This window comes from Varanus komodoensis, unplaced genomic scaffold, assembly GCF_004798865.1.
Source record: "Varanus komodoensis strain SLA01 unplaced genomic scaffold, ASM479886v1 scaffold10, whole genome shotgun sequence".
In the NCBI taxonomy this organism is placed as follows: domain Eukaryota; kingdom Metazoa; phylum Chordata; class Lepidosauria; order Squamata; family Varanidae; genus Varanus; species Varanus komodoensis.
Genome location: NW_025335269.1, coordinates 15313732 through 15449036, shown reverse-complemented (window position 1 = coordinate 15449036; position 135305 = coordinate 15313732). Strand labels below are relative to the sequence as shown.

The 135305-nt window shown below is 41.7% G+C and overlaps 2 protein-coding genes across 4 annotated transcripts; both read right to left on the bottom strand.

Annotated features, from left to right (window-relative positions):
- Nucleotides 1–22308: 22308 nt before the first annotated feature.
- Nucleotides 22309–79952, bottom strand: DPY19L1 (dpy-19 like C-mannosyltransferase 1). Of its 3 annotated transcripts, none has more exons than XM_044454610.1 (23): nt 79641–79952; nt 77310–77378; nt 76116–76140; nt 74930–75017; nt 72026–72163; nt 70012–70132; nt 67892–67985; nt 55967–56024; nt 54608–54699; nt 53676–53775; nt 49583–49660; nt 48783–48869; nt 47710–47769; nt 46408–46488; nt 45079–45180; nt 42867–42938; nt 41179–41219; nt 39072–39099; nt 36934–37053; nt 35376–35550; nt 34384–34483; nt 29240–29365; nt 22309–27857 (listed from the first exon to the last, which is right to left on the bottom strand). In XM_044454610.1, the coding sequence occupies exons 1-23, from the start codon at nt 79747–79749 to the stop codon at nt 27701–27703; spliced, it is 2121 nt and encodes a 706-aa protein (XP_044310545.1). In that variant the 5' UTR covers nt 79750–79952; the 3' UTR covers nt 22309–27700. The 3 variants fall into 3 exon arrangements, with proteins under 3 accessions (XP_044310545.1, XP_044310553.1, XP_044310537.1); XM_044454618.1 differs by lacking the exon at nt 79641–79952 and adding an exon at nt 79265–79443; XM_044454602.1 differs by lacking the exon at nt 79641–79952 and adding an exon at nt 79265–79300 and having other exon boundaries at nt 76081–76140.
- A 10301-nt stretch (nt 79953–90253) lies between these two features.
- Nucleotides 90254–134617, bottom strand: TBX20 (T-box transcription factor 20). The gene is made up of 8 exons (XM_044454588.1): nt 134125–134617; nt 125833–126073; nt 121862–122026; nt 114604–114712; nt 112961–113119; nt 106768–106844; nt 97839–97951; nt 90254–95402 (listed from the first exon to the last, which is right to left on the bottom strand). The coding sequence occupies exons 1-8, from the start codon at nt 134252–134254 to the stop codon at nt 95062–95064; spliced, it is 1335 nt and encodes a 444-aa protein (XP_044310523.1). The 5' UTR covers nt 134255–134617; the 3' UTR covers nt 90254–95061.
- Between the last annotated feature and the right edge of the window lie 688 nt (nt 134618–135305).

Below are 135305 nucleotides of genomic sequence, written 5' to 3'. Positions count from 1 at the left end.
AGCAACAGGACTGTGGATGCTTGTGTATATAAAAAACCATTTCTTTCCTTTCCAAACATGGACAATCCAGCCCCAGGTCATGTCAAAATATTTTAAATCATACCACATTTCTTCACTTATTTAGAGGTAGATCATTTTTTCGCTAGAAAAACTTGCAAAACCAGCTACAGAAGGTAATTCACTGCATGGTCTACTCAATTCAGTACAGCAGGCTGGAGGAATAAAGATCCAGTTGGAGTTAGCCATGAGGAAAAGAAGCAAAGCTGTTCAAAGAGTTACCAGGTCCTGACATTTTGACACAGTGAGAACACAGTATTTATATCTTAACTGTGCCTCATGCTCTTAGATGCAGAACAAGAAGGGCTTGTTTGAATTCTGACTGCAGCCAAAGGGCTATTACATTAGTCCAGCCAAATGTATAATAATGAGATCCTAATTGCTTTTAGGTGGGTCCTCTGAGATGTCAAGAAAGGTTGACATCTCAGGTGATGGTGACTATTCTTTTCCTTATAAATTTGGAGTTTGAAAGATGATTATGGGTGCAATCCAACAACCCCACAGCAGATGCACAGAAAGCGCTGAACTTGAAGGTTTATGAGCATCTCACCACACCTTGCGCTCTGCATTTTATCCATCTAGAGGAAGCACTAGGGAGGAGAGAAAGAAGCTGAGACACTGATAGAATTTGCCTTAGCCTTCCCCTGTCTCTGACCTCCCAGCACATCACTTCTTGAACTTTCCATGGCCAATTTGCAACCTCTGGGTGTGTGGACAGCCAGTGCAGTTCTTTCCACACTGGCTGCAAGGGAGATGAAGTGGGGGCTTGGCCTTCAGAGTCCCTGTTCCAAAGCCACAGGATCTTGGGGCTGAGGCTCCAAAGAACCCTACAGCATCCTAAACAATGTCAGTTGGCTACAGGATTGCACCTGAAGTGAAGCAGGGAAAGGAAAGATTGGAATCGGTTAACTAATTGTGAGTGGGTGTGAAAAGGCTGAATTGCCCATGAACAGGTGTTCCTAGATCTAATCTGCATTATTAAGAAAAGCATATATAATATTCCAAAGAATGTGCAATTGCAAAAACTTTAATTTATGAAGATGCTGGCACAAGCTTAAATGTGCTTAAACATATTGAAGCCAACTCTACATTGGCTTGTGATCATTTTTATTCAGATATAACTTCTTATGATGGTTTCAAGAGCTTACAACCCTTTTTGATCCCACTAAAAATGGCATACCCATTCAAATATGAGATTGGCTGCATAGCAATTGGTATTTAATTCTACCCTGCAGAAAAAATATCATTTACCTTATTGTTTCTGTGCTTAACATGTTGTCAAGTTGTGTCTGACTTATGATGAACCTGTGCAACAATGCCCTTTGCAATGTCCTGTCCTTGGCTCAGTTCTTGTAAATTCAAGCTGTGGCCATCCTTTGTATAACGAAGCCATCTTGGTGTTCTCTTCTTTTACTGCCTCCAACTTTCCCTGGCATGATTGTCTTCTCCAGTGAATCTTGCCTTCTTATGAAGTCCAAAGGACAGCAGCTTCAGTTTTGTCATTTTGACTTCTAGGGAAAGTTCTGGCTTGATTTTCTTCTGGACCCCCTTGTTTGTCTTCCCTTGTTTGCCTTTTCTCCTCCAGCACCATGTTCCCAGCTTTTACACCCATACATAGTGGCTGATCTTAGTCTTCAATGAAAAATCCTTACAAATGATGGTCTTTTCTAGTTCCTTCATTGCTGCTTGTCCACATCTCAGTCTTCTGATTTTTAGCTATATTTTCATTTACATTTACACAATAGTACAGTAAATCTAGGCCTGTTAGCACTCAAAATAAGATAATGTCTTTTGCAGTTGAAAACAAACTACACATTCCACATTCCATGGGTTTTTCTTTTCTGGTGTTTTTTTTAAATGATAAGCCGGACAGTAGCTTCCCTTTCTGTTGTTTCTCCACTTAAAATCATGTCTCAAGATACTTTCCCATCTTCCAAAAATCAAGACTTGTGGGCACAAAGTAGATTTTGGGAGTGATTTGGAAGGGATTTTATGTGGGCAAAAGGCAGGAAGCAAAAGATTTAAGCAGCCTTTCTTTCTTCTACTGCTGATGTGAGCAGTTTTTCTTTAAGAGGAAAAGAAGTACAACTGAATGCAATGTGCAGCTTGCATTCCCTCAAATAGATGTGTTCATTTAAATAATATTAGTCTGTGGGTGCTCTGGTTTGCTTCAACAAAGCCTTTAAAGATAACAGGAAGCGCACCAAAGGGATTTCTAGAATAGCTGAGACCTGCAGCTTCTTGCATGATCATGGCCATAAAATTATAATCCCAAAGGCTTTCTTAGCTAGGCAGTGGGAGGAGAGAGAGAGAGAAATAATTTTCTTCCTGCAATATGCTAGAACACCAAGTGCTAAACACCTACGAGGGAAAGGAATGGAGTTTTTCAGAAGTGAACCAAGGAAGTGAAAGGCAGAGAGGAAGATAGATGGAAGAGTGTTATGGGGGAGCCTAGAGTCCCAGCTAGCCACTTGTTTTCCAAAGGGTCACTCTAAGAGAGAAGGCCAAGGAAGAAAGCCTGGACTACTTGTGACCCAGCTGGCTGGAAGCAGCCTACAAGTCCAGGATTTTTTAAGAAAAATGTGCAGCCAGAAACAAAATGTATCATTCCAGAGGAGAAAAGTAGCTTTTCCCCCTACTCCAAAAAAAGGTAGAGTACAAAAATTCAAGCCATGCCAACGTTGTATGTATGCCATTAGTTTATGTGAGAAGTGACTGATGAGAATGTGAAAAGGAAGACCATGATCAAGCCTTCCTTTATCCTCACCTGCTGCCAGAAACATGGCCTGAAGTGCTCATCAGTGCATCAAAGAGAAGCAGAACCCTTCCAGAACTCAGGAACTCAGTTCCTGACAAATCCCATGAACTTGTCAATGCTTTGAGATGCGTTTTGAGATGCGAGGAAATATCTAGCATGATATTCTTAACACTGATATTGGGAAGTATCCGCACAGCACGGCAGCTAGGCTGTTCCCCAGTATGTGTAGCTTTAACATAACAGCCTTTTGCAAAAGCACTACCAAACTCCCAGTTCTTGGGAATTTGTTTCACTTGGTGTAGGCCTCTAAGTCCCCTGAAATGCATTTCTAAGCAAGAAAGCTTATTCATACACATAAGGGCTTGTCATTCCACAAGCAGGAGGGAACTGTTGGTAGAACAGTTTCCTTCTCCCACCCGAATGTCCCCCAGATCTGCTCTGAAGGGTTGGGGACCCTTTAAAGTGGACTTGGGGCATAATGCAAAGGGAGACGTAGACGGAGAGTCCCTGCCATTTGAGCAGAAGGCTTGTGGCACAAGCAGACTCTTGTGTGTTGGATCCAACCTAGGGACGAGTATTTGAATTGCAATTGCATACCACTGTGCTCTCCCAAATGTTCCCTTTTGAAAGGCCCAGGAAGAGTCCTCTGTGTTGGCCTACCAAGGGCCCAGTGAACCTGCCAGCTTTGCTGATCTGTGGCTGCAAACTAGGTGCTTGTCGAGCCATATCACAAGCACAGTTGTCTACTGCGTGAGTCACAAGGGAGGCTGGTGCCATAGCAGCAAGTTCTGTGCTCACAACTTCCACTTTCTCTTCTTTTTCACTTCAAAAGAATCAACTTTTAGGAGGAAGTTGCTGCCACCTGACCTAGCACTTTAGATACTGTTTAACCAAACTTCTCTGGTGAATCTTGCCTGACAGTTTTAAAGAACTTATTTCACAGAAGAACTTTTCTCATAGTCTTGAAACTATGATTCAGTACCTAATCTTCCTGTAGACACTTTGAGCTAGGGTTTTTGCTTGTTTGTTTTGTGCCTCTGTTGTTACGCTATAAAGCACACTGCCACTTTGAGCTTGAGTACTGTTCTTAAACTGTTCCAGCCATAGCTAATGCTTCAGTTTGCACAATGAAAGCATGCCTGTGTGTTTTCACTCATTCCTGTCCGGGCTTTTCTGGCACAGTTTTGCAAAGCTCCCAGAAGGAACAGATGTCTAAATTTCCATATTGCCCCTGAGCATCAGAATGCTGACGCTGTAAACCTACACAGAATCATAAAATCATAAATAGTAGAGTTGGAAGGGGCCAAAGGGCCATCAGGTCCAACCCCATGGTCAGTGCGGGACTCCAAGTTTTACCTCTCAGATAGATGTCCAGTTGCATCTTAAATGCCTCCAGCGTGGGAGAACCCACAGCCTCCTGAAGTAATTGATGTCTTTTTAAAATTTAAAATTTAATTTTCAATATAAAGGTAAAGGTTTCCCTTGACGTTAAGTCCAGTCATGCCTGACTCTAGGGGGCGGGGGGCTGCTCATCTCCGTTTCCTAGCCGAGGGAGCCAGCGTTTGTCCGCAGGCAGTCTCCGTGGTCATGTGGCCAGCATGACTACACACCGAAGTGCACAGAATGCTGTTTACCTTCCCACTGAAGTGGTACCTTTTTATCTACTTGCACTTGCATGCTTTCGAACTGCAAGATTGGCAGGAACTGGGATGGAGCAATGGGAACTCACCCTGTTGTGCAGATTCGAAACAGCGACCTTTCGATCTACCAGCCCAGCAGCACAGTGGTTTAAACCACCGTGCCACCTGCAGTCCCTAATTTTCAATATAAAATGCAACAAAATAACACTGCATTTAAAATTTAAACATATAAAATTAAACATACAGTTAAAATAATTCTTGACAATACTGTGCTCCCCCCAGGACATGTTACAGGTAAAAGGAACTAATCCAAATATTTTTTCAGGACACCTCCCCACCACCCATTCCAAAATTGCAGTGATTCTTTTGATGGCTCAAATTCTTTCCCCTTTTTAAAGACATAATAAATACACCCCAAACATCCTTAAACTTATTTTTCTTTATTCCCCTTTTCTCATTTTAATATCACGTTAATTTAGCATTAATAGGCATATTCCAAACTTCTGTACGCCAATCACACAATTAGTGATTGTACTACTTGCCAATTCTTAGCTATAACTAATCTTGCTGCACTTATTAAATGTGTTATTCTTTATTATTCCAACTCCATTTTGTCTTATCAAATATTGAAAATAATGCAATCAGGGCATATTTCTATATTTAGACTTAATATTGTACTACAATCTTTCAAAACCTATTTTCAAAATTTCATTATATATTCCATTATATATGGATATACGTACCCATTTCATGACCACATGTCCAACATAAATCAGAATATTTGCTATCTATACAGTTCAACTTCACTGGAGTTAGATACTACTACTACTACTTCCATACAATTTCCATTGTCATACTACGCAAACAGTCAGGATATTTTTCCTGATCTCTAGCTGGAATCTGGCTTCCTGCAACTTAAGCCCATTATCCTGTGTCCTACACTCTAGAAGGATCAAGAAGAGATCCTGTCCTCCCTCTTTGTGACATTTCAAATACTTGTGGAGTGCTATTGTATCTCCGCATTGGTCTTCTCAAGGCCAGGGCATTTTTTGTCATAGAATGCACCTTTTTTTCAATGGATTTTACCAACCGAAGTGATTTTGAACTGAGTAGCAGATTAGCAGCAAACATCATTAACATAGTGCCTGCAGGCTGCTATTGTGTCTGCTATCTGAGAGATAGCTGCTTGGGACACTCCACTGCTCGGTTTAGGATTGGCATGTGTGCTTACTTCCGTTCCACAGTTCCGGCACCTTTTTTTTTTTTTTTTTTACAAAAAAAGCACTGCTCAAGGCTAAACATATCCTTTCCATCTGTCCTGACAGGGCCTTGTTTCCAGTCCCTGGATCGTCCTTGTTGTGCTGCTCTGAACCCTTTCCAGCTTGTCTGCATCTTTCTCAAACTGTGGTGCCCAGTACACAGTACTGGACAAGTATTCCACATGAGGCCTAACCAGTGCTGAGTAAAGGGGATCTAGTACTAGTACATGATTTGGAAGTGATACTTATATTAATGCAGCCTAAAATAGCATTTGCCTTTTTTGCAGCCACATCACATGGTTGACTCATATTCAGCTTGTGATCTACGACAATTCCAAGGTCTTTCTCACTTGCAGTATTGTTGAGCCAAGTAGTCCTCATCTTGTAATGATGGATTTGGGTTCTTTTTCCTAGGTGTAGGAAACTTGGCATTTGTCTCTACTGAATTTCATTCTCTTGTTTTCAGCCCAGCACCCCAACTTACCAAGATCAACTTGAATTTTGTTTCCATCTTCCAGGGTATTAGTTATGCCATCCAGTTTTGTGTCATCTGCAAATCTGATAATTGTTCCCTGAACTTCCTCATCCTAATCATTAATAAAAATGTTGCATACCACTGAGCTCAGGACTGAATCCTATGGTACCCTACTTATTACCGCTTCTAAGTTTGAAAAGGCGTCATTCATGAGCACTCTTGAGTCTGATTGTGTAGCCAGCTGAGGATCCACATGATAGTTGTTCCATCTAGCCCACTTTTAGCTAGTTTGCTAATCAGGACATCATGGGCACTTTGTCAAAAGCTTTGCTGAAGTGAAGTTACACTATGTTCACAGCATCCCCACAAATCATCAGGGTGGTTACCCCATCAAAAAAATGAAATCAGACTACTCTGGCAGAATTTATTCTTGAAGAATCAATGTTGGCTTCTAGTCATCACTGCATTGCTTTCAAGGTGTTTGCAGAATGACTGTTTTATAATCTGCTCCAGATTGATGTCACACTGACTGGTCTATAGTTCCCTGGTTCTTCTTCTTTTCTTTCTTGAAGATAGTGACAACATTATCCTTTCTCTGGTCATCTGACACTTCCTCTGTCTTGCATGATTTCTTAAAAGTAATAGTGGTTCTCAAGAGTTCTGCCAGCTTTTTTCTGTTTTGAGGATGGAGTTCATTGGGCACCTTCCCCCAAAAGATCTATGACCTTCCTGATGAAGGGGAAGTACAAGCTGAAGGAACAGGAAGGAAGCTCAAGGTTTATAGGCAAATAGTCAAGGATCATCTAATTAGGGCCCAACAACTCTTGTTGCCCATGTAGGCCATGTTACCCTCAGGCAAGAAAACAAACAGCAGAGACACTGCAGGTCACCACAACTGGGAAGTCTTCTCAGTTCATTTTTCTACTAGCTTTTGGATTCTAACTTGCTGGTCCTGTTGAAACCACCAATGCTTTCTCTTGCCCTCCCGAAAGTTAGCAAGAAATCCTACCAGTGAATGGGAGTGTGTTACATGGAAGAAAACAAAAGGGAGGAAACTAAGGGAAAAATCAAAGGAAAAAGTTAGGGACCATCCACTTGATCTTCTCCACCAAACTCTGCCACCAGACTCCTGTTTGCTCTCCCTGTTCACTCAGTCTGGTCACTTGCTCCCTGGGAGCTTGGCTGCTTGTATCCCAGTGTCTCTAGACCAGTGGAGGCAGCTTTTTTCTGATCTGCTCAGGTAGAAGTCAGCAACCAGAATGGTTCCTATGTATAATTTACTCATCATGTTTCTGAGTGTAATATAAATAAAATAAGTATAAAATAATATACTTAAGAAGAGGTGCAATACTTCTTGCACTGGGCAAGCACTATTTATTTGCTATGCTTTTATCTCACCTTTTCTTCCTCTCAGTCCAAGCTGGCATGCATGATCTCCTCCATTTTATCCTCAGAACTACCCTGTCAGGTGGCTTAGGCTGAGAGAAGTGACTGACAGAAAGGCAACCAGAGAGCTTTATGGCTAGAACACACCAGGGGTGTAGAAAATCCTGGCTTGTTATGAACATGATGCTCGTATATGCTGCCCAACTGGTCTCACTTGGTTCCTCTTACAAGTTGGAGCAGCTTAACAAACCACAGATCCTGCTTCTTTAGTGACATCAGAAGCGGGGCTTGTCTGTTTCCCAAATGAATTGGAGTCATACAAGTAAAACACGGCTTATGACTTTGGTTTGCTTGAGGAAAGACAAGCTAAAACCACCACTTTGGCAATCATGATAAACACACAAGAAGGATGGTCACAGTTCTGGAGAATACTGGCTTACCATGACATCTGAATGCAATTTCAATTTCTCCCAATGCATTCAATACCATAATAATAGTTTAGAGTATAAGACTTAAAGAATATGTGTATGATGTCCACCAAATGTGGATTGGTAGCCCAACATTTTTTAAAAAATGATATGCAATTTCTACAGAAAGAGCTAGAATATGCAAACCATGCTTCTCCCAGTAGCCTCTGGGAAGACAGGGACATGAACAGAGACCCACAATGTTCTGGCCTTGATCCAGATGGTGAGTCATACTCCACATTATAATCACAAAGAGAATGGAGAGGCTCAATTCTGGTGGCAACCCAACCATAATATGCATGGCATGTTTCAGAATTCCCTTTCAGAGTTTCTCAGGGAAACCCCTTTCCTTAGTATTGTTATACTTAAAAACAAAAGCCTTTACTTTTGACTTCATCTGCTAGAAAAGTTATTTTAATATCATTGCTAATAATTCAGTCATAAACCTCCACCCAATATGTTGCACATTTGTATCTCCTCTTGTTTTCCTATATATTGTTTTATGGAATTTTAATCTTCTTATTTCTCTAGCAGAAATACTTGTTTTTCTGTGTAAGGTAAAATTGGTTGAAATTGTATGCCTTTTACCATTTGAACAAAAATAAAGAAATAAATATTCCAGCCATCTTGTCTTCTGCAGTGTAATCCTACAGAGTCCAAGACTGCATAATCTACCCAATATTTGCTTGGTATAAAGCAAGAGTATAAAACATCCTACAAAATAAATTCTCTAACTCCCAGTGCCTTAGAACTTCTCCTGGCTTTCCAGCACTCTTCTTGAACTGCCCCCCATAACTGATCTATTTGCCGCCACCACTGCATTCCCTCCTGTCTTCCTGGCAATCAGCAACATGCACCTGCTCCTTACTGGTCACCACTACCTTCTTCTTACTGGTTCACCGTATTAGTCATATTATAAATCCTAATTCTAGATATTATTTGTGGTTGTACAGGCAGTCCCCAAGTTATGCACATCCGAGTCAGAAATAAGCTGTACTTAGGAATGAACTGCTATAAAGCCTATTCATTTTAAAAGAAACTGCTGTAGAAAATTGTCATCACTAGAGAGAGAGAGAGGAAGTGGATGGGAAAAGAGGGAAGGCCTCCCGAGCATCACCATAGAGAGACAAAGGAAGTGAAAGGGTAGAGAGGAAGGCCTCCAAAGCATGCTCTCCTAGCCTGCCCATCCGAAGAATGAAATCTCTCTGACATTTCAAGAGGAGATGCTATCGATTTTCTGCTGGGGGGAGGGGCTAGAGATACTTGCAGTTTTACTATTTTCATGGGATTGTGTGCTCCTAAACCCCACAAATGTGGAGGGCTGACTATATGTGATCTGACTTACATATCAAATCAACTTAAAGATGAATTCCCTTTTTCTCAGGAACTGAACTTATTTGTAACCAAGGGACTGCCTGTACCCAAACATCATGTTTCCATCATTCATGCTTTCCTGTGTTTCACAGGGAACATTTTTATCTTGAACATTTGAAAAAGAACGTGTTGAATTCAACTTGGAGATGACCCACCAAAATCAGTGGAACTTAAAATAGTCACTGAATTTACATAGAACTAAAACTGGATCCAGCTGAACTATGAAAGTAGAAGGCTACCTCCCACGATGTGTGAGGTAGTCAGTTTCTTGAATTACTCAGTGACAGTGCTTTTCCAGAATTTCAGGGAGACATTTTTCCTGCTGTACACAGAGATGCCAAGGAAGGACCTGGGACCTTTGCATGCAAATATGTGCCCTGCCACTGGACTTTGGCCCCCTCCCTGCACAATGATGTGCGATCTTCATTTTCCTGAAAAAGTCCAACTTCAGTTGAAGGACAATGATCAACAGAGGCCATTCAATGAAATTGCAGCCCAAAGTCACAGATACTCCATCACTAGGAAACACTGGGTCATTCATAAGCTTTTAATAGCTGTGGCTCTGTTTTATTTTTAATTAGCTGAGCACAAGTGTACATCCTACGCTGTCAATATCTACAGTTCAAGTGTTCTGTAGGACAATGACATGAAAAGATATGATTCACCTGATGCCTTGGGGCAGCGGTGATGCGATGAAATTATTTCAAATGCATAGAGAAGAACTTATTGAAGATATTTGTGCCTGTTCAGTTCTGTTAACGATTAAACTTCACGGTTACAACCATTAGTAGCTTGATTAGGATATAGACTTTCTTCTGAACGGTGTTGAGTTGACATCCTTTTGTGATTTCCTGGAAGGACTTGTTTTACATCACCTATTTATCCCATCAGTTTGTTCCAAAGAGCCAAGCAGTGCTGCAATACTTAACTTGCTTTTTTGTTTTGTTTTGTTTTCCATTAGAGTTTTCTCCACCTAAAAGACAAATACAATGTACCACACACAACCAAGGAACAGCACCAATGGGGTACACAAATTAAATACACTGGTTTCTCAAAGAGCAAATCCCCCCTTATATTACAGAGGTTTCTAAAGCTCCAGAACAAGCATTCTTTGGAGCTAAATAAAATGACTTCTGAAAAGATTCGGTCTTCTGTGGACCTCAAGAAGTCACCAAGATGGACCATGCATATAGTTTTGATATTTGGATATGATGCACAGAGACCACTGTCAGTGGATTTTAAAGACCTCAGCTGGACAGAAAGCTATACAATGTGGTTTGTCTTTTTGCTATGCAACTACTAAAGAGATCTGCTAGGGAAACTTGAACTCACTGAAGGAACTTTGAGCCTAATAAGAACAGTGCCTACTTTTCTGGGATCAATATGGCAGGAATTGCAAGCTGAACTCAGTCAAGAAATCCAGATAATGTCCTTATTTATTTATGTATTTATTTATTGCATGTGTGTGCTGCCCCTTCACCAGATACTCTCTGGGCCGCTCACAATGCATAGCAATAACAATACCACACCAGCGGCCCCCTCCTGGGTCCCAACTGAGCATGCTGTGGGCCACGGGTGAGGCATGCTCAAGGCTGGGGTGGGGAGCGCTCTAGAGCTAAGGACTTGCACCACTTCCTTTCAGTGCTCAGCCTCCTTGCTCCCCCTTGTGGGATGTGGGATGCTGGCATTTACTGTTCCTTCTCCTGATCTTTGTTCTTCTTGCCAATTAACCTTTCCAATATTTAGATATCATGTATTCCAGGTGTGTTGATGTGAGACGCTTCTGCAGAAAAGGGAATAAAAATGATGGGAAGGAATCAGAGACTAGAAATGCTGGGAAAAGGTGTTTAGATTGATTGGACAGGCATTGATTTTAGGGACCTGAAATTCCCCCTTGAGAAGATGCAAAGTTAGTGTAGAGCTGAAGAGTACTCAAGCAGTTCCCATCACAGCAGCTGTTTATTAAAAGGTTTTTAAAATGCTGGTTTTCCTGGCAACAGAAGGATGGAGTGTTCTAGGGGAGGGGGAAGTTTATCATATAATCCATATGCAGCATGCATTGCAGCACTTCAGGAAAGAAATGGCCTAATTCTTAACCCAGATAAATTAGAGTTCGTGTGCTATGGCAATGTGCTGTTACTGTTACTGCTTTCAATGAGGTCTTACTGAGTAAAAGAAAAAGTGAAAATATACAGGGGACTGGGCATTATTCTCATATAACTCCAGTCCTCTATCAGCTTCACTGGCTTCCCATCGAAGAGCAAGCTCAATTCAAGGTGCTGGTTATTACCTATAAAGCCCTTAACGGCTTGGGACCTGGATACCTGAAGGAACGCCTTCTTCCATATTTGCCCTCCCACCCCCTGCGATCGGCAGCAGAGGCTCTCCTCCAGGAACCCTCCGTGAAAGACATTAGGAGGCATAGTACCCGGAGGAGGGCTGTCTCTGCGGTGGTGCCTCGCCTATGGAATGTGCTCCCCAGAGAGGGCTGCCTGGTGCCGTCGTTACTTGTTTTTCGGCACCAGGTTAAGACCTTTTTATTCCAACAGTATTTTAATAACTTTTAATATTGGCTCATAGATGTTTTTAATCTGCAGCCAGGGCGGACCTGAAATTCATTTGTATTATGTTTTATATTATTCTTATTTATTTATGTAAGCCGTCCTGAGGCCTTCACGACAGGACGGCATATAAATATTCTAAATAAATTACAGTATTTTGGCTTAATTTTGGTGGGGAGTGAGCTAAAAAGACTCTGATTCCATAATATATTTTTCTTCAGAGTTTGCAGGGATGCCGCACTGGCCCCCTTTTATTAGAGGGTTGATGGCATCATTGTCCACTCTGCTCGAAATTTCTTATTCTCTCCAAGAGAAGTGCATTTCCCCAGGAATGGTGGAATGAAACATGCTTTGGACAGGATTGTTCATGAATGGGCACAGAAGACTCGTGAGCCTTACAAAAGACTTGCTGGTATCAGGTGAAATCTCCTAGAATGGGTGTATATAGGTAGATGCTGCCATCTGATATGCTGGACACCCCTTGATGCCGTGGGCAAGGGGAGGGGGAGTCATGAGGAATGCCTGCACTTCAACATTTAGCACTGTACTAGGTACAGTTCTTCCTACAGTCTGAAAACAAACAGCCCACTTGCCCTTTGTACACTTACCATCAGCTTGGGGTCACATGCCCCTGATTTTTCCACAACCACGTGCACCTGTGCTGGGAGACACTGACTCAATTCACCATAATTTCTTAGTCACTCAGAATTTTCAGAAATGTCTCATTTTCAGAAGTGCGTAGTTATATAAACTAGAACAAAGGCACTTGGGAACTGCGAATCTTCTCTGCACTACCTCAGTTAAATAACCTGATCCCTCTACCAGCCTATGATAATGCTTCCAGTCACTGTTTGATTCAAGAGATACCAAGGACAATTCCACTTTGGCTTGGCCTTTATAACTGAAAGGATCTACTCTTTCCCCTCTTAGGAGAATATTATAACTGAAACCAGAAAGATGTTCTCACTGTATTTTACTCCATTAAGCAGGGTCAAGGGCAATTTGCAGGCTGCTAGTAGACATGTGAAGAATGGGGGGAGGAGTGCAGCAAGCATTATGAAAATTACTCTGCAAGACTGAGGAGAGAAACTAGAGCTAAATAAAATCATGGGTTATTTTGAGCAGGTGGAGCACTACAGAAAAGTTATCCAAACTTTTTGGAGTTGTGGGAACCTTTGGCTCTTTGAACACGGAGGGCCCAGTTCCATGACACAGATATGGGGAGACTGATGAGCTGGGGGACAGCTTGAAATCTAGATTACTCTCTGTGCCTCAGATTGGCCATGATATAGCATTTTTACTGGAACTGGGAAAAACATCCTGTGGATCATGGACTACTGCCCATACTGGACCTATAGTTTACTAGAAGTAGTTTAGACTACCTCTTCCCATAACTCCAGCATGGTCAGTGGTTAATTATCATGAGAGCTGAAATAAAAAAAAAATGTGAGTGTCACGGTGTCTACCAACAGAGGTTGATTACTTCCATGTCAATAGGACTCCCTATCCATTACAGCTTTTGTGCTGAGCTGTAATCAAGAGGAGCTAGCCATGGTGCTAAACTCTATGCACACAATGAGCAGGTTCGCACAACAGTGAAAGCCATGGTAAAAATTTTACTGTTGTGGGTCAGTTATGTCTGTCATGAGCTAGTTCTTTCCCTTGGGTTTGAAAACTCAAGACAGTCTTTTGAAATGCAGTTCTCTTGTCGAAACTCCACAGCTGACACAACAATTGAACTCTAAATAGCCCTTTACCAAAGCTGAAAGGAGCTTCGAAGCCGGAGCTCCACTCATGCAAAGAGCTGAATTCAACCTGGAATTTTTCCCACAATCCCTCTCTTTCAGCGAGGCTGCTGGCTCCACCCTCAGAGGGGCTCTTGCCATTGAACAGCAAGAGTGGCAGAGCCCCTCCAGCTGAGCAGCTCGTCTCACTTACTGCTTTCTTATTGGGTCAAGGATGGGTCCTGCATATGCTCCCCCTCTCCTGAAAACCCTTCCATCTCTTCCAACAGAGATTGACTTTCATGCTCAGTGTGAGAAACTTCACTAGGCAACCATGAAGGAGCTTCAAAGGGTTCAGCCCCTTTTGCTCCTGCTCCCCACTTCAGAACTTGATGATGACTCCAATTGCACAGCCTGAAATGAGCAACAGACAGGTTCAGTCTCTAGAGCATGGGTCCTCAAACTATGGCTCGCAGGCCAGATCCGGCCCGCCATGCCCATTTGGACCCGCCATGTACACCAGCACCCGCACGCAGGCTGCCGCCCACCTTGCCCTGTGTGCAGGGAGGCAGCCATTTGCTCACTCAGAGAAAATGATCTCCAAGTGAGCAAGCTGCTGCCCTGTGCACCTGCCTTGAGGCGCATGCCCGTCCCTGCCTCGCCTGCCTTGCATGCACACCCATCCCTTGCCTCGCCTCGCCGTGCACCCTGCCCCTGGCACGGTGCACCCACCTGCGCACACCACCCCCACCCCCTCACCAGCCCGCGTGCACCGCCGGCACCACCTTTCCGGCCCACACCGAGCACCAGCACCTTTCAACTGGCCCCCTGGTGAAAAGTTTGAGGACCCCTGCTCTAGGTCTGGTTGTCCAGACCTAGTTTCAGAGTTCCTGCATGGTGGGACAATTTTCTGAAACCACAGAGAGACTCAGTGGTCACTTCTAAGGGTTTCGTCATGTCACCATGGCTCCTCTGGTCAACCAGACCCAGGATCACCATATTCCATTTTTGGTATGGAAACACCCTAGACTGGCCTCAGAAGTGGCCACTTCTAGCCTTCAGGCTCCACTACACTCAGCTTCCTAGCAACAGATGTGTCATTGCTTGCTTTAGTAACATTGGCATGTTCATCTCCCTGGTTACCTTTGGAAACAGGCAATGAGAAAATATATGGAAGGAGAAATGGGGTATTTGCAGCCAAACTTTACATTCATTTAATAAAATTTCTGAAGCAGCTGAAGAAGTTAGGAAGCCCAGCAGACCTGCAGGTGCACTTGGGAGAGGGGAGGAGGAGCCCACTTCAGGACCAGTCAGGAGGAGGCTGCAGCAGGCCATAAGCATGGATAGGGACAGGATGGGAATTGCATTCACAGAATCTGCCAGTGTGCAAGCTGAGGCCAGGCAGGTAGAGTGGAGAGTATGGAAACTGTGCCTCCTGGGTAACCACACAGTTGTCTGACCAGCCAGTCTGGGTAGCAATCAGTGCATCATGGAAACAGCACAGTGCTGTTTGCCATGCTGAATAAACCAACCAAATAAGTTTGCTACCCTGGATAGCTTGGAATAAAAGCTGCAATTGTCATAGGAATCACTAGCCTCCCCCTGCTCTTGATCATATCACAGACTAGTAAATTGGGAGAGTTCATACAGTGGTACCTTGGCTCACGAACGCCTCAGTTCACGACCAAATCGGGTCGCGAACAGAAATTTCATAAAAATGTTGTCCCAGGTCGCAAACTCTGCATCAGGTGACGATCGAGAGTGCGTCCACCTTTCCTGCACGGGCGCAACTGTGGTCGTGCTGGGGGGGGGGCTGGAAATGACCATGATTGCACGCATGTTCCCTGCCTGAGCCCGTGCGCGCCCGCCTCCCCCCCGCGCACCCACAATTGCACCCATCTTCCCCCAGCCCACCACACAATTGCTGAAGGGAGGGGGAGATGTCTGCGATCTTTGTTGCTCTTTGTCACTTTGCTTCAAATTTTTGTGAGTAAAAAAAAATGTTGCAGAATAGATTTACCTTATTTACATTGACCCTTATGGGGAAATTTGATCTGGCTCATGACCAATTTGGATCACAACCAGAGTCCTGGAACGGATTAAGTTTGTGAGTCAAGGTACCACTGTATATAAAAGAAGTCTTGGAAGAAATTTGGTTATCCATTCCTTGAAATTGCCCAGGAAACAATTCCATATTCTCCTTTAAAGCAACCCGTGCCTTTACGAATCCACAGCTGACTTCTTTTAATATGAATTCATCAGAAGACAAGGAGAGCAATTGTTCCTCTTCCATCTCAGCAATGGAAAGCTTTAATGTGTTCAGCATGACACACTTTCCAAGAACCTGAGGAGACTTTTCCTGGAATTGCTCTAATGTTCCCACTGGTTTTTTAGGAATTCAGGAAAATGTGTTCCATTTTGAATTTTGGAATTATCACCAGCATCCCCACCTCTCATATATCTTTATCTCTGTTATAACAATGATTGTACAACATCCTGAAATAATGGAAGAGAGAATTCTCTTACAAGATCTTAGTTGCCTGCACTCCCATTTGCATGCTTTGAAGTGTTACAGAAATATTTACTTTATTTCCATAATCTAAATTTCACGCTGAACATATGTTGAACAAAATACATATGTGATTCCATCTGAAAGCTGGATTTAAAAAAAATCATTAAATGAATAACAAACAAGTTTGCCAGTCTTCATTTTTCCAGTCTTATATTCAGTTCATCCTGAACTTTATGAATGGCTTCAGGCCCATCCAGTATGGCTGCCTGCAACCCTCCAAGCTGGGGACATCCATTGGAAAGCCAGAGAAGGTCAGAGGCCAAGACTGCTTTGGTGCTCCTTCTGCCGTCCAAACCACTTTTGAGTTTTGCCCCTGCTTGTGAGGGAGGGTTGCTGAGACACCTCCAGAAATCCTGGTATCCCAGTGAAGTTTCACCTCTTCTTCCTCATGTTGCCTCCACAACTGTTGCAGCTTCAGAGCTGCAGCCAGCATGGAAAGAACCCTGCCAACTGCAAGGGTGGAGAAGCCCCCTGAATTTGGAGTCCTGGCTCCAGCTGTGGAATGCTTTTCCGAGGTCGCTACTGGGGCCTTGAAGTTTCCAGTGGCAGCATCTGGCAGCCACTGGTAGCACCCTTTGCTTTGTTTTTCCATTTCATATTAAAATTCATAACACTTTGGTGCACATTTTTCCTAGCACATACACGTTTGTTTGCATGTTGGCCTAGCACTCACATTTTTTCTGCATGCAATTCCCCAGATGAAATGTAGTTTTATGTTATTTCCCCTAATAGATGCAATTTTGCACACATTCTTAATTGGAGAGCTCCATCAGAACATTGGAGGAAGTGCAGAATATCAGAGTTACACTTCACAGAGTGGTTTAAAAATGCAAATCAGGTGAGATCATATTAAAATGATAAGTGAATTAATTCCTCCTGTATCCCTACCTAGATATATATAATTATTTTGTTCTTTCACCACCCATTTCACTAATAGCAGCAGATGACCAGGGAGCCATGCTGGTGGTATAGGGAAAAAACCCACCAATATAACCAACCAAACAAGCAAAATAATAGAACATGCAGCAGGGAAAATAATCTACTCACCATTCTGTCAAGAGTCAGAAGCAATGGCTAGGAGATATGCCGAGAAGAACTGGCCTAGTTTCCTCCTTCCTCCTTTTGCATGATAGACAAGTTTGGATATGTCTGTCTCCTCTCTGGTGAATAAGTTGATGCTGTACTCCTGAGAGCATCCCTATACCAGCCTTTTGCAACCTGGTGCCCACCAGATCTGTTGGACTAACTTGCCAAGGGGCAACTAGATGGCTGAGCTGGCATCTGAATGATGGTCCGTGTTTATCACTTACCTTTGCAGAGTAAGTGGCTTCCTAGAGGAACCAGTAATTTCCAAAGGAGGGTTTTGTTTTGTTTTGTTTGGCTTTTACAGGGCACCACAGTTTGTTCCCATTTGAAGGAACTCCCAGGGGCTAGTAGGGCTTTTCTGCCCCCCGCCCCCTGCCAAGAGCACAGTTTCCACCTTCTGAAGTGATGTATTCAGCCTGACAACCGGCGTTTAGTATGAGATGAAGAGGGGAAAAACAGCCATAAGGGAGGTTCCTAGGTGGCAAAGAGGCAACCCACCTCTCAAAGCACTTGGTCAGCTAATAAAAATGATAGCCTTTAAGCTGTATTAGTATATCTGCCTCACCAAGCAGTAGTAGATTTTTTTTTAATGCCAGCACAGCTTCCCAAACAAAAGGGACTTCAATGGGGAGCCTACCTGGGAATTGGTCGGCTTTTGCATGCATTGCTCATCCAGAATCATCCCCGTTGGCTATGTGGCCCCATTCTGAACTTTAATGAAACTTGGGGTATATTTTTTGATATCAGCAGGGATTTACAGCCAACATCTGGGCTCTCACACTCTTTAAAACATGACCAGATGTAGACACCTGGCCTCTGCATTAAGATAATTGTTGTTTATTTTCTCCATACTCAAGGCTTCCTTCATTATTAACTGGGATTCTATAAATTCAAGTGTCCATTAAATATCAGTTTGAAAATCAATCTTGAAATTTACCTAGCTGATTTAAAATACATTATGCAAAACAAGGCTTCTTAAGATGAATTTTCAGACCAGGTCCTAGTACAAGGTCCTTGTTTAGAGGATACTAATGGATTTTCCTTTCCTCTCTAGCTCTTCAGAGAATCAGTTGAAAGTTTATGTACCTTTAATTCAGTTTATTATTCTGCTCAAGATGCCTTATCTTTTACATATATTCAAGCAGAAGTTAATAAAGCAGCTTAGCTGGCCAATGAAGCCATTTAAATAGCTGGCCTTTATGCTTGGCAGAAGGGCAATCCATAATTGAAAGACTCAACAAAGATTTGGAAATGAATGCCAGTTGTGTGATAAACCTTTGGAAATGACAGGTGTATGATTACATTTTTGTGATGGGATCGCTTTCTTTCTTTCTCCTTTGGAAAGAATGTTCCAACTAATCATCATCTTCTTTGCTAAAGACAGGTAGGCCCAGAGGTCTGAAGGTAGATGATGCAGTTTAATAGAACCAAAGTAGCAATTAAAATGCAGGTCTAAAATTGGGAGCACTGGGTTCAAACTCCCAACCAGCCACAAAGCTCGCTGTGGTACTTCAAAGCACAACTTTGCTTGTATGGAACTTGCTCTTGCAACTAGGATGAATTATAATCTTCCCCTTCCAGGAACTGAAACTATCTAGTTTTTCCTAGAAGCTTTATTTTTGCCCAGTAAAACATTTGATGAGGCCCCAGAATGTCTCCCACAGGCAAAAGACATATGCTATAGCCTGAACCATGCTGACAATTGTGCAATTGCTCAGAAAATATGGTGTTCCTTGGGGGTTAGAGCTGAAACTTTTATTTGATAGAGTAGAGTACATCTGTGTAGTCAGAGCCAGTTTGAGAGAGAATACCGTTCTTTCTTGATCATTCTTTCTTGAATTGGCATAGCACATTGTGTTGCTCTGAGGACTCATTACTTACAAGTATATTCTCCCTTGTAACCCTCTTCCTCAGTTGTATGAAGGAATCTCAATGACTCACATAAAGGAATATACAAGGTTGGCTGGTTTTTCTTTGAAGTACAGTATCAGTGGATTCCTCCCCCACCCCACCCCTGAGAAGCATTTGCCAAGAGACACATCTTTTGCCAAGAGAAGTATTGCATGGGCAGGAAAATTCATTCTGATTCCTGTCTCCTCACTAAGCATAGCGGAGGAAACTGCCCCAGCTGGTTTAGAGACTATGGAAGCAAGTGAGCTCCCAGGGAGAACTAACAGCAGCTGGGCAGCAGAGTTTGGCAAGAGAGGTCCAGGTTTTTTCTTGTAGTGCAAACTTGCACACTAGTAGTACTTCTAGTACACACTAGAAGTCCAGACAAAGTGCAGGCCATTCCAATAATAGCAATAAGGTAGGATCAAAAAGGGAGTAGAGACTATAGATTGAAAAGACTCTGTCATGGTGGTGATCTGCAAAGTCATGCAATGTTGGTTTACTTGCCTGAGATTGACATGGTCTATACATGCAGCCACTACAAGCTGGTTGCCCTGTTGGAAGAAAATATGAGAGTATTTATGCCATGAGTGTCCACCCTCGAGGGAATAAAAGAAGACAAAGAGGCTAAGAGCAATGGAACTACAACAGCAAGGTGAAGTACAGATGCTGGAAGAACAGAGGCAAGCTGAGACAAAAGAGAATTCTGAGGCAAGGTAAAATAAAGTGAAGGAAACTGCCTGGAGAAGAGTGACAGCAGTCAAAGAACTAGAAGATTCTCTGCACCATTGAAAGCTGTAGGACTACAAAACTGCTTTTAGTTATTTGAGGATAAGACTGGAGGGCAGCCTGAAGAGGAAGAACTACAGGGCATCTCATGCAAAGGCAAGCAAAGGCAATGATACCAAGGCCTACCTCACAGGGTTGTTGTGTGGGGATAAGATGGAGAAGGAGAATGATGTAAGCTGCCTTGAGCCCTTTGTAGGAAAACGGCAGGATAGAAATTGAAAAATAAATAAATAAACCACTTGATAATCTGTCATGTATATCATGGTAAAAACAACCAACCAACCAACCAACCAACCAACCAGTGGTATTCACACAGGGATGCTCGTCATGTTGTGTAAATGCAGCCAGTCTGTCAGTAATCCCATTCTGGAGCAAATGATAAAGTAGTAAATTTGCAAACACCTTGAAAACAATTCAGTGATTTCTAAAAAAAAACAGCATGGATTTATCAAGAACAAATCATGCCAGACTAATCCGATCTGTTTTGATCAGGTAACCTTCTTGGAGGATTGTGGAAATGCTGTGGACATATCTTGACTTCAGCAAAGGTTTTGACAAAGGGCCCCATGATATCCTAATTAGCAAACTAGCTATAAGAGGATAGATCAAACAACTAACAGGTGAATCCACAGCTGGCTACAGATTCATACACAAAGACTGCTTATAAATGGTATCTTCTCAAACTGGAGGGAGGTAATAAGTAGGGTACCACAAGGTTCAGTCCTCAGCATTTTTATCTTGATAGTTTGACATGCAGGCCTAAAACCAACAGAAAACTTAATAGGGGTAAATGCCAAGTTCTGCATCTAGGGGAAAAAAGAAGCTAAATGCATGGTTACAAGATGTGGGATACTTAGCTCAACGATCTTATAAACAAGATAGATCTTGGGACTGCTGTAGAATACAAGCTGAATCAATAATGAGATGCAGGTGTAAAAAAAAGGCAAATGGTATTTTGAAATTCTATAAAATGTGAAGTACTAGTTTCCCCTCTTCTCAGCAGTGTTTAGGCCTCATCTGGAGTACTGTGTCCAATTCTGAGCACCACAGTTTAAGAAATATGCAGACAAACTGGAAAAGGTTAAGAGAAGGGCAACAAAGATGATCAGGGGACTAGAAACAAAGCCCTGTGAGAAGAAACTGAAGATCTAGGTACCATGGTGTCATAATACCAATATGTTTATCTCCAAGACATAAGTGGCTTGATATTCTATTAATGTTGCAAATTGATTCTATTTGCTGGCAAAGCACAAAATTGCTCATAACACAACTCACTTTGGTAACTTACCAGGTTTGGTTGGCTGAATCTGAGAGGGACCCACAATGAGCCCTCAAATTCGATTTTCATTCTCAGTCCCCCTGGTGACATTCCAGGGGACACAACCGGAGCAATGACAGCTTTTGCAATCCCCTCAAGGGTGCCAACCCCCTTTCCCCAAGATGTCCCTTTTGCACAAACAGGGCTCATCCCCTAAGGCACAATGCAGTCAACTTCCAACCTTAAATAGGGAAACGTGTAGGCATGGGGCAGCCCCTAATTAACCCCTCCGTACTTCATCTTGAACAAAAGCTGGGAGTGAACCCCATTGCACTTCAGGGAAAGAGCCCTCTTGGTGTAGTTGTCCCTAAAGGGTTTCCCTGAAGCACAACAGGGGAGCAATACCTATACAGAGTGGCTGATGGAAGCTCTTTTAGTTTGTGACAGCAGGGTGGGGCAATGGATCCAGGATTGGGTCTACTGATTCATTTTATTGATCAGATCTCCATGCCACAAGATCTTTTGCTGCAGCCCAAAGGATCCAGGACTCTGCTGGCTGACTTTTGAATCAACCAACCTGATCTCTGCCCTGCACTACCAAGGTGAGCACTTTCTGTACCTGACAGCACTGGGGTGGGAGAGCTGGATCTGCTGCCCAGCTGTGAGTGGCAATAGCCACTTCATGCCATGGTGGCAGGTCTAAAAGGGGCAGTTTGAGGCAGCTGCTGAGCAGTATTTTTCAGAACATTGGAAGCTCTACTCTTCTCCCATAATCTGAAACAGTTGGTCAGAGTGAAGCCTTTGACAGCTACCCTCAAGTGCTCATTGAGGACTTTGGGATACTCTGTCAGCTGTGCTTGCTGGCAATCCACTTGGTAAGAGCAGCAAAGGGATCTTGCTGCTATGCTTTTGTGTGGCTTAACCCAAGTTGGATTTTGTTATCTGGGTCTGGATGATCTGACAAGCCATCCTGGATCATCATGGTGCCAACAAATGATTACAGAGACACAAATATGAACAAAGCTTTTATTTAACCACAAACATCAACAATTAGCATAAAATCCATAAAAATACACTATATTGTGCTACAATATAATTATAAAATAAGACACCAATTCCCTGTTTCTGCAGTAGTTGAAAATGATTATTTTCTACTACCCAATACTCATCAGTCATCCAGTCTCACAAATTGGGAACACAGTATGATTTCTAATTTTAAATTGATTTTTTGGTCACTCCTTACTTTCTTAACAAGGTGGAAGAACACCAAAGTAAAATAAACCTAGCAGTGTGGCCTCCAGTTGTTGGACTCTCATCCAACACCAATCATAACCACTAGCATGGTCAGAAATTATGGGAATTGCAACTGAATTACATCAGAAATTTTGCAGTTTGCCCACTTCTTGACTAATCTGCCCACCTCTATTTAAACCAGCTGTTTGTGAGCAAGCACAATGGCAGGCTCTGGCAAGTGTACCCAAGGGACGTGAGCTGCACAAATTTTGCTGATTCAGAGTCAGAAGAAACTGTTCATTTCAATGCGATTGAACAGCAGTTCAAGGTCCTGGGACCCAGCAGGACATAGCAGTGGGAGAGATTAGCTCAAGGGCAGGTGGGGAAACAGATCAACCTGACCCGGGGAATGTTGGAGAGCCCCAGCCTGAGGGAAAAGATGTTAGCATGGAGAGCTCCTCCAGTGGAGAACCCCTGCCACTTGATATGGCCCTGCTCTACGCTCAGTTAGAGGTACAATGAGAGGTATGCCCAGTTTCACAGCATGCCTCCTCCTAGGGCAGGACACAGACAGGTTTGTAAGGGGAGTTTTGGGTAATAATCACCAGACTGGGGTCAACAAGCTGCTTTGCGCATGCTCAGAGACTTGGTTAGATAATTTAGATGTAGAAACAATAAAGAGTGCTATGCAAAAGTAGCAGTTCGAGGCTTGTGTTTGTCAGAAGAAGGCAACGCAGCTCTCAACACTTTGTCCCTAGTCTCAACTTGTTCCTTCCTCCTTTGCCAGCCAATTCTCTCTCCCCTCCACAACTCTCAAAGAGAATCATGGAAGAAGCAGTGGAGGCAGCAGAGTTCCAAGCTCTGTGGGATCAATTGGCACAACTACAGGTAGCCAATGCGGCTCTTCAGGCAGCCACGCTTGCCCATTTTGGCACTCTCCCCCCCCCCCCCCACTCTGCCATGAAGAAGGTGTTCCTTAGATTCTCTGGCCAAATTTGACAGGAATCAGACCAGTTCCCCACATTCTGGGCTCAACGTGAACTGTATATGCAAATATGACCAGAGGATTTCTCCACAGATCAAATTAGAGTGGGATTTGCAATAAGTCTCCTGATGGAAAAATGGGTTATTGCCCACAATCTCCTCTTAGATAACTACAGGGAATCATCATGGCCATGGGAGGATTTTTTGGGGATGCACTGTGACAAGAGGTTACCACCCAGGAAATTTGATGTCTTTGTCATGGAAAACAGTCACTGAGTATTCCACCTGGCTCCAGTTGCAAATATAGTTTATATTGGAGCAATGCAGCTTACATGGCACAATACAGGGCAGGATGAAATGTTAGATATATTTGCATGAACTAATTGGGCCGAGGATCTTAACCACCTTATTCAACTTTGCCTCCAAATTGACAGCCAGCTTGAAAAGTGCTGGCTGGTGCACATACTCAAAAGTCATTGCTTCCTGCCACTGACAGCTCCACTCCTGTCTAGTCCAGCTTTCCCTCCAGTACCAGCTCTTTTCATGCCCCATTGCTTCTCCTTCTCCTCAAAACCCTAGAACCTGAACCTATGAAGCCAGGAGCAATGCAACTTCGCCTCCCAAAAATGGAAATCGCCATGTTTCAAGTACTGTGAACTTGGGACTGTTGCAGACACAACACAGGTGTACCCTCTCCCACTCAGAAATTACCACCTTCTACTCCTTTGGTTTTGAAAGTCACTCTCCAGACACCAGAGGGGCTTGAGCTGCATGCCCCTGCACTTCTTAACAGTGCAGCTACAGCCTCCTTCTTGAATTTCAATCTTGCAAGACTGCATTGCTTTGCTGCAACAGTGGGCTCCCAGACTCTACACACTGGGAATCATGCAGAATAGCTCACACTCATCATTTATCACATGCTACTGTGTTGGACATGGACCAGCGGGTGAAACACAAGCCTCAAATTTCCTGGACTGATGGTACCATAACTTTTCCTTCTACCCAATGTTTCCAGCATTGTAGTTTTATTCCCAAGCTCATAGTAGCCAGTTCCGTCCCGCAGAATCCTACTATTCCCCTTGATACTGAGGCTCTGGCTAGTGGCACCCCTGCCTGTCCCTGGCTGGATAGCATCCACCAGGTTCAACAGGAGGATGTTTTTGTATTTGTAAAGAACTGGATAGTGCAGAGCTAGGCCCCAGACTTCCCTTCAAGGGATGGTTTATTATATAGATGGCACTGCCTTTGTTTCTTCTTTCCAAAGGAAATGGGTGCTACCCTATTGTCATACCGCTCCTTTTGCCTGAAAACTTTGGGATTTACAAAACTGTGCACATAGTTTCACAGTTTCTGGTGGAGATACATGCACCAGAATGTTGAGACCTTTGTCCACTTCTGCACAGCTTGCCAGTGTGCCAAATGACCCCCAGTTGAACCTACTGTTGCCTCAGAGGTTGGTGGCAGCAGACTTCTTGCAGAAACTACACACTGGACATGTCCCCCTTAAGGAGCCATTAGACTGGACTAAACCTGGCTACAAGAGAGTAGTAGATGCTCACTGCAAGGAAGGAATGGACATGCTTGTGGAAGATTGCATATAATTTTCTACTGAATGTATATTCCTATTTGCTTCCATTAAGAAACTGGCAGCTTGCTGTGCTGGCCCTTTCAGACTGTAGCACAAATTAATCATTTAAACTTTTAAACTGTTGATGCCCCCACCCCTGAAAATCCACCCTGTATTTCACCATTCCCTTTTGTCCCCCACCATGACTGATTACCCTCTGAGTTCTCAAAAAGCACCTCTACCTCCTCATCTCCTTGTGGGGCAGGCAGGGGAGGAGGACTTTGAGATTCAGGACATTTTGAACTTGTGCTTTCATTGTGGACAGTGGCAGTATGCGATTGTCTGGAAGGGGTTTGGATCTGAGGAGTGGACTTGGGAGTACACAGACAATCTTTGCACACCTGCTTTGACTGAGCAGTTCCATTCCAGGTTTCCCCATAAATCCAGCAGGCTGTGGCTTTGGTCACCCAGGAGGGGTCCCCATGGAAAGGGCAGCGATGTTGTGAATAAGCGTAATGGCAGGCTCTGGCAAGTGTTCCCCTGGGAAGTAAGCCACACTGATTTTGCTGATTCAGTTGCAGCAGAGAATTGTTCAAGGTCCTCGGACCCAACAGGATGCAACAGTGGGAAAGATTAGCCCCAGAAATGTTGGAGAGTTCAGCCTGAAGAAGGGCATGTTGACATGGGGAGTTCCTCCAATGGAGAACCTGTCACTTGAGGAGGTAGACCTATTGTCTCAATGCCATCACCAGAGGGAAGTCCAATTAGAGGCACAAGAGCAGTAATGCCCATTTTCACAGTGCGCCTCGCTCCTGGGGTGGAACACAAAAGGGTTCATGAGGGGAGCTTTGGGTGATAATCGCCAAACTGCGATCAAGCTGCTTTGTGCATGCTCAGAGACTTGGCTGAATGATTTGTACGTAGAAACAATGAAGAGTATTATGCAAAAGCAGCAGCTTCAGGCTTCTGTTTGTCAGAGGGAGGCAACATGGCTCACAACAATAAACTATGTTTCTCCATGGATAATTTGCTACTGCTAGTTGCAAACAAAGCTTTAAGTGTAAAATAGAAATTAAAAATCAGCAGGTGGCTGGAAAAAGTATGGTTTCTGTCTACATGGCTTGCAAAAATTTATCTTTTGCAAACAGATCATATATATTGCCATTTCTGCAGACCACAACACTTTGTTCTACCAAACAAGATACTAAATAACAATGACCTATGCATTATCAACAGAAGACAGAAATTAGGGATTTTGTTGTTTTAGAAATGTGGAAAAGCAAATACGGATAATAGTTAATTAATATTTACCAATCTACAGATTTGCCTGTTACATGAATTAATTTTGCTCCAAGATAGAGAAGAAAATGAAACAAGCCTTTTTGAATTCATTACTGCTCTGGTGGTTACATTTTAGCTCTCAGGGAACAAATGCTCATAATTTAGACTCTCTTTCTACAAGAAGGGCAAAAATACCTTCTATTTCTGCATTAAGGCCAAACAATAAAAAGACCTTCCAGAAAATATTTTCCTTGCTAAAGCATCATGTGTGCAAAATTGGTCAGTTTTGTCTACCAAGGTGATTTCAAAACATTTCAACAGTTAGTACCAAAAATACTGCTTACTGCAAATAGGATTCATTTTAGCAAATATTTACAAAGTAAAATTAAAGAATGTGTATTCTGCACATTCTTTATCTAAAGTTATCTAAAATAATTTCCATGTAGAACAAAAGTTTGAATATATGACCTAGATCTAAGATGTCATTAAACTATCAAATTGTTTTGATAAAACAAACAACTACTTGCACATAAATTGGATAGTTTCCTCTATCCTATCTCTTTACAAAACTATACAGATTCATAAAATGTGCATTATGGGAAGCATGCTGGAGAAGTCAGTTAGCAATATATTGTGATGACTAGTGTATGGAATCTTAAATACCATACTACCATTTGTTAATTATTAGCTATTCAGGGTTTAAAGATGCACTGACATCGCCGGAAATGATCATTGGTCTCTACAACTTCACTGAATTGAAATCTGGTACTCTTTTTTTACAGCTAGTTTTGTTCACTTGTTTTGGATCAGTATTATTCAGTATTATTAAGAAGTGTTTAAATGCATACACATTTGCATAGCAAATTTTAAAAAACTGATCCAGAAATAGAAATAATCAAGTTTGAGACAGAATATTTTAAATTTCCTCATTTTACAAGTCCAGTACTCCAGTCAGCATGTTGGTCTCTTAACATACTATTATTTCAGTTCTCCACATTTATTCTGAAGTCATTCTCATTTATTTCAATGTATTTGCAAATAAATACAGCTGAACTCACAATCTAAGTCCTTGATCCAGTGAAGTAGCCCTGAATGAGTATGTGGGACTATACCATATTATATGGAAGGAGACAGAGCCTATGTCACATGGTACAGTTCCTGTAACTGACAAGGGGACCTCCTGAGCACAGAGTTCTCTGGAGAACAGCCTAAGTCTAATGAAGCTATCTGCTGAAATTTATCTAAAAACTCTTGTTAACTTTAAATAGAATTCAGAGAGATATTTTAAATAGTTGACTACTTTAATATATATTTTCAAAAAGTATGCAGCACAGAAGATTCATTCCCTGGTAACTTCTAATATTTTGAATATATCGTTCTTGAAAACTGTTCTGAAGTATGGCCGGGAATCCTTGCTCATGAGGTTGCATAAGGGAACTTTTCCAATGTTGGCAAGATCTTCTATATCCCAAATTTCTGGCATGCTACAGCCAGGCCTAAAAATATACAGAAATACTATCAGCATATATTTGGGTGAAAGAAACAGGAGCAAAACTGATCACACACAATTTTTATCTAGGTAATAAAAACCTTACTTGACTACCATTGTGGAAAGAGAGAAAGGGACACACTCACTGGCCCCTGCCCTTCCACTGCAACTCCCATTAGCCACACATAGCTGAAAAGGTCCAATGATCAACCAACATATCTCAGACCTACTCCCTTCATGTGCTGAAGGAACTAGTGATGCAACAGAAGGGGTGGGCCCAGCGAGTGTGGCTACATTCTCCCCTCACCGTATGAGCTATGAATGCCTGAAGAAGGCAAGCTATTATTTTACACATTAAACAACGTTTTCTTCATTATCATTTGGATCCTAAGGTAAGTTAACTGAAGGAAGTTTATAGCAGGGAAGTTTTTCCATCACCTTGTCTATCCTGAAGTTTCCTAAAAAACCCTCTGTGGTAAGGAGGAGCCCTTCTGAAGAATGCAGGATGCAGTGCAGCAGGGGCTATGGTGAGGGTGATCAGGAAAATGTCCTTATATGAACTAGCTAGCCTACCTTTAGGATGCAAGCATGACTAGGTGGGATTCTTCCCATCTCCACAACAACCTCCTTTTATATTCTAGCCCATATTGTCCAGGAGTGTCCTGACTAACCAGTGAAGTATTGCAGGAGGTAGAAGTGATGGACAACTTCCTCCAGGTCATTAAATTTCACATCCAAACTGAAATGGTATAGTCCATGGTAAAATACACTGAATGTTGTATTCCAGACATACAATTTTATAGTGATAGCCTGGCTCCAATAACAGCACAATAATGATGATGATATAACAAGACTAGCAACTCTAACAATTACACAGGCCATTCCTTCATATAAGACCTCATTTAAATTAAATGAACAATCTTTACCAAAGCTTATCACAACTTCCAAGGATAATCACCGTATTAATTAAGAATAAATACCATCTCCACATCCACAAGGAACAGTAAGGGCTTCAGAAAATTCATGCAATCAATTTTATGTTATTAATATTCCAAACATAAAGGGCAAATAAAAAACAATCTCATCCTGTACCTCACACAAGGCTACAAAAGCTATCTTCCAATTTTAATCACTTTCTAAAGATCAGTTTTAGCCATTAACACCAACTATCTGAATGACATTTGCTGAAAATGGAAAAGTGAAATATGCTTAGTACCGTTTCAAAGGCTATACCAAGTTTCCCAATGACTTATTATTTACAAAAGGTAAATGAATTCATGGAAAAGTCCCAAATACCATGATCTGCCTTATTTTATATCCTGTTCTGTCCTTCTAGAAGCAGCATTCCAATCTCTCTATCATTTTGTAGTAATGACCAAGACTACTTACTTAGTTCTCCTTAGGCACCAAGAATCTTCTAAAATGTAGTAATTTACTCCCATCTTTAGCAATGCCCTTTTAACTTCTTTTGCTGGTTTTCGGCTATACATGGAATAGACTATTTTTGTTCTTGCCCTTTGAGGAACAGAAAACCACAAATATATCAACCAACCAACCAACCAACCAACCAACCAAGAGAAATAACTTGAACTAAGAATATGGAGCTCATTACTGAAGAAAAGTGAGAAGGGCTCTGGAATCCTGGAGACAGCTGATTTATTCCGGCATACATTGTTATAGTCAACAGTGTGAAGCACAAAATGTATTTAGAAGTGAGGATGACCCAATTTAGAAAATTTAGAAAAAAGGAAAAGAGGCAAAAATATATGTATGAATACAATATCAAATATTTAATCAGCCATGAATACGAAGAATTGCTCGGTCACAAGACAAGATCAAATGGTAGTTAACTGCTTTTTGTAGTTAGAATGGGAAATTGAGTTTTCCATGGGCAAGGGGACAGTAAGCAGTTGAAGGCTAACTCCTCCTGTGGAAGAAAGCAGAGCCCTCCAAAAGAAAAAAAGTTCTTGTTGGTTTCCAGGAAGCTTCAGGACTTGACTGGAATAATAAAAATGGTAACAGAGCTCCTACAACTCTGGGATGGGTATGGGTGGAAAGCTTTCATCTGGTCAAAGATGAATGAGAAGAAAGCATAACCAACAGAAGGGACTTCAAGGGGATCTGTTACTAATGCTTACACCACAGGGGAATGGAACAGGCATGGAAAACATATCGCTTTGACAACATATATAAACTGCTGATTGTTTTTCTGTGCTCTTTTGTCCACACAAAGTTCTTTTTTATTGATTGTGATGCATTTTTGCATGCTTTGTCGTGACGTATACAGAAACTAGCACTGAAGATGGCTACACCAAAAGTGACAATTTGCCATTCAGGCTGGCACTGATGCTGCAAGGTGCAGAAGTTGTTGCATTTTGCACTAAATAGACTGTGATCCCTGTCTAGTGAGATTGTCTCTTGAATTTGTACCCTGTTACGCAAATGGTAATAGTGGATTTGTTGACTCGGACCACATGCACTGGGTTTGTGTCCCACAGGTTGACTGTAGATCTGTCATGTATCTGTCTCTGATCGAGACTGGAAAATCACCAGGATTTCAGGACAGGAGCAATCCTTAACTTCCTAATTCTCATCAGTCCCAATGTAAAGTTATATCATTTTTATGCTAGAGATTTGTTTTACTGAGATAATGTTGGGATTGTTTCAAATTAACTGTGATTACTGTTTTATGCTTTAATGAATTGTACCCTCTGAAAAATTCCAGGAAAAAGTGAATAATTTGTATAGTAATGATAATCATAATTGCAGAAAGCATGGAGTATGTCCAAATTATGCCATTGTGTCCTCTTAAAACAGACTGAATTGGGGCAGAGATTGTGCAGGATTACATCATGACAACATATGGGAATTAATCACTGATCTAGTCAGTGAACTATTGTGCTGTCATGGAAGGCACACAATTATTCTCCAACAGAGAATAATTTCCTCATAATATAGAAAGAGGGAATGTCATAAAAAAATCTTCCAGATAAACTCCCCAACTGGATTAGTTCAGTAGGATATAAATAGGGTACTACTAAAGTGCACTGAGGACCAGAAGCTGATCCTACCTGCAAGGTTGTGAGCAAGGCTCAAGCTACAGAAAACTGGGTCACATGTTCTTTTCAATGAGTTTGCTGGCATACTGGTGTTTTTATGCAGGTGACTAGATATGTCCACTCTCCCAGCCTGCTCCTTTTCAGGAGGCAGAATTCTTGGGGGCTGGGTGGTCTTCCCATCTCTGACTCCAATTCTGTCTCCCCAGGGGATTCCTGTCATTCACTCTTGAGCCTCCAGCCTACTCATCCATTTTCAGTTTGTTTCACTCCTGGGATTCTGTTTTTGCCTCAGCAACCAGATGAAAAGAGCCCCACCTATTTATACTAGGGGGAAAAGATGAGGCTCCCACCAAAAATTCTAGGTTTAGCTAGGAGAATCTTCCTGAATGCAGGCACTGTGCTGGTGCAGCACCCATATGTGTATTGCACAGAGACCATGAAAAAGAAATGCTCTTCTTCAAGCAAGGGCTCCTCAAGTGGAGACATTAAACTAATATGCTGTCTGAATCATGTACCTCCCTTTTCAGAATATTAGTAACAAGATCCTGATCTAATCTAGACAGGAGGAGGACAGAAATCCAGGATAGCAACCAACACTTGCACCACCTCTGAAAAGCCTTCCATCTTGTTGGTAGGAAACCTGAATAGGGTGGACTATCTCCAACCTCATTTACAAAGGTCATTGGTCAAGAATCTTGAGGTCTGAAAGGTCTGAGAACCATGACCTCTTGGTCCAGATCACAGCCAATATCCTCTTCTACACCTGTAATATCCTCTCATTTACATAATTTTCACATATGAGGGGAAAGTAGAAGAAGCATAAAGGATAGAGATAGAAGAAAGATGGGAAGCAGTGGAACACTTTGTCCTTCTTGTTGTTTGCAAAGTGACTGATTCACTGTTTCTCAGTATCATGTGTTTAGCTGGAAAAACCACTGAATGCTGGACTCATTTCACCTGTTCAAGACTCCTGCTGCTTAATCGACCTGCCTGAGATTCTGTGAGACCCAAGTATGCTCTGCTGAAAAGGATTTATGTGCCATCAAGACATTCCTGACTTAAGAGTCCCTATGAATAAATGACCTTAAAAATGCCGTATCCTTGACAGCCCTGTTCAGCTCTTGTGAAGCCAAGCCTGTCACTTCTTTTATGGAACTGATCCATCTCAGATTTGGTTTTGCTTTTCTTCTGCCTTCAACTTTCCCTAGCATTTTTGTCTTCTCCAGTGGGTCTTGCCTCCTCATGATGTGCCCAAAGTACAACAGCCTCAATTTTGTCATTTGTGCTTCCAGGGCAAAGCTGAGATGACTGATGAGCTCTTCAATGGTCAAACTCTGTTCACATTTTAACATGTTTACAACAGATCCTTTCCCAGAATATGTGCAAAGTATGTTCTACCTTCAGTTCTAGTTCACTAGTTCAGCAGCTTCCACAGGTAACCCAAGGCCACATTCTCTTGGAAGTCAGTCCTCCACTTGGACAAGCTGACATCAGTGCTTCTGTAAATGCATATTTTTTTTGGTAGTGTTTCTCTGGCCAAGTGGCTTAGATTACATAACTAATGGAGAAAATCCATCCCTTCCATAGAGCCTCATTAAACTGTCTGCTTGGTGCTGATCTGATGGTGATACAGCAAAATCAATGAAGCTGGAAGTTATATTTCACACAAGGAGCAAAGTGCTTGAGGGATGCTGTCTTTTAGGACAAGATTTTACATACACTGAAGAGGGTCTTGCTGTTTGTCTCCTGAAACAGGGATGTATGTTTTGTGATTGGGTGCAGTATAAATCCCAAATGTGGAAACCTTTGAATTGGTTGGAGAAACCTCTTGGATGGCTGACTGTGAAACCATGGCAATCAAGATAATTAAGCATAGTCATGATGTCTGCATGACTGTGATAACCTACTGTGATCTGATCAGTAGGTTGACTCTGCATTGGCCAATGTAAGTTCCACCTCATCCTGAACTGTGCTACTACAGCCACAATCACTTTTGTGGAGACACCAAAGACACCAAACAAAGATGAAAAAGCAGTGTTACTGAAAGCTAAGAAAGCAATGTGCTTATACAGGTTGTTATACAACCTATACTTTTAGGGAAAACCTCTGAATATCCCATTTCCTACAGATTGGGCTGGTATTACAGGAAAAAAGCATGAAGATGAGGGAAGAAAGGCTGAAGATAAGGAGCAATTAAAAAAACCCAAAAAAGTTCTAGTCCAAAGTAGGAACTCTGTAGCAGTAGAGATGCTGCTCTCAGGTTGAAGGAAAGCCAGCAAAAGAACTGGAGAAGCTCTTCTGCTTGGAAGGGAAGTCCTTCTCCTTCTCTTTTTGCAGCCCTTGCTTTTTGCTGAAGGAGGAGTTTACCCACTGCTGCTTACTGCTCTCCTGCTTGTTGCTGAGGAACCACCACATTATTTAAGCCAAGAGAAGTCACAGGATTAGTGACCTTACATGCCTGAAGGAAACATAAATCAGTAACCAATTCAGCCATCTCTCAACAGAAAGCACTTATCTAAAATAAAATACTGTATTAATCTATTTGAATTAAAACAAATATATCTTCACAGCTCAATGCTATATTAAACTAACACCTTTACTTAGAAGTGCTCATCTGATGCAAAACTCCTACTTTAAATCCTCTTCTAAACTCATCAAAAGTAAGAGATTTAGCTCTGTTTTCCTTTGTTTGCAAGTCATCTTTACAGATCATTTTCCAGCTACCAGATACCATTTTAAAGTGTTCATTTTAGAAAGAGGATACTTTTTACTATCCATAGCTTTAATAAATGTAAATGACATCACCAGCACACAGCAAAAGTCTGATACCTCTGCAAAGGTCTAGTGAGATTCCTAGCTAAGAGCCCTAAAGATTCCAGTTAGACTATTTGATTCTCTTAGAAGTATATACCCTATTTTCCTGTGTATAAGATTATACTTTTTCTTAAAAATATTTACCTAAAATGGAGGGGTGTCTTATACACGGGGGGGCCGAGAGGAGAACCGTGGGCGTGCTGGGTGGGGGAGGCGGGCACGACTGGGGAGGAGATTGGCTCGGGTGTGTGCTGCAGCAGCTTGCTCACTTGGACATCAGTACAAAAAGTGGAGGGCATCCTATACATGAGGGCGTCTTATAGTCAGAAAAATACGGTACCCCCTTTTAGCAAGTCAATTCATAGTAGTTTCCAGAACAATAAAAAGATAAAACTACAGTAGTAACGAATAAAACACAACATTTTAGACTGAATCTGCAAAAAGCCAGGCATACCTGTACACAAAAATGCACATGCATTATCTAGTGAGGAAAAAAAGTACAGATTCCTTGCAGAAACCTTTGGAGTTTGATTGTACATACCTCTATGCTAATCATTCCCTCTAATATTATCATTAACAGTGATAAAAATTCCTAAACTGAATAAGTAAATCACAACAAATAATTGTGATTAACCCTAAAATATGAACTTAACATCTTACCGAAGCCCTGCATCTTCATAATGGGGATGATTCACAATAGGTCGAAGAGCAGACAGTTTTACACTTGCCATTGTAGGCATTGCACCTGCAAAAACAGCATCTAAAACATACAGCGAAGAATTTATAAACACTTGGAAATAATTGGGAAATATTTTAAAAATGCATAGCAGTTTAGCAGGCATTAACTCTAAGGACCAAAATAGGCTACTTAAACATTATTTGTAAACTGGCCCTTCATTTCACTTTTTGTGGAAATCTAAAACTGAACTGGGATGCAGTGGCACAGTGGGTTAAACTGCTGAGCCACTGGGCTGGTTGATTGAAAGGTCAACAGTTCAAATCCACAGATGGGATGAGCTCTTGTACCCTCTCCCAGCTCCTGCCAACCTTGCAGTTGGAAAGCATACAAATGCATGTAGATAAAAAGGTACCACTTTGGTGGGAAGGTAACAGTGTTCTGTGCACTTTGGTGTTTAGTCATGCTGGCCACATGACCATGGAAACTGTCTGTGGATAAACACTAGCTCCCTCGGCTAAGAAACAGAGATGAGCACCACCCCCAAGAGTCAGACATGACTGGACTTTAATGTCATGGGGATACCTTTACCTTTTACCTTTAAAACTGCATTAAGGTTACATAAAATAAATGCTTCCTATAAAAATTATACCTAAATTTTTAAAATTGCCATCCCCCCTCCAAACCCTCCCCACAAATTTTCTCTACTGAATACCAGTTTCTGAATACTAAAAGTTTACAATTACTGATGACCATATTCACAAAGCACAACTTCGTGACTAACAACAACAGTAACAAACACTCACAAAGCTAGGCCTTTTTAAAAACTGTAGTTTTTCTGTGATAGTTACAATAAAATGACATCAAGGAAAACTGTTTCAAAAGCATGACCCTCTCTGGAAACTGCATTGTGTTGCCTGTCGTGTAGTAGATATTCTAGTAAATTTGCAAAATGAGGCTTGGTTTAGTTTTTTACCTTGCCTGGTGTTTGCTTTTATCCACAGTAATAGTTCTTCCTGAGGCAGGTTGCTAAATTCTCCCACAATGCTGCGTTCCTTTTGAATGTTTGCTATGCCTTCAAATGCCATCATTGCTAAAATTGCAAGGACAAGTGTTCCAGGCTGGATTTTGTGAAAGACCCATCCAAATAGCTATAAAAGGAAATTAAAAGGCATTTACTTTATATACTATTCAAGTTTCTAATGGTTTTCATTTTCCAAAGTTTGACTAGAAAAGGTTTTTGAAGCCAGTTAATTTTTCCATTAAAATTATCAGTAGTCATTATATACTTTATTATCAGTATGAATGTTCATTATTTTATTTATTTTAAAAATGCCTCAACTGCCCTTCACCCAGAAAAGTGATTTTCAGGACAGTGTGCAAAATAAATCAGAAAAGAACCTCATCTGATTAATGAATGGGCAGACTGGTATGAGCATGATACCTCTTGGCCTCCATATATTATCAATGTTATATTATACAATTATACAATTTTCCAGATCCAGAGAAAGTTTCTGAAGGAATGGTCTCATGATCATTTCTTTCAAGGTGGCCAGAACCATTTATTCTCTCAAGGAGGTATTAATAACCTCATGGAGGCCCACCCAGGCACTTTCTTTTAGCTAGTTACAATTAACCAAGGTGGTCAAAGCTCAAATATACAGGAAACTAACTTCTTCAAGTATCTTGCCCACATTGTTAGGCTGCATTGTCCAAAAGTGATTCCACATAACTAGAGCAGGCAGCACTGCAAATGCCTCCTCTGCAACTTTATTAATGATGTCATGGTCAGAGGAAATATTTGCTCAAAGTACCTTGCAAATTTGTCACATCTGAGAAATCCAAGACATCCTTCCCAAGATGGTCTAGATATAGGAGTGCCCCGAGTTTAAAAAAACTAACAAAAAACTCTGGTGGATAGCTACCTGAGGATGTGATGATAGTAGAAAAGGAAGAATATTTTGCTGCCCCCCCCCCCACAACAAAGTATGCACAATGATGTGTTCTTCTATCAGGTCTTAGTCACTGAGACTTATGCCACATGTATTCCATCATCCTGCCTGTTTTATTGCTGTTTGTATGGGGGCCATAAAATCCCTCCCAAAGTGCCCTCTAAGGTACGCAGGCTACAATTGCCTCTGAATTCCCTTTGATCTTCAAAAAAATCAATGGCCGAATTTGGCTATTTGAATGTTTGCCCCTTCTTTGTGAGGAAGACCAGCTGAGATAATTTCTTGGAAGTCATTGCTGCCTTACTTCTTTCTTCCCCCTGGAATGCCTCTTCTACCCTCTTCAGAGACAGTCTTTTGTCTTCAGCACATCGCCAATGTGAAAAGAACTACACTGCAAGGGCAGACAGGGGTGTTTTCCAAGATTGGTGCCATAGCTCCAGCCTTAGAAGACATTTCTGAGGTCATAGCTAGGACTGCTACCTGTCCTATGGTCCATCATACAAAGTTTGGAGGCCACAGATTTGTCCCCCGAGATACTTTATCACCATATCATTAGAAGTATGTCAAGTAAACCATACTTACTTGTTTTGAACATATCAAGGATGCCATGATGCACATATGAGGTGTCAAAAACAGCTTTAGTCTCATAATTAAAATAGCAAGAACAGCAAAAAAGATAAGCTGCAGTGCATGGTACACTATCTACAAAAAACAAAACAGTGTAAGAAAGTAATTCCTTATTAAAAGAAGTATCAAATTACAAACAGTAAAACATTTAGTTTTTTACTTAATCACTTTATTCCATGATTCTAGTATCAAAATGTAAGCCCAGGTTTTATTTTTAGCAGAGAGGGGAAAAGAACAGAAGGAATATAGTAAAAGAATATTTTAGAAGCAAAAGTAATTCCATGAAATGGTATAGATGGAAGATTCCATAGATTTTGAAGCTCCACTATCACTACTGCATTTTTCTGCAGTTTAAAAGAAATGAAATTACTGAAATGAATTTAATTTTATCCTTGGGTTATACCACACCAGCACTCTAATCCAACTAGGATCTGCATGAAAAAATAGCTCTAAAACTAAATTGAACAGGGAAATGGTACTTCCAAGGATATAGTAATTCCCTTTAATTCCCTTTGTTTGGCTCATTTTGATGAATGCAGCCTTCCCCCTATGCTGTGAATAGCTAAATATGGTGAAGGGCTTCCATGTATGCAGTGTGTACATTATGTATTCTTACATGTTTCCCTCACTCTCAGGTGTGCTTTGAAGTTTACTGAAATGTAAAATAAACATTACTGGAAAACCTATGTAGAAAGCAAAATGACATTTCTTTTTACTCCAAAAGTTAGTTTCCTCACCTCCCTGAAATATACAGATTTGCATTGTCTAACAGTTCACTTGTTTAAATATATTCTGTTGAATGCAAGGGAAAACAAATTACTTCATAGCATATTTGAATAGTTTTCAAATAAAGCTGGTGAAAAAAGCCAATCTAGATTTGTGAGCTTCACTGGCAAGCCCACTAAAAAAATTAAGCTTGATGAAGCTCCTTCAGTAACTTAGGGAACACTGATATACAAGATGATAAAATAATATGTAAAACCTAAATTTATTAGGTAGACTATGGAGAACTGCTGTATTTAAACGATGCACATGACTGTACAAGAGGGAGGCAATAGTCCTTCCTCAAGCCAGGCATTTTGTAGCAAAATCCTGAAGTCAAGTATTTTGGCAAACAGAAATTAAGATTTTGAAATTACACTGCATTTCTATTCCACATTTTTCTTTCTGTAAGGGACCCAAGGTGGCTCTATCTTATCCTCACAAAAACATCCCTGTGAGGAAGGTCAGGATCAGAGTGAGTGACTGTCCTAAAGTCATCCAGTAGGCTTCATGGTGGCTACATGAGGACTAGAACTTGGATTTCCCGGGTCCTCAGACCAATACTCCAATCACCACACCACACCGGCTCTCAACTTTATATAAAACTATTGTTTTATGTGATAGGCAAACATGGTAGCTACTACACTATGGAAACTCTGTAAAACTATCAATATGATGGGAACATTTTAGTGATATTATGAATTGAAGTTGAAAATACATTAAGGCTACTTAGCACCCAGGAACTACTTAGGCAAAAGGAATGAGCCATGCATATACACATCAAATTAGCAGGTTTTGGTCATCAAGAGCAACCAATGATACAAGGAACAGTATCTTCTACTGTATTTGCGGGGGGGGGGTTGATTAACTCCAAGAATCTTTAAAAGTGTGTGTGTGTGTGTGTGTGTGTGTGTGTATATATATATATCAATTTATTTAATTCATATAAAAGCTACCTGTTAGCAACATAATCTCTGAGCAGCCATTACAATAAAAATGTCAATAAATAACATTAAATAATATATTTTTGCCATGAACAAACACAATAAAACAGATTATATATAATCAAACAAAAATATAAATTAATAAAATAAAGCCAGTGCCATCAATATATAGTTTAAGTAGTCATATGTGCATCGAAAAAGAAAAGTACCACCAGCTTAAAAAAAAAAAAAAAAACTTGTGCAACTATTTCCCTCTCAGTACTCTCCATTGTTAATTTTATATCAGACCTGATTCTATTTCTCCAAAAAGGCTAATGTTCTGCTTTATTTGGCAGAAATCCCAACCAATGGTGCACTGTCAGAATACATACAGGATGAAATCCTTACCTCTCCATGATTAAAATGATCCTCCTGTCTGGGTAAAATACCACAAACGTAAGTTTGTTTACTGAACAGAATCAATATTTGCTACATCCTCTGTTAACAGGCAAGCTACAGTTAATGTGTTGCAATATTGGAATTTACATAAATTTTTAATGAAAAGATATGAATTCCAGAATAAGAGAACTGCCATTTTCAAGGCACCACTTCTTACAAGAACACCCTGAAATCACAGTGACAATAACAATTCTGTGTGCACAGTTTACCTGTGCACAATCTACAGTATTATTTTACTTGCTGTACTTCATTATTGCTTAAGGTGTTTGGAAAGCATTTTTACCTCACTGCGGCCCAGACTAGATGGGAGAATCAATCTGAAGCACTACATGGGGGAAAAAGGGCTCCCAGATGACTATGCAAATTAAAAATAAAATAAACCAACTTAAGCACCCAATAGCAAAAATAAATATAACCTAGAAGAGCATTCATGGGGAGAAATATTAATGCATGATACAGACTGTGCAGAAAGAGTAGAAAAAAATGCCACACAGCCACTACCTAGAATGAAAACTCATAGTGAGTAAAATTTTACTTTTTCATTCAGTGATAGATGGGGAGAAAGCTAAACCCTAGTCCTTCACAGAAAGCTAAACTGTCTGATTCTGCCACTCACTATAAACACGTTAACAGATGTTCTGAGAAAAAGGTAGTCCAAGATCTTTGGTACACACACAGATCTAACACCACGCTTATTCAGAATATGACTGGGGTGCATTGGTAAAGATTCCTTAATTATTTATGCCAACTGTTATTAAAAGCAGAATAACTGACACACATAATTAGACTACCTCTAGGCATTACACACTGAGGGTAAGCAGATATAGATTTTAGTTAATTAGAAGGTAACATATAGGTAAGCAACATCTGATTTCAAAGACACTTCAACTGTACTTTTTGTAACATTACATGCATAATTACTTATCCATTATTTGCTTAGAATAAAGTCATTCTCCACTTCATGGTTCTTTCCACTTTGACCACAAGATTGGGGACAACTGCATGCATACTTTAACACGCATACATGTAATAGAAAAAGCAAAATTCCCATACACCTCTCTTCAGGAAGTGATTAATGCAATTGAGTATCAGTTATGCCAGTCTGTAAAAGTGACTACAGACAAAATATTAGTAGGCTGTTGCAAAAATCAGTGACATATCTTGCGGCACTTTGCAGACTATCAATTATTTTTTCATGGGCTACAGTCCACTTCAGATTCATGAAAGATTATCCTCAGATGGCAAGTATATATACACATTGGTGTACAGAAAGAGAAATGCAAGCATTGAGGCCAGAGGAAACTACAGAGAGAATGGGCTAATTATATTAAAGCTTAAATGTAAAACACTGAGACCATTCACAAAGTAGTACTAAAACATACATCCTGATATTGTTAAGCTAGTTAACACATGTACTGAAATAAAAACCTATCTTGATTCCAGCCACAGCTAATATGGTAAATTCTTGGACAAAATGTGTAAGTGGACCATTTGGGTTTAGTAAGTTGCAACACTGATTTTCCCAATTTAATCTCTAAGTCTGCTTAGTATATATTTTTGTTTCATGTACACTGAACAAAAAATTATCATCCTTTAAGTATGGACATCGGTGATTTTTTAAATTTTACTCAAAAATTCAATTTAAACAGCAATGAATAAAAATGTAAATCTTTACTTAGGTATCAAATCAAGCCATCAAGGTGGATTTGTAAGTCTAGAGCCAGGAAGCTGGCTTACCTTCTTACTTTGAACATGGTCAGAAAATGGTACATGAATTACTAATGCTATCAGGAAATTACAGGAATGCTATCAAAGGATGAGGAAAGGGATTACATGAATAACAGGGCAGTATTCAGCTATGCAACATACTGATACTCCTTTATTCACTGCATAAATTATTTTATATTATTAATTTTAATTTTATATTGCTATTTTTGTATTGTATTGTGTTGTAAGCCGCTCCGAGGCTTCGGCAAGGGGCGGATAGAAATGTTCTAATAATAATAATAATAATAATAATAATAATAATAATAAATATGAACTCAAAAATATTTACCTTTCTGTGGATTTCTTGTGATATACAATGTGTTTAAATGCCTGTGAACAAATTATTAAAAGATAACTATGTTAACAGCCTTTAACTCTTAAAGCTTTTTTAGGTTCTATCTTACACTAATCACTTACCTTGAAGAAAGCCTCACTGAACTCAATGGGACTTATTTCTGAGTAGGTATGCATAGTACTGCACTGGTAAATACTACAGACCTTAAAAGTGGTCTTGCATACCTGAGTAGACAAGATGTGTCAAGTATTATTTCAAAAGGGCTTAATTAGCCTGGTGGTGAAATCTCATGTTGTGCAATTACAACCCTCTGGGAAGGCCATTTGTGGGACTGAGGGTGAGGGAATATCAGTTGCATGAAGTGTCCTCTGCTTGGGCAACATTAGATTTCACCCTATGTTCACTGGATGATAGCACTTTCCTAATAATGTACAGAAACACAATGCCAGGTTCTACATCTAATCTCCCCATCTTGTATATAAAAATTGCAGAAAAAAAGCCTACAGATGAACAACATACTAAATAAATAAATAAAGCAAGCCAACTGGGCAGATTCACATATTAACCCAATTTGGTGAACAACCCATAGGGTGCCTAAAACAGTACATGACTTGGCTCATTGAAGATTGTTCTTATCCTTTGAAGCATATTCCTGGGGACATCATATCCAAAGCTACCTTGTCTTCGTTCCCTGCAATGACTATGAGCCCAGCATTATCCCCCTTTTAAACTCCCTTTTTCAGAAATCACCTTTTGTGCTGACAGGAAATAAAGCCCCTCTGGAGGGCCAGTCACTGGCTCAGAACCCATTTTGTGCTCCAAAGGGATACATTTTTTCATAATGTTATACACATGCAACCCTATCTAAGCTATCTCTAGATCAATTTGCTGCATTTTCACATCAGCTATCCCCCAGGACATTGCCCAGGCAAGGCTTCCTATTTCAGACCCATGGAAGTGGGCACCTCTATACATGTGTAAATCCAACTAGAAAAATAATAATAAACAAATAATAACATTTTGCTAAATTGGAAGTGCAATTTAAAAAGGAAGGGTGGACAAACAGAGATAATCCCTCAAATGTACCAGTTGGGCACTTTTGAGGGCTATAATTGACATTGACACAGGTAAGATTGTCAACAGCAGCAAAGGTATTTTTACTGCTCTTAACTCACAACTCATTCACCACTTTTCCTTTGTCTATGTTAGGACTGGTCACCTGAGCCTAAAAGATAAAATAACCCACTGTGGATAAAACAGATGCATTTTCCCCACAGCAAGCAGTCTGGGTTGAGAAACAAAACAATAACTTCTTATGGATGGGGCACACGGTGCATTTCCAGCTTATGTGGCCCCATCTAAGCACATGTTTTTCATAAGACATTAAATCCAGACCTCCAACTCACAGCTGTTAAAGGAAGTTTCTTCAGTTACCCTCTTTAAAATAACTGCTATTTTAAATAGTGGTTCTTTCTTCAGATTTATGTAAGCTAGATGTTTTTCTCAGTACATACACTTCTTTACACATTTATGTGAAAGGCAAGAGGGAGGTCTGGTGTTTAGATGGGGCTACATCAACTGGAATTGCACCCATTGTGCTCCAGTTTAAGACCATCAATTGCCTTCTTTTAACACACTATGCTTGTTAAAGGTAAATGAAATGAAAAATAGCAGTAACATACCTTTACAACAATTACAGAAAAAACAACAAGAACTACTGGAAGCAGTAGCGTCTTCATGTACCTTACTGGAGTCTGAAATGTAAAGATTTAACCGGTGGTAAAATTTAGGCACAGAAACTCTCAAATGTGATTGTAAAGCAGACAGACATTTTTATTCTAGTTATGTCACCGTTTTATGCTATCTTGCCTTGTATCTTAATATGGATCTCTCTCTCTTGTTCCTTTCCAAAGCATTTCTGTACTATATTGTATACATTTTACCAATCTCCCTGAGGGAAAGCAATTTTCAGAAACTCCATACAAAAAGTAAGATGCTGGATGTTAAAAGGGAAGCTAAATAAGCTATTGTGCTTTTAGTGCAAAGCCTACTTTGGCTGCTAGGAATGCAGTCCTCTTGCACATTTTGGTTCAATATCCAACGCCAGTTTATTCAGTGGTATTTGTTTTCAATGAGTAGGGCAATGAATTTGAAGACTTAGCCTTTAAGTAAGCAACTTTCCTTAGTATTATTTGGAAACATATAAAGTTTAATTTGCTTATTTTAAATGTGTGGGTTTTTCCTTTCACTTAAAAGAGCATCTCAGAATATCTGCAAAACCCAGATAATAATCCTAAGAAAAACAATATAAAACTGGGTTGGGAGACTTGGGGAGGCCAAGAGGCTATTTTTACTCTGTGGAGTAAAAATGAAATATAAAATATTTTAAAAATAAAATATGCCATTTCCTTACCCCACAGGTGCAAGGAAAATGGCCTATATAGTGACTCCACAGGATGCCCAAAGGATCAACATTAGCTTGTCTGCAAGCTACTGGATGACCCTTTTAACACTCTGTAGCCATGACGTTATTTTTCCAATTATTTTTAATAAATTTGGAGGCAGCATGGGTTGCCCACCTTTCATATAAACCTACAAACTGGAAAGGAGAAATTGACAGACTAAAAATCCATTTCAATCTTCTAAAAGAATATTTTATATTTAAATTTTTATTTATCTTCAGATGTCACTCTACAGTAGAAAAGGCATGTGTGGCTGTATGGCCAAAGGTGACATAAAGGCTTCATCTAGTTGTAAATGAAAACTGAAATGTTCACACTTGCTCAGTAAACATGGAAAAGTTGATTTAAAAGCACAACTTAAGTTAGTCTTTTTTCCACATGATTTAAACCAAGATTTCACTTATTCTACTTTGAATTTGATTTTTTAAATTTGCATGCAATGATTTTGAAGTCTTGGTTATTCAATCTTTAATGGGCCAATTTAAATAATTATATTAAAAAAACTAAATGGGACACATCCTCCTTCCCTCATTCATATCTATAACTTAGAATTCAGTGCTCAATAGCAGTTATTGGAAATATGTTTTCTGATCTTAGGACAATGATGTTTGTTCTTCCCTAATTTAGTATGTCAATTTGTCAACATCAATTAGTATAGCAATTAAAACATTGTCAGCTTCAAAGCTGCCCCATGACCTCTCATAATCTCAGTAAAATCAAATTAAAACCTGCTTTATCTCTTCCCAAGTGCATGTAGAATTAGAAGGTCTGTAGAAGAGGGGAAAAACAAGTTCAACCGCATCCAAACTAATGTCCAAATAATGTGGAGACTGTTCACACTGAATGCAGGTATTTGAAACAGCCCTTAAGCAAGACTTCCTCACAGGTGTTCCTTAATATGACTTTTTTCACAGTCAGTCTTGGTAAAACTATCATTTGAGCAGACATGGAAAAGTTATTATGCAAGATCTACAATCTATTATACAAGATCAAAAATAAGCATGCAAATCTACCTTTAGAGACTTGCATTATATAACATGGCAGTATCAAAAGATGAAAAGCAATATAATAGATGAAGGGAAGCTCAAAGACTTAAAACCAAATTGTATTAATACTTGCAATCCTGTTGGGGATTGCACCAATATACTACTACTAATTAGGCATTAGCCCTCAATGCTCATAAGCATGATTTCAGGCTGGTGATATTACTATAAAAATGTAGTTGCATTAAACAGTGTAGGACCATCTGCTTGTCATCCCATAATACTGTTGTTACCCAGCGTAATTAAACGTTAAGGACTTGTATCTTTGCCTTTGCAAGAAAGAAGCAACTCAGGCACAAAGGGTTTTTGTTTTGCAGTATCAAGAAAAGGTAGAACAAAACTGCAAAAATTAGGAAGTGTTATTGTTATTATCAATAGAACTTAATTACCTCTTTTTCCATGAAATCAAATTCCACAGCACAAGTATACATTGATGTATCAAAATCCTTATAACCAGTAAGTTTTGCTTTTAACAAATTGCTTATATGAGCCTGATAAAAGAAATTACAGGGAAAGTGTGTGTTAAAGAATTGCTTTCAGGAATTTGAAAAAATCATTGTTTTTAAAAAACAGAAAACAGAAAAAGGAACACATTTATAATGACCTATAATGGGTCGTCATTATGAAATGTCATATACAAAGTACAATAGTTAATATGAGACTTTAAGAATAAAGCAATTTGTATACTATATGACAGATACCAGGCAAAGGTGGATATACTGCAGGCTTTTTGTTGTTGCAAATACATTGTTTGACTTATATTGGACAGGGATGAACTCCCATGAAAGGCCAGGTTCACAACCTGCTGTTGCTCTAGATCAGGCTTTATCTAAGGATGTTCAAGCAGCATGTATAACAGGAAGTGTCTTTCCTTAATTTTGTCAATAGTTCAGCTGCTATCCATGCACAAGTTAACCATGAAAAGAACTCAAAAGTTTCAGCTGATACAGGAGACAGATGTTGTCATAACTTGTCATAATGAACACAGTCCCCATATTTAGAGATTTTCACTAGTTTCCAGATTATTTCAGGCACAATCCAAAGCGCTGGCTTTGATTTATCTCCCTGCCTTTGAAGGTCAGACAATGGTAATAAAAGGGCACTCTTTGCAACTGGGCCCCAGCTATGGAATTCCATCACTATAGAGATTCACCTAACATCATCATGACTATCTTTTAGATTCCAGGCCAAGTCTATCCTGTCTACCCAAGCCTTAATTACTAAGAACTGCTTTTAACTATTTCACTGGAATAAATACAATGTTGTTTGTATGCAGTTTAATTATGTGTTGATTGTTTATCATTTTAATCATAGCTGAGAGCACACTGAAGGCTTTTTATAGCAAAAAGATAGAAAATAAATCTTTTAACTAAATAAAAATCAAGAACTTGAAAGCCAGACAACAGTAAAACTAGTTTTTGATGGAATCCAGTTTTCTAGAAGTACTGCATTTGTGGAAGGGGAATTCTGGAACAGCACAAACCTCATGCTCTAGTCTTCATAACACTTAGGGCCATGTCATACTAACATATCTGACCGTATTCAGTAAGCCTTACTCTTAAGTAAATGTTATTAGGTAATAAGAGTTTCAGTCTAACTAAAAAAATTTCAAATACTGTTGATTTGACCAATCTTATACTTTCATGTTTTTTTGAGATCATTTGAATAGATTAATATATGACTAACAATGACCTTGATAGTATTACGTTTCTACTTACATCATCCGATATTCCAAATATTATACACATTAAAGATTTCAAAGTAATTGTCCCAAAAAGACAAGAAAATCCTTCAATGGCCTGTAAAACACACATTGTTAGGTGAAGCAGTAAAACAAGCATTCAAGACAAAAATAAGGTTTTACAGGCTTACACAAAATATAATTAACATTTGATCTTACTATTGTAACTATGGAAAATGGCCATTGTTATGATGGATGAATTGAGGGGAAGACCTGTATTTGATGGCTAAGCTCCCTCCCCTCCAATTCCTATTGCTGGAGGCTAGAAAACCCAGTAACAGGAATGAGAGAAGGCAGAGTTTGATTCTACTGCAATACTGACCTGAATGTCTTGATCTGAATATGTATTTTATTCATGAAACTATTTCATTAACCCTAAACATTTTCATAACTGCAGTACTAAAAGGAATCAAAACTCCTGATTCCCTCATGAAAGCAGGTAAGTCAACTACTGTGTATTCATGCTTTCAAGCATACAGAGAAGGATGGGGGGGGGGGGGAGAAGCAAGTGTGTACATAACCCACAAACCCACTTCAAGGGATGGAGGGAAAGGAAGCAACCTAGCCCATTTTTTTCTTCAGCGTGCACCTCACCATCACTGCATAGGCACCAAGCTCAGCTGCAAAGTTGCCAGACTTAGAAAAGAGAGGAGGTTAAGGACAACACAAATGTTAGATTAGACAGTGCCTAGAGGATCAAGCATATTTGAGTAGGCAACATGCAAGCCAGAGGGCTTGCTTTGCTTCTATGTTATGTCTGGATTCAGTCTGTAACATTTCATGCATTGCATTTATATTTTGTATCCTCAAGAAACGCAATCCTATACATATCTAGTCAAAAGCAAGTGCCACTGGGTTCAGTGGGACGTACTCCTATTGAAGTGGGCATAGGATTGTAGCTGGACAAACCCTAATAGTAACTTACAATTAAATTGAAAAAACACAGCACTAATGCAATCTTTAAAACTGTGTAAGAATAAGTTTAAATTACTAAAAAAGTAATTTAAACAAGCAAACAAGTCAGCAAGTGAAACATTTTTCATTTATGTTTCAGAGTTCCAAAATGGCAGAAGAGGGGAAAAAAGACTTATAACTATTAAAATGGACAGATGTCTTAGGATGATTTTTTATTTTTTTTTTGGGGGGGGAGATTTAAATGTTAGGATTTATTGAAAAGGTGTCTATCAGCCTTATCATTTTATTTCTACTGTCTACAGATTATCAGGGTGATATTCATACTACCACACCATGCAATATTTATAACAATGTCAGTCCTTACCCACAGAGGAACACTTTTTCCACGCACTTTCAGGTATTTAGGACCCATTTCAAGAATACCCTAAAATAACGGAATTGTTCTATTAATACTACTACTTCAGCAATATTTCTCCAAATTGTATTCCAGAGGATGAAACAATCAATATAAATAAATGAAAATGAAGGCAGGAGATGCCTGGAGTCAGCATTGTATGTAGTTAATGTCAGCCAAATGTATAGATTTATTGCATAATATATGTGCAGATACCTGTGTACAGCTGCAGTTTCAGCATTTAGAAACTGAACCATTCTGCAGTCAGACATGCAAAATTGTATTGTACATTGCTGCCATCTACTTATACATCACATACTCCACCTTTCACTAGTCACATATCACATACTCTACCCAACAGAGAGCCACTTTTATGAATTTGTGTAAAAGCAACAGCCATGGGACAAAATAGATATAAAACATAGGTATTTTTTCTAGGCTACACATTACCAACCATTAATTAGGGCAACATAGACATTTAAAACATTCTATAACACCATTCTATTAATGTATCTTCTTCAAGATCCATTACTTAATTCTGCCTTTAGTTCAGACAACCAGTAATGAAACATTTATAATTACACTAATTATTTTTTCACTGAATAAAGAAATCTGTATCTTTTATCAATTCAGAAGGTACTAAAATTAAGCATGCACAAAACTGTTAGTAAGTCTGAAAACTGCCTCTAGTTTATGCAGTTAATACAGAAAATCTTTTCTGATACATACTGAAATGCTTCTAAAAATACAAGTTCTTCCCCATCAGTTGCACTATCATGCCATAAAGACCCATCAGGTGCCCAACATTTATTCTATAAATGGGCATGCTCACAGCGAGCTCTATTCATTCACTCAAATAATAAATCTTATTTTTGAAATAGAAAACTTTCCTTGTTTCATCCCTTCTCCAAACATAGCACCAGGCTTTTAAAAAGTATTTTAAAAGATCTTTTAAAAATCATTTTGTTTAAATAACATGTGAATTATTGCAATAATCCAGTATGGAAAGGCAAATATTGTAGAATACTCCATTACTAACTTACCCAACTAACTACCAAAGAGGCAGCATAATAGGATGTCAGCAACATAGAGTTTCCAAACATAAGGACAAAACATACTGCAAGTGATGCCTAAAGGGATATAAACATATAGTCATATTTGAAAGCAATGGACATGACTGTCTGTGAAATCAATGAGTTTTACTTTTTTAAATTTAAAGGTACTATCTTGGCACAGCTCTATTTCATTGGCAAATACTGATTATCACCAATAATTTAGCTTCCTAGTTTCCAAAAGAATCCCTCAGAATATACAAAATAAAATAATATTGTATTTTGTATAAATACAATACAAAATATTGTATTTCATGCGGCAAGCGTAGGTTGCAATATAGTACCTACCTACCTGGCACTAAACTTCACCGAATTTAATGGCCCACATTACTGAGTAGAAACTGTTCACTGTTGGTGACACAATTCATGTCTCCATAGACATATCTAGTGAGTTTGAATGGGCTTTTAACACTTTTAAAATGCCTGTTTATTAATTTTTTGTGTGGGAAAAAGCAATCCAATAATACTTGACTGTGGCCAATTAATTTTCTAAAAAGTAGTGTGCAGGGCTTTGAAGTTCTCTTCCCTTCCAACTGGATGGTAAGTACATGGTCAGTCAAAGACTCTCAGCCCAGCCTTGTTGCTGTGAGGGTAAGGTTGAGAGGAAGAGAGTTGCCATGAGTTCCTTGAAAGGAGAAAAGGCAAGATATCTATACTACATAAACAAGCAAAAACACATAAATTCCAGAAATTAGTTTTAACTCAAAATGTTAAACAAGATTAGGTATTACCATATGCGCAAAAAGTATCTTCTGTAGTTTAGATGAATCAATGAATCCTAATATATATAAACCAAAAACCGTTGCCACCTGCAATTCAAAAATAAAGTAACTGAAAATACACTCAGCCCAAAAGAATATTAGCCAGCTTTCATACTATGGTGCAATTTGTTCTATGAGGACAGCTTCCAACTTGTTTTTGTGCAAAAGCCTGTAAGCCACCTGGCAAACTGCTCTGCAAATGGAAGGCAATTTCAAATATGCCCTGTACAGGAATCAGTAGCTAGAAAAAAGAAATGAATATTTTACTTCATATGTCAACTGAAACAGCAAGTGAATCCTGGCAGCTGAATCACAATTAATCTGAAGAAAGCAGCCACTAATATGAAAAATAAGTGCATCATGCCTTCTAAGAGTCAATACAAAAATAGTCATTTGATAGCTCAAAAACATCTTCTATTCATCAATCTAGTTATAAACAGTGAACAGCTTTGGGGCTGTTATTTTCATACACTTCTAATACTGACTAGTGCATTAAGCTAAGGGAGCAAGACAATACTTGATTTTGAATAAACAGAGGGGTTCACTGCTAGTTGCAAGCCTTAAATTTTGGATTAGCATGGCTTGAAGCTATGCAAACCACAACTATAAAGCAAGCTCAGATGTTTGGACTGAGGAGTTTTGGGGCTTAGATTCTGAAGAAAAACATTTTTTTCTGGGAAGTGTGGGGTTGCACCTGCCAGTCATGCTTCTCCACATTGAAGAGAATAGAGTAGGGAAGAGTAGGGACATCTATTTATTTGTGATTTAGAACCCCACATAAAAAGAGGGATCATGAGGAAGGCCTACAAATGTTCAGCAGCCTTTCTTTTACATTATTCTTCCTAACATGTAAATAGGGGAGCATGGAAACATGGTTCTCTTGATTCTTCCTACTATAAATTCTGATTATCCAACATAAACTGAAGCTCAATCCAGACAAGACGGAGGTCCTGTTGGTAGGTGGTTCGGGCCTCAGGATGGGGGACTTGGGCCTTGTCCTAAATGGGGTTGCACTCCCTCTGAGGGACAGGGTTCACAGATTAGGAGTGCTCCTCGACCCTGAGCTGTCTCTAGAACAGGGGTCTCAAACTCAACTTACCTGGGGGCCGCTGGAAGTAGAGTCTGGGTGAGGCTGGGCTGCATCAAGTATTCCACCACCGCAGTGGTGGTGGGCCCGGGCGCCACCGGTGCTTTGAAGGCCACAGGGCCCCTCCCCTGTGCCCCGCCCATCCCGGCAACTGGCCTGCAGACTGCGAGTTTGAGACCCCTGCTCTAGAAGCTCAGGTGACGGCGGTGGCGAGGAGCGCCTTCCTTCAGCTTCGGCTGATCCATCAGCTGCATCCCTTCCTGGAAAACGACTGCCTGGCAACAGTGACACACGCATTGGTAACCTCCCAATTAGATTTCTGTAACGCGCTCTACGTGGGGCTACTCTTGAAGACGGTCCGGATACTTCAGTTGGTGCAGAATAGAGCTGCCAGGCTGCTGACGGGGACTGGGCGTTGTTCTCATATAACCCCAGTTCTCCATCAGCTCCACTGGCTCCCGATTGAAGTCTGGGCCCAATTCAAGGTGTTGGTTATGACCTATAAAGCCCTCAACGGCTTGGGACCTGGGTATCTAAAGGAACGCTTGCGTACATATATGCCCTCCCGCCCCTTGAGATCAGCAACAGATGCCCTTCTCCGGGAACCCTCTGTGAATATTAGGAGGGTTTTCTCTGAGGGGGCGCCCCATCTATGGAATGTGCTCCCCAGAGAGGTCCGCCTGGTGCCGTCGTTTTTCGGTGCCAGGCTAAGACCTTTTTATTTAAAACTCATTTTAATTGTTAATTTATTTGTATTTATAGGATTTTATATCTTTTAAGCCGAGATGCACCGGGTTTTAATATTTTTACTTGTATAATTGTTATATTTATGTATTTTGTTTTTGTTGTGAGCTGCCCAGAGGCTTTGTTGCGATGGGAGTGGCATAAAAATGTTTTAAATAAATAAATAAAACACTACAGAATACATTATGAGCTCAAGTATACAAATGTAGTATCCACGAACCATCCTAGGCTGCCTATGGAGTGAACTAGAGAATCAAACCACTGGACATGCTGCTTTCACCAAAAGGAATATACAGTAAAACCTTGGATTATTGCAAGTAACTTGTTGTGTGAGTGTTCCGTAAGACAAGCAACATTTCTAATAATTTTAACTTGATAAAACGAGCGTTTTATCTTGCAATACGTGCGATAGCGTGCGATGCTGAATGTCACATGATCACAACTGAGCCTATGGCGCTCTTGCTTTCTCCCTCCCTCCCTCCCTCGCTGTGCCAAACATCACATGATCACAACTGAGCCAATGGTTCTTCTCTCTCACTCGCTGCGGTCCTCCAGAAGGGAGGGTATGCTGGGAATTACAGAACTGTTTTCCTGGCTAAACATGCATAGGAATGCGCTGGAAGCAGATTTAAGGTGACAGCATTTCCTTGTTGGTTCCTGCAAGGCATACGCTCATTCTGAAGACAAAGGGGTTGTTTTTATTAGTCTTAGGTTGTTTAGTGCTGTACACTGACATTGACTAAGTTAAATCAGGTTCTATTTAATTGTTCCAATGATTTGGTGTATATTTGGTGCTTTGTTGTGAAGATCTGTTTAAAAATCATGTCAGGTCTTAACTGTGGACTTCAAGGCTTGTGTGGGAGAAGTACATGGTGTGTTGTACTACAAGGTTAGACTCTTGCATCTGCTTTACCTTTCAGTATCCCCCCTGCCCCACCCCCAAGAGGGAGCTACTGAAAGGTAAAGCAGATGCAAGAGGTTATGGAGAAGATCTCATCTACAGAGGAGGAGGAGGAGAAAAAGCCGGAGGAATCCCTCACTTCAAATGAGATTAAGGAGATGTGTAAAATGTGGGAAACAGTGCAAATTTTATAGAAAAGTACCATCCAAATAAGGCTGTAGCAGGGCGAGCGATGAATCTGTTTAAAGATGCAATGTCACATTTCTGCGAAATCCTCAAAAGGAGGCAAAAGCAAGTGTCATTGGATAGGTTCCTTGTTGAAGTTGCATGAAAAGAAAAAGATTCCATTCAGCCAATAGATAGCAGTGATTCTGATAGTGATACTGAAAGTTGTCCTACACAATAACCCTCCTCTCTCGTTTCCCTCAAACCAGCCACGAAGGTTTTCAAAGATAAGTGCAGGTTAATTTGCTTTATTTTTCTTTATATTTTGTATTTTCTTTATTATTTTGCATTATATTACAGTATTGTAGACAGTTTTATATGAATATTTGTAGGTTGTAGAAAAAATCATCTGAGTTTCCATTATTTATTATGAGGAAATTCGCTTTGATATACAAGTGCTTTGGATTACAAGAATGTTTCCAGAATGAATTATGCTTGCAAACCAAGGTTTTACTGTATCTATAATCCATGTTTCTCCCTCTAAACAGTCTCATCACTGTTTCTTTGCTTAATGATCTTCACTGTAAGTTAAGAGTCTCTGAGCATATACATAGTGAAGCGTTGAACCCCTTCTACCATTCATTTCCCAACGGTCTCTGCAGAAGCTGTTCTATGTCTCACCCCCGAGGAGACATGCTATAAAAATGGGCACTCCAAACTAGGCTTCCCTCCAAACTGGGCAAATGATTGGGTCTATTTCTTTAGGGGATGGGTTCTCCATTAGACAGACTTCCCAAAGTCTCCTTCCTCAGACTGCAATTCCCCAATGTTCCCACAGCTGAGTTGACTAGTCTCCCTGCCTTGTTCTTATACTAATCTCCCCCACTATTTCCTCCCATTGGGTCTCAGGACCTTGAACCACAGTAGGAGTCTGTGCTGTTTCAAAAACATTCCCATATTCAGAATCAGAATCTGAATTATCAGCACAACCTGCACAGTCCTGCATGAGCACCCCTGAATTTTGACAGGATGCATGCATGCACAACACTACATATTCATATATTCATTCTGCATTGCAATGCACTACTTCAAACGGTTTTTAAAAATGGGATATAAATATAAATGGAAGATTATAATTTTACTCAGATATGTTAAACTTATCTTACCTGAGTTAGAAGGACAAACTGAGCAAACTGCCATGGAAGCATGAAAAAAACATTAGAAACAGATAGTGCAATCAGGCTTCTTCTATTAACCTTCTGAGTCCTTGGGGGGGGAAAGAAAAAAAGAATAGCAAGTTATGAATAGTCATTTTAATGCAAAGAGCAGAAAAGAATGAAATCAACTGTCTTGACTTTTCAATCAAAATTGTTATTGCTATAAAAGAACAGTTTTAGAAGGACTAGATAAGCCCTGATAATGATGTGGATCATCACTAACACATAATATCAAAAATGAACTAGAAATTAGACATTTATTTATTGAAAAGATATGTAAACCAAGGAACCATAAAGTTTAGCTGTACAAAGGAAAAGTATGAAAATGTCTTATGAGTGTAATATTGCTAGTAATAAAAAATACTGTGGCAACATTGAGTAGGATGGTCTAAATTGGTGACCTGCAACAACAGGGGGTTGGACTCAGTGGTCTTCTTGGCCCCTTCCAACTCCACACCTGAAGTCACAAATGCCATTTTGAGCCAACCCTGGTCAGATACTATGTTCTCAACATCATGACAGGAAGCAAATCTCAGGCTTCCACATGCCCTCATAACCTTCCAACTTCCCCCAACACCATTTCTTTGCTTTCGTTACTGTGAGCCATTCTCCTTTCCCTAACCAAGTCAATCAAATATTAACTAAATGTATATGAATAGAGAAAAGAAGATTACTAAAAAGAACTATGGGCTGCATGCAGTATTGGAACAGGCAGATATTCTGGATGGTTGCAATACAGATCTAAGAGAAGTTACAGCTAAAAAGAAAGTATTTGACACAACACTAGTAATAACATGTTCTGCATAAGATATAAATCAATTCCTTGTGGGAGTACATGTTTTAATTCCTCATATTTAACTACTGAAAGAAACAGAAACTACCTTAGAATGTAGCTTAGTAATAACATCTGAATCACAAGGAAAGGATATGAGAAGCTTTCACGAAGAGGGGGAGTCCACATCACACGAGTACTCTGAAAATAAGAATTGTGTTTATTTACTCTATGTTCCAATTCTTCAATTTTTCTTCTTATTCCAAGCAATGAATTTGCAAGTAAAATTAATGATAGCAATATTAAAATTATGGATAGATCCACCAACAATACATATATTCAAAGACTCTAAGAATAAAGAAAACATTGGAAGAATAAATACACTAAATACATTAATATTTCTTATATTCTGGACACTCCAATCTCCTTCCCTACCTTCCCTTGCACCTCTCTCTGAGGTTACTTTTCTGACCTCAGAAATAGCCAGTGTGCTTCTTTCTCTGTTGGCAGTGAGGGGCAGGGAACTGGAGATCCAAGCCCCAGCTTCAAGTTTGGAACATTACTTCTGAATTCAGAGCTGGAAATCCAAATCACCATATGGCCCTCCAGATAATGTCTAGGAATTGTTTCATGTCCAAACCAACTCAAATTCCGCTTTACAGAATTATCTAACTGAAAAAGTCCATAACGGGTTGTTTTAGTTTTCAAGAAGGAAATACTTAGCACTTAGTCCCCAAACCCAATGCTTTACACTTACATAATGTGTGGAAAGTTTCTTTCTCTTTTAGTTTATTTCTAACGGTGAGTTTCAAAAATCAAAACAAATGCACTATCCAAGCACAACGGGTATTTCTAGGCTTGGAATAACCTTAAGACTTGGAACAGTACAAAAATATAAGGTCACTCCAAAACAGTTCAGTAAGTTAGCATGAATGCTGGGTGATTATTAGGGTGGGGGAAAGAATCCATATGGGGAAAGAAATGTAAACAGAATATTCTAGAAAAGGATCCTGAATAGAAATACACTGCACTGAAATTTTCTTGAAGGTCCCATTTGCTTAAATTAGTCAAGAACAGAATGACAAAACTGATTAACAGTTATATTTTTAGTGTACCAGTTAGCAAGCTATATTTTAGTTCTTTATTTTTAGCTCATAGAAAACTGCTCAGCACATCCTAACCATAGTTTTTGACAGCAAGTTCCACAAAATTTAGTGGGATTTACTTCCAAGTAAATAAGTACAGAATTAGGTGCACATTATGTGAACTTTCTATATGCAAGAAGCTGTGTAAGTAAAGGAAGTACTTACCAACAACCTAGGACATGCCCACCATCTACCATGTTAAAGGTGGTATCTCATGTTTAAACCACAAGATTTTACCTTGAAGGTTATGAAGAATATCAGTTTGAAAAGCAAATGATGTGATTTCATATTCAACAACAGATTTTAAATTCTGGGAGACCTACCTCACCATGGTTGAAAAAGAAGCATGCTACTGTAAGTAGCCCACCAAATATGTTACCACTGTAAGAAGAAGAAACATAATAGCTCTTACAATACTTATATGTAACAACTTCTTTTGCAAATGTTATCCACAAAATAGAAATATTGTTTACTCTATAAGAGAGAGAAGTTTACATAAACCATCCAAATGCCATATATATAAAACAGTAGATTTTTTAATGAGATTGCTGTATCAGCCCTCATATCTCAAGATTCTGATTTTAAAAGCCACATCAGTACAAAGCAAGACAACTCTCATTCACGAAGTAATAGTGGATGAGGCAGCTTATGTGGCACAATAATTCATAGCTTGCAACAGTAATTCCAAGACCTAGGTGGATGAACAGGAAGGAATTGTGTCCCAGTTATGTTCACAGAAGTACTAGGTCCAGCATCAGGGTAGACATGAGGGTTGCTGTGGTCTATAGGAAATCTCTCTCTCTCTTTTAAGGCTCCTGTACATCTGATCACTGGTTTACAGACTCTACATCTTGGAGCCAGGACAGATAAGGGATTCCTGTTGGTGTACCACTCACACCCACTACTCAACAGACTCCCTATATGAGCTGACAGAGGTGGTCTCAGTTGCAATGCTGATGTTCCCCAAGCACTCCTAGATGTTAATGTCTATACTGAGGGCAATCTATCTGCAGCCGCTCCGTTATAACCATGGGACTGTCCCAGCATGTCATTAACCCAATACATTTAGCAGTGCATGCACTAGATTTGATTTGGGGGGGGGGGGGGGACGACTGGGCACAGGGATAATGATCTGAGGGTGGAGGACTTTTAATGGACCTTTTTGCCATGGTTGGATCACTACCTGTTGAGATTTAGAGTAGCAGTAGTTTCCTCTCTGTAAAGGTGGGGCTTATTTAAGAAGAACAGAAAGTAAAGAAATAAATCAGGAGATGACTTTGAGCCCTGATATGTGTCAATAAGGGGCAGTGAGGACAGTAAAGAAACAATACCTCACTTTCAATATGTAACAAATTTGGTTTGGGGGTGGAGGTCAGCTGGATTTCTTCTACTCAGCTGCCCAAACTCCTGCCCACTTTCTCTCTATTCCAAGTCTACCTCACAACAAGCATTTGCAAGGGCATCCTATAAGAAGTGAGTCCAAGTCCACAAAGCCACTTGTGCATTGTGGAGTTCAAGTACATAGCACAAAGGAGTCCAATAGATTCCTGAGTGTTCATGAACCTGATTTCATGTGGCTAACTTCCTGGACAAGACCAAGTGTGGGAAAGAAGTCCAGTGAGCACAAGAAACAAATTCACAGGGTAGCATCCAAAAGTCAAGTGAGCATACATCTATTTGTGCAGTATAGATTTCCTACCCACTCTTCCCTACTGTGACCCGTTGAAGTTTCCTCCAAAAAGCTTCTCCCAAATTACAAGACTTCTTTTAAAAAATGACTTGTCTACTAGGAAAATCTAGGAGCAGTAAAAAGAGCAGATCTTTGATCAGTACATCCAATTCCTCTCACTAATTTTGCAACAAGGTCCGAGATTTAACAGAAGACCTGGGCTTTTATTTCAGATAAAAATATACATTTTTTTCAGGACAAGAAAAACCAACCTTTTCATTTACTTTATTATTGGGCCATTTACATCAGTATCTCTGTCACCAGTGATTTGGCCAGGAACTGTTAATTGACAAAAATATTTTTCCCTAGGGCAATTTATACCCACAAAGCTCAAGAAACACAAAGTGTATATAGGCGCCTATGCATTTTGGCATGACTCTGTATGAAGTGAACTTTGCAGACTATCGTAACTTTTTTACAACTTTTAATCTTGTCCTTTACTCAGTGGAACAGAGAGCCTAAGTTTCAACAGATATATACTGGAAGTAAACATATTTCCCCATCTCTACATATACCCAATGAATAGTTGACAGCATTCTATAGAGATGTTACTATAGAAGCTGAATCTGTTTCTGGAAGTCACAGTAGATGGGAAGAGAATGCAACTTGAGAAGAAAGAGATAATTGTGTGGGTTCTCAATGATTGGGGCAGAACAGTAAACTGATCGTTGGTGGTTCTGATCTTGGGCTAATCTAGATTTCTCTTAGGGACTGTAACCCATCTAGGCTCCAACTCTCATTCTTAAAAGGACAGAAGGCTGAGCATGTCTGACTAGATTCAGAAAGGGAAAGGTGGAGCTTTTACCTCCATTTGATACTTTCTAAAACCACTTAGAAAGTATGGACCACCTTCTAGTCCATAGAAGGTGCTAAATACTGTGCTTGCTTACTTCACCCTCCACAGAGTCCCATGAGATTATATGTATAAGAATGCTGTTCTTGCTGTAGGTTCTTCCTAAACTAAACTTGCTTAGAAACCATATCTGTGTAAAGTTAATCAAAAATTGGTTGTTCTTTTTAATGCATTTATTCAATACTTGAATTACAATTTTGGAACTAATTAAACATTTTTGCTAATTGTCTTTCATACATACTAAACCATTTGCCCATCCTATCAGTTTTTAAGAGAAGTTTAAAGGAATCTTACTTTCTATTCTATTCCATTCTATTCAGTATAGCATAGGTCTGAATTCCATATATTTCGTTCAGATAGAATATGCTAGTGGCAGTTATTCTGAGTAAGCTATATGCAGGATGCTTCCTATTCTGTTTTCCTTTCTAACAAAGGTAGGAGTGTATGACTGTAAAAAATTTAGTATTTTATTATAAGAAATGCAAAAAAGGGTGCATTAAAGACTTCAACAGGATTTAACACTTATGTAGCTGTGGGCCTCTGTCTACATGAAGATGCCAACAGTCATAAACATATACATGTATTTATTACATTTCTGTGCTGCCTAATAGAAGCCCTCTGGATAGTTTATAACAGTTATTGATAATATGCAGTCTTTTGAGCTTTTCTCTTTTTGAAACAATATCTTTCTGGCAGTCTAGGACTGTCTCAGAACAAAATTATCTGCAGTAGAGAAAAACTTGATTTTTAAATTTAAATCAACAATTATGTCAAAAGGTATCCAATCGCTTTTAACCAATTGCTTTTCAAACACTGCCATCTAGGGGATTACTAGGTTTAAAAGAAAAAGAGCTCTAACATGCTCATTTCAGAATTAAATGTGTTAATACTGTGGAGTAAGAGTGCATGTTTTTAAAGCAAACTCATTAAGGTTATAAATGCCAACTGAGCTATTTTCATTTCATATACCTATATTACAATGGCCCTTAATTACCCCAGAATTTCTACCATCTTTGAACCTCTATTTTAGACATCTAACTAGTTAAACAAGAAGAAATTAAACCAACTAGTATGGTAGGTGAATCCTTAGCTTTGGAACAATCCTTTCATGAATATAATTACTGATAGTCTCAAACTTAATAAAAAGAATAAATTCCACAAATTCCTCCAGATATTTTTTGCCAAAAGACTCACTTAGAAGCCACTGAATTAAATTATCAATGTGGCTTACACTAAGCAAAAACTACTGTGAAAAGGGCACAGACAGGGTTAGGGTACAGTCCAATACCAGCTAAGACAGAAAGAAGTATTTTTGCTGTCTAAACATCCACAAGATTGAACCTTTCAACTGCCATGATGCGAAAAGAATAGATTTCATTTTAGGTTATTTCTGATGCTCAGAATATTGCTTCCACACATGTATTTCTGAAGTGGAACAGTTCCCCTTTGTTCCTTTTTATATGGTTCTTCCTGCTGAATCAATGATTTTTGCATCATTATTTTAAATACAATCTTCACACTATATTATCTCAACCAACTCTGAAAATATAGCAGTCAGTGTAATGGCAGCACGATGCTCCCATGTAGCTAAATCATATAGGCCATGGTTGATGCTGAAGCAATTCAAAGTGATTGCAATTTTATGCCCCCATTCTGACCAAGCAAACCATTATTTTCCCTTATCTATACATACAAACAAACCCTAAATACCAAAAGGAGATGCATTTTTCACAGCTCACAAAAGCCTCCCTCCACAGACTAGCTCATATCTGTAGCTGTAAAATACTTGATTAGCAATGCCAACAAAGCATTAGAAGATCTACAGAGCAAGTGGTTCACTCCCTACTTCACTGTCGTTCAATCAACATCTTTTATGAAAATATATATTTAAATTGCTTAAAGATACAGGGGTACCTCACTTCACGAACGCCTCTGTTCACGACTAAATCAGGTCATGAACAGAAATTTTGGCAAAATTTTGCCTCCATTCACGAACTCCGCATCAGGTGATGACCAGGATCGCCCGATGGAACATGAACAGGATTGTAGCCATCTTCCCCATACATATGCTCCAAACAATAACCTCCCCACCCACCACGAGGGGGAGCCATGAGGGCCCACTCACCTTAGTCGAGGCCTTCCTGGCTCCTCGCTGCCACCCTGCTTCTCAGCTGGAGGAAGGTCCCCTCTCAGGTGCTCGCCCGGCTCCAGGAGGAGGAGCAGGAGGCCAGAGAGGAGAGAGGGCCATGAGGAAGGATGTAAGGGTTGCTTTCCGTGGGCTGAAGTGAGGGGAGGCAAGGGACAGGGCCGCGGCCGGCTGAGTAGGGTGTCTCACGCCTCTCCCCGCCATGGGGGGGAAGAAGCACGGCAGCTACTCAGCAGCGGTGGCTTGCCCTGAGAAGGCTGCCTCGGCCCGTCCGCCCCCAGGGACATGGCTCATATTTTTGTGGTTTTAAAAAAATCTATTTATTTATTTAAAACTTTTATATGCCATACTTTATGTATAACATAAAGTTATGGTGCAGAACGGATTAACCTTATTTACATTGAACCTTATGAGGAAATCTGACTTGGTTTGCAACCAATTTGGGTCGCAACGAGAGTCATGGAATGGATTAAGTTCATGAATCAAGGTACCACTGTACTGTCATCCTTAAGACACCTTTTCAAGTTAGCCCTTTAAAATATGTAGTTTAATGTTCTTAAGTTTTAATAGTTTCTCATTATGGTTTAATTATTTCAAATTGTTATACACTGCCTTGATGGCTTTTTAACAGATAAGGCAACATATGAATGCTAACAGATAAAACTCTTGGTAATTGCTATCCCCTTTTCAATGGTCACATTCTTGAAAATTCAGATGCAGTAGTGGCCTGAAATGGTACAAGCAAACATTTTTACAACTAGTTGATGTCATGGAAAAAAATACATTCCCTTAACTTAGCACCTTGTGTAGCAGGAAACTTTGTTGAGCTGAGCACTACTATTCCAGTCTGCTTGTTCTTTGCTGACTTCCTTAACTAATGAGAATACATGAAAATCTACTAAACATTGGCTGGGATCCAGGGAGACTAATATGAGGAGATGAAGTTCCAAAGAGGGAGGGGGAAGATCAGTGTCTGGTTTGTATTACTGCAGTAGCTTCTCATGCCCTCTGATGGATCTGCTCCACAGGGCTCCCAGCCTTGGGAGATGGTGCAGGGGCTTGCTGCCAATAATAGAATGGTATGTAAAGGATGCTTCCTGGCCCACAACTACTGCATTTTGTCTTCTCCAACCATAATCCAAAAGAGCTACTAAGAAGAAGCATGCACATAGATGGTGTTTTCTTCAGAAGTTTCCTTTGCAAGTAGCTTTTAATTTTAAATTTTAAACTGAAATGCGGATGGTGGAAACTAATGAATTCACAACTCTTCAGTATTTCGCACTGTTATTCGTGGTCCCCAAAATAACAGTGTTCCCCATTCTACATATTAAGGACCATTAAGGGAAAGTTGAGAAATTAACATCTAATTGAATAACAACAGAGCTAGCAACCAATAGACATATTTTCATTTCATTAAAATGTGTTTAGAAATAGGAAAAAAGGATTTATTTAGAAAATTCAAATATCACCACTATGCTTAGCCAACAGAATAAATGTCCAACAATACTCTAAAATCCTGTATCAAAGCTGACAGCAGTTTAGAAACCATGGAAACACATTTCCACGCTCTCAAACTGCAAGTAAAAGATTTCCAAAAGTGCTTATTTTAAATGTTGAAGTCTACAGGGTACAATCCTTAAATCCAGGTAACTACAAACTACTCATTGCTCTAGGAATTCTAGCGTAGCATGTGAAAACCTTAAAACATACTAAATAATTTTTTAAACAGCTAATAATTTCAAAATGCAATTCTGTACTATACAAAATGTAAAAAAATTGTCAGTTTATATACTTGGTGATAAAAATACCAGAAAACAAATTGAAACAAGTAGTCTGCACAGTTCTAAGGAAGTCCATTTGTATAGGTCTCTTGACTGAATCCTGAGGTAAAAATTGTACAACATAAAATTCAACTATTTTGATATTTATATGTAAAGTGAGAATTCTAATTGTGATCAAGGATGTGATTCCTGGGAAAAAAAATATTTTTACTCACAGGCCTTTGGCCTATAAAAATGTTAGGATAGGATGGGCTTGAATAAGGAGTGTTCAAGTGTTCTTAACATACCAATTGCTAAAAAAAAAAGATGTACCGTATTTTTCGCTCTATAAGACGCGCCTGACCATAAAACGCACCTAGTTTTTAGAGGAGGAAAACAAGGAAAAAAATATTCTGAATCAAATGGGCACATAATCACAGGCACATTCCCCATCACTTCCCCATGGGCTGCACATCTGACAGACTTACTGCACACAAACATTCGCTCTATAAGATGCACAGACATTTCCCCTTACTTTTGAGGGGGGGAAATGTGCATCTTATAGAGCAAAAAATACGGTATACAGAACCTGGAAACATGCATGACTACATTATAGAAATTTGAAATGTTTTCAGCACTTATTTATTTAGAACATTTCTATGCCACCCCATTCGCAAAAAGCCTCAGGGTGGCTTACAAAACAAATAAATGGTTTTGTTTACCGAGTGGTTTACCGAGCTTCCATCTCTCTCACGGGACTTCCTGTTCCTTCGAGACCAGGGCTAGAGTGTCTCTACTTGGTGTTGGGCGACCGAGACAGATTGGGACCGAGACAGATTGGGGATTCTGTTGGTGTACTGTGCACCCTTCTGCCCAACAGTCTCCCTGCCTGAGCTGACGGAGACCGTCTTGGACCTGGTGCTGAGGACCCCCAGGATGCTGGTCCTGGGGGACTTCAATCTCCATGCCGAGACTGGTCTGACCGGGGTGGCTCAGGACTTCATGGCCTCCATGGTGGCCATGGGGCTGTCTCAACATGTCACTGGCCCGACCCATGAACGTGGACACACTCTGGACCTGGTTTTCTCAACGGGGCAGGAAGAGGGTGGTCTGAGAGTGAGGAATTTATGCTTGACTCCCCTGTCACAGTCAGATCACTTCCTGGTGAGGTTTGTGCTCAAGAGCGACTTCTCCCTCCGTAAGGGTGCGGACCCGATTGTGTGGATCCGCCCCCGGAGCCGGATGGATCTGGAAGGATTCCTGAAGGCCCTGGGGGAGTTTCGGGCTGACAAGACGGGTGCTCCTGTCGAGGCTCTGGTCGAACTGTGGAACGGGGAGATGACCAGGGCTGTAGACACGATCGCTCCTAAGCGTCCTCTCCCACCGGGCGGAGCCCGCTCTTCCCCTTGATATACTCCTGAATTGAGGGCGATGAAGCAGGTTGGGAGACAGCTAGAGCGTAGGTGGAGGAAATCACGTGATGAATCTGACCGAACACACTTGAGAGCCCACTATCGGGCCTATGCTGTGGCGGTGAGGGCGGCAAAAAAGAGATTTTTTTCCGCTTCCATTGCCTCCTCACAATGCCGTCCGGTGGAGCTCTTTCGAGTGGTGCAAGGCCTGGTTCGTCCAGGTCTGAAGGAAGAACTGGTTCCACCCTCAAAGGCCCGCTGTGACGACTTTGCCAGGCATTTCAGGGAGAAAATCGCTCAGATTCGTCACGAGCTGGATTCCACTATTGATTCAGAGGTTTTAAGGGAGACGCCAACGCCGCCGTCTGGTCCAGAATTATTGAATGAATTTCAGTTATTGCGGCCCGATGATGTGGACAAGGTGCTTGGACGAGTACGTCCCACCACTTGCCTATTGGACCCTTGCCCATCTTGGTTAATAAATAATTCCAAGCACGGGATTGGGACCTGGATCTTGGAAGTGGTTAACGCTTCTCTGAGGGAGGGTCGGGTGCCTGCCCCTTTAAAGGAGGCGGTAGTCCAGCCGGTCCTGAAGAAGGCGTCACTGGATCCAGAGATGGCCACTAATTATAGACCAGTGGCCAACATCCCGTTTCTGGGCAAGGTGTTAGAGCGGGTGGTGGCGGGACAACTCCAAGCACTCTTGGATGAAACTGATTATCTGGACCCATTTCAGTCCGACTTCAGACCCGGGTACGGTACTGAATCTGCCTTGGTCGCCCTGTATGATGACTTGTGCAGGGAGATGGACAGGGGGAGTGCGTCCCTGTTGGTTCTCCTGGACCTCTCAGTGGCTTTTGATACCATCAACCATGGTATCCTTCTGGATAGGCTTGTGGGATTGGGGGTCGGAGGCACTGCTTTGCAGTGGTTCCACTCCTATCTCAATGGCCGGTCTCAGAAGGTGGTGCTGGGGGACTATGGCTCTGCGCCATGGCAGCTTTGCCATGGAGTACCGCAGGGGTCCATTTTGTCCCCTTTGCTGTTCAACATCTACATGAAACCGCTGGGAGAGGTCATCAGGAGGTGTGGGCTGCGGAACCATCAGTACGCTGATGATACCCAGCTCTACCTCTCGTTTTCCACCAATCCAGGTGAGGCAGTGGCTGTACTGAACCGGTGCCTGGCCAAGGTAATGGGCTGGATGAGGGCCAATAAACTAAAGCTCAATCCAGACAAGACAGAGGTCCTGTCGGTTGGCGGATCGGGCTTCGGAGAGGGTGAACTGAACCTTGTCCTGAATGGGGTTGCACTCCCTCTTAGGGACAAGGTCTGCAGCCTGGGAGTGCTCCTCGACCCGGAGCTTTCACTGGAAGCTCAGGTGACAGCAGTGGCGAGGAGCGCTTTCCTCCAGCTTCGGCTGATTCATCAGCTGCGCCCCTACCTGGAGTACGACTGCCTCGCAACAGTGACACATGCGCTGGTGAGTTCCCGTCTGGACTTCTGTAACGCGCTCTACGTGGGGCTACCCTTGAAGACAGTCTGGACACTTCAATTGGTTCAAAATAGAGCTGCCAGGCTGCTGACGGGGACTGGGCGTTATGTTCACATGACTCCAGTTCTCCGTCAGCTTCACTGGCTTCCCACTGAAGTCCGGGCCCAATTCAAGGTGTTGGTGATGACCTATAAAGCCCTAAACGGCTTGGGTCCTGGTTACCTGAAGGAGCGCTTACATCCATATATGCCCAGCCGCCCCCCCAAGATCAGTGGGAGAGGCCCTTCTCCGGGAACCCTCCGTGAAAGAAATCAGGAGGGTGGGTACTCGGAGGAGGGCTTTCTCTGCGGTGGCGCCTAAGATATGGAATGCGCTCCCCAGAGAGGTTATTTGTTTTTTGGCACCAGGCAAAGAGCTTTTTATTTAAGCGGCATTTTAAATGTTAATATTATTGAATTTTATCTGGCCAGGGTGGCTTATTTTATATTGTATTTTTGTATTTTTAAGCTAATGTTTATATTTTTTAATTTAAGATTATAATTATTTTAATTTATTGTTGTAAGCTGCCCCGTGGCTTTGGCGAATGGGGCGGCATGAAAATGTTTTAATAAATAAATAATAAATAAAAAAAATAAACAATCATACAAATAACCTTAAAAATCTGGAGACATCTCGGCATAAATTTAAAACCAATAAATAAATACAGTTTACAATTAACAATTAAAATAACTTTTAAATAAAAAGGTCTTGGCCTGGCACCGAAAAACAAATAACGACGGCGCCAGGCAGACCTCTGTGAAAAGCGCATTCCATAACTTAGGCACCACCGCAGAGAAGGCCCTCCTCCGGGTACTCACCCTCCTAATATCTTTCATGGAGGGTTCCTGGAGAAGGGCCTCTGCCACCGATCTCAAGGGGCGGGAGGGCATATATGGACGCAAGCGCTCCTTTAGATAACCAGGACCCAAGCTGTTGAGGGCTTTATAGGTGATAACCAACACCTTGAATGGGAAGCCAGTTTCTCAAACTTTCTTCAGCTTCTCAAACTTTCAGATAAGTCTGAAATTTTTCAGTCAATTACAAACCATTATACAATTACAACAAGAAGAGAATTGTTCATTATTTTTAAACTTCAAAAGTTATAGACTAGATGTTGCTTTAGATACACACAAAGTGGAAGCTGCTAATTTTTACTCCTTACCCCTACTCAGGGAATATGCAAACTTCCAATGGATGCCTTTTCTTTACAGAAGCAAAATGAAAGATAGCAGCTATTGCCTCCAAGCACATAAGTCTTCAGAATCAGAAATCAGTTAAAACCCCTTTAAAGAGATAGCCTTGATTTTAGATCCTATAAAAATAAAACCATTTTTAGCTATAGAATTAGCTTCATTTAAATTCAACTCCTTGAGAAAGACTTGATATATAGCAGTCATGTATTAGTATCCTAACTCACAATTCAAAAAGCAAAAGGATGAAGAACTGCCTCAAAGCTGACATAGCTCTTCAAAGCACACGTTCATTTTGAGATCAATGTTCTTATGACTGACTCTGAGAGTTATGCCAAATAAAAAAGGTACCCTTCCCACATAACTATGTATATGAAATCAAAGAGTACTTAATACATTGCAGAATAACTACCTGCAATGCACTACTCTGTAGCTACAAGCATGTTAACTATTATATGCAAGCAGGATTTTCCCGCATTACAATCTATATTTACAAACTGCAAATGAATTAAATTTGACAGTAGGGTGCTCTGTAGCTACCATAGATGTCTTTAGATTTCTTTTTAAATACTGGGGGGGGGGGGTGGCGGCAATGATCACAACAGCTGCATGCAGACCATGTGATGCCCACCCTTGATCTACATGGATGTTGACCTCATAGTTCTTATAAAATGAGCAATTCTATGGAGAACTTCTATAGTAAGAGAAGTGGCTCACAAGTAAATGACTATTTTAAATAAGAAATGCCAGAAGTGGTCCAAACTTGAGGGTAAAAAAAATTGATATCTGAAGTGGGGAATATTGCCTTATCAGTGAGATCCAGAAATGCATTTAGAAGCACAAGAAGAATTCAAGAAATATTCAACAATGCTACAAAAGATTCCACACTCATCCTATTATTATTATTCTGTTATACAGAAAGATTTCTTCAGTTTGTTTTACAAACAATGAAAAGGTCATTTCACACTTAAAAATAAAAACACTTCCATTTTAGTCTGATAAAAAGGGAGAAAGCTGGTTCTTTAAGTGAACTGGAAGGCAAAAAGCAAAAACAAAACAAAAGCATAAGCACAAGCATACAAATAATTACAACTAATATCTTAGTGTTCAATTAAACTGAAGGTCAAATAAGTATATTATCATCAGATATAGTAATAATGTGAAAACTCTGAATTGAACCTGAGGATTTAAAAATTGACAGAAACAGTCAGGATGTTTTAAACCATTAAGATTAAAGCATAGGAAATTCCCTACCCACTGGGAGCAATAGAAAGTTTTATAAGCTCACCTGATGGAGGTAAGGGGAGTACCCTCTCACCTTCTTGATTGGACAGCATGCAAGTGGGCAAGCTGTGTGGGATACAACAGATCTACCATTATACTCCCCCAAACCCAACTGGGATTGTTTTGGCAGAGAAGGAACTGAGCTGCCAGATTTTTTTTTAAGAATTATTTACAATCATATGTTCTAACTGTAAACTGTCACACTGGTGTCCAGAGATAATTTGAACCGTGTAAAAATGCACAATGCCTTTTTAGCAGTGTGCAGTATATATTTAAGAATTCAAAGGCCAATAGCAAGTATCAACTTATCAAACTAAAATTTTCCTTTTGTGCATCTTACCTTAGGTATGTGCCATATAGGAAAAACACTGACACCATTAATCCATTCAGAAGAAATATCATAGCCACATAAAAAGAAGCAGGATCTCCCAGTCCTATCAAATAGCAATGGATATTCAAATAATGTTTTTATGCTACATTTTTATCATATGTACCTTGCATTATACAACCTTGCATCCCTCAAATTCAATATTTGTTTAGTATATTTTATATCTCTTTTCAGGCTACCTCCCAATACTGTTGTCATCAAAACAGTAAGCATTAACATACATATATTATAAAACAATAAAGAAAAGCTACAGAGGAAAAACACTTTTTCTTCTCCCCTCAAAGAAAGATGGTCCTTACACAGATTTTTAATGAAAACTGAGGGAAAGGGGAGGGTTCTTCAGAGAGGGCATCAAGAATTAAATAGTAGGCCCCTCACAAGTCTCTTCTATTGTAGAAGTGGTGAAATAGGAACCCTGAAAATGTATTTGGTTGATCAAGAATTATACTGATCACCAAGTAAGTGATAGATTTCTTATGCCATTTTCCTGTATAAGACAATGTTCAGTCTTATAACAAATGGCTGAGCTGAAAACAAATAAAAGTGTATATTAAGGTCATGGTGCTAGAAACTCTTTCCCATTGTATTCCTTAACATGAGGTATTTGTCAATTGCCTTATTATGTGACAATTTTCATGACTACAATAAAAGGACATAAAGAGCATGTAACCTGAGGAAAGCTACACATAATGCATGCCTAATCTGTTGAAAACAAATCTATATCAGACTACAATTTGTTATTTTCAGTTAGAAGATTGTAAGTTACTATCTTGTTATAACATGGAAAAGGCAAGACAGAAGGAAAACAGATTGTGATCCAAATGTATTTCTTGTTCCAATGAACTGAATGTGTGCATATGCTGTGGTTAATGGGAAGCAGTCACTGCGAAGGCAGGCTGGATTTGCTACCAACCCAACTGCACTGTGGTTAAATGTAAGAAGCAAGAAGAAAGCCTGTGCCATTGCAAAACATATAACAACCTGACAAGGAACAGGCCTCTCTCCTTGAACTCTCAATCAAGTTTTGAGAGAGAGTACTTGTTACTCTGAGTTGAATGTGGGAGGTGAAAAGAGAGGCCAGCACTTCACCAGATTACCCATATGCAAGCACATACCTGCACTCCAACTGTTGCAGGACAAAAGAGAAGGAAAAGTGACTTAAATACAGGCATATGGCGGGACTCTGGAGTAATAATACAGGGCTCTTCCCCTGCTCCCTGCCATGAAACCCCCAATCCACTACTGCTTATGGCTGCAGCAGGTATGAGGAATAAGCATGATTTGCATAAACCCCATCTTAGGTGATATAAAAGCACATTGTGGTTTTATGATTTCACGTTTCCAAAGAAACAGAAAACAGAATATTAAAGAAGGCCTTTGCTTCTACGATTTGTCTACAGCTCTTAAGAGATGTATGCTCGTCCTGCAATAGGCTTGCTGTAAGTGGGTATATTTAGCCTTAAGAGGAGAAGGTTGACAGGAAATATCATAGCACTTTTCAAGTACCTAAAAGGATTGTCACAGAGAAGATGAATCTTGGATATTGTCAATCGTCCAAGGCTGCAGGACAAGAAATAATGGGCTTAAGTTACAGGAAGGTGGATTTTGGATGCACATCAGGAAAAAACTGTGTTAAAGTTGGACAAAGTCAGACAATGGAAACAACTGCTTAGAGAGGTGCTGGCTCTCCATCACTACAGCTATTCAAGGAAAGACTGAACAGCCAACTATCAGGAATGCTTTAAAAGGGACTCATGCGCTGTGCAAGGGGCTGGACTTGATGGCCTGAATAGTCCCTTCCAACTCTATGATTTTTCTTATTTATTTTCTATACCTCCCAACAGTCAAAGTTCTCTGGACGGTTCACAACATTCTATGATTTTCAAATGAACACTGACATTTTTTTAATATGTGAAATTCAGTAAATCATGAACTGATTACAAGCTGAAGTCTAATTCATTTTCTTATTAATTTATCAGAATTAATTTATAAGAAGACTTTAGAAACCTTTCATTGACATTTCATATTTCTGTCTTAAGCAACATCCAAAATGAAATAGCAGCAACACTTGCCTTCACAGCTTTCAACAGGGCTGAGACCTTCTCCCCTATTCACACTCCAACATTTCTGTGTCTGAATACCAAAGGCATTCATTGTCCCTGTGTATATGCGGTACCAACTGGCTAACACAACCTGTGCAGAAAATAGGATTATAATGTCGAAAGATGAACTTGCCTAAGTTTATATCAATGATGAAAGAAAAGCCTCAACTAGCTATTCATTAGGTTTTCCCCTAAGATACTTCATTTTAACTTTTACAGTACACTTTCTTAGATAAGGTAACTCAAGACCTATTTAGTACATGCTATAAAACAGACACATACTCTACTACAGGCTTTATTTTGATAAAGGGCCAAACTAAATGTTGCACCAAAAGCACAATCTTATGCATGTTTAGACAGAAAAATGTCCTACAATTCCCATCATGAGTGACTGGGGAACCCAGGAAGTTACAGGCCTTTCTTTTCTGTCTAAATGTGCATAGGATTGTAACCTAAATGCACAGCTGGTACTAAAATGGCCAAGGCACATTTATCTCCCACTCATTAATACTGCAGAAGAATGTTACCATGTACTGATATCAAACTGTTTTGATCTATCCTTTGCTGGCTGCTAACGTCAGGACCATGAAAACATATAATGTGTAGATAAAGAAAAAATATACTAGATATTACCTAGAGGTAGAATTAATACATGCATGCTAACAGCTTTTGTATTTGCCATAAGTTAAATGGAATGGTTAGGTTGACCAGAACTAATCAAACAACAAAAGCAGGCTCCCTTAATATAAAGTAGTTATACACAAAATCAAACCTCATGATTTTCCCAATGACATTTTGTATTTGTTGCTAGTCGTGATATTGTAACAAGCACTGATTTAGGTTCAGACGAAATTAAAAGCAGTGTCATGATCAACTTTTCATAGAGTTCAGCCAGACATAAGTGGATCTAACTTAGCCTGAATTCACCCCATACAATACATTTTTAAAGTCAATTTTAATGGGTCTGGCTAGGGGAAAGGGGGGTGGGTATAAACACCCAACTATAGTTCAAAGCATCCAAGCAAATGATGTGTCCTAATCTTCCTAACAAATATACTGATAAGAAAAATACCACATAAACTTAAGCAGAGCATTATTTATTGACCAAAAGGGGAGGAAACACATAAAGTGAAAATGGAAGATGTAATGAAATGGTTGCAATTCAAATGTAATTTACTATCTCAAATCAACAGGCACAATCTATTTGTGCATTTGCTTTTCAACATAGTCTAGTTACATGTACATGTACTATATTTGTTTTGATACCTTTGGCACTTTACCCCTTAGCCAAGTATTTCCAATAACAACACTAATGATAATCTCAAGCTAAGCGTGTATGGCTTCTCCTTTAAGTCATTTGCATTGAACAAAAGTTTTTCCAGTATTTTCTCTGTCAACATATGATTCTAAAAAATCCAGAAGTTGTGCAATGGATAGCAGTTAAATATGACATAAAACCAATAAGGTTGGAAGAGCAGCAAGGACAAGTATTTGTTAACGGAGCCCTTCAGACAAGATGAATTAATGATGCATACACTAGCTATATTTGTCCACTAAAATTTTAATACCACTGAAAGTTTGCTTCCAGTCATGTTTTCTGAAGTGGTATTTCTTATTTGTGGAAGTATTACATCTAACCCTTAGGCTATTGACTAATGTATCACCTTCTAAACCAGTCTTCTCCAATGAAGTGTCCTTCAGAGGTTTTTGACCAACTCCAGTGACCCAAGTCATCATGGCCAACAGGCAGGTATGATGGGAGTTATTGTCTCAGACAGGAACCCTAGGCTGGGGAAGGCTGTTCTAAACAATTATTTGGAAATCCTTTTAATCTCATTTTTAATGAAATAATTATTTCTTGATCTAATTCTGAATAGTATTATTAGATTCACATGAGAGCTTCAGCTATTGGGCAGTATAGAAATGCAAGTAACATTGGAATGAAGCCTAAGACAAAAGAAGCACTATGTAAGAAGTAACTTACCTCTGGGTAGAGATTAAACCTTTTCAGCGTATTGATTACAAGTGGATACTCAGTCAGCTTATCATTCATAATCATCCAGACTCCACTATAAAAGGATGGTGCCTCAATGATGGTCTTAAAATAGGAATAATAAAGACCCTAAAGAGTATAGATTTAGATGAAATTAATCAGAAAGGATCTCTCACAATTATTTTCTAAAGCAACAGAGGTATAGATATTTTTATAGATATCAATATATGTCCCACTGAACTTAACCTTTTTAAGACTATACATAACTGCTCCAATTGAGCAAAACAGAGCACTGGAATCATTGTATGATAGGGAAGTGAACATTCTTAACTGGCTTATGGCACTCGTGTGCAGTGCTGGATTGAAGTCCTTAACTGACAATCAAAGACAAATTAAATGATGCTGATGATTTATTTCATTTCAATACCACCCCATAGCCAAAGTTCCCTTGGTGGTTTAAGACAGTGTATAAAATACAATTTAATACAAATACCATAAAAACAAAACAACATTAAAATTAATTTAAAATAGATAAAAAACAGACAGTAAAAAAGGACTCTGTAACAGAAAAAAAATCACCTTGGTAATCCCCTCAGGCCCCTGGGTGACCAACTAGATCTTTAAAGGTCTCTACATCAAAAGACTGTTTTGACCTGTGCCAAAAAGAAGGCAAGTTTGGAGCCAGGTAGGCCATAGCAGGTGGTTTTTCCAAAGATGGGGGCTCAACACAAAGAAGGCCCTCCCCTTGTTGCCACCCTCCAAGAGGTTGAGCATAGTGTTTGAGCAGACAGCAATTGGAAGAGGTGCTTTGACAGTATTGTGGGCCCAAGCCATGTAAAGCTTTATAGGTTAAAGTCAACACCTTGAATTGGGTCTGAAAGCATACGGGCAGCCAATGCAGCACACCACCTTTTCCCTCCTTCTCAAACAAATACAACCACAAGGAGCATCCCCCTGCCCCACTGCACACACATAAAGTGTTCTTTCTAATTGCTTCCAATTTCTAGTTTAGAATGCAAGATTAAGCGACTCCCATCACTTTGGCATAGAATGTGCCTCATATGAAAATCTAGCACACACATGAAAATTGACTGAGTTGACTAGTTTTATATTTCAGAAACATAACTGCCAAATCTACCCAACCGTTATCATCAAAAAAGTTTAATATTTCAAAACAGCTAAATTAACATGTATTTATCTTAATAGTTATATACTGCCCCATTCCCACAGATTCAACATTTAATTTTAATTTAATTTAAATCCACTAAGATCCATGCTTAGTCATACTTAGCTTTACAACAGGCTTCAGGAACCTCCAGACCATGGAAATGACCCATCTGACCTAGCAGCTTTTCTACCTGGCCCCATCTACCATGCAAGGAAAAGCTCTTACCAATCAGCAGATGATCAGATATACGGCTCTCTTTCACAACATCTGGCAGGGGAAAGTACTTATCTCTGATCAGCTGTGTCACAGAGGAGAGAGGGCCAGGAGAGAAAGCTGCTGAGATATGAACTTTCCCATACACTAGATTATTGTCTGAGGCCCTTCCCCAAGTCCCTGCTCTTTGGAGGTTCACAGTATGGTAATATGGGAGGTTCGTTTCAGTGTTACCCTCTGCCACCCTAACTGTGGAATGCTCTCCCCACTGAATTTACCTTGTGTCATCATCTTCTCACCTCCAGGCTAAGGTACTCTCAGACATCTAATTGTATATGATAAAGCTATATTTTATCAGGCCCAATTATTTTATTGTAACCATCTTTAGCTGTTTAACAGTTATTTAAAAATTATTTTTTTGAAAAAAAATCTGTATTTTAAGACTGTTATACTATTTATTTTGTACTGCAACTGTTCAGATTGCTTTGGCCATTGGGTGATACAGACAGAAAATGAATAAATGAAATGATTCAGTCCTGCTTGCTTCCAAGCACTATCCTGCTTTTGATTACAAATGAAACTTATTTCTCAGTAGACATGCAGAGGCTTATTTGGAATGCTACTTGAAAGTGCTGCGCATTGACTCAGCCATGCTTCATTTGCAGCCTTGTCCTCCTGAACAAGCATACCCTGCTAACTTGTGAGCAGACATGATACCTATACTTGTTTCTAACTAGACAGATAGAAGCGTGTCCTGCCTCTTTGTGAGTAGACATGTTCCTCATTCTTGAATTGGTGCTAGCATGTTTCCCACTATGAACTGGTAGCAACAGGAGATCAGCTCCACCCCTGTATCTTTGGTTTGCCCATGTGGTTTCAAGAAAGTGGTTCTTGAGAACTTTTCCAAAATGTAAGCCAACCTTTTGGCTGAAAAGAATGTGTGACTCCTGGAATATACCTATTAATATAAACAGGACTTTAGTTGTGATTAACTTTCCATTGCTTTCAGTGGGTTTACTCCAAGTATGACTAAATCTAGACTCAAATAAACGTATTTATTCTAAAGATATGTATGTGGGGGTATAGTATGTTTCGCTGATTGATAACCTAGTTTGTTCTACACAATGTTTACTAATTCAGTGAATACATGTCCTAACTCCAGGAGAACTAGTCGCTTTTAAAAAAATAGAAGACCACAAACAGGAAATTAATTTGCAAGCAAAATCAGCACATTCAAAGTTGTGTGACAGAATAAAAGTAATTATTTAGATACCACCTCATATATACATATGAATATATTTAGTATCGTACCAATCCTTGCAACAACCCTTTGACTTAAACATTCACTTTCATGGAAGGCTGAATAAAAGAATCTTCAGATAAAAACATAGTATTATGTAATACTATTGTGGATTGTTAAGCATTCATGGTTTGTCTACCTCACCTCAGGGTGGAAAAAATGTTACAGCTAATAGCTTTAAAATTAATAGTTTCACTTAAAATATAATTCTAACCATTTCAGTTCGGAAAGCCATTTCCCTTTCCAGAGTTGAGAGATGAGAAAAGTGACGGTCATTTTCAAAGAGTGTTTTTATATGATACCTATAACAAAATAAGAAAACCCAGAAATATGAAGATTAATTGAACCAGTATTATATTATAGCACAAAAATTAACTAGCCTGAACATTCTTTTACCACCCTGATTTCTTTTACCAAGTTCTGCAGTTGGACAGAGACAGATGAGACCCTTTCCCTCATATCTTCACTACCCTATACACTTGAACTGTTAGCATTAGAACTGAATACTGAAGAATGGAAAGGTTTCCATTTCATATCTGAATGAAGAGCAGTTTTGACTAACAAGAGTGCCCACGAAGGTAGGTTCTCCAATCTCTATTACCCCAGCACCATCTGAGAGAAGAGTACAAAGAATTTTACTCTGAAGTGGTAGTTGATCTAAAAAATGTGTTTCTATATGATATCCACATATGGAAATTTGGTTTGTCGCATTTCTGACTGTCACTTCTAAATGCAACCATTTGGCAAGAGCTCAAATAGACATGAGACCTACAGACAGGAGACAAAAAGACATGAGACCCACATCAGTTTGCCTGTCCCGTAACATCTATTTTGCACCAGTTTTTGGCTGACTAGCATGGCCTGCATTATTCTCCCTTGGACTTTTCAAACAGCAATGAAACCCATCAACAATGACAGGTTCTACACCTGACAGCACAGATGGGAAGTATCCAATCCCAAGTAGCTTGTTAGGCCCAAGTTCATCCTCCTAGAAAAAAAAACCTTTTCTGACAGAGAAAAGGCCTTTTCTGACAGCATGAAAAGGTGAGTTCAAGAAAAAGTTTGAGGTTAGAAATGGAGGCAGACTGAAGCATGTATGCTTGTCATCTAAAATAGAAGACTGAAATTTAAACTTAAAACCTACTGTCTATGGCATGTATGGCCTGATCTGCATATAACTCAACAGTACTCAGCTTTTAATATAGTAAAGGCTCTGTACGTGTGGAAGAAAGAAGGGAGAGGGAGGCCAGGCCCATCCACCAACCACATGCAGCCCCCAATCTACTTCCACATGCAATCCTCAGTGCCAAAAATTTGCCCACCCCTGCTTCTAAAGCATAAATCACAGACACACAATTGCTGGACCTTTGTCTGTTGTCGTGCTCTAGAGATTAACGTACCAGTGAAGGATTCCTGCAACAGTAGCTGTTTGAAAAATAAAACAATATATATAAATGAAATCTCAGGCTTTTACAATCAGCTTTTTAAAAATACATGCCTAGGTGCTTAGAAACCCAAAATATTACTCTGCATTAAGATTTCTTATACTTAGGGAGCAATCCTATGCATGCTTAAGGAAATAAAGTCCTACATCTTCCAGAATTACCCAGCTATGACTTTTGTCCATTTAGTCATGCGTAAGACTGTGCCCTTCATACATTTTAGATAAAAAGCTGTACAAATCAAAATCAAAATGGAAAGGCTTCTGTTTCATATCTGTATGAAGAGCAGTTCTGACTAAAAATGGATCCCATAATATGAATAATTCAGCCTAATAATTCAATAGGTTGAATTATTCATATACCATATCTTAAAAAAAACACATGGTGGTTCCAAACCCAGAGCAGGTCCAGTCAGCAACATCTCATGGACTTAGTCTGGAATTTGTATGTTACATTGGAAGTGTAGGGAGTTAACAGTAAGATATTTCACATTTATACCAGCAGTGCAGTCTCTGTTATGAAAGACAGGGTGGAATCACCAGTGCACAAAGACCTCATAGAATGGTGCACATGTATCTAATTTTAAAATCACTTCCTGAATATGCTCATCTAATTGGAGTGGGAAAAATCCCAGGTGTTTGGTCTCCAGGTTAAAACGAGTAATGGACCCCCTTAAAAGTTACTTTAATCCCTAAGGATTCCAAACATACACACTTGTCTTAAACACACACCTGTGCAATATACATACTTTTATAACTCCTCAAAAAAAAAGCTGAATACCATTCTTTTTAATGACCTACTTGTTTTAATAATTGTTATAGACCACAGTCACAGTAACATAATCACCAATAACAAATTAATGTTCAGGAAGTTTAATTTCAGAACCACATGGGTTGGCAATATTATTTTATGACTTCCTACAAGAACTTACATATACAGTTAATCTTATGCTTCCAAGTAGCCTATTCACATTACCTTTGTGGAATCAAAAGCATATCAACAAGTAAAACTGAAGATGCTTCATCACCTTGGAGTAAGTTGAACTGAACTCAGTAAGACTTAACTTCTGAATTGGTACATATGGGACTGTACAGTTAGACAATGAACATTTAAACTTTAAACCCTTAAACTTAAATGATAAATATTTCTCACCCATTATGAGGGTAAGCCATATCTTGCGATCTGCTCTTGTGATGAAGTTCCCTGTTTCTTTCAGAGTGGCTGTTTAAAAAGAAGCAGCTTCATTACACATTTTGTTATTCTAATTTATTTTTAACATTATATTTCATGTTACAGCAGTTGATAGAATATTCTTAAATATTTGCTTTGGGAACATTTATAATGCTGTTTTAAGTGCATTTCAACTCCACAAACCGAATCTGAGGTGTTTTAACACCAACATGTAACAATATGTGATAACAATTTTGAGTTACCACATATACAGTTCGAATTCTATTAACGTGAAAAATGATATTCTTTAATTTCTGTATGATTATGAATACCCACAGAAACATTATTACTGCATTATGATATCCCAGGGTTGCATCTAGTCTGATAAGCCTGAATTCCTAGTTCATGCAGAATGCTAAACAATCTGTCTCGGGGTTGTTCAGCTCACAGCATGCATCAGCACGCTCACTCACTTGCAAGCAACCCAGGGTTTTTTCACTGTGGCATACAAACTGGCTCTATAGGGTTGGATCCAGATTTTGATGCATGTATCTGAGGTGCCTACCATCTACCTCTCACACAAGGTATTTCTCAGATTTCTCTCGTTCCCTACCTGTTTAAGTAGGTACTTCTCAGGTATCTCTTTCCCTACCCCGACCCTTTATGTAACATGCTGGGAAGAGGACTTGAGGCATTGCTGTGCAGAAATGGAAGAAGGAAGTTCACTTTTACCAGGCTAGTTGTATCTGCCAAAAGCTGACTCTAACCCATATTTTAATGGGTTACAATTGTTAGTACACTTTGACTACAAGCAAACCTAACTGGAATATAACAGGTTGGATCCAGAATGTGAATTCTGTTGATGGAGGGGCTTTGCTTAAGAAGATACCTCTGCCAACTTTCAGGGATTGTCCCTACATTACCAAATTCAACTCACTGAGGGGAGATCCACAGATTTCTGTGTAGCATTTCCAGCTAGCTGAACAGGCTGCTGTGGGTAGGAAAGGGCAAGTAAGTTCACTTCTGCCAGCCCAATGGCACAAACCTAAATCTGGATCCAAACCATTAAGTTACATTTTAAAAGCTTAAATATTAAAGTTTTCAAGCTAATATGCCTACAGCATGCAAAAACCAATATTATTCATATTTACATCTAAATGCATTTCCCTGAGGTCAATAGGGCATACTGAGATTAAGCATGTACCAGACTGCATTTTTAGATAGAGCATACTGCCTGGGAACAGTAGTCAGATCTGCAACAGCCCTAAGACAATAGGTTCATTTCTAACCTGTAGAAAGAAAGATGAGCAACACCTCTAAAATTACCAGGAAAAGGCTAACATCAAAAGCTGTACATATCCAAAAGGCTTTGATGCAGCTCTATTAATGTAAATTGAGCTCCACTGAAACAGGTAAGACTTCCCAAGGATTTTATCTAGGCTACCATTGCTGCAAGGTCCCATCATATCTGACAAAAAACGAAAAGAAGTCACCGTTAACAAATCTTAGCAATAAGCACCAAGAAGCTTACTGCATGTCTGATTTAAAAGACCAATTCCCTGCCCTGAGGACTTTCTATCCGAGTGATTTTCAGGGCAACATCGATAGCTTGGTAAAGGCAGGGAGACGTCCCCTGTCGACCTTCTCAAGAATTTGTTTTTGGTCTCACCAGCAGTTCTGCTTCTTTCCCCTGAAACACACGCACACACAAAACCTTGGGAAATATTCTTTCGCACTATTACTTCCTTCCCATTATCCGTTCTATGTTCAAAAAAAAAAAAACGCATGCAGCCCAGAACAACCTAAAAAAAAGCCTATCAGAAAGATGGTAAGCAAGGTGGGAAAAGTGGGGCGGAGGGGCAAGCATTTCTACGTATTTCGCAACATTTTCATTCTCCCCCGCAAAAAAACAAAAACAAAAACTGAAGGGTATTTACACTGAGGGACGAAGTGCAAACACTGCAAATGATCCTCTGTGCAGTACCCCGCGAAGGGCAGGCAAGGCAGCAGAAATCCTCTTGAACTCAAAGGGACTTTTCTCAATCTAAGCGTGCACCGAAGTGCTTGCTGTCTTGCAGACAGATGCCGGCACGTCGACTCGGAAGGAAGCCTCGCTGGGTTTCAGTCCTAGGCACTCTCTTTTAAGGAGAAGTTCCACGAAACTCGCTTTGACTTCCTTCCGAGTCAGCTCGCAAGGGATTCGGCCGCGCAAAGCGGATCTCGGGCCAGGACTCACGCGGCGGCATCGCCTCCCCTTCTCCCCATCCGTCCCTTTACTCTCGTCCTCCGTTTCCTTCCCCTCTGTTCTCTCACCGCTAAGCCAGTTCTGCCAATCGCCCAGCTCGTGGGCCAAGCGGTCTCGCTTCTCCTGCCTCTGGTTGTCGCTCTTGGCCCCTTTCCTGCCAGTCCCTCCCCTCTTCATCGCCGGGTAGGCGGAAGCCCCGCCAGGAAGCTGCCTCCCCAGCGACCGTTGCAGCCCGCGGAAGAAAGGGAGCGGGGAGGGCGGCTCGTTGTCGGCGGGCGCTGCTCGGCTGGGGCTGGGCTCCAGCTCGCCGTCCCCGCTCGGGCCCTGCTGCTGCTGCTTCGCTTCCTGAGGTGGCGGCGGCGGCGGCGGGGGAGGAAAAGAAGGAGGAGCCCCGCCGCCGCCAGAGGAATTGGTGGGCGGTGACTCCTTGCCTAAGCTTCGTCTCGGCCGGACCATTCTCCTCGGCAACCCCCAGGCGCCCTGGAGAGGAAGGTGGGAAGAAGCAGCCCGAAGAGGGAAGCGCTGGGCTGGGCTTGCGCTGGCGACTGGCTCCGCTTTACGGACTGAGTCGCTCCCTTCCCCCACAGCCGCTCGCGCCCGCTGCTGCGAACGGGGGAAGTAACGGCCGAGGGAAAGAGAGGCGCGCGCCCGGCAACTGTCAGGCTGGGCGTGCGCGCGTGCGCCGAGCCCACTCCCCATTCGCCTCCTCTCGGCCCCGCTCGTCGCCGTGGCCTCCGCCCAAGCGCGATTAGATCTACGCTCTTGCTTAATTTCTAAGAAGGGGGGCGGTTTCCTGCTCGGAAAATGCCAGAGTCAGCTTTCTGGCCTGAAAAAAATAAGCCAAACTGCCCAAATTTCTCTGTCTAATTTTGGTTCCTTCTGTGTATTGGTGCAGTTAGGCCATTTTAGACAAGAGATTTGATGAGCGGGGTTAAGGGTTCCTTTATGTGTATTTCTTCAGTTGGGAAGTTTAAAGTTTCCCGCAGCTGCTGTTCGTTCTTTAAAACATCCTTCTCTAACCTGGTACCTTCCAGGTGTTCTGGCCTTTGTCAAGAATGTGACCAGAAATTCTCGGAGTTTGGGTCCAAAACATTGGAGGGTTTGCCTTAAAGCATTCCTGTGATACCTTAGAAGCACAATTAAAATATGTTTCACTCTTGTTTTTTTAAATATTCTGAACATACGGAATTTTGCATTTTAAGCTCAATAAAGCAGAGCACCATCATTGGTGCAGGAATAAAATGGAGTTTGCTTCTGCACCTGTTGCTCTTGGTGGTCATTTGGGGGTGCTGCTGAGTTATGGGGCACTGGATTTTGGCCCCGAGGTGATAAGCAGGGGGCAAGACACTTCGTCAAAAGCCTTATTTCAGTTAGTTGTACGGGGAGATCCCATAGGTCTTTGCAAATGGAAAGGCCCCATTGCTATTTCTGGGAAAGAGCTCTCTGGATCAAGCCCTGTACATCCATCAACGGCCAGTATAAACAAGGCAAGAGTGGCCTTCATGAAGCAATACTTTTCTTCAGCAGAATGCAGTAGTTCAGTGTTCAGCAGACTTATATCATTAAACAAACAAGTTACCAAATGTTTTGAGTAAAGCAGAAGCTCCAGTTTGCTCAGGCAGTTATCATTGGAGCTTAGCTCACATTGAAGCCTATACATTTCATGTACCTCCCTTTCTCAATTTTTGCATGGTCAGTAATTGGGCTTAATTCTCACAGAAATGATCAACCTGTGTTTGGTTTATATGCTTCAGTGCAGTAGGGTTCATGACCCCCTTGCTCATAGAAAACTTACCTATCAGAGGGAAGAGAAGGCTAAAACAAAGTTTACCACCTACTCTACACCTGATCTTTGTACCTTTCTGTCTCTCCATACCTTTCATCTCTTGTGCTTCTTGAGCTTCATTGTTGCCTTCACTGTTACTCTTTCGTGAGGTTGTCTTATACTCCGAGGCTTTACTGAAAGAAATAAGGTGGTGCTGGGCCATTCCATCAGCTCTACTTGAAGACTCTTTACTCCCCTTTCCCCACATTCCTTTTTCCTTGTGCGTCATGTCTTTTTAGATTTTATTCCTGTGGGCAGGAACCATTTCATTTTACTGATATATGTAAGCAGCTATAGGATTCTTTTAGCTTGGAAGAACAGAATACACATACTTGAAATGAATAACAATTAACTACCCATGTTCAACCAACCTGTTCCTTGCTATTACACTCATCTGCCATGGGGATCCCTGGAAGATAACAGGCTGTGTGCAAGGCACCATATGGCTTCTGGTGTGCATTCCTCAAGTGTGTACTCCTTTCCAGTCAGCAGTGTATCCCCATCCTGCGCTGTCCACATTATTCCCCGTCGCTTGGCCTTCTCTTGACATCCATCAGTTCGCTTTGTGTGCAGCCTGTCCCTCCCATTCTCCATTTGCACATTCTCTGTGTATCTTCCTTAGCTGTTGCTCTGCATATATGCTAGGTCCTCCTGTTGCTGCCATATACACCAGAGTCTTCCTGACTAACTCTTCCCTACCTTGTTTGCACTCCCTTTTCCATTTCAGATCTCTTCCAGTTTAGCAGATCGCTTCATGCTGTCCTAAATCAATAGCAGCTGACCTCACACTTGCATGGTCTTCTTTTGAATTAGAATCCACATGGGCCAACAGTCTGTTTTGAATTTACAAAGTAAGGGTGCACAGTCAGGCTCTCATAACAGTAATGGCATAACTAATGTGTACTATGTGTTTTTAAGCAGGCACGCTGCAAAAACAGATCAAGGTCAAAACAGTTTGGGCACTCTTTTGCATGAATCCAAGTAACCCAAACAGGATGTCAATGTAGATCCTCAGGTTTGGAGACCACACTTGGCCTACCTGCAGTCCAAGTCCAGCCCTCCAAGGTTCCCTAGGATGCCACACTTCCTTCCTCTGGTCCCACCTCCTTTCCACCAACCACCAACTGTTCTATGGTTTCCTGGCTTTTGTGCAAGCTTTTCTCCAGTGCAAAAGTTTGGAATGCATTTCCTGACAGTTGCCTATAGTGATGGCTTTAAACTAAAATATGATCTTATTTGGTGAGGGGTTGCCCCCATAAGAGTGTAAGGAGAGCCATGCTGCACCTAGTCCAGCATTCTGTTCACACAGTGGCCTATCCACTGCCCATGGGATTCCACAAATAGGACATGAGTAAAACAGCACCTTCCTGCCCATGTTCCCCAGCAATTAGTGTACATAGACATATTGCCTCTGATCAGGGGTAACTATAGCCATCAGGGCTAGTAGCCTTTGATAGGCTACCCCTTTTCACTTTGGTTCCTCCCACCACTGGAATGTGCTACCCACCCCCAAGAAATGACCCGAAAGAGTTTCTAAATGCTCTTCTGTTCTAAGTGATCCACCAGTAATAGGTGAATTGCAGCAATGTGGCAGTGGATTGCAGTTTACCTTGTGTCCGTCCTTGCCTATCAACAATCTGACCAGGGTACAGAAAAACAGCCTGTACTTCAACATTGTGATTTTGGATTGACTAATTCACTGGCTTCAGAAATTGCACCCAGTTTTGCCCGTTTGCTTTTGTAGTCTGAAATCATGTCTGCCACCCACATTCTGGAAGCTTTATCCAGCTTCCTATATCCTCCAGTTAAGAATGCAGCAAAGCACAATATCTTCTTTGGAATTTGTGCTGCCTAGTTATTCATTGTTTAGAGCGGAAAGTGGCACTTGCTGCCATTTGAGACTGCTTTTTAAATCAAGAGATGATCCTTAGCCGGCCTTGTACCACATAGCTCTACAAAAATCAATAGATAAACACTGATTTATGCTAGCTAAGCATCTAACCCAGGATTTAACAGTCTCTGTTTTTTGCGATAAAGGATTTTCTTGCAGATGAATTTCACTGAGATGTAGGCCTACTTTCTTCTTTAATCTTACTGCTGCACACATTCACATTTTGAGAGCCTTGGTGCTGCAAAGTAGAAAAATTGAAGGACTTGTTATCATGGGAGAAGAGGCAACCCTGGAAGAAATTACAACTTATAGGAGTATGCAATTTGGAAGGGGGTGCATTTTTGGCGACTGGACATGCACCCCAGATGGGTGCACACCTGTCCCACTGAATGTGACCACAGTGGCAAAATAAATCGACGATATGAATGCTACAATGGCCAAATTTAGCCTGAAAAAGGTCTACTGAGGTTTACTGTTACTTTCCAGCAGCAAATCTGTACTCTTTTCCCAACATGCATTTGGGTGACAGGGCCACACTGGAAGGCAGTGGGGGCTACCTACTCCCTGGGGGGTAATATGGTGCCTGTTCCAGGACGGGCTGCCTCAATGGCCAAATTTCATACACAAAAGTGTGCCTCATACAGTGTATTAATTTGGAATAACTATATCTTCCTGATGTTGTGCATACCATCACTAATGCACATGAAATCTTCATGTAATCCATAACTATGTATTTTAAAAGTTGGAAAAATTAGCAGGAACGTTCTGATTGTGAGTAGAGCTGTATGGTTACAAGGGTCAACAATCCACATTAAGTAAATTTGAATAATCAGCCAAACTAGCAATCTTTTAATCAGCTAAATATCCCTGCTTTTATACTAATGAGGAGTTGATTAATGGTTGATAATATCATGAAATCTTTTTTCTGACAATGTACTTCATCTTGAAAGAAATACTCATTTCTCTTGAAATCCCTTTGTTACACCACTGAATGAATTTCTGGGCAAGATAAATCATGGACATGTATGTGGTTGGGAAGAAGGCTGGATTTTTTTCCAGGTTTAGGAAACCCTCAAAGTGTGCATTGCATTGACCCACTTTATCTAGACACAGATGAAAATAAATATTCACTCTTGCTATTTTGTATATTATACATTCAATTTACACTATATACACTATACTTAGTGTAAGAAAAATAAATTGATGCTTGTTTATCTGCTTCGTTTTCTGTGGCTAGGTTCAAGTACAAAGATATTACTGTAATGTACAGTATGAGTTAAAATGAACTAAACTACCATCTAAGCCAATCCTCTGCCTCGTTGCATCTAGTCTGCCACAGAACAACCATGCAATCCTGCACATGATGTGTCCTAAGCAGGCAGCAGATGTGCTGAAGGAGGTGCTTACAGAGCAAAACGCTTCAAACGTTGTATGAAAGGTCCTGCGGCAATTTAGAGACAAGATAGAAACATCACTGCCACTGCCATGCTGACACTGCATTTAAGGGATGCTCCATGATGCCAGAAGAAAAGAGTAAAAATCACTTAAGTCCCAGTCCTGCACACTTAACCACTACACTACACTGGTTCTCACACTTGTCCACACCAGTCTGGACCTAAGCAAGAGGGAGGAGAACAAGAACTTTCCAGTGGTAAAGAAGAAGAGTAACTGGCCCCTACTGGGATGTGGGCCCTTGGCAGATGCCTGATTATACCAGCCCTGCATGCAGTCCACACTGATGGACATGTCTGTTGCTCAAGATTGCTGCTGCCCAGATAAATACCTGGATGAAAGCAGATTTACCCTTGGCACAGGATTTTGCTAAAACCTTATCATTGCATTGTACTGAGATTTAATCAATTAACATTAGGTATATTTAACTATTCAACAGACTTGATTTTATACACTTTTTATGGAAATTTAAACATGACTTAAGTTCATTTTAAAATAGCTTCACAAATTACAATTAACAGGCCTTTTTACCAGTACAATTTAATCGCTATACATGAAAATCACCCTAAGTGACCAACAGATGGCACTGAGAGTGTGCAAAACAATAGCATTGCAGTGTTAAGGGCATATATATTTCCTCTCTTCAGTTACCTTGCTCTAACAAGTATAGGGAAATATTAAAGAAAGCAATTACTAATGGAACATTATTTGAAGAAATAATGTCAAGGCTAGTCAGACTCTCAGGCCAACCTACCTCACAGGATTGTTGTAAGGATAAGATTGAGAGCAAGAGGAGGAGAATGATGCAAGCCAAATTGAGTTCTTTAAAAAAGAAAAAGGCAGGATATAATTCTAATTAATAAATAAATAACCCAGCTCTCCACAGGATCCCTCAAGCAGGATGGGTGCAAGACATCCTCCTGCCCAAGCTCCTCAGGAACTGGTATATGCAGGTATGCCACCTGTGGTAAAGAGCTGGCACTCAGCCAGCAAGGCAAGAAGCCAGTTAGCCTTCTCCTCCATGAATCTGCCCAGTCCCCTTTTAAATCCAATGGTAATTGATGGCCATTGCCATCAGTTTGCAGTGCAGTTTGCAGTGCAGCAAATTCCATAGTTTAACTATATGTTGTATGAACAACTACTTCCTTTTATCTTCCTAAACCTCCTACCCATCAGCTTCATGGGATGACCACTCCGCTCACTTCCTTTGGCAAGGACTGCTGGAGAAAGGCAGCTGATGACAATCTCAAGGTCCAGGCAGGTATATATGGGAGGTGACGATCCTTCGCGTAATCAGGATCCAAGCCATTTAGGACATGAATGTTAATACAAGCACTTGAATCATACTCAGAAATGGACTAGCAGCCAGTGCAAATGGAAGAGTACTGGCATAATATGAACAAATTAGCTAGTCCCCATTAGCAATCTCACTGTCCTATTTTAGCTCACCAGAAGTTTCTTGACTTGCAGAACGTTGATGGCAATTGGCCCCATAGAACAGGATTGTCAGTGCCTGGAGGCATTGGGACCAGGACAACAGAACACAAGGCAGAACAGAGACCAAACACAGTCCAAACCCAGTAGTAACAGAACAGGCCGAGATCAGGAACCACAAGTATGTATTAGGACAAGACAGGGACACAATCAGAAACAAGCCAAGGCTCAAGAACCTGGGAGACAACCAGACAAGGAGCTGATACATGAGGCAGGGTAACCAAGCAGAGTTCAGCAGCAGTGAAGGTGTGGCAAGCAAGACTACATAGCAAAGTGTTGAGGCAGGGCAAGATGAGACATGGCAGGATACAGCAAGGTACAGCATGCTAAGACAGCAAGGCAAGGCTCAGCACAATGAAGCAGCAAAACAAGGCAAGACATGACCCTATATGCATCAATGATCAGGCAAGGTGCAACAGCTGAACCACATCACAGCTACCATGAAGACCTGCATTGCTGAGGCGGCTCAGTGAGACAGGATCTGGGTCAGGCAAGATGCAGGTACTACAACAAACAGGAAAACCTGTGTTGCTGAGGCAAGTTCTGGAAAGAAGGACTTGCTTTTACATAGCTCTTCCTCCAGGGTTCCCAGCTGGCATTCATCAGGAGACACAGCTCCAGTAGGACCTGGGACTGATCCGGTGAATACCAAAGTGAGTATTCCGGTCCAGGCCACCAGATGGAACCCAGAGTGGCACAGTTCATGACAAGGATCAGGGAACCTGCAGTCTTCCAGCTGTTGCTGTTCCCATCAGTCATTTTGCCTGGGGCTGATGGGAAATGGAATGTTAACATCTGGGTGGCCACCCAGATGAGGAGAGAGAATGGAAAGGATCAGAAATCAGAAACTGGACAGTCTGTGATTCTGTAAATTGAACTACAATCCTACATCCACTTTCCTGGGAGGAAGAATCATTGTTTCTATAGGATTGCATTGTTAAGCATATGGGTGCGATGGTGCAAATTTGGAATGGTAGATAGTCCATTATGGGACAGGGAGGAGAATAGATGGCGGCAGGAGAAAAGAAATTGACTTGCCTAAGCCCCCGAGAGCAGGAAAAAGAATAACTTTTGACTTTGAAGGGATCCTTCTTCCTGAGCCAAGGTAGTCATGCTATTGGGGTATTCTAGGAGGTCAACTTCCCTCAAGTCCTCCTGAAATTCTCCCCTTTGCAACAAGGCCTGAACAGGAGTACAAGGTTCCTCTTCAGGACTGGTTGAAGCCCCAAAGAAAAGCAGTTCTTTTAATGGCTGGGACACATGATACATTCAGTGACAGGCCCACAGTTGTACAACTGTGATGGCCAATCAGTTCAGGACAAATGCACATACCTGACAAGAGGTCATAGGTACCAGCTCTGGCAGTAGCCATAAGCTTCAATGATTTACAAAGAGTGAGATTAAATTAGTCAGATTCCTAGCCTGTCGGTAGAATATTTAGCTTTATGTTTCTCATATGTATACATGCTGATCATCCCTTTGGATCAAACATTTCAAATAAGGCCCTGCGTGTGGCGCTTTTGATCATTAGCCATGACTGGAAAAAATTATATCATCCTATTCAGAAGCAGTATCTCTCTGATTGCTAAATAGACAAAGCAATCATTTGTGAGCAACCACTGAAAGATAGCAGGCACTAAAGGCTCCCTTTGGTGCAATCCAGCACAGCAGGTGTTGTCTTGTGACTTTATTCTTCCACTGAGTGTTCATTTGTTCATTCAAGTCGCATTCTGATAGAAGCAGTAGGGAAGTCCAGTCCCATTCCCTCAGTAAAATAAGCCCCATGATGCAGCAATGACCCCTTGTGGCAAATGGTAGTAAAAGCTGCTGCTCTAAAATTATTGCTAAGTTGATTTGATTTTCAGAGATAGGGTACAGGCCAATCAATCAGTTGACTGGTATAATGTTCCAACCAGGAGTGCAAAGATGATTCTTATGCTGCCAGTGAGAACCTATTTTAATGGTGGTATTCTTTCTGTTCCAGTCCCACTCATTCTTTCCAAGGGCCTGAAAGTATAGGAAATGCAGAGAAAGCATAGCAAACACAGTGTGAACCAAACCACACTGAAACTGGGATCAGGCTGAGCTTTTGAGGGAGCCAGCTAGGTTGGAAATGGAAGAACTGGTGTAGAGCAGACTCTGAGGTCCTTCAAATAGGGCAGGAGAAACTGCCTCCTGTCCTTTATATTAGCCAGTCACCAGAACCAGTTCTGTAGCTGCTGTCAGACATTGAGCAGCTGGGGCACTATCTAGTATTGGCACTGCACTTCTGCTTGTTCCATTACACCTGTAGGGTTTCCTGTCAAGACAACAGCAGCAAACGTGCTAAAGCAACAAGCTCCCTTCTGAGAGTTTTGCAAAACTGCCCCATTCTAGAAACACAAATTTCTGACTGTTGCAAGAACTGCTTCAAGAACCATATTAGGCATAATTGGAAACGGAATTGAAAATAAAATTGTCAGTTCTCTCCTGATACAGTCTATAATGTGATCACAGTTCTGGTCACTGCACTTTTAAAAGGATATTCTAGGGAAAAAGTGCTGAGAAGGACAATTAGCATGAGCCAGGGGCTCAAGTGACTCTCCTATGAGGAGAGTTTGCAACATCTGGGATCATCCAATCTAGGAAAAGGGTAAGGGAGACATGATAGAAATGTACAAAAATATGCACAGTGCCAAATAAGTGGATAGGGAGAGAATTTTCCATCTGTCATAATACTAGAACCCAAGGTCATCTCTCATGAAGCAGGCTGATGAGAAATTCAGGAGAGATGAAGTACTTTTTCACACAGTGCCTACCTGAAGTATGACATTCACTTCCACAAGATGCAGTGATCTTGTGGATTACTGGAAAAGCTTATTGAACAAATTCATGGAGAAGGCTACCAACGGCTACTAGTCCTTGTGGCTTTATGCTTTCTCCAGTATGTACACCAGTTGCTGGGGAATATGAATGGGAAGCTGCTTGTAAGTTTACTGTGGGCAGCTGCTGTTGGAGGGTGGGGGTGGGTGGAAGAGAAAAACAGGAAGGAAATGTAACCTTTTGTTTGATCCAGCATGGCTCTGGGGCTCTTATTGTCTAATAGCAGGTCCCAGAAGTGCAGGGGCAACATAGGACTTCCAGGTTCCAAATCTAGCCTTAAAACTAGCCTTAAAACTACCCATATCCCTACACCAGAACCTGAAAATCAAGCTTTGTTGAGCCAAATCCCAGATAAAAAATGCAAAATGTAGCTGTGATGGCATGTTATCCAGATGACTTTAAAGACTAATTATTCATGTAAACATGGGGCCTACATCGCAAGGTTGCAGTGGAGATGGCTGTTGTCTATTCCGCTTCATTCCTCTATTTTCTGGGATCTCCCTCCTCCCAAAATAGCCAGTCTTCTGAAAATGTTCAGTCTGCATCGTGATGCTTTGAGGGTTCTTCCCAATTCTTACATTTTGTAAAGACTTCTTGAACTTCCACAAACCTTGGAGTTCCCTCAGTTCAGATTACATAAGTAGGTGATGCTGCTTTGGCTACAGAAGCAACAGAGAGCCTGAATGTCACAATTGGAGCTCATGGTGATAATGGTTATATGCTACCTCCAGGAGCAGAAGGAGAATGTTTCTATCTACAATGGGGAACAGATGCAGCATGTTGGAGCTTTGAAAAGTGGTGGTTGGCATGTTCCACTTAGAAGGTACTGTTCCGAGTAGCCACCACCAGAATATTTGCTAAAGATGATTTCTGAGAAATCCTCTCCCCAGCGCACCCCATTCAGTGAGGTCTCCCAACACTTTGTGTGGCATTTGAGGGGCTGGAGAGGGGGGTATGGAAAGGAGGGGGTAAGAATATTCATTTCCACTAGCCCAGTTGCTCGCGTTTAAATCTGGATCCAACCCAAAGTGTGTACATAAAGAGCTATTTGGGTTTTGGCACTCGGCTGTGCTTACATTTTATATGACATTTCAGATGTACATCAAATTATTTAAACTCTGAAACAGAACAAGTAAAGTTCAGCCAATAAATACATATTATATTTAAAAATCCCAATATTTTAATGAAAGAAAATGAATATCCACACATTTGCACTTCTGTACAATTTTGTGATATATATATATATATATATATATATAATCATTTTAAGCTGTTTACAAATCACATTTAGTGCTTCAAATATCACATAATGTTGACATATTTCTGGCAGAAATAAATATATTGCACTTAAAAAAGAAAGTCTTTTCCTGTTGTTGTTGGATGTCATTTCCTAATGTATGTACTCCCATCCCCACAAACATTTTGCCCTTACCTCCAACACACACACGCGCACATCATTACATGGTGAATGTGCTCACGCAATTAATTAAAACAATTTAACACAGCAAACAACAGACTGTAATGCAATCTGTTAAGAGAAACTATCTCCAGTTTTCACTTTCCCCATGTTTGAAGAACACTTTCCTCATTTTTCTGGTGTGACAGAAAGAAACCAAATGCCTATTTCAAATGTGGCAGAGCTAAAATACAGCAACCTGTATTTGTCGTTCAAAACCCCTTAAAATAAGTTATTTAAAAAGTAATATATGTAGAGCAGAATCCTATGTCTTTTTGGATAGGAAAATTGTCCTATAACTCCCATGCATAAGGTTACATCTTTATTGACTGAAATCATTGCTTAGTATATTCAAAAAATAATAATCAAACCCTGGCATTTTTTTAAAAGAGAAACTGAAATCATTGAGTTGATCAATACGATACATCTTTATTCTTGTTAAGAAAGGGAAAATGCCAGAACATATTTACCTGCAAGAAACGTGTTTCACATTTCTTATGAATCTGCTCAGCATAGGCTTAGGCTCAGTTTTCTATTAAAAGATAAACTCCCTTTCCTTGGAACTAATACTAGCCATACCAATGTACTCCAGCTGTAAAATGGGTGTTTTTTTTCCTCGGCTATTTTTCTAAATGGAGATGCTGGGGAACTTGAACTTTGTGAACTCTGATATGAACTGACCTATATCTCATAGACTAATGTGCAGATTGGAGCAAAATTAATTCTTCAAAATCAACCTTCTACCAATTTTGTTAACCAGTTTTTTCCCCATAAGAACATGGTTTAGGATAAAAAGCATTAGACATGTATATTTTGGGAGATACCACATTTCAGAATGCCTATTATATAAGAAAATATTGCAAAATTATGTATTTAAATATACATTTTAAAATTTCATGAATTTAAGAATCATGTATAGCTGGAACAATGCAAAAGCAGGATTGGATTAATGAATGATGGAAGCAAAACTTATATGCACCAGAAACACATGGACCCATCCGTTCTAGGACCTTTCAAAAAACCCTTAATCTCATTTTACAAATGCCTGCTTCCTTAGTAATATGCTACAAATAGGCATGTTATATGTCTTGCGACTTGATGTGCAGTGTGTGGCTGAGATCCTACACTTGAGTTATCGGCTGTGCATGTGATATATCAAATTCTTGTTCTTTGCTTGTGACATATTGTACTGTTCTGGATTATAGTAGATCAATAACAGTGGCCTACTTTAAACTGTGAGATCACTTTTTGAGTTAAATTCCACCCCGACAGAACATCCATAAAATCCACATAGTTATCCATTTACCCCTTTTAACTTTCTCTAGATTGTGTGTCTGAGATTTGGGATTCTATAATGATGCACAACTTGCATGACATGAGGCTGCAATCCTGTTTCACATTTACGTACCTGGGGATAAGCCCCCTGAACATAACAGACTTTTTTCTGTGTAAATATGCATAGGATTGCACTGTGAGAGCCACTTCAGAAGCAAGGATAATGCTAACATTTGTGTTTAATTAATAACCTTTCTAATCCTACATGTTACCAGTTTTACTGAGTTACTTCCAAATTAGCACACATAGAGTCACCATCAAAGTATGCTACTCATTCTATTGATTGTGCTGGTTTGGTGAACATGTTGAATTTGTTTTATAGTATTCTTCTTCTGGAATAATAATCCTCCAATATGTAAATATAATTCATCCACTCAATAAATCTTCCTAAAATGTAATGAGAAATCATGAGAATGGAACCTGATATAACTGAGACTTTTGAAATGTTGTTTCATTGGTTCCACCACTTCAGCTTTTCCTCCAAAAATTGCTTTGGAAATCGTAAGAAATTTGGATACTCCTCTCTTGAAAGCTGAAATTATCAGGAGTCTAACAAGTGTCCGCAAGCCACAAAGCAGTACCTTAGAACAGGGATGGACAGAAGAGACACTTCTGTATGTTGGCTTCAACTCCCAGAAGCCCCTGCCAGCACAGCAAATGGTCAAGAATGCTGGAAACTTGTCCAAAACACCTGGACATATGCTTTCTGTCTATCATTGCTTCAGATGACTATTGACTGTACACCTGCATTCCATATCATTGTATTTTTTTCAAGTTCTGTGGAAAGGCAAGCAGGCAACAGAAAATGCAGCACGAGGGGTGGAATTAAGAGTTATATACTCAATAATAAATCTGGCATTTTCCATTTTGGCCTCTGACCATTAGTCATGCTGACTGGACTGATGGGAGGTAAAATACGAGATGGGGCAGGCTAATCTAAGAGCATCAAAGAATATAATCTTATGTTTAAGGCTATGATTGTTTAAAGTATGCACCAAGCCAATGATCCTGACTAGCTAGTGCATGCTAGAAGTTGTAGGACTTTTTCGGTGTATACATGCATACGACTGCACCCTACACTGGTTCAGGCAGTGTTGGCTCTTCTTGATATCTGTGACTTCCTGCTTTTTTATTTGTCCCATATCAGAAATACATGCAAAATTTCCATTAAGTGGGCTTTAGTTTACTCTTATTGGGAACAAGTTGATTTCTATCATCTTCCTAGGTCTTCCAACTTGCCCTTTTCTAATCTTGGGCAAGGAACAGACATAGTAGAACCTTATTAATTTTACTGTGTTGATTTTCATTGTGGAACCTATTGAATTTGCAGCATTTAGCAGAGAATAATAATGGAAGGGGGCAGAAAACATTAAATGTTAAACCAAAATAAATTATACAATAAAGAAGGCTCTGAAAGACTAACAGTAGATGCTAACTGTGATCTCCCATTTATAAATCTTCCATGAACACATTATTCCTGCAGTGCAATATGGCTGCCAATTTTCTGTGGCTGCCCCCCACAATACTCCCATAACATTCTGTGAACGATGTGACTGATGGGATCTGATGGATATGACGCGTGTGTGCGCAAACACAGTATGGTCCATCAGTTCTGGTTGTAAGCATTACTCTCGCAATCTTAGCAATTTATTGGAACTAGTTACGGGTTCTGTCTTTCCATACAGTAACATATATGGATCAGGCCTAATTTAAGAATGTTGGCACTCTTCCAGTTCCTACACTTTTCCAAGAAGGGGACATTATGCAAAACATCACCCATTCCTATATATATTGTCATTGTATTTAAAGTGACTGAGATAACACACAGACTCACCATAACCAACTATTGAAAATTAATTCTATACTCTCCTAACCTTTGCAAAAAGTTGTGAACAAAATAACAGAAACTTCACAGATAGTTGCCCTGTTTTCCCATCAGTTACTTTGGCTGCTATCAGTGTCCCAGAAAATCTTAGCTATAAGGACCAGTCCTATATTGACCCAATATGCTCAATACAAAATGAAATGTTTTATGTTGAGGCATATTCAAATTTTCGATTAAGAAATTTAGATACTAATTAATGTCCAGCAAGCTGGCATTTAAATTGACTCAACCCAGAAAATGCAAGGAAAACATTTCTCAATTAAATATATTTTTCTTTGTTTTGGTGTGGTTCTACACTGCCAAAGCTGAACTGAGATAATGTAGTGAATCTGAAGTATGGAAAAAGGATAGGGGATGACATTATTTTGTTCTTGAATATACTTGTGGTTTTGAATGAGGCTATGTGGGCATTATCCACAGGCAACATTCTCTCCCCAAATTGTGGTTCAGTGGAAAAGTTGCACCAGCCCACATGCTCTAATTTCACAAGAGTGCACAATGGACTGGCCACAGTTGCCATCATTCCGAATGGCATCCATGATGGAGGAAATCCCACACATTTTGCCCAGTGGTGTTAATGAACCATGGTCAGTCGTTTGAACAGGGGGAAATCCCTATGTTAGTGGGGCTCCTTAGACATCTCAGCTTTTATTCTGAGCTTGATAGGTGCTCCATGATGGTAAACTTGTTTGGGGGGATGAAGTTCTGCCCCCTAGATAGCTCCTATGATGCTCAGAATAAAAGCTGAAATGTATAAAAAGCTCCTGTGACATGGAAGTCACCAGCTACCTTTTACTTTGAAATGAAGGGAGAGGAAATGGTGAATTTTCCCTCTGTTTCTTTCCTAGTGAGCTTAATGCTGAAGTACTCTAAACATGCTCAGAACAACATCTTCTCCCCATTATTCATAAAAAGCAATAGCATTATTAGCACAGGATTGCCTCTTTTGCCTCTGCTGGGAGGGGAGATCTGTACACTGCATTACTATACACTGCTGCATGGCCACATCCACTTATCAAGCGGCTATGGTGCACTTCCAGATCATTTGGCTTTTAATTACAGACCTTGCGACTGCGGAGTCTCTTTGGCTTTATCAGGCTTAGCTTCTGAGCCACTCCAAGCTGCATTCTTCATGTAACGCTGACCCCTCAAAGGAGGACTCCAACTCCATAATGTTTTAGGCAAGCTGGTTTTCTTAAGAAGTTCCTCCACTTGTTCTCCATGGGCCTTTCTGACAGGTCCATAATTACTTCCATGCCACGGCTAGGTTCCCTTTGTCTTAGGGTCAGTCATACAAAAGGTGTCATCACTGCTGAAGAGTGGCGCAGTCCCTGGATCGCCGCATAAGGCCCCTGCTGAAAGTAATGATGGTACCGAGGCATGTGAAAAGAAGGGAACGTTGGGCCACTACCCTGCATTGAGCTGGCAAGAGCAGAGGGTGTGAGAGGCATTCCCAGACGGCTGTATGGAGGCAGTGATCCTTGGATTGGGTGAGGGATCGGTGTGGCTATAGATGTGGTGCCAGAGCCAAGAGCAGTCAAGGACTGCGGATGCTGGAATCCAGGAAAACTGGATGATGATGAAACCCAGGAACTGAGGGACAAGTTATCGGATGCGGTGAATGCTGATCCTGCAAACAAAGTGAAGAGAGGTGGGGAAAACTGAAGCTTTACTGTACAACAGGGGCACTCTGTGCCCCAAATCATTTCCGCAGAGCCTCAAGAGTCCATTGGTCCCAATGGAACTTTCCCCCAGCAACTGAATTGCCACGCAAAGGACAATTTTCAAGAGGCAATTGCAGCTGAAAAGGGAAAAGTTGGCCCTTTCATGACAAACTTATAAAAATATTCCATTGTGAGGAAGCTGTCTTCTCCTGAGTCACACCATGGCTCCATCTAGCCTGGTCTTATCGGCACTTGGCTGGCAACCATGGCTCTCTAGGCTTGCAAGCAGGATTCTTTCCTTGCCTACCTGCCCTATTCTTTTTCTTGCCAGGGATTGATCCAGGTACCTTCTGCACGCAATGTATGTGCTCTAGAGGAGGCCCTTCCTAAACTTAGCTGTCATACCTGGGGAGTAGAATTTCCAGGGGGATTACAGTTGGGGAGAGAAAGGTAAACTCTTCCTTCCTTGTGCACTCTTCAAAGTTTCCTTCCACATAGCCATTAAGCTTAGGGGAAAAAACCCTTCCACCAACGCCAACAGAAGGATTGGGCCCCACATCTTCTCAGTGCCTAGCAACGCCTCTGCTGTGTTCAACATAAGAGCACTGTGACAGCAACAATGAATGAGGGCAAAAGAAGGGCATCCCCAGAGGTGACTTTCAGGTGGCCATTGTGCATAAAGCTGGCCATAGAAAGAAAATAATGCAACACTGCATCAATGAGCAGTGCCCCTGTGGGATGAGTCCAGATCTATTTTGAGCAACACCATCAAGCCACAATCTCTGGCCAACATCTGTTGGACAGTAATTTGGGATACCTGTTGCATATTGCAAAGTGGCAAACATGGGGTTGCTCAGAAATAAAATCACTGTGTTGGGACATTATTTTAGAGTGGCTTCCAAAATTGCTTGCCCTGCTGAACACACACATCTGTTTGCTTCTGTTGTGAGTAGGAAAACTCAGAGGTAGAGAGCAGCCAAATTCAGGGATCTTTATAATGTTGAAAGTATCAGACAAGTGAAACTAGGAGATGGCTTCAGAAATTTAGTAATTTCCACATCGGTCTCAGATCTGTCCATTTTGACATTACAAGGACATGTATCTCTGACTACTTCATCTTACCCCTTACAAGCTTTTTTAAAATACATATCTTCAAGAACAGGAGAAAGTAAGAAAAGCAGCTCTAGGACTCTGCTATTACAACAAAGGTCAGCTGAGGAGACCTCTGGGTACTGATGTGCCATGCAGGTATTATCAGAGCGTAGCAGCACCCACATGCCTTCCAAGGAGACATCTGTAGAGAAGATCTAATCCATGCTGTGCAAGCTCAGAAGGCAGTCTCCATATGTTGCTACTGCTGGGTGGTGCCTCCGTGTTCTCTTGGCACTATGGATACTACTATGCACAGATACTCCGTGCAGGCCTATGCCTTCATTCGTTCAGGGGTTGGAAAAAGTAGCATTAGGTTAGGGGTGCTGAACTCCTTTCAGCCCCATATTTCATTTCAGAGAAGCCCTGTGGTGACACATTCCAGTGATGTCTGGGGCTGAAGGGAAAAGCAGGTGAGGACAAGGGCAAAGGGACAAGAACAAACACCAAAAATATTTTGGTTTAAAGCCCTTGCTGTCAGTAACTAAAGGAGCTGTGTTAACCTTTCAAAATGTGTATGGGGGGAAACACCCAAGCTGGGAAGCTACAAAATGACCAGTGGCTATGGGCTACTCCGGAGGCCAGATTGGAACCCAAGGAGACCAATATTGCCCCTGGGCCTCAGCTTCAGCATCCTTCTATGAGATAATGTTCTGGCAGCATTTTTGTTTATGTTAGGCTTGTATGTAAGCACTTACACAGTTTTACATGGGCAAAAGAGGGAGATGGTTGCGGATGGGCTCACGGAACTGCAAAGCAAACTGCGTGGATTGGCTGAGGAAGGATGGCATGTTCCCTCACTTCTCTACCTATAGACCCTCAACAGGCTGCCAGGGGATGGAAGTCCCCTCTACTGTGCTCAGTGTACATCTCGGGTGATTGGCTAGAAGAGGGGCAGAGTTCCCCATGACTCCCCCAACCATATATCCCCTGACCAGGCCAGCAATATTTATTATTCTTTATTTTTTGCAGGTTAGCAATTCCTGTGAGTTAATCTACAAGGCTGGCCTGCCTACTGAGAGGCAGTAACTAGGCTCCATGACACATGCCAAACCAGAGTCAGAATGACACAGGAACTGCATGGAAGAAAGTAAAACTTCTTTTTGCCAAGGACATTCTCTCCAAATTCTGGGTTCGTTTTCAAGCATCAAGGCAAGAGCTCCATAAGCTGCTCCTCACATAGGAGCTCTTGCCTTGATGCTTGAAAACAAACCCAGTATGTGGGGAGGCATGAAATTTTGTTCTCTCTTTACCTCTGCTTTGTGATGCTTGGTTCTCATCTCCAAGTACTTCATCTTCTCCTCCATAGGTTCTGATGGGGGAGCGTGCATAGGAATGCTTTTGGATAAGGCTCTCCACACTTTCCCTGTGAACAGACAATATGCGGCATCACTAACAGCCTGAAATCTAGCTATATATTGATTTAAATCACACACACAGTTCTCATGTGATTGGTATAGAATAGCAAATGCTTGGACCCCTTTGAAGCAATGGTACTTACTAATAGCTTCTGCAGAAACTCCAGCAACACCAATCAGCTCCAGCTAAAGAATCATGCTATGTGATAGTCTGTAAAATGGCTAGAATGACACGATAGCCAGATCCACCCCATCTGCATCCCACAATGTGAAAATCATAATGTGTTTTTAGTTTGGAATATGTATCTATGCTTTCAAGGCAATATATGACAAGCCAGATAGCAACTTCTTATGAGGCTTGCTGAGGGCAGATGGCCAGGCATAAAAGTATTCTGCAAGTTTCTTAATGTTTTCTTTGTGCCTCCAACCTTGTATCACTTTTAGCCACTACATATTATTTATGAAGGGGAACAAAAGGCATGGGCACATGACTCTATCCAGCTACTTTTAATTTATACTAAAATCACAGTAATTATTACTAAATTTCCATCAACACATTAATTAGTATAAGCAAACTTTATGCGAATCTTCACCCTCTGTTGTCCATTCTTTGGTGATGCAATCCCTTTTTTTGGTGACAGATCTGTGCTGAAAACACCCTTCCTTCACACCCCAGCTGATTTTGCAGGAGGGCAGGGAGCTCCTGGAAGCAAGGCTTCCCTTCTCCAGGGGAATTTTCTTACCCAAATAGGCTCTTATGGGGAAAAATGTTCTTTAATATATGCAGATCTGAGATCATTAAAGGTTTTCTAGGTGAAGGGAAAGGGCCTGTGCTTGGCTTCCTGGAATGGAATACTGCCTGAATAATGGGAACCAACCCTCTTCACTAACACAGCTTTTAAGGGCAGTAGTGAGGCTGAGCTATTTAGTGACTTAACCTATTTAGAAGCAAAGCCATTTTATCTAGCAAGATTCCCCAAAGACACCAATCTGATCTGCTGCACTTCCAAATCAGCTGCCTGCTTCTGGTCTCATTGACAATCCAGTTAACTGAAGATGTTTAAACCAAGCTTTTGGCATAGATCCCTTCTGAACTCGCCTTCTGGTAACTCCAGCTAGCTGAAAATGCTTTGCATTTCAGCAGCAAATGCAGCATAAAAAAAGGGTATGGGGAAATACCCAACAGGATAATGAATAATCTCAGTGTCCCCACCCCACTTCATGCGCACGCACACACACACACAACCTAGTCATACTGAAGGACTGACCATTGCTCTGTCCTTGGAATATCACTGGTATCATTACATATGCGAGCCTCTTGGAAAAAAATGTCTCTGGGTAAGATGCTGGGGCAGTGTGGGGAGAATCTTATCAAAGTAATTTACTTGCAGGGAGTGGAAGTGGACAGAAAGCAATGGCAGTTGCTACTGAAAGGATGGGGTAATTGAATTATTGCCTTTTAAGTGATTGAAGACAGTGGCCATACCGGAGTTATCTCCCAGAAGATCTTACAAGGGAAGGAGGAAAAAGTGTGTGTGCATGTGTGACAGAGAGAAATGGATTTGACTGTTCCCCCCCACCCCCTTTCTAGCAAAAGGAGAAATGTAACCCCCTCCTCTCTCTCTCTCTCTCTCTCTCTCTCTCACACACACACACACACACTTATTTTGAGGAAATGAACAAGATTAAGAGCAGTGGAAAATGATAAATTATATTGGCCAAAGGCATTAGGGTTCATCAGTCTGAGCAATTTGTATCCCTGACATCAGGCCTACTGTAACCAGCCGAACCTTGGGAAGGGCCAGGGTGGGATGGGAAGCACACCCAGGAGATTTTCTTAACAGCTTAGGTGACAGGTATGAAACCCCTGTGCTGATATCTAGTGCCTGTTTGCTACTTGTGCTTGGGATGACCATTCTAACAAAGGAATAGGAGATGCACCAGAAAATGCCATCCTCCTATGCTGTTCTCTTGGGTGTAAATTGGCAGAGATCAATATCCTCCAGTCCTCTGTTTGCTGGTCTCTAGTGCTAACCAAGCATTTTGCTACACAAGGCCCTTCCATTTCGGTTAAGACAGGGATACAAAATCCTTTTGGTGTAAAGCCTGAAGGACTTTTTAGAGATGCTCTTAAGGGCCACATTTCAGTATTGTGTAAAGCTGAAAGTAAAAGAGGTCAAGGCCAAAGTGCCAAAAATAGCAGCCTATTTCAGTTGAAAGCTATTCCTCCAGGTAACCAAGCCTTAGAAGAGGCACTTCAAACAGGGGAAACACTAGACAAAAGCTGGGAAACCAGCACATCTTTAGCAGCCAGGAGAAAGGGCCACTGTGAGCTGGCCTGGGAACCCCAGAATGCTGGAGTGGGATCCCACACCTGAATGTCTGCTGGACAGCAAGCTGTATAGGAGCAGGCAGTTTGGGAAAAAAGGCTGGGGCTATTTGGAAATCCCCAAAGGCTGGTGTGGGACCCCAAGTGGGTCAGTTTTGGCCTTCATTTCAATACTCCTGCTCTGCATGCAGCTGAAGAGCAGGTACAAACAGCCAAGGTTGTCCATGCATCACCTCAGCTCTTTACTTGGAAACAGGGACAATATGCAGCCTCCCTCTCAGAGAGTTCATTAGAACACTTACTTAATATTGATTTATTTATTGGATTTGTATGCCACCCCATAGCCGAAAGCTCTCTTAGACCCTATTTCTAAGTAGAAGCTTTACCACCACTTTTTAGTAAAGCAAAGTTTCCTCTCTGATGTGTCTGGCCAAGAGCTTAAGCGGCAAGATCCAGTTATAACAAGCAGCCATGGGTTTTTTTTTTTTCATAAGCAGATGCAGATAATTTTATAAATTACCAGCAGACCAATCAATATATTTCCTATTACAATTCCACCCCATAAAAATATGTCAATGGCAATTGGAGGCAGAAATTCAATTTGGGGTGTTTTTATACAGCACAAATGGACATTTTTCAAAAATGATACATATTGAGCTGGTCCTTTTGAGAATAATTATGCGACTCTGTTTTAATCTTAGAAAAGCTCTGAGTCTGTTTATAGTCAGATATTCATTGCCTTGACACTCACATCCATTTTTCTCAAAGGACAGACTTTTGAAATATGGTACTAAGAGTCATAGTTTCTGATCCAGAGCTCTGTGCATGTGTTCCTGTGTAAATATGGCACAGTCCCTCCTCTGAAATGACTTGAGATGCCTTTGCAGGGAGAGGAGCTCCATACATACCTTGTGGCTTCCTGACCCTATAGTATGCAATGTGGCCTCGAAGTATGCAACTACATTTATTTGATTCATATCCCTCCATTTTTCATACACTCAAAGCAGCTTACATCAGACTCCTCCTGCTTTCCATCTTATCCCCACAACAACCCTGTGAGGTAGGTCAGGCTGAGTCTGTGACTGGCCCAAAGTCACCCAGCTGGCTCCATGGCCAAGCACTTAGAGCACAGCTAAGCACTTACACTAATTTCAGTGGCGGGTGGGCCTGTGTGTCCACTGATGAGGTTTTCAAATTCCCTCGGGCAAGGCCCATTGTCCCCAGCTGCTGTCTCATCACTCCTCCCCTTTGCTTGCTATACCACAGAGCACAAGCAGGCCGGGGCATCTAGCCCCCGCCCCCAGCACCCCCACCGTTCACCTGCCACAGGAGAGACAATGGTGAAGAGGTGGGGCATGTATGGGAGACTCTTGTCAATGGGTCCTCACCAGAGTGTGGGTCTTTGGCAAGTGCCCCACCATGCCTGCTCTTGATGGACGCTGGCCCTGATATTCAACACAACATTGTCTGGTATGCAAATTAAAACAAAATAAGGAGAGACTCAAAGCCAGGGAACAAGCAACAGGCCCGTGTGCTGGAAAGATAAGCAGGAGTGTTTGGAGACCTGGTTCTGTATCATAGCCAGACGCAGGAGTCACAAACTTTTTCCCAGTGCTGCCAGCTGGCCACCCATGCAGTAAACAAAATTCTACTCCTCAATTATTTTCCGGGTTGTTTTTTAAAGGTAATTTTAATGAAAGGAATATTAATGAGGGAAATGGATACATCTTGCAAATCTGATTTGCATGACAAAGGAGAAAACACAAGCAGGATATGGAAAGTATAAATGGCAGTTATCAGTTTGAAGGGCTTCTTTAGCCTTGCATTTCAAAGGCTTGCTTTTCATGTAGTTGCCTCTTGGCATATTTGGAAAGATGCCCGGATTGCAAAAAGCATCAGATATGAGTCACCTACATGGGCTCAGAAGAAAGCACAAAAATAAATTCACTCATGGCAGAAAAAGAAACAAATGAAAGATAAAAAGACTTTGATGATTAACTGAAACCTCTAATACAAAAACAAACCATTCTGCCATCAAGAAGAGCTCTCCCCCCTCCCCCTCCTTCCCTCCCTCTCACACACACACAGACACATGCACACAAAACAACCCAAGTCAGGTCTGTGTGGCACAATCTCACACAGCTGCAGCATATCTGTAAATATCAGAAGCTAGGAGCCAGAAAAAGCAGGTATCGTTTTGCATAAAATGTGCATGTGAGCATTTATACATAGAGTTGCAAATTTAGACACCATTTGTTATAATTTAAATGAAGATGCAGCACATTTCATCAGATTGTGGAAAAGTGTAGCCGGGTGGCCTGTTCTGTCTCCTGTTAGGTTGTTGTTGAAGTGCAGCTTCAAGGCCCAGCTCTTCCTTCTAAGCATTCTTGGAAAAGGACTTGGACTGGGCAATTCTTCAAACAGGAAGTTTTCAGAACAGAGGACAGTCCTCTGGTAGCCCATCACACAGAGGCCTGTCCTCTATAAAAAAAAGTATGCGGCCACCCTAGCCACTTCGGGAAACATCTTTCCTATCTAATGACTGGCAAACACACTACAGTGCCAGAGGATTGCCTTCCTGTTAAATGGCTTCCCTGCTTCAGATGCATGTGAAGCTCCTGTGTGCTACACGAATCCTTCCTTCATTCTTATCCAGACATAATCCTGCAGCAAACCTTGTCCATTGGGTCTTGGCTATTAGACAGAGTTGTAGAGTTGCCAGCTGGACCATGCTGGATGTTGTAGGCCTTTTTTCTGCCTATGCATGCCCAGGATTGCTCCTAAGAGAGCTGTATTCAGTTCCTGAGCATGGTTTCCCCTAAGATAAGAAGTGCAGAACATCTGTGCCTGGAATTTACTCAGAGAGGGAAGCCAGTTAATTTTGTGCCCAAATCCAACACAGCACTGATGCAGATCCATATTACTGATGCACAGCCAATATTGAAACTGAGCTGCATGTGGGAATTGTCAAGCCATATACAGAAAAGCTGTAGTTCTCATCTACATGCCAAAAAACAAAAGAGAAGTAAATTTGGAAAGGCTACCTTCTACAAAGGTAAACTAGGATGCCACACAGACTCTTTAGGATGCACTGTCTCCATACTGCTGATTCTGCAATTTACTGTAATACGACCCCAAATATTTGACCATTCAGAGTAAAAATATTAAGTGTTGCCTTCATTCTGATTTGGCTTTATGCCATTACTGTCCTGCTTACATGATCCCTGATTGAAAGGAATTGCCTGAAGAAGAAACCTAGTTGTGTGTGTGTGCTTAGAAACACTGAATCTTCAAACTGGAGAAAGAAGCAACTGCAAACAGCATATAAAAAAGTAACCTTGGCATGGGTGGATCATGAAAGTTTGCCAACTAACTCCCCTTTTGAGGGCTGAACAATTTTGTGGGCAACAGGTTGGAACAACCTGTGTAGAATTTTTCTCTAAAATGAAAACAGGAGACCTGGTACTATGTTGTGAAAATATTGAGAGTCTCGGGGACTCTCCTGCAGTAAAGCAATTTAGAGGAAGCAGTGACTATGCACTGTATTTGCATCCAACGCGATGGCCTATTGGACTTTGCAATTAATGCTTAAGTCTGCCTTTTTCCTCCTCCCTTCCAGCCCTTTCCTTTTGCATCATGAGATGATGCATTCCGCCAGAAAGCATTGCTGTTAAAACTTGTAGTGAGACACACATCACCTGAGCCAGCTGAAACACTACCTAGCACCTAATATAGCAAAGTTATATAATGAGGGAAAATGTATACAGTTCCCCAAAAGAAGAGATACTTTCCTGGAAGCCATCTAAGCTCATCTTTTAAACCAAAATGCTCATCTGCTAAGTTATACTGGTGAAAAACTCTGTTCACGCTCAGGAGCACTTCCATTTTTATTATTTACTTTTATTATTCCTTAATGTGCTTTAAGTCCGAGTCCTGCTACTTGGACTTAAAGTTTCTGGAGTTGGGCCCTGCCTGCTCAAAGTCTCTACAGAGAGCATAAATCTGAAATGGAAGATTTGAAATTGTTAGAGTCATGTATTTATAAAACCATATTCAATTAGGCTAGAAAAGTGCAATGTCTGTCATCATGTCATAAAAAGATGTGTGTTTCTCTCAGATCGACTGTAAGGAACCCTGGCCTGTATTGCTGCAGATAGAAGCTGTTTTCAATCAGTTACAAGGAGCAATCCAATTACTAGATGGTTTAGTGCAGTAACTGACTCCAGCCTAATGTAATTTCTTTAGGTCTCTAAAGATCAATTGATCTGATTTGCTTCCCTCCCTAAAGGCTAGTTAGGAAAAAAAGCAGACTTAAATATCTGGAAATTAAATCCAAAGCTTCGTCCCACATTCACACTATTTAGGTCAACCCAAAGACTCACAACGTGCGATGAATAGCAGTTCTCTTGGATGCGCTGCTGAACAGTACAGGAGACTGCGCTAATGTCCCAAATCGTTCGTAGGCAAAATTGGGACTGCCTTAGGAAACCCATTCACAAAACATTATCTGATTATAAGGCTAATCAAATATCCACCTCTCCAGAAGGTGCAAATACGAACCAGCAAACTTTCTGTGCCAAGGCATGTAAATGGAACCGATAATATTATTTGTTTCTAGAGGTGGCATTTGAGACTCTATTAACTTTGTAAGTTGCCTTCAAGGTCTGTCATTCAATGAAATTATTGGAATTGTGCAGTGTGTGGCTTTCAGTGCATATAAATAATCATTAGAAAAGAGACCCTTTCTGTTATTTCCCATCAACTAGGCGGATTTACCTTTGTGTCAAAATCCCTTTTTTATCCTGATAGCTGGCACAACTTAATTTTCTAATTTCTGGAATCTCTAGGGAGTTTTACAACTTGTCTTCCATAGGCTACTGTTCACAGCACAATACTGGGATAAAACTGCATTTTCACAGAAAAAGTGTAACTGTCCAGTTAAGTTAACATCCCCTCAAACGTTGTGAACCAGCAACATTTCCTATTCTGGGCACTTTTTAGGGGGACCATGTGCCCTCTTTTATAGAGGACAGTCCTGCATTTGAAGATCTGTAAAGGACTGCCCTTTATTTTGAAGTCATCTTCTCTTCGAAAGACTATCCAGTCCAAGTCCAGTTTAAAGATAAGAAACCACCAGAAGGAAGAGCTAGGCCTGAAAACTGCCCACCAACTGTACCTGGACAGCAGACTGAATAAAGTACCTTGGCCACTGCATTTCCCATGATGGTGCCATGTATTTTTATTTAAATTAGATTAATTCTTCAAGTACATTTATACATACAAATTAGCATCCTGATAACTATAGCCAAGAAAAAGGTACCAATAAACACATTGTAATTAAAATGGTCCAGGCTCCAACCCTGTGTTTTTTGATAGATGGCCTTTGCTCCTGCTGCATCTTGGAGGAAGAGGGAAGGAGGCTGGGGAGGCATTAGGATAGTTCATGTCCTGGTCTCTCCAGTCCCTTCCCATTCTCATCCACCAAAATAGCCCATTCTCCTCCTCTCCAAGGTTGCTTTCCTGACCTCAGAGAATAGCCAGTGTGGATCCTCCCATGCTAGCTGTGAGAAGGCAGAGGAAAGAGTTAGAAACCCAATTCCCAACTCTAAGGTGCTGTCTCCAACCTCAGATCAGAGAGGCTAAAATATCCTGGAGCCCCTGAGAAGCTATACAGGAGTCATAGGATTGCTCTCTAAAAACACAATTAAAAATGATCCATGTGCGGCTCCAAACATATTAGTGGTTTGGGCTTTAAACATACCTGAGGATGGAGCACTTCTTGGATAGTGCTCCTATGAAAAAGCTTACATCAAGAAGAAGGCCAGGCCAGGTGTAATCCAAACATTCAGCAAAAAGTCTGTAGTGCAGATTTCTCCCTGAAAATTGCCCCTATGTGTGTAGACTCTGCTTCATCCTGACTGCCAGACTGTAGTTTTTGCAAGCCCAGTAAACACCACCTGGCATCTGGATTTCCAGCAAAAGATTTTCCTGCCCTACCTGGAGATGCTGGTGTTCAACCTGTAACCCTCTATGTGCCAGACAGGTGCTCTACTGCCGAGCCACAACCCCCTCTAAATATTTATCACTCCCACTTTGCCATTGAATATTTAACTTGGCTTGGACCAAAGAGATATGAACAGTGAGAACAGACATGATAAAGGCTTAAATTAGCACCAGAGATAAAAGGCAAAACACTGAAATTCTGCCGACATCTGCTTTTTACCAAGTCATGCCTCTGTATATTTGAAGGTCCTGAACCAACCAATTTGAAAAACCAGCAGAGGAAGATGAGTATAATTAGCATCATCTGAAGGAGTAGTTAAAGCTTAAAGTAACCTCCATCTTCAAACTGTTTATAAAGAAGCCAAAATCCTCTTCAGTGCAACATAACCATCCAAGGCACAGCTTTGTAGGGGCTGAAAAAGGTACATTTTATCCTTGTTTTCCCTCCCGTTATCTTAACTGAACAAAAAGTTCACAGAAGGTCTCCATTACCTCTCAATATCAGTGAGTCTGGAAGAGTCCCTGAATCCTTTTGCAAAAGGGTTGCTGTCAATTTTCAGCTTGGTTATCTAGAAACAAAGAAGACTTGTAAGTGTTACAGCACACAAACCATGATGCAATGAAGTCATCTGTACCAAGATCCACACTGGGCTTCCACAGAATTTATATAATCTCAGAGTGGTTTGTCAGTTTCTATTCGTGCTAAAAATGTAATGGTATTTGACCACCACCATCGGCTTCAAGGCTCCAGAACTGCAGCTGCTGTCATAAAGGGCTGGATCCAATCCTTCAAACAGACTCACTGAAATTAGGGGGACTTAGTGAGTCTACTCTAAGAATGGCTATGTCTGGATACAACCCTCAATTGCTCTTAAAACAAATCCTCAAGCAACTACTACCAAAAGGGCTTCTGAGGAATCATCTTGCCTGAAGGAGACTTAAATGCTTGTTCCCTGTCTTAAAAACCCAAAGAATAAACAACAAGGGCATCAAAACAGAACATTTGTTATAGCAGGCAGTGTAGTGTATTGGTTAGAATATTAAACTGAGACTTGAGAGATCCTGGTTCTAGGCTTACTCAGCCATGCAGCAAGCTGGGCAACTTTGAGCCAGTCACTGCCCATCAGGCTAACCTACCTCACAGGGTTGTTTTGGGGGATAAAAGGGCAGAGGAGGTTCATGGGTCTTGCAAAAGGAAAAATGAGGAAGATAAATGTAATAATAAATAATGTAATTTAAAAAAAACTCAAGGGTTATCGGAAAGTCTAACCCAATGCTTTCTTGAAGAGCTAAGCTTTCACATACCACCCAAAACAATACAGTGCTGTCTTGGGAGCACAAGATGGAAGCAGGAGTAGAATTAAAAAGGAAAAGAAGAGGCTGAAGGAATGAGAAAAGCCTCACTCAGAAGGTGAATAGCTACAGGGAAACCTAAGTCTGGTCCAATCTGGGATAGGCATATTCCTGTCCATCAGGGCAACTGAGGGTGCAGTCCAATGTATATTTGAGCAGAACTGGCTGGGGCATGCTGAAAACTATAAGCCTTCATCTAAACATGAACAGGATTGCATCCTGCATCAATCAACATCATCATGCTGTTTTTCCTCCTCTCTCCCTGTGCTTTTTCCTTGTGTCATGTGTCTTTCAGATTGTAAATTTAAGAGCAGGGACTGATATTTATAAGCTTATTCGGGAAATCTGTCCAGCAGCGTAACAAAGCTTTAAATAAAAAATAATAGATCAGTTCTAACGCGGCAGAAAAAGAAGTATTGCTGACCAAGAATCCCTATTCATTTCTTGGGGGAAATTAAAGCTGCCCAGTTTTCTTCTTAGAGCGATATTCAATTTGATGTCAGGATAAGAAGCAGTATTCAGCTAGCATTGTCAGATAATATTGCCATCATTTTTATGATACCCCAGTAAAAGAAAAAAAAGATATACATTTATCTTATACCAGTTCCCAAATGAATCATAAGAACATCTCCAAGAAAGCTAGCTAAAATGAAAGTTGACCTACAATTCAACTCTCTTGCAAGGGCTTGACTGTTTTAAACAAATGCATGACCTTTAAATCTTAAATGTGAGATAGTTTGTTGAAAGTGTAATGTATTTAGCCATTATCTAATAACCTGCAGAAATGTAATCATCTCCCTTAAAACCAGCACTGAAAGAAATGGTAAAAAATAAGAGCGGTTCCATTTTCATTAGTCATACCTAATACGACAGCATCCTTCTTGAGAATTTCTAGAGAAGTTCCAAGAGGAAATTCAGCAGGATTTACAGGACGTGCTTGAAAATCAAACTAGAGCTCTCTAAAACAGCTTTATTCAGGCAAACACCAATTCTTTCAGCAAGGCCGTGGCTCAGTCACAAATTCAGAAATTAGCGTGACCCATAGCACCAGTAAACACACAGCCACTGGCCAGATATAGTTTATGTTTAATTGAAGCAATGTATGGATATACACTGGCAACTTTCATACAGTTGCTTCCTTTAGAATATTGCAAAAACCCAGAGTATCTTGAACTCAGAGTAAAATATATTTGTCCCTCTCCATAAAGGGCAATCCAGATGTGAAAACAGAGTTCTGCTTTGGTACCAGCACCATCCAGGTGTAATCCATGTGCCTAAAAGGAACAGCTCTTCCCCAGGGCCCTCCTGGTCCAATGGTGGCTTAATTGATATATTTAAATATGTATATTATGGGTTTATTAGCATAATATTACATTTATATCCCACCTTTCTTCCTCTTGCAAGGAACCCAGGGCAGCTTACAAGGCTCTCCACACAACAACCCTGTGAGGTAAGTCAGGCTGAGAGTCCCTGACTAGCCCAAAGTCACCTAGTGAGCTTCAGGGATGAATGAGGGCTCAATCCCGGATTGCCTGCATCCACAGGCTTAACAGATTGAGCCATTGTTACATATAAGAATTGAAAAATATATTGTAACACATACTGTTCGCTGACTAAAGATGCAATCCTATGTTTGTTTAGACAGAAAAGGTCCTACAAATTGCAGATTCTCCAGAAAACAAGCGTATAGGATTTTTTTCTGCCTAACATGCATAGGATTATGAGACAGCAATCTGATTGATGGCTCCAATGGTGTGTCACAGGATACTGAAGAGTTTTCCATCGTAGTCAGAGCTATGGCCTCAGACAGAACCCTTCATTCAGATTGTCAATCCTCCTGGCCATTGCGGAAAGCTCTAGAAAGCTCAGTGTTGTGACCTCAAAAGGTCTGGAGGGAAGAAGGGGGCATGCCAACTGGCAGGGCTCAGGTGAGAGGGAATACCTGGATCTACTGGGCTCAGGTGAGAAGGAAGGCTTGGATCTACTAGATCCACACACCTGACAGCCTCCGTTCCCTCCCTCCCACAGCCAGGTGGATGAACTGGATGGACTCAAAGGCTCAACTAGCTCACAGTGTAACAAAAGGGGATGAAGAGGTGTCTCCTGCCCAGCATCCCTCTTGATGAACGACCTCACAGCCTTACATCAAATAAGCATCAGTCCTTTCAGGTTATGTTCTAAGATGCCAGTTTGATAACAGGAGCAAACCTCACTGCCCTTAATGCAACTTCCTTAAGAGCAGAGATGGATAAGATTGTGCAATCAGATTTCTTTTAACTGGCCTAGTAGGGTCTGATTCCAGGAAGTCTCTTCAGCCTATTCCCTCCACCCACCCTGTCCTTGCTATTGACCCTGCAGTAGCTATGCACAGCCATAGACACCTACCCACAATGCATTGCCACACACAAGGCATTTTGGATCTCAAACAGTCAAGTTAAGTGCAGGGTTTCTATTGAACATTTGGGTTTGTTTTTAAATAAGTAGTTATCTATTCTAAATCTTTTGGAAAGGCACCAAATTTTAGTCATCCAAATAAATGAGCACATTGGTATGGTATTTGCTTCAACTTTATCCAGTTTGGAGAATCAAGCTAGAAGTCAATCTGAAATTTTGGGCAGGGATGCATTCTGGCCATGGATTAGCCACCCTGGACTTCAGCTCCCATCAACCTCATCCAGTGTGGCCAATCTTATGGAAAGCTGGGTCTGCAACAGCTGCAGGGTGCCAATTTGTAGAAGACTGCCCTCGAAGGAGCCCAGACAAGTTCCAGAATGCCCCTCGTCCTTGTCCCGGCCTTTGCCTGCCCCAGCAACCCAGCCATAGGGTTAGCAGAGGCCAGCAAGATGCCTGGGCTGTAGGCAGACCCCACGTCCAGCCCCAGCTGAATCCTGTGCTCTGCTCCACTGCTTAATGAGACAGCTCAGACGAAGGTGTTGGGAAAGGCTGCTTCTTTCAAATATAAAGTGGTGGTCTTGCGAGTCTCCAATAACACCTCCCCAAATGGCTGGGATGGAAGCACTTCACCCAGGATCGGGAAGGGTTCTTTCTGACATGGCTTAGGCAGTATGTCAGGAAGCTATTTTGAGATTTTACAAAACAAAGTTGGAGGAGGGGGCAGGGCAGAGGCAAGACTCTCCATTCCAAATCTGGCTCAGAAGTGCTCCAAAGGGACCCCAATGTAAAGAAAAGCCTGGCTCCAGAGAAGACTATGTGTTCTGTAAAACTGCTTTCCCCAAGCTGATTTTAAGAAACCAGCAAAATGTCAAGCAAGCAAACAATATGACTTCCAAACCTGCGATGAAAAATGGCATTGTCCATAATGTTATAAGTAAATGAAGAAAGCACTAATTTCACAATCTGATATTTAATCTATTGAGCAGCATTCCTTAACCTGGTGTCCTTCAGATGTGTTGGACTACAAACCCCAGCATCCCCAGCTAACTGTGGCCAATTTTGTCATCCCAGACTCTCTTCCCTGCCCCCAGCATGCCTGTCATTCTTACACACACAAAATATTACTTTTGGTGCACATATGAGCAAACTGAAGCCCCTCAGGTACTGTTGGGACTATAAACACATCATCCTTGATCACTGACCATGCTGGCTGGGGCTCGTGAGAATTGGAGTTCAACAACCCTTGGAAGACCACACACTACATTAGAACAGAGTGGGGAAATAGCTTACAAAAGGCACACACAAGCTTGCCATGTATCATGCCAGGAAATATTTATTGGCTGCAGTGAGCCCATGCAGAGAAGGAGCTGCCTGCTGTGCCTCTGCATGATTCCCTGGCCTTCTTGACATCTATCCTTGCATTTCGGCATCAGGTCACTTTCTTCTTCTGTTAAGCTGGAGGAGAATTTCTCACCCTCATGGGAGTCTGCCCCCTGCAACTCAGAGTCATTGCTGCGAACGATGCCCTTCCAGTCAGGAAGCACAACCAGACCAGGCCCTCATGCAGAAACACTTTGGATGGCCTCTGAGGGCAGGTTACTTTTCCTTTAATAAGCACTTAAAAGCAGATGCTGTTCGACTGCAACTCCTGTCAGCCTGACCAATAGAGCCAGTGGTGGGGGATTATGGGAGTTGCAGTCTGTCAATGGATATGAAGTTCTGAGGCTGTATGCTACCTCTAGTATGAAAGCCAGTATGCCTATGCGCATCAGCTGTGCTGTAGCACTGGTTGTGGGTTTCCCACAGACACCTGGCTGGCCCCCATGGGGACAGAATGCTGGACTAGAGGGTCTGATTCAGCATGACCCCTTTTTAGTACAAGAACTTCTCCCATAGGCTCCCTACCCTTGCTTTAGAAGAATACAAGTGAGGCCTGCAACAAAATTTGAGTCTGAAGAACCGCGATTCAAGGCTCCAGCCATGCCTCTTTCTGAGATGCTCTGTTCCATCCCCACCAGTTTTCCATTCCCAAACATTCAGCTAGCATTCTGTGCCCTCACTAAGCGGTTTTGTGGCTGCCTTGCACCAAGGCTTGTCCCCGCCCCACCAACACATCTTTTGGTGGAACTTCCACAACACATGAAAACAAAAAGTTGGGAGTGAGGACTTTTTGTACTTTATTTTGCCATTCTGGTGCATCTTCGGATCTGCCGACACTTCCTGTGTCTCAGGGCCGCCTAAACAGCATTATGGACCCCGAGCAAAGCATGTACTGGGGCCCCTACGACAACTACAACTACTGTTAATTTGGGAAGTTTTCCGATTTTCCAAGGGTTAACATACACAGATTAGTATGGGGCCCACAGGCAAGTGCCCATCAGGCCCATGCGTTAAGACGGCCCTGCTGTGTCTGCGTTCTGGTGTCATTATAGCTACATAATGACTGGGACTTGAAGAATAGATCTTTCTATCATAACCTGATCCACAGAAGAGGGGGAGAGTCACTCCCCAGCAGACAGTTGATAGATGCATCAGCTGTAAAAAAAAAATAATAAATTGCCTGCTGGTGGTGGGGGGGTGACTATCCCCCTCAGCTTCCCCAAATCCAGGCCTGCTCACTATTAACATATAGGCTCAGCCTCAAACAAACTGAGCCAAAGGCTTACTTTTGTACACTCATTCATGCCCTTCCCAGTCCTGTCACTTCCTGGGCTACAGCATTGTGGCAGGTAAGGGACTATTTTCTGCCTAAACATATATAGGATTGCTCCTTACATGGACCGATACAAAAGGTAAGAGGGCCAAGCACTTCTGCCCCCACTCCTAGCCTGCCAGTAATTCAAGTGCCCAAATCAGCCCTTCTATTCACATTTCACCTCTGTAGCAGTTATGAAAGGACGGTTGGACAAGAGCAACAAGAATACCCCAAAACACTCACCAGTTGGTTTTGGTAGGCAGTGACAGCAGTAAATACCGTCTCTGGAAAGATGAAGGTCCGAAATTCTTCGGATTTCAAGTTCAGCAAGGAAGCTGTATGGTCTTTCTTCTTGATGATGTGCACCCTGGGCTGATATTTGTGCATTGAGTTCAAGATTATCTAGAGAAAAGAGGGAAACAACAGTCAGTGCTCAGATTCCATCAGCAGTAGCCCCTTCAACGGTTGGCGTAACCTTGGTTGCTTTCGGAGGCTTTGTCAAGCAGCTTCTTGCGGCAAGCAGTTCAGCTCTTCCACAGGCCACCCCTAACGCGTGATACCCAATACACCAAGGAAGTCATCCACCAGAGACATCGTATCTTTCAGCAGCATTTTACAGGATTCTAGAGGAACTCTACCCTGCCCCTGCGGGTCTTTGAACTGAGATTGGATCTATACATCAGCAGAACAAAAGTATTGTAGCCTGCCCCATGTCAGACTGCAAGGAGACCTGAACACCATATTTGGACACTCCCTGGATTACAAAAAAAAGGCCAGATTAAAAAAAAAAAGCAAGCTGGAGTAAAACATTTCAGCCTTGTTGCCTGGGGATGCGTAGAGGAGGATTGCACCTGTGTTTTAAGGTAAGTATTCAAAATAGGACCCTCTATCTGCAAGCAAAGTGGTCCAATGCCTTCTGCCTCCTCATCCAGCTGGTTGTGTAGATCAAGTCATTCGATAGCGGCAGTGACGGGGTAGGCACTGGGCCCACAGTGCAGGAGGGGTCCACTGACGAGAGCAACCTGGACCTGCTCCACCTCATCACCCATGGAAACTGCCTGTTTATCTCCCTCTTGCTCTCAGGCATTTAAATGTGACACCTACACACACACACACCATCTGCAACTGAGCCAATACTGGTGATTCTCCCACTTCAATTCACTGCCCCCCCCCCCCCCGATTATGGAATGCTCTCCCCAGTGGGCTCACCTGGCACAAACACTATTGTCTTCTCAGTGCCAGGTTAAGTCCTCCTCCTCTCAGGCGTTAGGCAGCAGATAATGAAGTTTTAATCTGGTCTGGAATTTTTCTGGTGGTGGCTTGTTCAGAATTATCTGTCTTTCTCTGTGTTGCATGTTTATATGTTTGTATGTATGTGGCTTTTATGATGCATTTTTCATCATTTAATTTTTTTGTAAACTGCTCAGAGAGTTTGGCCTACTAGGCAGTATAGAAATGATTATGATTAATCACTACTATATTTACGCCATGCCTGGAAGGAACCCAAGCTGGGCTACCTGGTCCTGCTCCTCTCCAATTTATCCTCATAACAGCCCTGTGAGGTAGGTTAGGCTGGAGCCAGTGACTGACCCAAAGTCACCCAGTGAGCTTCATGGTCAAGTGGGGACTAGAATCCAGACAGCCTGAATTCCGGCCCTGCACTCTTCACCACTGTGCCACAATGCCTCTAGAAATACAGTGCAGTGTCATGAATGAATGCTCAGGGAATGTCACAGCCCTTTAACTGCTAAGAACACGCAACAGCAGCCCCCCAACATCCACTGGGGCTCCCTGCATGTTATGCACATTCCCAGCAGGTGTGTGGGCAGCTGCAAACCCTCCCGGAGTCCTCATTGTTTTCCCTTTCCACAGGGCCAGCTACTCACGTGGCCATGCTGATCGAGTTCATTGTTTGTCAGCTTCACTTTTTCAAAGGACACCATCTGCTTCAGCAATTGTTCCCCTGTAAATGGAGAATCCGGATGCACGTACAGTCTAGAAAGCCAACAGACACAGAGTCAATCAACATCAATCAAGCCCATCTGCAGTGCCAACCTTTTCCTTTGTAAGACAGTAGCCCTGCCCGGTGGTGCAGGGGAGTGCATTTTGATGCACAGGCACTCATCCTGACAGGTCCCTGTGGCCGTACCCCCAAGGAAAGTCCAACAAAGGGGGCAGCTGTGTTGACCCATATCCACAAACCAGTTCTAGCAATTTGTATCTTGGCTCAGAGCAGATCTTTTGCTGAGCTAGCCGCTCTTAGTTGCTCATTCAACTACAAGCCTCCAGAAAACAGATAGCACTCTAGGGATGCGGAGGGAAGAAGTCAGGGTGTTGATAAGAACAGGCATGCCTCCATCTCTCCCCACCTCCTGGCATGCCCCCTTTTCTGCCCTCAAAGGCATATCTGCAACCATGCTGGTTGAAAGTGTGCCAAAGAAGGTGGCAGCCTTTGAGCTAAGGATCTTGGAACTGGGACTCCAAATAATCCTGTGGCCCCCAGTCAACACTGGGAGGATACAGGATCGTGCTCTAAGTAAATAATGAAATTACTAGACCAACTAGTCAACATCTCTTCTTCTAACTCCACATGCTCCGAGATCCTCAGTGCAAGCCCTCTTCTTGCAAGTGTGGGCCCAAAGAGATTATGCATTTCGTCTTTAGTGAAAACCATTATGTCCTAATTCCCACACCTAAGAGAAAACCTGGGTTGTATCCTGCAGTCCCAGATCCATATAATGAAATATCTCTTCTGTTATCTTTCCACCATGCTGATGATTCAGAGATTGATTCATAAAACACAGACCCAGAGAGCCCTCTTATGCTAACACCCCCTTCATTGTGCTATGGGGCGGCATACAAATGCAGTAAGTAAGTAAATAAATAAATAAATATTGTAGGCTTGATCCAAAGCTCTGACATTATGCATAGAACTAAAGACTTTCTAGCCACTGCAAAACATACAGTCTATTGAAATTAAAACTTCCTTTAATAATATATTTAAGCTAGAGTGTTGGCCATATGAGTGTACAGGGAAGAGAATGTGGACAGAATGCAGGCTTGCCTTGTGCAGAATCATAAAAATCACATCTACCGCTAAGGTGGGGGGGCTCACTTCCAAGCATGCACACGTCACACCAACATGCACAACTGCAAGCCCAGACAAATGTCCCTGCAAGGAAATTCCACTGAAATGCAGGTGCAGCTACTGCTATCAACAAAGAGATGTCCGAACCAAACCCATTAAGCCCTTCACTCGCAGGCCTGTAACATGAATAAATGTTTTTCTTTTAAAGCTTGCTTATTTCCGGGACCTTTCCTTCCTTCTATAATCTCAAACATAATTTAATCTCTACTTCTTAATGACTCCATTCTAGATTACTACTCAGCAGGCTTGCTGCTATGTCTTTACCCAAATGGAAGACCGTGACTGCTCTTCCCTGCAGCTATTCCAACTAGGGCTTGATAAAACCATAACGACAGAAGAGCCACGAAGGATCAGCCCAGCCCTCAGAAAGCGACCTGGAGACCCCATAAGCAAGGTGTGAATGCAATAGCACCTTCCCACTCATGGTCCCTGGCAACTGGTACACAGACGCATCCTGCCTGTGCTAATGTACAGCCATCATGACCAGTAGACATGGATGGCCTCATTCTCAAGGAAAGAATGGCTCACAGGCACATGTCCCGCAAGCCACCATGTTGTAGCAGTTACAGTGCTGGACTAAGGCGATGGAAACCAGGTTCAAATCCTACCCCACAGTCATGAAGTTTACTGAGTGATCCTGCCCTGCCTGCACTCTCTCATCCTAACCTACCCCACCAGGCTGCTGTGAAGATAGCAATAACAGACAACTGTGTGCACCAACAATCTACCTTTATGAAGGAATAAACAGGCATAGCAAAATTCATGCAGAAATGGGAGAGTGGAGGAATTGGCTTTTAGCTGAATATACTGCAGTGTTTTTAATGAAAATATTAATTATGATGGCATTACAGTTTGCATGGAATAAATAGCAAAATATGAGGTGTATTGTGAAGGAAATTAATCAACACTCTACTGCCAATGTTAAAGAAACAAATTAAAGCCAATAAGGAAAACAAGGCATGCAGAAGATGCGTCTACAAGCTGGAACTCATAAGGCTCATATGTCTTTCAAAGATTTGGTCTCGCTTGCAAAGCCTTTTAAGCTAAATAATACTGTATATCTGGGAAGGCTTGACAAGTTTCACAAAGGATTTTTACTCTCTCTAAAGGAATGTTTCCTTGCACATTCATGGCATGAAAAAAAGTTGCGTTGCATTTTGACAGCAGGAAAAGAAGGATTTAATGGTCATCTGCAAGGAAGGTTTATGAATAGAAAAGCTTTCAAACAGTATTGGATAATCCTTGTTAATTTCAGCTTCAGCAGTTGTAGTCCTGAAAGTTATTTCTGTATAGAAATGATGTGGGGAAAGCCTGAGGGGATACATGTCAACAAGGCTTTCCTCATCCATGACTTCATTCAAGTAAACTTATGCATGGATCTTTCCATGTGATCAAGTGTTACTTGACCCAACCATGCAAAACACGTAACACAGAGATCACTGTTTCAGCACCTACATTTAAATATCCATGCAGAAATGTGACTTTGGTATTGAGGCATAAGAAACCAAACAGCGATAATGAAAAAGCAAATTGAAATCCTACTAGTTTAATGTCAGAGCTGCATGCTTATACTTTTAATCATTGGGAGTTTTTGTTTCATCTTCAGGATACTGTATGAGCAGAGGAGACAACAGCATCTGAGTAAAATCAGTCAAGAGTGGCATGAGTAGGAGACAAGCTGAAGGTGTCATTTCTGAGCAAATTTTATGCAAGATACACTATATCTGCCTGATGCACAGTTAGGTGGAAAGGCCCCTGAGAGGCTTGTAATGAGATGTTCTCTAAAAGCAGCTCTGCAAGCTGGAGGGAAATCATTTGCCTTTAGTCTTTCATAGAGATTTGAGCCCAAGTTGTACACAACTCTGTCTTGTGCAACCAGCTTTAAGCCGGATCAATTGCACTGGAGAAAGTGGAGTTCCTTGTCCCCTGTTCCCATGGCATCCCCTTCAGTCCCCTGACAATGCAACACAGAGAATTAGGAGAGCTTGCTGAATGGAGCTGTATGGGGAGAAGGCAAGACCCTTTAAAATCAGGTGAGATCATCTGCAAATGGAGCCCTTCAGTCCATGGATGGGAGATCTTGAATCTAACCCAGAAATTCAAGCCATTTTCAGACCCTGAAGTCTGCCCACCTCTGTTGTGTAAGTAGCCATTGTGCTGGAAGAACCACTCTGGTGAGTATCTGACACTCTTTCAGAAGTGCTCTACCACCCTCTACTTGTACCATTTTACATTTGTGATTGAGATAAGTTTTACTGAGACACTTGAATACATTTAAGTATTTCTTTAAAAAGAAAAGCTTTAAGATCTTTATGATGGACTGTAGGAAATGTATCAAATGTGGATGCAAAGAAGAAGATGGCTCCATCTCATCAAACCATGCAGCTAATTCGCATCTTTCCAAGCATGTAATAAAGCCAGTTACCACGCACCATCACATCACCACATACTTTTCCAGAGTGGGACAAGAACTGCGCACTGAAAATAGAAATGCCTTTGTGACAGAACAATCAGATGATCACTCTGCAACACGGCACGTGGCATCGCTTGCTGGAGGTACGGTGCACACACAGTCCTATTTTTGAACCACATGAATCAAGCCCAAAGAAGTTCCTTTGCACCAGTTAATAATAGGCACACTCTAAGGCAGCCTCGCCAGCTTGGGATGCTCCAGACTGTTCAGACTGCAATGCCCAGAATTCTTGACAATGGGCAATAGGACAATAGGACTTGAGGTTCACCAGCATCTAGAGGGCTTCAAATAGAGGAAATATGCTATAAGGCATTCAGAAGAGCTATGTCTGACCCCCACCCCACCCCCACGGGTACCAAATCTAGCTATAGAGGAAGAGAAGGACAAACTAAAGATACCCTGCAATCTGGTTCTAGGCAGTAAGATGTCAAAGGCAGTAATGATTGACTGAACTGTTCCATATACTCAGTGTCAAACCAGGGTTTGGTACAAGGAGACTAAGCTGTGGGGTGGCACATCTTCTCCCGTCCTCGCCAATCTGGGGGCCCTTCATCTCTGTCACATGGTGATTTGCTATTTTGTCCAGATCAGGAAAAATATAGTCTGTGTGTGCCCTACAGACCAAGACTGGGAAGCTAGGGTTTGATCCTGGTTTCCAATCCTTGAGTACCACAAGAAAAAGAAAGAAAGGATGCACGGACGGACAGAATGTGAATGCTGGAGCTTCTTGGAAAGGTGATTCTCATAAGACCCAGACATACCATGCCGTTACATTTGAAGCAGCTCTGTCTGTCACGATCAGCACCCTAGGAGGGGCACATTTGTTCAGGTAGCAAGACAAGTAAGCTGCAGACCTCACCACCTCTATTATCAAAATTTGGATTAAGAAAGATAATAAACAGGAAAACGAATAAGCAATATAAAATGGTTTGGGTTTGGGCTACGTTCCTTGGGAGGGAGTCCCACTGAAATCCAATTACTCCAAAATTTGAATTCACTGAACTAGGCAACCTACCCTTGCCATTGTCCAAAACCACATAGAGAGATATTTGGCAGGCAGGCTTTTTTAGATAACCATTTCAAACTGCTTTTTGTCAGGTAAAGCCCAGAGGGGGACATGCCAATATTTGCAAGAAATATTGCAATTAAAAAAGAAAGCATAGAGAAGCCACAGCTGAGTGGATGACCACTTTCTCACTGACAGGTGCTTTCAGCCAGTTAAACTGGGTGGAGGGCGGGATTAATGATATGATGCAGGTGAGCATTAGGGTAACGCCTCAAAGATCTCCTTTGCTGGATTGGCTAATTTGCCACCAACGGCCATGATCCAGGGACCAAAGCAAAGGAGAACAACAGTTGCAGAACTATCTGCCTAAATGGTAAGGCTCACCCAAGTGCTATAACCTAACAATGTAAGAAGTGCAGTTTATTATACAAAAAGTGATCAAGAGAAAGAAAACACAGCTGTAGTTGGCCCATACACAAAAATAGGAATCTTCCAAAATACTTTCTGGAAAAGGATGCACAACTCACAGAAGGAAGGGGCAACTGGATTATACATCTTATATAATAAATTGCACATGTTATATTTTTATATTACAACCGTTGGGTGTTCCTTAGCATTTAGATGCGGGGCACATTTGTTTGATTTATATTCCACCTTTTTTCTTATAAAGAACTCAAAATGGCTTAGATGATTCTGCTCCTCCTGTTCTCCATCTTATCCCCTCAACAACGACCCAGTGAGGGAGGCTGTGCTGAGTCTATGACTGGCCCAAAGTCCAGTTGGCTCCATGGCTGAGTGGAGACTAGAACCCAGATTGCGTCATCCCACACTTTTAGCCACCTACACCACACTGGCTCTCCCTGACATTGCAGGGGGCCACTTTTTAAAAACTTTGGCTCCTGGTATTCTGGATCATTGGCTTTGTTTTCAGGATCTTCTGGAAAGTGAAGTCCAAATCATCTGAAGATGTACCTTGTGTGTAAAGGACCTCTTGTGCCCACTGATCCCCGAGCCTGGCAGCAAAGGCTGTACTCTCTGTCTCATCAACACTTGATATCCAAGCAAAAGGGCAAGTACCAGGGACCGGACCCTCTTGGTACGAGCAGCACCCTCCCTGCAGAAACCTGCCCAGCTCCCACTCTTCCCATCTGTAGACAACATTTAAAACCCTTCCTGATCCCTTGTTAGGCTTTTTATGCTTGATTTTATTTAATATTTGTTGCTGGTTGTTAGATTAGATTTTTTTAAGTGTAGATGTGTCTTAAACTGTTCCACACAGTGTAGATTTTCATGGTTGTTTTGTTTACTTGCTCTGAATTTCACATATGGTGGGGAAAGAAAATCTTTTTAAATGGAGAGATGACAGTGCCTCTAATTAACTTTAAAGAATGGTGCCATTACAAATGAGACTGTATTATTATGCAAAAGATTTCACTAGCAGGAAGTGATGCTCTACCTCAGGGTGGCATTTTCCAAAGCCCACCTTGGGGCTTCCTCCCTTTCTCTTTAAGGAGGGTCATTTTGACACTGCACAGAGCCCAGGCTACTCTGCTGGACTGGTTTGGACGGGTTGTACTCCCAGTATCAACACTGGGAGCATAAAGGAGCATGAAGCTGGCTTTGCTGGCTCCAATTCCAAACAGTGCTTGGCAATTCCTAGTTTTTATCCACCCCCATCCCCAATATGTTATGCTATATTCAGAAGCTGAAAGACATGTGCCTTCAACTGAAAAGCAGGTTATGTCCCTTCATCTTGAACAGCAAGTCAACAATTAATCGACTACAGTACATAAACACATGCTGTCAGCTGAAAAATGTAATGTCACTTCTTGAAAGGCATCCAGCTACAATCTAATATTTTTCCCTTGCACTTGGCCACATTTACTTGGTGAAGGGGAAGAAAGAAATGTAGCAGGGGTTGAGATGAAGTGGACCCTGAGATTTTAGACGGCTCTGTTGAAATGGTTTGACATAAAAACTGTTTCACTTTGATTCTATTTTATTTTACTTTGGGGTGGAAGGAGAGGCAAACAAAATTCTTAAGATCTTTAGATAGCCTCTGGCTGAAGAACCACTTAATTCAGCCCACATCATGCAAAGGATTCCCCACCTGCCACAGCTACTAGCTCCAAGTATGGTGTTTGGCAAAGTGACATGAAAGGTTAATAGCTGGTATTTGTGTTTGAGTGTATGCATGAGGTCCATGGATGTAGAATTTCAGGCCCAGGAACCCAAATCTAACCTATTGGGCCATCCACAATGGCTATATGTCCTTCCCCTAACTAATAATTGGTTGGTGTTTTCCTTGCTTTTGTGTAATTTTTCCCAACTCTAAAGCTTGAAATGCCTCTCCTAAGGAGGCCTAGCTACTGGCAATGACCTTTATGCTCAACTATGCCAGCAATCTAGTGTTGGGAACCCTGAAGTGTGTTCCCCAAGAGCTTCTCCAAAGCAGAAGCTGGCTCTTGGGTTGAAAGAGGATCCTCACCCCTGCCGAAAGCTTATGAATGGACTGACCTTGCAGGAAGAGGCGGGTCCGCTTTGCCAGCAACCAACCATGAAGACCTGTGGTAGGCATATCGGTATCTCTTATTGTCCACTGGAACAATGTCCATAAGCACAATGAACTTGGCTTCAGGATCCACACCAGAAAAGGAAACCCGAATGGTTGGAAACATCCTTCTGAAATAGATAGGAGTGAGATGATGAATATGTAAAGACCAGAGAAAAGAAGAATCCTTTGGAGACTGACCAGAAGCAAACATTACAGCGCAGCCACCAAAAGAGCCAGGGAAATTCCGAACATGCCTGAATCTCTCTGCTAGGAGATATTTAAAACAAGCTTTATCTCCCAGCAATATGCATTGACTGAAGCCCTTTTAAATGTATATTTTAAATGTTTAAATGCATTTTAAGGAGATGGGGAATAAAATTGTGATCTGATTGCCCACAAGAAAGAAATCTGTAAAGGAAATACACCCCTGTTCCCTTTGAGCCCAACAACAACCCTCAGGAAGCTCAGAAAGCAAAACTAAGAGGCAGGGCAAAGCTACTGCCTGATCTTTAGGAAGGCAATCTAAGAGGGCATCTTGGATTCTGGATAACATTAAGAAACAGAAACAAGAAGCCAAATGGAGGCACTGCCAGGGGACAGCAAAAATGAAAGCAAACAGTCACTGCAGGCACAGCGTCAGTGGTGTAGTGGGAGGTACAGAGACTCATCATGACAGTCTCCATATTCCTACCCCTTAGGAGAGTCCAACAATTCAGGTATGGAGGCTGATCCATATCAAGAAATCAGTTCCAGCAGCTTTCAGCTCCATCAGGAGCAGATTTTTGAAAAACAAAACAAAACAAAAAACAAATGGGTCTTCACTCTATTCTGCTCACTTGCCAAAGCTCCATGGTGATTCACAACAATTAAAACCATAAAAGACAACATAAAAGATACCTTAACATTTAAAACTATAGAATAAAATAGAAGTAAAGGACAAAGTAAAAGAGGACATTGGATAACTGAGATACTTACATTAAAAAAATAAAAAATGGCTGTATTGGAGAAGAGCTGTGTCTAACAATTTCATAATATAATTTTATAGATACTATTCTCTCTCTCTCTCTCTCTCTCTCTCGCTCTCGCTCTCGCTCTCTCTCTCTCACACACACACACACACACACACACACAGAGTAAAAGCAGTAGATCATGTTTGCCCAATCAGGCACTCTCCAAATATTTTGGATTACAGCTCCCGGAATCCCTGACCACTGGCTGAAGCTCATGAGAGCTGATGTCCAGCAACATCTCAGGGGTACACCAGGCTGGGGCAAACTCCCACAGACGGAGAGGGGAGGAAAGTCAGCACTTTCCAGTTGGCAGAATATTGTTCCTCATGTGCTAGAAAGGACAGTATTCCCATATGTAGCCCTTTGAGGAAAGCGGCTCCAAGGCATCTTCCGAGCATTTGCTCTACATTTATTCAATTCATGTCATTTCACCTATTCCTTGAAGAAAGGCATTTACATCTATGACATTTCAAGGATGTATCTAAATGCTAAGGAGTGAATGCAATAAACTTGTGTGCACGAACAAGCATCTCTTCACATTTCTGGGGTAAATGCACTTGGCGGCAGATCGCCACTTAATTTGTTCACCCTATGGTGAATTAACCGAGGCCTCCGCTGTGTAGCATGTAAAACAGCCTTAGAAAAACCCTAATGTGGAAACATCTCGAAAGAGGCAGGAGGGGAACATTCTTTCATGCATTTATGGTCATCAGGGAGACCAATACAGATTAAGCTACACCTCATTTTCCACCTTACCCTTCCATTTCTTGGCTTCCCTCATGCCATTCTTAACAGCAACTGCCATAATCCAGCACACCTCGTGACTGTATGAGACCATAGGAATATCTGCCAGAGAATTTTGTGAATCACTTCCATAATTAGCATGAGAGAAGTTGTGCTTTTGCCTCAATGAACTCATGACAGGTAGTCAGGTAGGATGAGATTGCCAAGGCTTTTTGTAGAGAACTTTCAGGCAAAAATTCACAATTTTTAAAGCCTCCCAAAGTATAACTTCTTCAACCTAGCTTTTTAAATGCAGGACCAATTTTTTATGCTCAAAATAGAAGAGTCCTGGTGGCAGGTTCCCCAATGTGGTTTTCTTTCTATCTGCCGTGAACATTTGGAAATGAACCCATATTCTGCGAGTCTTGCCTACCTCACAGGGTTGTTGTGGGAAGGATCAAATGTAAGAGGGATGACCATGTACATCACTTTGAGCTCCTTGAAGGAAAGGTGAGATATCAAAATAATACAAACAGGAGAAAGTAGAGATTGTCCTTAGCAGGGAGTATCCCATTGAATTAAATCCTGACAACTTTGCAGGACTAATTGTATCATGAAGCTGTAGGGCGCTTAAGGCAACAGAATTTGGGAGCAGAAGGAATCCCATTGTTAGGGGCAGCTCCAGTATCTAACTTGGTGTCATTTTATTTTTAAATCAGCATCATTCTCTACTGGAGAAGCAGCCCTTATGATTTCTGGATTCATATTTAAGACTACAACAGGTACGCTGACTGCTTTGCAAGAATGAAGATTGGGTCACCCAGTCAAAGAGGATCCAGTCAAAAAGTAACTTGTGTTCTTCAGAAGTCTCAGAGCAGTTTTCCCAATTATAATTTGCATTGAAGCTTCTATGTTTGACTGCGGCAACTGCAGGGGACAGGCACTGATGCTGGAGAAGGGTCTTGTTTTAAGCACATAATAACTGGACCTTCCCCTTTCTATGCTACACATTTTGGGTTACACAGAGTTGCAATTTTACCATTACACTAGGTGTGTGTGTAAACATTTATTGCAGACCAGAAGCAATAAAATAAGGCCATCTCAGGGCACAGATCCTTTCTGGATATGGTGCTACACGCAGCAGAAAACCTTCTTCATGTATCAGTTAAAGGGACTTTCATACAGAAATGCTTATGCCACAATGAAAGTGAGAGTCTTTAAGCTGCCACAAGAAACATGGAAACCCCTCTGGAAATGTCTTCTGGTAAAGAGCTCTTCTGCCTTACCCATTCATACAGTCACCATCACCACATTGACATTAACTCATAAACCACACTGGTTTAATAAAAAGTATGGTTGTTTTTATCTTGGTGTTCAATCACTACTGACAGTTTAGTTAAAAGGCATATTTGCTACTCTACTCAAACTAGTCAAATCCTGCTAATTAAAACAAAAGCAACAGCAAAATCTAGCCAATTAATTTAAGAATAATATCTGCCAGTCATCGACTATGGGTTATACCACCAGATACAATGCAAAACAACAATGAAAAATGAGCTGTTGCTTGTAGCCACAGAGCCACTTATTGCCATCAGGGCAGACGCACAGTGCCTGTTCATCACTCCCAGAGACAGCAACATTGACACACGATATGCATGTGTGAAAGAGCCATTTCAGAGCAAAAACAGACAAGTGGGTGCATCTCCTCAAACACAATCTTTTTCAGGGATGGCAGTTCACATGCTGCTGTGCTATCCAGCATGAGGAGGTTTGATGCGTTGGTGAGAACTGAGCAGAGACCAAAAAAAAAAAAATCGCATATACCACCTTCTTCAACATCAAGGAAACTCTTCCAGCACATTTGGGTTGCATCAAATAGAGGATGGGTAAAATCCCAGCTACTTGGAGTAAATTTCCCAGCTCGTGGTAAAGCCCTCCTTTTCCAGACTTCTGGATTCCACTTGTTCTATATCCTTCAACATTATTTTCTCACCATCACCCCTCCTGGATTTCCTTTAGAAACTATACTGAAGCCCTAATCTTTCACGCACTTACCTAGGAGTAAGCCTTGCTGATAGCACTGTGTAGACATTATTCCCAGCTACAAAACAGGAATATATATATTATGCTATGGCTAGATTCTTTGGAAGTCACATCTTGCCTTCTCACCAAGACTCTCTATGGTTCTCCCAGCATCTTACCGTCCAGATTTTGTGATGATCATCTCTGTGCCCAGGTCATGGAACTTGTCCCAAAGTTCCTTGGTCTCCAGACTGCAGGAGATCTTGGCCATCTCCTCACTGGGTATGATGGGAGTGGTGGGGATAAGGGGTTCGGTGCACAGAGAAGAGGGGCTGCTGCCGCTGCTAAAATCCCCTTGGGTGTCCAAGGTGGGCAAGTCGCTCCGAGCCTGAGAGCAAGATGACTTCTCCACGAATTGCTCTGTAAGGAAGGTGAAAGAGAAAGGGCAACAACCTGGTGAGAAGATCCATCTTGGTGAATAAACCAGTCACCACATAAGAGCTCTTTAAAAATGGAAAGAAAGTCAAATCCACCACCCAGAAGGTGACTAGACAATGACAACCGTCAAAAAGGATTCCAGGGCAAAGCCAATAATCAGGAAATGAAATTGACAGGCCAGCAGAAAGATTCACAGTTCCCAGAAATGAAGTTGGCAAGTGCAAAATTGACCACATTTTTGGTTTTGGCCTTGGTCTGGAGCAAGCCAGAAGATCAAGGCTTTTAGACTCGGCTTAGACTATTAGGTATTCTTTCATTCCTCACTTGTCTAAGTGAGCAAACTTATACCCTCTTGAAAAGTAGAAGCTCGAAAATAATGTGTATGCTTCAGCAACAGTCAAACTTCATGAATTCCAGCATGGAAGTAAAACACCAATTTTCAAATGACATCCCATTTATTGGGAGATATTTGTCTGCCACAATGATAAACAGGGCATTGGTTGCAGCCATAAGTTTTTCCCTGGAAAACTGACGAGGACAAGGCATTTTAACTCTGGTAAACAAACATCCACCCACTGGCTACACAATCACTGCCAATTACTGAGAATCAAAAAGTGAACAGAAAGTGTTGTGTATGAAAAGATCTCCTCAAACCTGACTCCATAACTCCTCCCAAGTCCAGTTTTCTGTGCTATCCTGTTCATGGGAGTTTAGGACAGACCAAAGAAGTTAATACAATCTCCTTTCTTAAATTCAATACTTACATATTTAATGGAATGATACAAGCTTTCAATATACACAGAACAATCTTAGTATTAGCAAAAAAGGAAATGTGCAGGTGCTATTAGTGGAAACGACTACAGCAGTTTTGTGCAAGAGGTGAGGTTTTAGTGGAAGCATACAAGGCCTTTAGCCTCATTCTTCCTGAGGTGATAAAGTTGGGCCTGGGAGTACCACTTGGGACTGCAAGTCCAAATTAAAGTTCTTCTTTAAAATAAATAAATAAATAAATAAATAACCTTGCTGTAGGGAACCTGTAAGGGTTCCACATTAGCCCTGGCTACTAGAGTATCTGGATATATTTGTTTTAACTACAGATGTATTAATGGAAGCGTAGTCGATTGTGGGACATTTTGCTTGTAATCTGTCGTATACAGTCCAAGAGCTGGTTTACCACCTTACCAAGACTTGCAGCCTCACAGTAAATCCGAAGTACTTGTGACTGAAGTCACTTGACCTTGAAAAACAAGCACTAGTTTTCAATACAAACTTTCCGGGTTGGTTTTATCTCAAAAGGGGGTAAAGGTGCCTCCCTTGCGAATAGTGATGAATGTGGGAAAATAAAAGGGGGCGAATTCAAAACGGAATGCAGGGAGATCATTTTCCTAAACTGAGTGCGTACATGGGGGAAGTGCGCATGACCTTAGAGGATGAAACTCTAAAGGCTCAATCCCATGCAAACTATGCTGGCTGAGGCATGCTGGGAGTTGTAGTCTTTTCTTCGGTCTAAATTTGCATACGATTGAGCCTTACGCACACTTTCTTGAGACCAGTAGGTCTTCTACTGGAGAAGGAGACCTGAGACCTGGTCTAGTAGGAAAGATTTTGTCGTTGTTTTTTAATGCACAGTTTTAGAGGACAAAAACACAAGGCATGGAAATACTCTAAGTAAAAGCTGAAAGCACTTTTATATCTGTGGGATTTCAGTGGGAGATCTGGCTGGTCATCCTATGCAGTCAGTCCTGTTGAACTCAGTGAAACCGACTTACAAATTGCACTGTTATGCCCGGTCTGAACTTAGTGCTGCAGAGCCTTGGCACAATTTTGAGGTGCGGGTGGGGATGTGCAGTGGTCCTTATTTCTGAGTAAACGTGCTGGGGATTGCACCACTTGATTGGATCCTTCTCCACTTTGTGATTGGTGGTGGCAGAATTTATGGTGCTCCCTGAAGATTGCCATTTACTTCCCCATGCAAAGGGTCATTGAAAGGAAATGAGTTTCAAGGGTGGTTGCAACGAACATGGGAGGTTGGAGGATGCAGTAGGATCCAGTGTTGGACTAGCAGTGGTGAGATCCAGGTCAGATCCTCGTTCAGCAAAGGTTCGGGATTGCCTTGGGTCAGTTGCTACATCTCAGCACAACCTCCCCACAGGATTGGGGAAGCCAAAATGTGGGGTGCAGAATCATGCATATCACCTGGAGCTCAGGAAAGAAAAGGCTAGTATAACGATAATGAGCAGAGTGATCAGTATCTGAGCTTTGACTTTTTCTGATCACAGTGCCCAGAAGAAGCATCAAACCTAATTCAACTGGATAGCCTCCATCCTTCTGGGCGGAAGTGGACATTTGTTTCAGCTTGGTTCTCATTTCTGCCTCCCCTGTCTTAGCCAGGACAGGTAGCAGAGGGTCGAGTGAGTTGTCTGAAGCGAGAGATCGGGTTCAAGGAACAGTGCGATCCCTTGACCCACGTCCTACTCCAGATTCCGCTCCGCAAGGCAATTCAGCACTTGCTGTTGTGAAGAAGTTCCGGTTTCAAGAAGAAAGAGGGTGCGAAAAGGGTGCCCTGCCCAGGCAAGCCGAGGGGCTGCCGAAAAAATACGAAGCAGCACGGCAGCGCTGCTTGTCTTGAAGAAGTCCTGTTTGGCCTGGAGGGAAAAGATGCGCTGCAGACAGAAGTTCTCCGATCAGAAACCCGTTGTGAAATCCAGCCTGCGCCCCAGTGGCTGGGACAAGAGCCCCCTGCCAGGAAGCCACGGCACAGCAGCCGGGCCTCCCGGGACTTGCCTTGGGACTGGAGGAAGAGATCGTCCTGTCAGCTTGGGCTGAGAGACAGACCTTGCCGGCAGATGCAGGAACTCACCCGGAGACGTGCCCGGGGTGTGAACGCTCCATCTAACGGGTCCAAGGCGAGCATCAGGAACATATGACAGGACCAATCCAAGGCGCTTAACCCACCAAATGCCAGAACACACATACATACTCCTTTTGCTCCTCTGATCATAGATGGACTTTCAAGAGACTAGTCCTGTGTAAGGCTGAGAACAGAAGCACACTTAAGTGAGAAGAGCATAGAAATTAGTAAAATGGACAGAGCAATCGTATATCCAATTCCTTGGAATAGGGAAACCGCTATTAGTAGGCTTGCTTCTGAGTAGACATAGGAGTAGCATCATGCTAGAATGGCTGGATTTTATATGTAGCTATCAAGTAAGCGCCATTAAATCCAATGCACTGGCTTTCAGCAAACTGCACATAGGGGGACTGCAGCCTTATTTCCAAGAAAATTTGATTTGGGGTGTTAAGGCTCAAGAGAACCAGAAAATATATCCTCAGCAGGCAGGGCTACAAGTCCAGTAACCACTTCCAAATAAACAAGATCAAATCACCCCATTTTTCACTCAAATTCCTCTGAAATCCCATGGACAGGTTCATAACCCTGATCCAAAACCCCTTTTCTGCTTAAGTTCTTTGATTTCAATTAGCTTAGTTCACGTGGGATTCAGAACATGACATTCCGAATCACCTTGTGGCTAAATTCCCCATGCCATTGAAGACAATGGGCATTCATCTGATCAAATCTTACTGGAAAACTCAGTATAAATGCCAGATTTGTGGATCATCTTAAGGGCAGTGCAGATTTTTATTCAGAACAGCTTTTCCTAAAGCATACCATCATCAGTACAAAGATGTACTTAGACTTATGGATGGACAGAAAATGTCTGTTCAATTTCTTTCAACACCCCACTGAGAATATCCAGCAGTAATTTCTCCTTCGCAAACCCCACTGAAATGAATTAACTTTCCCCTTGCATAATCCCATTAATTGGATCGGAGCTCAAATTCTGGGGACTTGGGACTTTAATAGGACTGAAGTCCTATTGATGTCAAGACTTCTAAGCAGTCTGATTACAGAGAAGCAGTACCCCCGAAACAATTCATTGTACAACACGTTTAGACAATCGCATCCTTCAAAAAGTTAAGTCATTATCTCATCTCCCCACAAGGAAGTCATTTCCAGCAACTACAAATAGAATCAGACACATGTGTTGCTGGAACATTTGAAGGATTGCCTTGCTTTAATTTTCAATTTGCTTGCTTGCTTGCTTTGTTTTGTTTTAAATTCTTTGCCCGCCTCATGTCTCAATTAGGATCCCATCAGGATATTCTATTTGGTCAACCCACAGCCTTAAATGCAAAGGCACTTAAACAGGGGTACGGTTGGAATCTCCAGAAACCCATTTTTATTCAAGCTACAAGGTGGCACAAAACATCCTGTCTAATTTTTTCACAGGTAAGCTTAGTGACTTGGATAGCCATTGATTAAGATCCTTCAATATATTCCCAAAGGAATTCAGTTGAAAAGCTGAGATTTTTTTATAAGTCCTGTTAAAGTCCCACATTTGACCCCAAATCGAATAGCACATAATTGGTAGCCTGGATTTTTAAAATGTTATCCAGACATTCAGGCATACACTGCCCTTGTGATTGTGTCCCACTGGGCTTAACCACGGAGACTGAAGTGTGGATGTCCCATTGATATCAATGAAATTGGCTTCCAGGCAGAGCTCGATATTTCTGGGAAACGCCGCTAAATGTACAAGATTCATCTGAAGTCTCCAGTCTGGGAAATGGATCAAACAGAACCAAACCCCAGTTGTGCCATCAGAAGAAAGCCAGAAGATAACATACGCAGAGAACATGCTATTCCAATTTTTGTCCTAAAGTAAACCCATTGAAATAAATGGGTCTTGGGATGTGTGTGTGTGTATTTTTTTTTTAATGTGCCATCAGGTTACCTCCAACTTGTGGCAGCCCTATGAATGCATGTCCTCCAAAATATCCTGTCCTTCAAGCTCTGCTCAGCCCTTGAAAACCCAAGGCTCTGGCTTCCTTTACAGAGTCGAAACCTCACATACGTGGAGGTCCTTAGCTGACTACACTGTAAGTCAGTCATTTCAATGTTACCCACGCAGTCACTAACTGTGACTTTGGAGCACTAACTTATGTGCCATTGACTTCACCTAGATTTAAAGCGATTGTCTGTGGTTTCTTCCCAGGTAGAGAAGAAATTTTTAAAAAGCAACTTTACTAATAGTTGCCTGCCTGCTGTCCGCATCTATGCCTGTACCATCTCCTATTGTTCATCTTAGACACTAGTGGGCTTTGCTTAGCATCTCTAAAGGATTTGGCCTTTTTGAAAGTCTCGAGGACTAGAGGGAGAAAAGAACAGTGCTAAGATCTTCCTTCAGAGTCCGTGGCAAAATTCATCCATGCAAAAAAGACTCGAAGAGAAAACGGCAAACTCTTATTAGTGTTAAACTGAGCCTGTTGCAAGTAACATGAAACCAATTAGCTTGAGCGAATTTCCTAAAGAATCATTATTCAAAAGCCTTTTATTAAAGGATGACTTTGGGGCTAGAAAATAGGTTAGATTATCTGAGAAGCAAAAACATCAGAAAGAAACACACCAGAAAGAAATAACTGCAGATTGAGGATATCTCCATTTTAAAGCAAAAACTTTAAATTTGTTGAATTTGTTTATACTGTTTGTTTCTAGCAGAGCAGACATTTCAAGCCAAAGTCAAGATACTGGCCCAGATAGAAGATGTTCCTTAAAAATGTATTTAGAAGTGAGAAGGTTTTTGAGAAATTTAGAGTAAATTACTCTTGATAAAGAGTAAAGAAAATTGATGAAAGTAATTAAAATATCAGTCAATGATGAAGGAATTCGTTTATTATGTTTTTGGGAAAAGAAGTACCCCACAAAAATTGCTTTGCAAGTTTGATAAAAATTAAAGTCTGCAAAATAGTATTTTCAGATAAATCAACAAGGAGAAACATTTGATCTTTTTAGGTAATTGTAAGCTCCCCTGGGACAGAGAGCTATTTATGGTTTTCTTATGGGAAATCTATGAACGTCTGACCTACATACACTTTTTGGAGCAGGAGGAGGAGGAGGAGGAGGAGAAGAAACTGTCTGCCTCATCCACTATTCCTGGGACTGGAAGCAAGTTCTCTTCAGAATCAGTGCTACTTAACTTCTAAGTTCAAACTGAATGTTTAGAACTGCGTGTTTGTAGCCAATGTACATCTTTAATATACCCACACATTTACTAGGAAGCCAAGCCCATTAACACAATGGTAACCGTGTTTGTATGGAACTGCCCTCAAAGCCAGCTGGGGAGGTTTACTTCAGGTTCGCAGACAGACACATGGCCATTCAGACCCTGTCAAAATTCTCCCACCCAAGTCCCCAAGGTGGAGACTGGCCTCTTCCTCGAAAGGAAATCCCTGCACTTTCATAAGTTGTGGTAACATCTAACCACCTTCATCTTAAATTTATTTCCTTGAATGCAAGTCACTCCGATGGTTTAAAGGACCAAATTCCATGTACTGCCGTCTAGATCACAGCCCTCAAACGCGTTTGGAGAACCAGGGACTAGTAGCAGGAAAGGCATTTCAGTAATTCTTTCAGGCACAACATGTATTTGGGCCAAATCTCGTTAATTTTAATTCGTATTCTTTCATGCAAACACCTCCACTGGAAAAACCAGTTGGATCCTTGGTCTGCTTACTCAGAAACGAGTTCCACCAAGCGGAATGGACTACACAGTGCGATCCAATGCAGGTTCCCTCTGGAGTAAGTCCCGCTGTTCAATGGAGCTTCCTTCCCGGCCAGATATGCGCACAACTGTGAGTGTTTCCATCTCACCGTGAAGGAAACACTCACAGATTCCTACCCGTACGGGGGTCCATCAGATTCTGGACTGCTTTAATTGGTCTGTCCCCCTTTTCCCTCAGCAAGATCGCCCCTGCTTAGAAGATGCTATCAACAACGGATCTTGGTAGCAGGAAGACTGAAGAAAAATACAGAACCCGCTTGATCAGCTCATTGTCCTGGGGCTAATTTCGCTACTGGGATTGAGCTGTTTGCCAAAGTTGTCAAAAGCTCTTTCTCCCGACCGAAGGCCCGAAACGGCTTGTCCTGAACTCTTTCACCGGGAGAGAGCGAAAGCGGAGAGGTCAAAAGGAAAAGTCTACCGAGCCTAGTTTTCTTAGGCTGACTTTTTCACTCAGTAGATGCCCTGGGGCACTGCAGCCCGACCCTCTCTATAACCCCTGGAAAGGCAGCTCCGCCGGTAAAAACGCCGCCACAACCCCGGGGAGAACGTGATTGAGTTGTAGTTCTTTAGCGTCGCGCTACGGTTTCATCCCACTTGGGGTGTTTGGACCATTCACTCGATTCTGTAATTCTTTCGAAATGTTTGTGCCATTGGTACTTAGGACGCTCGACGCAATTTTTGTTTTGTTGCCTTCCAGGGCTCGCAACCAAGGAGGACCTGGGATCTCGAATCCAGTGACAGCACCTTTCCCTCAAACGGTACTTCGGAAGGCTGCGATTCTAAACACACAAGCGCTTAGTGGGAGGTAGCTCCCATTGGACTCAACCACATGGACACGATCCAGACACCGAAAATAAGGGAGAGCAGGTAACACACACATTGGGTGTATGCATGGTACTCATGAAATTCCGGACCGAGCAAGAACACCCAGTCAGACCCACAAAAACCTATTCAGTCAGAAAAAAGAAGCCATGCAATCAGACCTAAGAAAAATACTCAGATGCACAAACCACACATACATTCAAACCCACGAAAACAGACACACCATTAGATGCATGAAGACCCCCATACACACAGTCAGATGCACGGAAAAAGAAACCCCACCACCGCGAAGCGCGCGCGCCAACACACACACACACACACACACACAGAGTCAGTTGCGCAATCAAAATTGATACGGGCAGACGCCTGAAACGCACACAATCAGACCCACAAAACGCGCGCGCACACACACACGCCCTCACGCAAGAAAAAAAAAAACACCCCCCCCCCCCCCCCCCCCACACACACACACACAAACCCCATCCCTCCACTGCCGGACACACGCGCACGGAATCAGCTACAGACGCGCCTTCCCTGGCAGCTCGGGCGCAGCGCGATCCTGCGGCCGGTGGCGCCGCGGGGACTCACCCAGCGGCTTGATGGTGCTGCTCTCGGCGCCCTCTTTCTCCTTGGGGCTCGCACTGGACATGAGCGCGGCGATGGAGAAGGCGTTGGCCCGGGAGGAGAGCTGCGGCTTGGGGGAGGCGGTGTACTCCATGCCGGCGGCGCGGGCGCGGGCGCGGCGGCGAGGGCTCCGCCAGGCCGGGGGGTCCCTGCGCGTCCCGCCCCACGCGCGCAGCCCCGCGCTCGCCCCGCCGAGCGCAGAGCGGCCAGGAGGCGCGTCCCGGGGAGAGCGCCGCGCAGCGGGGCCGGGCGGGACGGAACTTTGCAAGAGCCCAAGGGGGCGAGCTCGGGGCAGCCGCGGGCCGGGCCGGGCGGGGCTCGGGTCACGCTGCGCGCATCGTTCCCGTTCCCCTTCCCTTCCCAGCGGAGCGGAGCGGATCGGACCGAGGCAGCGCTCTCTCCGCGGAGGGCGAGCGCAGCCAGCTAGCCTGGCCGGGTCCGCGCCGTCTGCCGGGGCACTGCGAGAGACCCCCTCTGTCCTCCGCCTTAATTTGCTGGCCGCCGAGATCCTATCGGCCGCCGGCCAATCAGCGCCTGGCCACGTCAGGGCTGCCTGATCCCGCAGGAGAGGGAGGGTGGGGGGGAGGAGGGGAGAGGGGGCCTGAGCGCTCGAAGTTCGCCCGTCTTCCCCGCCACTGAGGTCACCGCCGCTCGCCTGGCTCGCCTCGCCTCGCCTCGCCTCGCCTCGGAGTTAGGTGGGACACGAGACCGAAGGGGGCTCCTCTCCCCGCGGTCGCTCGCGTGTCGGGCTGCGGGCAGGGGGCTTCGCAGAGGGCGCCCGGGTGACGATCGGTCGCCAGTTCTGCGCGCTGGGTGGCCTGCAGGAGGCGAGGTACCCCCGCCAAAGGCACCTTTCCCTTAGGGGGACGGGGGAGGGTCCGTGCCGAGAGATGACTTTGACCAGCGTTGCTCGTGGTAGCATTTTGGTTGGTCCCAAGGTAACGGGTTTGCCCAGCTCTGGATTTGGGTCTCTCTCTCTCTCTCTCTCTCGATCCCCCATAGACCCGCTATCTTCTTTTTTAAAGTAGTTATTCTAATATGTGCATGCGCGTGTGTTTTTAAAGTACTACAGAAGAAGCTATTTAAATGATGCCTGTTTTGTCCTTGTTGTTTGACAATCGAATCTTGATTGTATGGAAAGGATG

Bases quoted from the DNA above. Each gene is read 5' to 3' on its own strand.
- DPY19L1 (XM_044454610.1), bottom strand. From the start codon at position 79,749: ATGAAGAGGGGAGGGACTGGCAGGAAAGGGGCCAAGAGCGACAACCAG. The intron at 56,025-67,891 runs GTAAGATGCACA...TTCTTCTTACAG, and splicing joins CTATATGGCACATACCTAAG to TGGTAACATATTTGGTGGGC. The intron at 42,939-45,078 runs GTAATTAAGTTC...TTTACATTTCAG, and splicing joins TTGATTTCATGGAAAAAGAG to ACTCCAGTAAGGTACATGAA.
- TBX20 (XM_044454588.1), bottom strand. From the start codon at position 134,254: ATGGAGTACACCGCCTCCCCCAAGCCGCAGCTCTCCTCCCGGGCCAAC. The intron at 114,713-121,861 runs GTCAGTCCATTC...TTGGCTTTCTAG, and splicing joins GACCCGCCTCTTCCTGCAAG to ACTGTACGTGCATCCGGATT. The intron at 113,120-114,603 runs GTGAGTAGCTGG...TCTTTTCTCTAG, and splicing joins AACTCGATCAGCATGGCCAC to ATAATCTTGAACTCAATGCA.